The following is a 144,179-nucleotide window of genomic DNA, read 5'->3' as shown; positions in this document are numbered from 1 at the left end:
GGCATCATCTGATCCCTCCACTTGCTGAAAATTGTTCGTTGGAGAGATGTGGAAGCTCTTTGTGGACGGAGCATCCAACCGACATGGTGCAGGACTTGGCATAGTCCTCATCTCGCCAGACGGCCTGGTTATGGAGCAAGCAGTCAACCTTGGCTTCCCAGCATCAAATAATGAAGCGGAGTATGAAGCGTTTCTTGCAGGTCTCAAATCAGCATTCTACATGAAGGCCACCGAGCTAATGGTTTACAACAACTCACAGCTGGTGGTAAACCAAATTTCAGGCGACTACGAGGCAAAAGATGACAGGATGGCTAAGTATCAAGACTTAGTTAGAAAAGAGATCAAGAAATTTGAAGTGGTGAGAATAGAACAGATTAGCAGGGAGGAAAACAGCAGAGCAGACGAACTAGCAGGCTTTGCTTCAATGGCAGATGCATCTATCCCTCATACGTTGCTAATTGACTACTTACCAAGACCAAGCATTGAAGACCTCGAAGCAGAAGAGGTATGTTGCGCCGAACTAGGCCCCTCATGGATGGATCCCATCATACTGTTCTTAAAAGACGGCGTCTTATCGGAAGAAAAGAAAGAAGCCAACAAAATTAGAGCAAAGTCGCAGCGATTTTGGCTCTCCCCTTCTATGGCATTGTACAAAAAATCATTCTCAGGACCTTATCTAAAATGTGTTCACCCCTGCAAAGTGGAAGCATTCTTGTTCGAAATACACGAAGGGGTGTGCGGAAGCCACCAAAGAGGAAGATCGTTAGCTTACAGAGCCATTTCGCAAGGATACTGGTGGCCATACATGCAGGTAGACTCGGAGAAGTATGTGAAGAAGTGTGAGAAATGTCAAAAGTTCGCACACCAAATACATCAGCCGGCCAGAGAACTCCTACCATTGACCAGCCCATGGCCCTTTGCAATGTGGGGCTTGGACATAGTAGGACCGCTTCCAACAGCACCCGGAAACAGGAAGTTCTTTCTCGCAGCAACAGACTACTTTACAAAATAGGTGGAAACAGAAGCATTGGCATCAATCAAGGAAAAAGATGTGAAGAAGTTCATCTGGTAGAATATCATTACTCGATTCGGCATACCTAAAGCCCTAATATCAGACAATGGCACCCAGTTTGATGGCAGAATCTTTAGAGACTTTTGTGAAGAATACAAGATAGAATTCTACAATTCTACAGTGGCATATCCCCAAGCCAACGGCCAGGCAGAAGCATCAAACAAAGTCATCTTGGATGGACTGAAGAAAAGGTTAAAAAGAGCAAAAGGCAAATGGGCTGAAGAGCTTCCTCATGTTTTATGGGCTTACCGCACCACACCTCGACGATCAACAAGAGAAACACCATTCTCCTTAGCCTACGGCATGGAAGCAGTAATCCCACTGGAAGTTGGCCTCCCCACAATTAGAAGCGAAATTTTTTATCCAGACTTAAATGGCGAAGCCATAGCATTTGAGCTCGACCTTGCGGAAGAAAGAAGAGAAAGAGCACTAGTTCACATCACCTCATACCAACAAGAGTTATCCAGGAAATACAATAAAACAGTGCATCCAAGGCAATTCAAGATCGGAGATTGGGTACTGCGCAAAGTGATGGGAAACACCATGATTCCGGGAGATGGCAAGTTAGGGCCCAATTGGGAAGGACCTTACAAAGTGGTCGGATTAGCTGGCAAAGGGGCATACCACTTAGAAGATTAGGACGGCAAAGCAATTCCCAAGCCATGGAACACTGTCAATCTCAAACTATTTTATGTTTAGCTTTTCTTCAAAATACTTGCAATTTTTCTTTTCTCTAGTAAAACAAGTAGTCTTCTTTTCAGTATAATTGTTTCCCTCTGTACGAGATTGTATTAGTGAGTTAGGGACATCAACAGCAAGGTTGGCTGAAAAAACCAACACCCCACCTAAGCCCAGGATAAGGATCCAGGCTGCAGGATGTTTAGTCGGAATAACCAAACACTATATTCTAGGTTGGTTGGAAAAACCAACTTAGAGGTTGGCTGGATTAAACCAACACCCTTCCTAAGCCCACGATCAGGATCCAGGCTGCAGGACGTTTGGTCAGAATAACCAAACACTATACCCTAGGTTGGCTGGAAAAACCAATCTACAGGTTGGCTGGAAAAACCAACACCTTTCCTAAGCCCAGGATAAGGATCCAGGCTGCAGGACGTTTGGCAGGAATAACCAAACATTTTTCTAAATTGGCAGGAATAACCAATCTAGAGGTTGGCTAGATTAAACCAACTCTTAGTACTCTTTAGCCGAAGTAAGGATATCGGTAAAAGAGTGGTTGGCTGGACTAAACCAACTTGTGGTACTCTTCAGCCGAAGTAAGGAAATCGGCTAAAGAGTGGTTGGCTGGACTAAACCAACTCTTGGTACTCCTCAGCCGAAGTAAGGACATCGGCTAAAGAGTGGTTGGCTGGATTAAACCAACTTTTAGTATTCTTCAGCCGATGTAGGGATCTCGGCTAAAGAATGATTGGCAGGTATACTTATAGTTGCAATGTTAAGACCAAGATAAAGTATCTCGGCGAGAGAATGTTATACCTGATGCAAGACATCAGTTACAAAGTAAAGGTATAAGCATAAAGATCAATTGAGATAAGAGTTTGAACAAAAAAGAAGCATTCATTCAAAGTTCACGAGTACAGAAGGGTGGGGCCTCAGCCCAGTTACAATTTGTTTCCAAAAAGAAGAAAAATACAAAGTCAGTTAAACAGATCATCAAGGTCGGCGTCAATATCAACTCGGAGCCCGATTTCATTCGATAGAATGGTCTCAATTGGAAGAACGATTTCAGTAGGCAGCTCGTTGGTCAGGTCTTCCACCATTGGCTCCAACCAAACTGACTGATCGATAGGATCACTAACAGCCAGGGTATCTTTAGGCATGGTTTCTTCTTCATCATCTGAATCCTCAAGAAATTGTTGCTGAAGGGCAGCAGCGTATTCCGTCATAGAGCTCGAAATAAAGTATGCAGAAGCGTCGAAGACCTCGGTCTCTGGACCATGACCGAGCTGCACTACAGTCGCCCTCTAACCGCATTTGAAGAAGAGATCCTTGGCAGCTTCACATTGTTTAATGTAAGTCGCCTCCCCCTCCTTGTAACCCCGGAGCTCGGCGTCATCAGCGCTCTTCTTCAGCTTCTCTATCTCGGCGTTCTTTTTTCCCTCAAGTTTAGCAAGTTCGCGCAAATATTTGTCTTTAATCACGGCTGTAGCTTTTGGTTTTTCTGTATCAGCTGAGCTAACAAGACCGGCCAGACGACCGTTCTCAGATTCTAGCTCGGCTAGCTGCCTCCTAGCCTCTTCTAGCTCGGCAGTTTTTTCAGTTACTTCGGCCATGGCTTGCCTTGCTATTTTTTCGGAGCTCCAACACACGCTTGTGGGCAATTTGACTCTTTTGCATGGCCTGAAGAAGAATGGAAAGAAACTAATGACAAAACCGAGCAAAAAGTTGGAAAAATTAGAGAGACCAGAAGGGCTGCTTACCAGGATCATTGATTTCGTGGCCGAACGGATGGCCTTTAGCTCGATCAAATTTTTATGATGCTCCATGTTTGCTGGTAGGTAAACACTCTTGGCAAGATTGAATGCCATTAAGTGATCTTTTTCAGTGACCACTGAGTCAGTGTCCTGAATAGCTCGGTTCTGAAAAGTGATTTTGGGTACCCACTTGGAGGAGCTAGCCCGATCGGACTGCTCCGGTTGCGAGCTTGGTGGAGGGCTTGGTGGAAGAAGGGTTTCGTCTTCATCAACTAGGCGTTGCTCGGTTTGGGTAGTCTGGGCACGCTTGCTTGGGCGAGATGAGGAAGGCTGTTGAGATGGAAGGGCCACCACGGTCTCCTGAGCTTGGTTGGAGGGTGGTACCTCGGCTCGGTTGGTTTCGATAAGAAGGGCCCTTACTCTGTTCCTCTTTGCCATCTCTTCTTCGACAGTAGTGTGGACCAAGTTGATCTCAGGCAAGGATGGATCCGGTTCTGGAGAGGCTTCCAGCAAAAAATCTGTTACTCTGGCTTTTCGTCGACTGCTATATCTATACGTCGGCTCAAAATTCAGTAGTTTGGCCCAACTTCTTTCAGGGTATCGTAGTGCGGCGCGAAGTGTGTCTAGGTTGGGGTAACTGTATAATGACTTAAAGTGGGCTGAATCTGCACAAAGAAGGCAACTGTTAGTTCGGTTAAGAAATAGGAGACCGAAATAAAGAGAAGCATGCAAAAATGCCAAGGAAATTATACCGGGGGTTCCTTTTTTCTAGTTTATTCGGTCACCGGGGATCTGGGCTTGGTGGTCTTCAAAATTCCCAAATACCCAGAAAAAATCATCATCATTCAAGTCTTTGTCCGGTGTATCCTTTATTATTTTCTCTCGGCGGCGGCATATTCTTAGATAATAGACCCAGCTATCTTCTTTTGATCCTATCAAGTATTGGTGGAACAGTTTGGCTAAGCCGAGGTTAATGCCAGCCCGGCGGTTTAGCTCGGCTATGCCATTTATTATACGGTATGAGTTGGTGGAAAGCTGGGTAGGGCATATCCTAGTTTGCCTAAGGAATTCACAAAGTAACGGCTGTACAGGGAATTTTAGTCCGGTTTCTATTATGGACAAAAGGGTAAAGGGTACAAAGCCACGGTTTCCCCATGGTGTGATATCTTATTTGGCTAAGGTGAGATGGACATCGTCAGGGATATTATACTCCCTTCGGAATCCGGCCAAGCCACCAGGTGTATCTACTAAGAACCTATATTTACCCATTCTCTTTTAAGTTATGAATAAATTAAGCTTGTGATAGCTCGGTCGAAGAAAGGTGCTAAGTAGCTTGGTTGAGCGCTCAAAGGAGTACCTGGGCAACCTAAAGTCTGCAAAGTGAAAAAACAAAGGTGTTAAGCAGACTGTTGGACCGTGCTAAAAAGAAATAGAGGCAAGATATATCAAGTCTTAGCTCGGCTATGTGAAATGCTACGTGTCTTAGCCCGATTTGAGCAAGGGTTTCGTTATCTCGTTTTACACAAGGGATTTTGGTATCTTGGTTTGTGCAAGGGGTTTGTTATTTCGTTTTGTGCAAAGGTTAGTGTTAGCCCGGTTGAACCTCTAGGGGCAGCGTTCTTAGTTCGGTTTTAACTACGAAGGCTGGGTTAGCCCCAAGTTATAGCTCGGCTGTAGTTGAGACTAACAGACGCACTATTACGCAGGCTTAGTGCGGTTTGCTAGCTCGACTGAGTTAAAACAAAAGGTGGTTTGACTTGTTGAAACTATTGGTATAACGTGAAGTGTTGGTTCGGTTGAAGGGTCTGGCTAGAGTGACATCAACTACAAACGACTTTTTAGTTCGGTTATACTGTGATTTTGGATCAAAATTAGTGTTTCAGTTTATTCGTGAAAAGCCAGATGTTCTATTACACGAAAGAAAGGTATGTGTTTTGAAAAAATACACAAAATACATGTATTGTAAAAGCAAATGCGAAAACAACAAAAACAAGGCAGATTTGAGTAAACGTACCAGGTTAAGAGGAAGAAATCAGAGATGGAAGCAACGGCAATGAAGAACACGAACTCAGCAAGTTCAGGGTTGAAGAAGCTCAGGAACGAGAGAGAGAGAGAAGAGGAAATGAATAGTGTGGTGAGTGATTCAAAAAACAAAGAGTTTTGTTTTGATGCAAGGACCAGAGGTGGGAACTGTTCAAAATTCACGGAGTACAAAGACGGCATTGGGCCAATCAGAGGGGGCCACGTGTCATGGGAATGGAAAGCGATTCAGTTGGTGTGATTGAAGAGACGTTTTGACCGGACAACTAGAGCCCGGTGTGAATTTAGCTCGGTTAGAAAGGCTAAAGAGTTTTAGCTCGGCTGGAAAGACTAGAATTTTTGTTCGGTTGGTAAAACAAGTAACCCCTATCATGCTACGCAGATGGAATTAAGGGGCAATTGAGAGGGTAATTTATATTTATAAATTGGGCCGAGCTGGGTAATGGGCCGCTATGGGCCACAGTACAAAGGACCGAGTATAAAAGGCCACAAAGTTACTCCGGTCCAAAAGAGGCTTGAAGTTACTCCGGTCCAAAAGAGGCCTTGAAGATTAGTCCGATCCCAGAGCCTTGAAGTTAGTCCGGTTCCAAACGGCCCTAAAGTTAATCCGGTCCCAGAGAGCCTATTGTTATCTCGGTCCGGAAGAGTACTACGGGTAGCTCGGTCGCCAGGATGCCGCACACAGAGTTAGTCCGGTCACGGTATAGCACTACTAGCTCTATCAGACCTAGCTAATGGTTAGCATGGTCTAAGCAGTACTATGGTCAACGCTGGGAAAACCGTGGTAGGAGCAGTGAATGGAAGAACCGAGGTAGAGTTATATCGGTCTAGTCTGCGGCTTAGCATAGCCATGCTTACCTTGGTCATGTTGGAGTCTGGCCATGGTAAAACCATCTCACTTGGTTTAAGCAGTGAGGGGGGTGCTGAAGGATAAGCATTATCTTTCAGGAGTATAAATCCTAGGAGGACTCTACATGGAGGAGTAAGAGTCCTATTAGGATTATGCCACGAGGAACCTATAAAAGCTCACAACATCACCTATGGAGAGGTAAAACACAACTTTGATTCTCGAATACGCAGAGCTTTTTGTCTATTTGGCTAACTTAGGCATCGGAGAGGTATCCAGCACACACCTGCCGGTTAGCTCACGTTTGTGTTTTAAGGGAATAAAGCGGCGACGTACGGAGGAGCACAATCTTGATCAATAGGATTATACGAGAAGGTTTATTTCTTTCCTATACAGTATTGCTATTGACTTTGAGAGACATAGAGAGAGGGGGTGGGTGTAAGTTATATTGCAGTACAAGTTTTCAAAAATGAATGATGTACCCACCACAAGATTTCCAGTATAAATGGAACTTCTTGGTCATATATGTGCCTCTATTTGACCACTTGTTAGCTGTTGCAAGCTGCAACAAAGATGAAAAAAAGAAAACCTTTGTAAACACTTGATTTTTTGCCTTTATATCTCTGTTCTTTTGTCACAATAAACTTTTGTAAGTCAAGTCTATTGATTGGAGCTTTTACACTTCATTAGCCTTCCATAGCCTAATTTTAATAATGAAATCTTTTACACTTCACTCCATGTCTCAATATAGTCTCATATTATCTCACTGTTTAAAATTTGAGTAAAAATTAAAAGATACGAGACCAAAATAAAATTTCTAATATGATTCAATGATTTTGAGTGCAATGAACCAAGACTTCAAAATTTATGTGCCTCAAAATACATTGAGGTGGAGAGTTGAAGATAGAAAATTCTTAATCTTATAATGGATGAATGCTTTAGTTAAAAAAGGGATTTGGAATTCAACCCTATCATTTTTATTGTGGGCATGAAAATTTAATGCACTTCAACAAAAGGAGGCTCAAATAAAATGAGAGTTAGAAGAGAATAAATAATAATAATAAAAAGGGAAAAAGAAAAGAAAGATGGTGAGAGCATTACGGCATCTAAATTTGAAAGTTCAAACCAATTCATGAATTACTAAACTTCAAAGAAAGTACAAGTAGCATCTGAAATTTGCAATGCATGAATTGAGAGGTTATGTAATAATGACTCATATTGAGTCCAATAATGTAATTTCATCATCTGATTTTTATATCAATATATTATTTTTTTAATATAAATAACTTATTGAATGGTTTTACAAAATAAATTATTTAGTGGATCCAAAATAGATCCCACAGACAAACACACCAAGGCACAATAAACATTCAACATAAATGTCATTAAAAATCAATGAAGTAAGCAAATCTCTTTGTTACTGAGCAGGTACGGGCTTAGAGAAGGTTGTTAAACACTGAGGGTGTGTTTGGTAACGTTTACGTTTTCAGTTTATATTTATAAAAAATTTATAAACTGGTTTTTGTTTATTTTTAGAAAAACATAAACTACAAACGCGTTTGGTAATTGACAAAATGTTTTAAAAAATTTAAAAATATAAAAGAGTGAGAAGTGACAAGTGACAAGTGGCGGCGGAAGACAGCAATGGAAAGTGGTGACGGTGGATGGTGGGTAGCTGGTGGTGGTGGTGGGTGGTGGCCGTGGGTGGGTGGGTGACGGTGGCGGGTGGCGGGTGGTAGCGAGTGGGTGGTGGTGGTGGTGGTGGCGGGTGGTGGGTGGTGGTGGCAGGTGGGTGGCGAATGACGGGTGGTGGTGGGTGGTGACGGGTGGGTAGTGGTGGCGGGTGGTGGTGGTGGTGGTGGTGGTGGGTGGGTGGGTAACGGTGGCGGGTGGTGAGCAGAAGCGAGTGGGTGGTGGTGGGGGCAGGTGGGTGACGAATGACGGGTGGCGGTGGGTGGTGGTGGTGGCGGTGGTGGTGGCGGGTGGGTGGTGGTGGTGGTGGTGGCGGTGGCAGTGGCAGGTGGTGGGTGGTGGGTGGTGGCAGGTAGGTAGTGGTGGTGGTGGATGGGTGGGTGACGGTAGTGGTGGGTGGTGGTGGTGGCGGTGGCGGGTGGATGGCAGGTGGCTGGTGGTGGTGGCTGGTGTAGCGGGTGGGTGGCTGGTGGTGGTGGATAGCTGGTGGTGGCAGGTGGCTGGTGAGTGGTGGTGGCAGGTGGCTGATGAGTGGTGGTGGCAAGTAGGTGGTGGGTGGTGGTGGCGGGTGGGTGGGTGGCTGGTGGCAAGTGGCTGGTGGTGGTGGGTAGCTGGTGGTGGTAGGTGGGTGGTGGGTGGTAATGGTGGCGGCGAGGGGTAGGTGGTGGTGGTGGCGAGTTGGTGGCGGCGGGTGGTGGGTGGTGGTGGCAGGTGGGTGGTGAGTGGTGGTGGCAGGTGGTAGTGGGGGGTGGGTGGTGGTGGCGGAAAACGATGATGGAAAATGGTGGCGGGTGGTGGCTAATGTTAGGTGGTAAAAAAAAAAAAACTCAAAACTCAAAACGGAAACACATTTTTTGTGTTTTCATTTTTTGGCCAAATTTATAAACTGAGACCACTGATTTATAAATCAAAAATTTTACCCAACAAGTTTTTATTTGAGTTTTTAAAATTTTTATAAATATAAACTGAAAACGTAAGTGTTACCAAACGACACCTGATTGTTTCTTTACTTTTTTTTTTATTGAGGGAAAAAAAAATCATAGTTATCGCAAATTTTTATTTTATTTGAAAGATAATTGATATTTTCTCATATACATTTTCTCATGTAACTTTCCAACTACCCATCTTGCGTCATATATAGTTGACTTCTTCTAAAAGAAAAATAAACATCAACTCATTACCTTGGTGAAGTTACGAGGCCAACCTCAGTAGCAATTTGTGGGGATATATTTTCTGAGTACCAACACGTGGCATGGTGACGCCGACGTGTCAGCCGAGGTGCCACGTGTCGTGGTAGTTATGCCGAGGTTATCTTGGCGAGGCCGAGGTTATCTCCGAAGATATCGGAATCCGAGATAAGCGGATAAGGGACAGGAGTCCTAGAGAAAAGAGAAGACTTTGCTAATATAAGGATAAAACTCTTAGGGAGTTTATATTTATCTCTTGAGGAATCCAAAGTAAGTACTAAATTGGAGTCCATAGAAGTCAGGCTTCTAGTAGGACTTGGATTGAGTAAACTATAAAAGAGAGGCACTCCCGTGGGTCTAAGGTACGCAGTTTTATACTCAAGCATGTGAGTTTAGCACTTGATTATCTTTGAGAGATATACTGACTTGATCGTCGGAGTGCCCCCGGGTGGAAGAGCCACCGCCGGAGCCTTTTCTTTCTATTACAGGTTTGCTGAAGCCATCTATTCTGCCGGTGCTCTCCAACTGATTACTAGACGGGCAGTGTGGTCAGATTTTCACCGACACAATTTGGCGCCGTCTGTGGAAATCTTAGAAGAATAGATGGCCAGTAACGGACAGAGGGAAAACATTGGGGGCGACACTCCTGCTGGGAGTGGCAGACCAATTGACCTTGACGTTGAAGGAGACAACCACAGTACAGAAAATCATGACCAGGGCCACGGAGAGAAAGACGTCGGCCAGGAGGGCGACGCTTCGAAGAGGACAGACCAAAGCAAGTATTATAATGAAGATAACCTTCAGGTATGGAGGGATAGGTGCCTACAAAGAGATGAGGAGGTAAAAGACTTGGCAAACAAGTTGGCAGACCTACAGTCAGTGGTCAACTTCATGATGCAAAACAATGTTATGCAACCACCATACCCGCTGCAAGATACGCTGATGCCAACAATTAATACCCAGAAGGGATGAAGGAAAGCAATCCCCAAAGCCCCTCAGCACACCAGGAGTGGAAAGCACTCTCACCGACCTTCTAGGGAAGTCGGACGAGAGGAGCTAAGGCAAGAAGAGTCCCGAAGGACACATCACATGAAGGATCCAGGACCCAAAGAACATCGGCATGTTCAAGGGCAAGCACTCTGCTTTGACACAACCCATGGAGAAAGATCGAAACGGGCCCACCACGAGGCCGAAAGTAGTGTGCCAAAAAGATTGAAGTCCAGAGATAGCCGAGCTCCAGGTAGGAGTAAGGAAGACTTGAGGGATTACCTCAAAAGGAGGCAGCAGAATGTTGAAGCCGAGGTGACTTCCCCAGTTAAGCCGAGAACACCATTCTCGGTGGAACTGGACAAATTTAAAGCACCAAAGAGATTCAGCATGCCGAGGTTCCAAATTTATGATGGTAAGTCAGATCCCAACTTTCATGTTGGACTATACCTGAACTCAATGGCATTATACAGTGGGAACGAGCCGTTGCTCTGCAAAGTATTTCCCTCATCCTTTGGGGAAATTGCATCCGATTGGTTCCACAAACTACCGAAGGGAAGCGTAAAGACGTGGGAAGGCCTGGCTGAGATGTTTGTGGCCAGGTTTGTGACGAACAAACTACAGCCCTTGAGGGTCGACGCCCTGATGGCTTTAAGAATCACCGAGGAAGAAGGCCTTAGGGCCTACGCAAAGAGGTACTACGAGGTGTTCAATCGAATACCCGAATGCAACCAAGAAGTGGCGGTCGTGTCTTTCAAGAACGGCCTGAAAGATGACTGCCCACTACGGAAGTCTTTGGCAAAAACACTGCCAAAAAGCATGGAAGAACTCATGGCAAGAATCGAGAAGTACGCCAGAGCCGAGGAAGATACGTTGGGAAACAAAAAGATAAAGCAAGAGAGAGGAAACGGCTCGCCGAAGCGAGGCCGAGGTAACAACGGGCCGACCAAACAAGAAACAGAATTGAAGGGTAAACAGGCAGTGACGACGGTGTTCCGTATCCTTATCCATAAAGTCCTGGATCAAATACGAAACCAACCCTATTTCAGGACACCGGCAAGAGCGCCAGGGGAATTTATGGGAAGAAACGTTGGTAGGCGCTGTGCTTACCACAATGAAGAAGGGCACCCAACTCAGGGTTGCAGAGCCCTAAAAGCACACTTAGAAGACTTGGTAAGGCAAGGCCATCTGAGGGACCTTGTTGATGAGGCCAGGACAAGAGAAGAACAGGCAAGATTGCCTCAAGCACCTACAGCTCCGCCTCCCCCAGCACAACAACCACAGGCAGGAGGACCACGGGTGGTTAATGTCATTCACTCAAAGATGAACGAAAACGACATTCGGGGAGAAACCCAAAGAGTAAAACACCTGCAACACGTGAACCAGGTCGGACACAAAAGACCTCGGCCTGAAGAATACCAAGGACCGATGATAACCTTCACTGAAGCCGACCTAGAGATGGTCCAGCATCCGCATAATGATGCCTTGGTAGTATCCCTCCAGGTTGGGGAGTGCCAAGTAAAACGCATCCTAATAGATCAAGGCAACTCTTGTGACATCATGTACGTCAAATGTTACAAGGAGCTGGGCCTTCATCCTGACGACCTGGAACGATCCAGCAACTCGATGGTCGGCTTCAATGGAACGCCGACATGGCCACTGGGCGCAGCAAGCGTGGAAGTACAAACTGGTACTAAGAAGATCAAGACAGAATTTATGGTGATTAACACACCCTCGCCATATAACATCATTTTGGGAAGACCATGGTTGCATACAATGGGGGCAGTTCCCTCAACATTACATCAACTACTACGGTTCCCAACAGAGCATGGGATTGAAGAAGTCAGAGGAGATCAACTGCAGGCAAAAAGTTGCTCCATGGCAGCAATGAAGTCTACTTGCTGCATTCGAGAGCCAAAAAAGGCAGAGATTGAAGACGAGGACATGGAGGTCCTAGATGATGTCGGCAAGGAGCCAACCGAAAAGAGTGACGAGACACTAAAGAAAATCCTTGTCCAGGAGGGTGACGAAGAACGCTTCTTTCTTCTCAGCTCAGGCTTAGCCGAAGAAGAGGAAAGAGAACTGGAAGATTTTTTGAGAGCCAACATTGAGGTGTTTGCCTGGACACCTTACGAGATGCCTGGCATTGACCCCGAGGTCACTTGCCACAGACTGAATGTCGACAGGTCGGCAAAACCTGTGATTCAACGAGCCAGAAGACCGACGTTAATGCACGTCGAAGCAGTAGAAGAAGAAGTAGATAGCCTTCTGGAGGCCAGGGCCATCCAAGAAGTTCACTACCCAACATGGCTGTCCAACACAGTAGTGGTGAAGAAGAAGAACGGCAAATGGAGGGTTTGTGTAGACTTTACCAGCCTCAACAAAGCCTGCCCCAAAGACAGCTTTCCTCTACCCAAGATTGACCAGCTCGTAGATACTACTTCAGGGCACGAAAGGATGAGTTTTCTGGATGCATACAGGGGGTACCACCAGATTGCCATGTACCCTCCAGACGAGGAAAAGACCGCGTTCATCACCCCTAAAGGCCTGTACTGTTACAAGGTAATGCCTTTTGGGTTGAAAAACACAGGAGCAACTTACCAAAGGTTAGTAACAAAGATATTCAAGCACCTAATTGGCAAAACGGTAGAAGTCTACATCGATGACATGGTCGTGAAGACCAAGGAATCTAAGGGTCATCTTGTCGACCTAAAAGAGGTCTTTGATATACTCAAAACATACCAGCTCCGACTCAACGCATCAAAATGCGCGTTTGGAGTTGGATCAGGTAAGTTTTTAGGGTATCTGGTAACAAGAAAAGGCATTGAGGCCAGCCCGGACCAAATCAAGGCCATCCTAGAGCTGAAGAGCCCGACGTCGGCAAAACAGGTTCACATGCTTACTGGAAGGGCCGCAGCCCTAAACAGATTCATCAGCAGAAGCTCAGATAAGTGCAGACCCTTCTTCAACTTGGTGAAAAAAGCCACAGACTTTCTGTGGACAGAAGAATGCGAAGCCGCTTTGACCGACTTGAAGAAGTACTTGACCACAACTCCGGTTCTTTCCAATCCAAAACCAGGGAAAGAACTATATTTGTACTTGGCAGTTTCAGAACACGCAGTCAGTGCAGTACTAATCCGAGAAGAAAAAGGGGAGCAAAAGGCTGTTTACTATGTAAGCAAAACCTTGGCCAACGCAGAAATAAGGTATCTACCACTGGAGAAATTAATGTTAGCCTTAGTAATGGCTTCAAAGAAATTGAACCATTACTTTCAGGCTCATAAAATTGTGGTCTTAACGGAGCACCCACTGAAGTCTTTGTTGCAGCAAGGAGACTTAACAGGAAGGATAGCAAGATGAGCAGTAGCCCTGGGCCAATATGACCTGGAGTTCAGGCCGAGAACAGCAATTAAAGACCAAGTTTTGGCCGACTTCGTGGCAGAATTCACGCCCGAAACCATCGAACATCGGGCTCCGTTGAGCCAGGATGAGCATTGTCCCAGCAAGCAAGGAGAATCCCAGCCAAAGGCAAAAGAGCAAAGGAAGGAAAAACTCAAACCCTGCAGCATTTACATCGGCGACTCATTCAGACTGTTTGTCGATGGAAGTTCGAACCGACAAGGAGCGGGGGCAGGAGTACTGCTGATATCTCCAGATGGAGAAATTATAGAACAATCCATCCGTTTAGGGTTCAAGGCCTCAAACAACGAAGCGGAATACGAAGCATTAATTGCAGGGCTAAAGCTGGCAGCAGCAGCAGAAGCAGATGAGGTAATTGTTTTTTGTGATTCACAACTTATTGTTAAACCAGTCAACAGGAGAATTTGCAGCCAGAGATGGAAGGATGTCGGCATATACAAAAGAGATCATCAGATTGGCAGCCCTATTTCAGAACTGCCGACTACTCCAAGTTAGCCGAGATGACAACACCCACGCCGATGCATTGGCTAACCTGGCAAGTTCAATGCAGACTGGAAAAACAAGAACAATTATGATCGACTATATGTCGGGCCCGAGCATAGAACCAGAGAGCACAAAGCAGCAAGCAATGTGTATGGACATGGGGCCAAGCTGGATGGATGCAATTGTTGCATTCCTGAAAGAAGGAAAGCTGCCAGAAGATCGTAAGGAGGCATACAAAGTCAGACTGAAATCGGCAAGATTCTGTCTGACAGAAGATGGACACCTCTACAGAAGGTCCTTCACTGGACCACTTTTAAGGTGCGTACACCCTTTGCAGGTTAAAGATTTCTTATATGAGATTCATGAAGGAATTTGTGGAAGCCATGCTGGGGGCAGATCATTAGCCCACAGGGCCATTACCCAGGGGTATTGGTGGCCCTACATGCAAAAGGATGCTGAAGCCTACGTAAAGAAGTGTGAACAATGCCAAAAGTTTGCACCTTTGATACATCAGTCAGCTGCTGACCTAAACCCAGTGTCCAGCCCTTGGTCGTTTGCCCAATGGGGCATGGATCTGGTTGGGCAACTTCCCCAGGCAACTGGGCAGAGAAAATACTTGCTGGTGGCAATAGATTACTTTACAAAATGGATAGAGGCAGAACCTCTTGCCAAAATCCGAGATGTGGACGTCAAGAACTTTATATGGAGAAACATCATCACCAGATTTGGGATTCCAAGAGCAATAGTTGCCGACAACGGAACACAGTTTGACAGCAAACTCATCAAGAACTTTTGTGCGAAATTCAAGATCAAGAATTACTTTTCAACACCAAGTTTTTCCCAAAGTAATGGGCAAGCAGAAGCATCCAACAAAGTAATTTTGAATGGAATAAAGAAGAGGCTACAGGCAGCAAAAGAAAAGTGGGTAGACGAGTTGCCCAACGTGCTTTGGGCATATCAGACTACGCCGAGAAGATCAACAGGGGAATCCCCTTTTGCCATGGCTTATGGCACAGAAGCTGTCATCCCATTGGAGATCGGCATCCCAGGGATCAGGACCCAGGGAGTAGAGAATGGCACCAACGACATACTCTTAGCCCGAGATCTGGATCTTTTGGAAAAACGAAGAGAGAAAGCTGCAATTCAGCTCGCAGTATACCAGCAACAGCTTGCTAGAGCTTACAACAAGAAGGTCAATCCAAGAGATTTTCAAGTCGGCGACCTAGTTCTGAGAAAAGTCGTCGGTAACAAGAAAGATCCCAGAGAGGGCAAGCTTGGCCCAAACTGGGAAGGACCCTACAGAATTACTTCGGTATTAGGCAATGGAGCTTATCGGCTAGAAGATAACGAGGGCAAAGCACTGCCAAGACCTTGGAACACTTGTAATTTGAAATTCTTCTATCATTAGATGTGCAGTATTTTTGGCCGATGTCATCAATAAAATCTTTTCCCTTTTCTTAAAACACATATATTTGATGAATTTACATATTGGTGTTTTTGGAGACATGAATAATGAGAACCCAAGTAGAACTCAGGTTCACATTGGGGGCAGAGAGAAGACAGAGACACTTAATTCACTTGTTAAAATTTGTAGCAATTTACAAGTCGAAGTTAAGCCGAGATTATTCCTTAATTCACTTGTTGAAATTTGTAGCAATTTACAAGTTGGAATTATGCTGATTCCTTATCTTCACTTGTTGAAATTTGTAGCAATTTACAAGTCGAAGTTAAGCCGAGATTATTCCTTAATTCACTTGTTGAAATTTGTAGCAATTTACAAGTTGGAATTAAGCTGATTCCTTATCTTCACTTGTTGAAATTTGTAGCAATTTACAAGTCGAAGTTAAGCCGAGATTATTCCTTAATTCACTTGTTGAAATTTGTAGCAATTTACAAGTTGGAATTAAGCTGATTCCTTATCTTCACTTGTTGAAATTTGTAGCAATTTACAAGTCGAAGTTAAGCCGAGATTATTCCTTAATTCACTTGTTGAAATTTGTAGCAATTTACAAGTTGGAATTAAGCTGATTCCTTATCTTCACTTGTTGAAATTTGTAGCAATTTACAAGTCGAAGTTAAGCCGAGATTATTCCTTAACTCACTTGTTGAAATTTGTAGCAATTTACAAATTGGAATTAAGCTGATTCCTTATCTTCACTTGTTGAAATTTGTAGCAATTTACAAGTCGAAGTTAAGCCGAGATGATTCCTTATCTTCACTTGTTGAAATTTATAGCAATTTACAAGTTGAAGTTAAGTCGAGATTACTGGTTCTCTTCACTTGTTGAAATTTGTAGCAATTTACAAGTCGAAGTGAAACCGAGGTTATAGTTTGCACACTTATAGCAATCTAGAGGTTGGTCCAACCAAAGAAGATGCTTAACACTTATTGAAATTTGTAGCAATTTACAAGATAATGTTAAGCCGACATGTGATCATCTGTTGAAATTTGCAACAATTTACAGGTTGAGGTAAAAGCTAAGTATATTGTTTAAACACTTGTTGAAATTTGTAGCAATTTACAAGTAGATCATTGTTATAACTTGAGAAAAATTTACAGTATATGTTAACACTTGTTGAAATTTGCTGCAATTTACAAGTAGGTTAGACCGAGATCACTGTTTAAATACTTGTTGAAACTTGGAAAAAAGTTTGCAAAATTGACATTGAATAGTATATGTTTTACACTTGTTGAAACTTATGAACAGTTTGCAGGTCAGTATCTTGCCGAAGTAAAACTTGTAGTTATTAAACCCGAGACATGTGACCCCGAGAAGATTGCACAAAGGTGGCAAGATATGAAAGGCATACAAAATATTCTAAGTATAGAACCATGCAGAAGCAAATCAAGAGAAATTAAAAGATTGAAGCATCCATAGTAAAACAGTTGCAGTTGTATACAAAAGAAGGCACTACGGCCTACCAGAAGTAAATTGTTTCGAAGTAACAAAGAAAGGCACATCGGCCGTAAGAGGAAGCTTACATTGCCCAGAAAACAAAACAAAGTACAAGGGTGCAAAAGAAAAAACATGAAAGTTAAGACTTTTCAACATCAGCATCTGGCTGGATCTGAACCTCAGAAGTCTCCTGAAGAGATACCTCGGCTTCCTCATCTGCAGCAATCTCGGCATCAATCTCGACAAGTGTTTGATCAAGACTTCTATTAATTGGAGGAACATCAGATGATGCTTGCTCAGGAGTGGTCTCCTTGATAACATCCTCATCCTCCTCATGAGTCAAGTCAAGGACTTGCTCATTCTGATGAGGGGACTTAGCCCCATTAGCATCCTTTGATTTTCTGACCAAAGCCTCATCCTCTTCCTCATCGGCATCTTCAGACTCAGGTTAAGATTCTCCTTCAGGTTGACTTGATGGAGGAGGTGGGGGGAACGGCAGAGGAATAGCGTTGGCTTTGCGCAGTGACGAATCATCAGGAATGTTAAGCTTTTTGGCGAGGGACATCCAACCAAGGGAAAAGCCCCTGTTGCATGCCTGCCTGACTTGTAGTTTGTATTCTTCTGTAACGTCAGCCATACCTTGAGCATAGGCCTTTTCATCGGCCGCCTTGATTTCAGCGTCTTTAGTAGATAAAGCATCTTGAAGTTCCTTTTCCGCTTGGACCTTTTTGTCCTCGGCCTCTCTCTTCTCGGCTTCAACGACCTTTCTAATAGCCTCGGCAGATTCGGCCTTTTCCTCGACAAGAGTTTGGGCTTTGGTGGCAGCCTCAGCCTGGTCTTCCAGTTTTTTCATTTTTAATTGAAGAGATTTGTTTTCCTTTTTAAGGGCAGAAACCTCTCTCTTCAAATCGACCAACTTTGCTCTGTTTTCAAAAGCTTGCATTGAAAACGAATGGGCATGCTGGATGGCCTGGAAGAAAACAGAAGTGTTAGAAAATATTTGAAGTATGAAACAGAAAGAAAGTAGAAAATTCCAAGCAGGAACACTTACTTGAACGGAGTGCTGGAGCATTAAAGCGTAATTCTCGTACTCACTATACTCAGTATTTCGCTTGAGGTCACCCAGAAGAAGCAACGCCGTGCTGAGGGCAACGCCGACATTTATGTCGTCGGCACTTTCACTGGACATAATTGGCCTGTCTTCCAAAGTAATTTTGGGAGCTCAAGGGACATCCGGTTTCTTGGACCCCGAGGTAGTAGCTGAGGCCGACCTTGGCTTCTTTGACTGTGTGGACTCAGAGGGTGGGTTTTCGGTAGACCTTTTTGCAGGAGCAGAAGAAGTCTTCTTACTCTCAGCAAGTTTGGAAATAGGCAAAGCGTCCTCAGATTCAACCTGAGTCACTTTAGCCTTCGGCTGAGCCCTTTTTGGCTTTGGTGGGGGCATGGATTGGGTTGGAACAGCACCAACGTCGGCAGGTAGGTCAGCTAAGAGATCTACGGCAACAGGCTTCGGGCGACCCATCTCAGCAGTTTTGATAAGTCGTCGCCGACGTTTTCTTTCTGGTATTGGGATTAAGTATGAGGCCGAGGTAGATGGTTGATTGGTTGGGTCAGATGTTGACTCTTGATCTGTTCGTGATGTAGAGGCGGTTTGAGTTGTGGCAGTAGGAGGAGAAAGGCTTTTCTTCTTTCGTTTGGGAACGTCAGGCAAAGTCGACTTGTACGTCGGAATAAAATTCAATACCAGTGGAGCCTTGCGCTTTTGGATTGGCAAATCTAGGAGCCTCTTTAAGTCTTTGCTGGGAACGTAGGATTGGCGAAAGTCTTTTGGTAACTTACGAACGTCTGCAAGAAAAAAACAAACATTAGAAACAGATAAAATATTGAAGACTTGAACAGAAACAACTAAAGTATTGATACTGGGCTCTTACCCTTGCCCTCTTTAATTGATCGGGGAAGAGGGTAGAGATGGGCGTCCTCGTCTGCGCCAAACTCCCAATTTTCCGAAGCAATAACATAGTCATCTCCAGCCCCCTTGTTGGAGTCTGGGAGGTCGGCTACGATTTTGTATTCTGTCGACCTCGGCTTAAGATAATAAACGAAGCCTTTCTCCTTTAGGCTAAGGGGGCACATGGTATAACAGTACTGAATGTCGGCCAGGGTGATCCTAGCGTTCTCCTGCCTAGCTAAAGCTATGATGCCATTGATCACTCGATAAGAGTTTATGGCAAGTTGCATAGGGTTCAACTTGCAAAAGTGAAGAATTTCGCGAAAGAGAATGTGAAATGGGAGCCGAAGTCCGCACTCAGTAAAAGCTACTATGGGAAAGGGCATTGAATCATCTGTGGGCATGATAGAATCGTTATCTTCAGCCAGCCTCAGATGGACATCGGCAGGAATAGAGAACTCCCGCCTAAAGTACTCAAGTTTGGTCGGGGTATCTACCCTATGTCTCCACATACCCATAACGTCGGCCTAAAATCAGAAGGCTAGGTTTCAGAAAGAAGGGGTTATCAGGACCTCAGCAAAACCCTAGGTATATACTGGTAAGGATTGTTTCAGTTTTTTCCTAAGAATTGACAGGTTCTATAGACAAATCCCAAACCTAAATCTATGGGGGCAAAGATTGAAAGCAAAAATTGAAGGCAGAGATCTGGCAAAGACACAAAAAACAGAAAACAAAGGCGAAATTTCAGAAACAAGAACAAGGATGGGCTATCAAGAACATGAAGAATACAGAAGTAAAAGGTCAAGAACAGTGGCAAGAAAAGTGTTGAAACAATGCAAGTGTTCAAAATATGAGCAAAATCATGGAATAGACGCATCCAGATGAATGGTTCAGCAAATTAAAGGTTTGAACAGAGCAATAATGACAGTAAGTAAACGAAAGCACATAGAAGAAATTGGGAGTGAGAGGAACAGAGGCTTACCAGAACAAATGAAGCCGGAATGAAAGTCGCCGAGATAAGGCAACAGTTACAGACACGACGGAACGGCGAAACCCTCGTTGAAATGGAAGAATGAAGACGGTTGCAGAGTTTGAAGCTAGAGTAATGGCGGATTTGAGAAAGTTTAAGAGAGAGAAAGCCAGAAAATCGAATGCAAAAGTAAAGAAGTAAGGAAGAAAAGAAAAGTTTTATCAAAAAAACTTGAAACGGCGGCAAAACACGGCATTTATTGCGCCTGGAGGAACGCGTGCGCCAGACGGCGCAGACGAATGAAAGACGGCTTACAAGCGCGTCACAGACACGGGCCAATAAAGATAGAACACGTAAGGGGAACGGTTGAGAAGAGATGCATGACAGCTCATGCGCGTGGGGGAATTTGTTTGAATTCTTGTTTTCCGAAGAGAACACGTCGGCCTGAAATGAATGATCTCGGCTAAACAGTTTTTGAGCCAATAGGCAGAAAGAAATATCAATATAGGTTCCATCACCTCAGGATACCGAGGTAATAGAACCTAGGGGGCAGTTGTGGGGATATATTTTCTGAGTACCAACACGTGGCATGGTGACGCCGACGTGTCAGCCGAGGTGCCACGTGTCGTGGTAGTTATGCCGAGGTTATCTTGGCGAGGCCGAGGTTATCTCCGAAGATATCGGAATCCGAGATAAGCGGATAAGGGACAGGAGTCCTAGAGAAAAGAGAAGACTTTGCTAAGATAAGGATAAAGCTCTTAAGGAGTTTATCTTTATCTCTTGAGGAATCCAAAGTAAGTACTAAATTGGAGTCCATAGAAGTCAGGCTTCTAGTAGGACTTGGATTGAGTAAACTATAAAAGAGAGGCACCCCCGTGGGTCTAAGGTACGCAGTTTTGTACTCAAGCTTGTGAGTTTAGCACTTGATTATCTTTGAGAGATATACTGACTTGATCGTCGGAGTACCCCTGGGTGGAAGAGCCACCGCCGGAGCCTTTTCTTTCTATTACAGGTTTGCTGAAGCCATCTATTCTGCCGGTGCTCTCCAAGTGATTACTAGGCGAGCAGTATGGTCAGATTTTCACCCACACAGTTATAATTTTTTTGTGACGAGTAAAATAACTATAGCTGCCCATTATCTATTGATTAATCTTATGTTTATGTTGCAGGCAATAAAGACCAGTCTTCCCTTAATAGTATAGTTAGCTATCTGATTAAGAATGTGTTAAAATACCCGAGTCGGTATCTTGGGGATTAGACAGTTCATAGTACCTTTGCAGTGATGCTTAAACCAAATTGATTGCCCTAACATACCACACACACAACCCCCTCCCCTCCACCAAAAAAAAAAAAATCTAAAAGCTAAAACATGTAAACTACATTATTATTATTTGATTGAATAAGCACAAGATTTAGATGTTGCTAAAAAAAATTAAAAAAAAAAAAAGAAAATAGAGAAATAAGGAATACAATTTAGAAGATTCACCCCCATTGGCTTTAATATTCAAATCATTGATTAGATCATAATTGTTAAACTAATAGTCATTAGGATTGACTCACCTCAAATCTTTCTATTGTCTCTCTGTTTCAAAACACTCACAACCACAAGATCATTAAAAATTTCAAAACACGATAATCTTAAGATATAATTCAACAAATATAAATAGAATAAGTCTAAGAATCCAAACTTATTTGCCCAATTTTTTTGGATAAATAATTGTGTGGTGAAAATTAAATTTCTGTAATGTAAAATAATCTGAATCACAAAATGATAATTTTAAATAATTTTTGAATAGTCAAGTCTAAATTCGTAGTATTATTGATATAAATATTTTGAGACATAAAATTGAGAATTTAGGGATAGAGATTTTCAAATCGTCATTACATATTATTGAAAATTTTATATCTAAATTAGTCATCATAAAAATCAATTATTATAAAGTGGTTGTCAAAATTTAAATTTGACCGACTATAAAAATAATAATAAAATAAAATAAAATAAATAAAAATTAGTTAGACCGAAAGTCTCAGGGAGAGGGTATAGTGAGTCGGTTGGCCACGTAAGGCCAATAATTTGGAGATCAGACACTTCACATTGACAAAGTGAGTTAATTAAAAGACGGGAATTCCAATACTTGCGAAGGTTTCCCAAGTAATTTTATATCGAAAAATACGAGAATAAGAGGAATTCATTTGGTCAAGTTTGCCACGCAAAAAATCATAATCGTTATCTACAGTTGTTTTAAACTTATTTATACTATCTTCCTCAAAAAATAAAAAAATAAAAAAACTTATTTACTTATTTAATTTAAAATTTTAGATTGGTTTGAGAATAGATTATTTTTTTATATTTTTTCTAAAATATGAAAAAAAAACTAATATATTTAGGATGATTTTTTAAATTTTTTTATAAAATAAAAAAAGAGCAAAAAATAGAAAGAAAAAAATCTTTACTTTTTAATATTTTTAGTAACTTTTTGATTTCTTAACTATTATAGGAGTTGCTTTAATTTACATTTGCTAAAAACTTTAAAATAAATTATATATTTTTATAAAAATGTCTCTTAAATTTTCTAGGACTTTTGGATACACAATTCTGAAACAGGATTTTCGTGCAAATTTCCCTTTATTTTATTTTTCTATTTTTTTCTGTTATTTTATTTTGAGGAGATTTGTTTGGGATGTCCTAAATAAGTGCACTTTTTGAATTTTTAGAGTAAAAAGTTGAGAAAAAAAATATGATTGTTTGGGTTAACTTTTTGACTTTTTATGAAAAAATGTGTATTAAAAAATTGTATAAATTAGTGTGTAGGAGAAAATTAAAATTGAGAATTGTACACCCGTAATTCTTGACTTTTTGTAAATAGTAATAACTTTTTGACTTTTTGACCACCTGCCAAATTTGGCCTAAAATACGATTGGCGGCAAAAGAGACGTTTGTGAACAAAGAAATTACAGTAAACCTACAAGTGTGAAAGGCCAAAATAATAACACAGTTTAACAAGTTTGATTTGTCATCATGAAGACTTTGCTGTGCAAAGGCAAACAAAAAAAAACTTCTTTCTTCCCTCTCTCCCTCTCTCTCAACTGTCTCATTCACATACTAACCAATGCACATACGGGGGCTATAGGAATATCTTATACATATATATATATACACACACACACACACAGGGAAATTGGATATTGTGTGAGTTCAAAGTCTTTATATCTTCTTCTATCGTGTACTCTCTGCTTTTGAAGAGCCATGGCACCTCAAGCTCCAACTGATCACAACTCTAACCCCAACAACGAAGTCTGTGTGTGTGTGTGTGTGTGTGTGTGTGTGTGTGTTTATGTGCATATCTATCTATCTAGCCTATTATATAAAATCTACACGAGTACACATATCACATTGATTTGATTTTCGAAAATGCCCACAAGAGCAAATTGCATAAATAAGAAACAGTTATGTTATAAATTAAATAATAATTAAAAAAAAAACTCTCACTCCTATAATTTTAAAAATTTTAATATAATATATAATATTTTTAAAATTTTTGGGGTGCGGCCCCCCCTAGATCCATCATTGCGTGTATATATATGCATGATGCTCGCATGCTCTCTCTCTCTCTCCCTCATTCTCTCATGTTTCTGATCCTCATATGCTCCAAATTTGAGATGTGATATGATAATGATAATGCTCCAAATTAGAGAATAGAGATGTGAGATGATAATGCTTTGTTTCTGCAAATGAAGTTACGGGTGTCTGATCCTCATATGCTTCAAATTTGGAGTTCAATCTAGCAATTTGTTTAGTTCACAATTTCCCAGAACTGCTCGGTGTCAGTTTTGTGAACCATTTGCAAGAATTAATGTCTTCAGTTCTTTGAACCTCTCTCTCTCTCTCTCTCTCTCTCTCTCTCTCTCTCTCTCTCTCTCTCTCTCTCTCTCTCTCTCGAAAAGAAAAGAAAAGAAAAGAAAAGAAAACTAAGAATAACAAAATAAAACAAAGAAGTATCAACTAAGATATATTTGTATGTACGTATAGGGACGTGGTGAACAAAGTATGACAAGTGATAGTCTGTTCAGTTCTATTACTGTAAAAGCTCTTTGGACTTTGCTTAAGAAACAACAATACTATATATCCAGAAAAATTACATTACTACGCTTAAGAAAAGTTGGTAAAATTTGTTAATTTTACAAAACATTACCATGAAGCACAAAAACTGTAGCATATGACATGGTTAACAGTCAAATTTTGCACTGCTTAATTGGTGTAGTGTTCGATCATCTTCTAAGTCCAACCCAACAGTTAATTGGTGATTGGAAAAACACTACATGAAATAAGCAGAGCAAAAATTGACTCTACCAACCAAACATGTGTTACAATCTCTGCCTAAGAAACTACCTATATCAATGCATACAGTATGCGCACGTACTCAAAGACAAACACAAACTGAAGAATTAAATATTAATTCCGAATATGGTTGGATATTCAAGATGATTTTAAAACAAAGGCCTAAATAATCATTTACAATAACAAATGCTCCAAGAACACCTAACCATCTTTGGCACTTAGAGGATGGCAACAGCTAAAATTCATCGACTTTATTTACCAGCAAATACCTTTTCAATGTACCTCAGATTGTGGTAAGAAATTTGTTCTGTTCCTTAGGTTCTCTTTGGATTATAACCCAATATCCCATGTACTAATTTATTCAAATGATGCGTTAGAAATAGACTTTTAACTCAAAATACATTGTAAAATGAATTCTATATCCCCATTAATATTCACACAAAAGTTTGCTAAGTATAGCCCAAGTAATTACCTAACTGACTTTTAATCATCATTGCATACAGATTTCATTTTTGATCTAATATTCTAAAGTCTGCTATGAAGGAAACCAAAGGGCATGTATGGTTTTGCTCACCAGCTAGCAATTTCTCCCCCCTCTTCAGTGAATCCCAAACTTTTCATAATCTTCCTCAAAAAATAAAAAGTATTCATAATTATTATCTTCCACTGTTTTTATAATTTGATTACTTTGGCTTAACTACAAGGACACTATTGTGCAACTTGATTCTCTTTTCTTCTTCTTCTTCCTTCTTTCTTTTATTTTATTTATTATTTTTTTAATTCAAATATTAGGTATATTTTTTCTGGTGAATTAGTCTGAAATGCATGTGTTGTGATCTATCACAGGTTGACACGCGGTCTGAGAAGGAGAAAGCAATCGACGCTTGGCTTCCAATCACTTCTTCAAGGAATGCAAAATGGTGGTACTCAGCTTTCCACAATGTCACTGCCACGGTTGGAGCTGGAGTTCTTGGTCTCCCTTATGCCATGGCAAAGCTAGGATGGTATGCACGGCCCCTAAACAATTTGTTTTTATTCGTTAATAATATAACTCAAATCCTTATTAGTTGAAAATGTATTACAATGGAAATTAATATATTTGTCAGTCAATTTAAAGTTTATGGAGGATAACCATTGACTGGATACATATTTAACAAAGCACAATGTTATTGAAATGTTTATTTTTATACCTTTTCATTCTAATAAATTATTCTTTGAAGGGTTCCAAGTCTTTCTTTAGAACCTCTACATGTTTTAACCATGGGAATTTTCTTATCTAACAATTGAGGCATATGGCTTTCTATAAAATAACCATTTTCATTTACTTTTCAAGCAAACAAAATTGTAATTCTACATCTACAGGTAAGTGATACTATATCTTTTGATTTTCAGGGATCCTGGTGTTTCTGCACTCGTAATATCATGGGTTGTCACTTTATACACCTTATGGCAAATGGTTGAGATGCATGAGATAGTACCTGGAAAACGTTATGACCGATACCATGAGCTGGGTCAGCATGCATTTGGTGAAAAGCTCGGTCTTTATATTGTGGTGCCCCAACAGCTTATTGTTGAAATCAGCGTGAACATACTCTATATGGTCACTGGAGGAAAGTCACTCAAGAAATTCCACGATGTGGTCTGCAAGGGCTGCTCAAATATCAAGCTGACCTACTTCATCATGATTTTTTCCTCTGTCCATTTCGTGCTCTCCCATCTTCCAAACTTCAACTCCATCTCTGGTGTGTCTTTGGCTGTAGCAGTCATGTCCTTGAGGTACAGCCCTTTATTCTTCTATGCATTTTCTCATTATTGTTTGCTAGCGTGGAAACTTGAAAGTTATGTCTAAAAAAAAAAAAGCAGGAAAATAAATCAAAAGACAAAAATACAAGAATCAATATAGTTCAAACACTAGTAGTTGCCACATTGACTGGCTAAGAAAGATGGACTGTTCTAAGAATGTAATGTGTTGCGTCCAACACGGTACAACACTTGTCGGACACTCCAATACTTGGACATACATAAAACATATAACAAGTTTGAATAATTTAACTTGGAATCCAGTGATAAAACAAAACAATTTAAATTTATACCTCTTCTCTTCTTTAGACTTCAAAAATTATTATCTTTGACTAAGATGTTCATATAATAATTATCTATCCTTACATATGATATTTAATAAATATATAAAATTATATATTTTGCATGTATTCCTCACGTGTCATATCTTACATTTTGTAAAAATTTATGTGTCGTGTCTGTGTCATGGATGTTCTTCTTAGTTGATTGAACAAGATTGGTAGGCAGAGAAATGCTGCAATACAGGAGGAAAACCCTCATTCTCAATAGTTCAATGTTTAATAGTTAAGCTTTAATGTTGTCTGTCCTACAGTTACTCTACCATCGCTTGGGCTGCTTCTCTGCACAAGGGTGTGCAACCGCATGTCGAATATGGATACAAAGCTAAGACAACAGTAGGAGCAATTTTTAAATTCTTCAGTGCCTTGGGTGAAGTGGCTTTTGCCTATGCGGGTCACAATGTGGTCTTAGAGATTCAAGCGACAATCCCTTCTACACCTGAGAAGCCTTCCAAGGGCCCTATGTGGAAGGGAGTGATAGTTGCCTACATAGTTGTGGCCTTGTGCTACTTCCTCGTCTCTCTAATTGGATATTGGGTATTTGGGAACAAAGTTGATGACGACATCCTCATCACATTAGAGAAACCTGCTTGGCTCATTGCCATGGCTAACTTGTTTGTCGTTATTCATGTTATTGGAAGTTATCAAGTGCAAGCCAAAACTTTATTTGATTAAGTTGTTTCAAACGATTCATCATATTGATCAGTTCTCATGATGTTTCTCTTTCTAATTTTTTGTTATTTTCTGTTGTTTTAGATTTATGCAATGCCAGTGTTTGACATGATAGAAACCGCTCTTGTAAAAAAATTGCATTTCAAGCCAACCATGATGCTTCGCTTTATTACACGAAATATATATGTTGGTAAGTGAATTGTACTCTTTATTCAATTACTGCATTATATGAATAAATTTGTGATTTTCTCGAAGTTGAAGTTACATTTCTCTGATCTGAAGTTAATGTAATTTTTTTTTTCTTGCAGCATTGACAATGTTTGTTGCCATTACCTTCCCTTTCTTTAGTGGTCTTCTAGGATTCTTTGGAGGATTTGCATTTGCCCCAACAACATACTTTGTAAGCAACTATCTGACTCTTTGTTATTGAATTGACCTTGTTCAATGTAGTTTATGAGGGATGCTTATAGCTTCTTTGTTTTTTAATTATATTTTAGGAATATGTGCCAAAATAAATAAATAAAGCAAGTTATAAAAAGGGTGTCATTTAGGCAGTTGACCAAATGGTATTTCTATCTTATTTTGCTTTTTTTTGTTTTTGATTGGCACTGGGGTATTCGGATCAAAACCCGACTAATCCCCAGGAGTGCACAAGCCCTCGGCAAAGATTTTTCCTCAAGTGCATCACGGTTAATTCAAGTGTTTTCCTCTAGTTCGATGGCCTCAAGGAATTGTTAGCACCTAAGAGGTTTCAATCCCTGAACCTTCGAGAGAGCACACCCTCAAGACCCAAGGCCTTGCCACCAAGCCAACCCCTTGGGGTTCAAATGGTGTTTCTATAATTTTTTAAAGCTTAAGCTGAAGGAGGGAGATAATAACTTTTTTTTTTCTTCTTTTTTTAAAGTGCGATATCTTTAACTTGTGTTTAGATAATCAGCTCGTTTTTTTTTCTTTCTTTTAAATAAGAATAATATTATTAAACACTACAAGAAAATAGGGCAAAAAACACGGAAGCATTTGCGACGGCGCGTTCCCCGTCGCAAAAAATGGTCTTTTGCGACGGCAAAATTAACCGTCACAAAAAATAGTTTTAGCAACAGCGTTTAACCGTCGGTAATAAAACTGCACGGGCAGGTATTAAAATGCGGAAGTATTAGCGACGGCGTGTTGAACCGTCGCCAAAAAAAAAATGTTTGAGACGGCATAAGTTTGCTGTCGCAAATACTTGACAATTTGCGACGGCAAATGTCCGTCGCGAAAAAATGATTACCAAAACGACGTCGGTTTATTAATAATTATGTATCATTTGCGACGGTGTAAACCGTCCCGTCGCAAAAAGTAAAAAAAAAATTTCGCCCCCCCCTCTTCCCTTTCATCTTGCCGCTCAGTTGGATCGAAATCCCTAAAATTGTTTGAAACAAAATTTCTTTCCCCCAAAATCCCCAAACGAGCTACGGGCGACGAACGGCGAAGGGCTAGCGGTGGTGCGGTGGTGCGGCGGCGACGAGCGACGAACGGCGAAGGGCTAGCAGTGGTGCGGCGGTGCGGCGACGACGAGCGACGAACGGCGAAGGGCTAGCGGTGGTGCGGTGGTGCGGCGACGACAGCTACTCAAGTATGCTCTCTCTCTCTCTCTCTGTATATATATATATATATATGTATGTATTACCTGTTCAAAAATAAATAAATAAAAATATACATGAATATAATTTTTTTTTTCTATTTGTAAATTTATTTATTTACTATTATTATTTTTTTAATAAAAAAATGACTTTGAAATATCTAGTTGAGGCCCTTTATAATTACTCATAATCTAATTTTATTTTTTTAATACTGTAAATTTTATTTAAAATTTATAACAATATCTCCAACTTTCACAATTAAAATTATTTTGATAAAGAGGCATTCAATATGTATTAAGGCATGGTTTGGGAACACTCAAATAAGTTATTTAATGATTTATTTTTTTCATATTACCCCTCATTTCCATTGAACACACCCCTCTGAGACTATAGTTTACTCCTTCCAGACCCCATTAACTAGACTAATTTTGGTGTAAATCTTGCTTATATTTTTAGTGATGTGAGAAAATTAAATAAATCTTGTTGTATATTTGTGCTTGATTTATTTATTATTTTTGTGTGTTTTCAATTATGTTTGGTCTCAACTCTCACACTGTGGTTTCTTTGGGTGGTGTCTCATATTGAATGGCTTGGTTAAGAACCGAGACTGAGACCAAACAATAGTGAAAAACCGAAACTGAGACCAAACATATCTGTATTCATTTACCTTTATTAAACCTTCTTTTTAATATCATTTAATAAATATCTGTGTCTGTTTGTTTTTTTATAGCAAAATAGGCACATTAACCTGACCATGAAATCTTAATAAATATCTGTATCTATATTTTGGTTTTCATTTTTGTTTTTCTTCTAAAAAATTTGAAAATTTTGTTCGTCTTAGTTGTTGAAAGTGGTGACTGGTGACGGTGGTTAAAGGGGTTGCCAATGGGTGACGGAGCATAGATGAGTTTTGAGTTTGCTAAAAGGATCTCTTGATTTTGGGTAATAAAAAAAAAGAGTAGAATTTAATTTTGAATAGGTTTGAGTTAAAGAGCATAGATGAGTTTTGAGTATTTTTTAGACAAACTTAAATAGATGAGTTTTGAGTATTTTTTTGAATAGGTTTGAGTTAAAGGTATTATATTTAGAGTTACTTTGATGAGATATTTTTGTAGATGTGTACAGATGATGGATAAGAGTTGGATTGATTTGCCAAATAGGATGTCGAGCGAATACATTAATGGGATTGATGAATTCCTTGTGTTTGCCTACACCAATAGGGTTGAAGGATCGATGATCAGTTGTCCGTGTAGGAAGTGCGAGAATCGATACTATTTTGTACGAGAGGGTGTACGTGAGCATATGATTTTGAATGGTTTTTTTAAAAAATACAAACATTGGATTAATCATGGGAAATCTTACGTATCTCTGCATGGTAATCGAGAGAATGAAACATTAGCTAATTTAGACATTGGGGATGATATGATTGGAATGATACAAGGGGCTATGGGAAATCCACATGCCGGTACAAGTGTTAAGGGTAATGAACCACAGGGGCCTGATCCCTATGCATCTGAACCCCAGCTCGGTCTAAATGCAGAGACTGCAAAGTATTTCGAGCTTCTTCAAGATGCACAAAGTGAATTGTATCCGGGTTGTCAGAAGTTCACATCTTTGTCATTCATTGTTCGACTTTTACATTTGAAGGTGCTTAATCAGTGGACAGACAAGTCTGTTGACATGTTGCTTGAGTTATTGAATGAGGCGTTCCCGTTGGATGTGAAACTCCCGGACTCATATTATAAAGCTCAAAAGGTCACAACAGATTTGGGCTTCACGTATGAGACGTGGGATGCATGTCCTAACAGTTGCATGTTGTTTCAAAACGAGAATGCCAATCTTGATAAATGTGTCATATGCAATAGTTCTAAATGGAAATCAAATGGTGATGGTGGTTCAAATGGTCCTAACAAAGGTGGCAAACGAATAGCTGCAAAACAAATGAGGTATTTTCCTTTAAAGCCAAGGTTGCAGAGGTTGTTTATGTCATCCAAGACGGCCAAGTTAATGAGATGGCATGCAGAGGAACGAACTGATGATGGTGTCTTCAGGCATCCTGCTGACTCCCTTGCATGGAAAGATTTTGACCGTTGGAATCTTGACTTTAGTAATGATTGCCGAAGTGTAAGGCTTGGCTTAGCATCTGATGGTTTTAACCCATTCAGAACGATGAACATAGTTCATAGCACTTGGCCTGTTGTGCTCGTTCCATACAACTTGCCGCCATGGATGTGCATAAAGCAACCATTTTTAATTTTAGCCGTGCTTATTGACGGCCCAAAAGGACCTGGTGACAAGATTGATGTGTATATGCAACCGTTGATTGAGGAGTTGAAAGAACTATGGAATGAGGGTGTGTCAACATTTGATGCATCAACAAATCAAATATTTCAAATGCATGCAGCTTTACTGTGGACAATTAGTGATTTTCCTGCATACGCAAACTTGTCAGGATGGAGCACTGAAGGCGAATATGCATGTCCTTGTTGCAATAAGGAAACTACATCGTGTTGGTTGAAGCATAGTAGGAAACAATCATACTTGGGTCATCATAGATTTTTACCTACTGGCCATAAATTCCGGAAGGATAAAGTATCATTTGATGGTAGTCGAGAAGTCAGACTCAAACCAAAATTGTTGTCTGGAACTGAGATGTTGCTACAATTAGAATCTGAGGGTATTTTAACCCAATACAAGAGGGATGACCTTATGGAGAGGCATAGGAGACTGGTAGAGAAGGAGAAAGCTGGACATCGCACCCACAGTTGGAAGAAAAAGAGTATCTTTTATGAATTGCCATATTGGGAGCACAATCTAATAAGACACAACCTCGATGTGATACATATAGAGAAGAATGTTTGTGACAATATGTTGTGGACAATATTAGGGGTTGCAGGAAAATCGAAGGATGGTGTTAATGCTCGGCGTGATTTACAAGATATGAATATTAGAAAACTCCTATATTTGCAGTTAAGAGGGTCGAATAAAGCCTATTTACCACCAACACAATTCACGATGACCAAGGATGAGAAAGATTTGTTCTTGAAAGTGTTGAAGGAAGTAAGAGTTCCCGACGGGTATTCATCCAATATATCACGTCGTGTGCGCTCACATGATAGAGGTATTGGGGGTCTTAAGAGCCACGATAGTCATATTCTGATGCAACAACTTATTCCATTGGCTATTCAAAGATCGTTACCGAAGAATGTAATTGAACCCTTGATTGAATTGAACAATTTCTTTAGACAATTGTGTTCAAAAGTGAATCGTGCGACGGATTTGCAATATATTCAAGATCGTATCGCTACAACACTTTGTCATCTAGAGAAAACATTTCCTCCGAGTTTTTTTGATATAATGGAGCACTTGCCTATACATCTAGCTGATGAAGCCTTATTGGGTGGAGTGATTCAGTTTCGATGGATGTATCCAATTGAGAGGTATCTTCTTACTTTGAAGCAATACATGCGAAATAGAGCTCATCCTGAAGGATCAATTGCTAAAGGATGTCTTATGGAAGAATGCATGAATTTTTGTGCACAATATCTCAATGATGTGGAAACCAAATCTAGTCGACCCGTGAGGAACTATAGTGGTGCTGATAATTTGGGTCATGCTATTGGTGAAAACATAAGCTTTTATCTTGATAATACTTCTTGGGTACAAGCTCATCAGTACATCTTATTCAATACAAGCGCAGTTCAACCATTCATAAAGTAGGTTAAGTCACTCACTCAATATTTTATTATGTTTTATTGAATTTTCAACTAAATTTTTGTATTGCTAAAATTTCAATCTACACAGCAAACACCTTGAAGTACTTAAGCTCAAAATGCCTCGTGTCGACGATCATCAACTTCGGCGTGAACATTTTGAAACTTTTCACATTTGGTTCAAGGAACATGTATGTATTTAACTCTATAGATTCTAGTTACTTAAGTCTATCTACATTTTAAATTTTACATTTTCGTGTTAAATAGGTCCAAACTTTGCGAAGGACTACTATGTCATATTTTCTGAAGAGATTATTCTATTGGCAAATGGTCCTCATAACCTGGCAAGGAGGTTCAACGGGTATATACTGAATGGGTTTCGGTATCGAGTAAAGGCCATGGATGATCGTCGAGCCACACAAAATTGTGGTGTAGCTTTGAAGGCAGATACCATAAGTTATGCTAGTCGAAAAGACAAGAATCCTTGTCTGGGGTCTGTGTACTATTATGTACAATTGACAGATATTGTTGAGATTCGATATTCCAATGAGAAGAAACATGTGTTGTTTAAGTGTGATTGGATTGACAACATTCATGGAAAGAAAGAAGATGTCTTCAATTTCACGTTGGTGAACTTCAATCATTTGTTGTACTGAGATGATCGAATTACCAATGAACCTTTCATCTTGGCGTCCCAAGCAGAGCAAGTTTGGTATGTTGCAGACCCATTACAACCAGACTGGCAAGTCGTGGTGAAGATGTCTCAAAGAGGTTTATTTGATATGAGTTCGACTGATCCACAAATCGAGCCATACATGAGCCAACAATTGGAAGAACATATAATGCTTCGTGATGAAGAAGTTGGTTGGGTGAGGGAAGCCGCAGAAGGGGAAACAGTTGATGTTCAAATAGGCTGATATTTAATCAACATTAGTAATTCAATTAAGGCCAAGGTTGTAGTTAATCATCAATTTCTTAATTTACTTTGTCTTTGTAATTGTATTAGTTCAATAAGAAACTTGAATTTAATTAGAGCCGGATTTCACTTTAGGCAAACTAGTTCCTTAAGAAACTTGAATTCGAGGAGTTAATGCCCCAAAATCACCAAACGGCGTCGGTTTAGGACGAAACTTGGCACACACGACCTCCTAAGCAGAAGAGACTTGTGGGAGAAGACGGGGCTCGAATCGGGTTCCCGGTTTGGGAGTTAGAGCCGGATTTCACTTTAGGCAAACTAGTTCCTTAAGAAACTTGAATTCGAGGAGTTAATGCCCCAAATTCACCAAACGGTGTCGGTTTAGTACAAAACTTGGCACACACGACCTTCTAGGCGCGAGAGACTTGTGAGAGAAGACGGGGCTCGAATCGGGTTCCCGGTTTGGGAGTTAGAGCTGGATTTCACTTTAGGCAAACTAGTTCCTTAAGAAACTTGAATTCGAGGAGTTAATTCTCCAAATTCACCAAACGGCGTCGGTTTAGCACAAAACGTGGCACACATGACCTCCTAGGCACGAGAGACTTGTGGGAGAAGACGGGGCTCGAATCGGGTTCCCGGTTTGGGAGTTAGAGCCGGATTTCACTTTAGGCAAACTAGTTCCTTAAGAAACTTGAATTCGAGGAGTTAATGCCCCAAATTCACCAAACGGCGTCGATTTAGCATGAAACTTGGCACACACGACCTCCTAGGCACGAGAGACTTATGGGAGAAGACGGGGCTCGAATCGGGTTCCCGGTTTGGAAGTTAGAGCCGAATTTCACTTTAGGCAAATTAGTTCCTTAAGAAACTTGAATTCGATGAGTTAATGCCCCAAAATCACCAAACCGCGTCGGTTTAGCATGAAACTTGGCACACACGACCTCCTAAGCAGAAGAGACTTGTGGGAGAAGACGGGGCTCGAATCGAGTTCCCGGTTTGGGAGTTAGAGCCGGATTTCACTTTAGGCAAACTAGTTCCTTAAGAAACTTGAATTCGAGGAGTTAATGCCCCAAAATCACCAAACGGCGTCGGTTTAGGACGAAACTTGGCACACACGACCTCCTAGGCACGAGAGACTTGTGGGAGAAGACGGGGCTCGAATCAGGTTCCCGGTTTGGTAGTTAGAGCCGGATTTCACTTTAGGCAAACTAGTTCCTTAAGAAACTTGAATTCGAAGAGTTAATGCCCCAAAATCACCAAACCGCGTCGGTTTAGGATGAAACTTGGCACACACGACTTCCTAGGCACGAGAGACTTGTGGGAGAAGACGGGGCTCGAATCGAGTTCCTGGTTTGGGAGTTAAAGCCGGATTTCACTTTAGGCAAGCTAGTTCCTTAAGAAACTTGAATTCGAGGAGTTAATGCCCCAAAATCACCAAACCACGTCAGTTTAGGACGAAACTTGGCACACGCGACCTCCTAGGCACGAGAGACTTGTGGGAGAAGACGGGACTCGAATCGGGTTCCCGGTTTGGGAGTTAGAGCCGGATTTCACTTTAGGCAAACTAGTTCCTTAAGAAACTTAAATTCGAGGTGTTAATGCCCCAAATTCACCAATCGGCGTCGGTTTAGCATGAAACTTAGCACACACGACCTCCTAGGCACGAGAGACTTGTGGGAGAAGACGGGGCTCGAATTGGGTTCTCGGTTTGGGAGTTAGAGTCGGATTTCGGTCTAGTCAAAATTATTTACTAAACTATCTTTCTAATTATATAGTAGTTAATTTTTTTATATTTTTTTGTAATTAAAATATTAACACCATTATATTGTTATTAATTATTTTTATTTTGTTTTTTTTAGATATTTCCTGAGTAGCAGTTTGCTTCGTGTAGAATGTGGGCATGTAAAGATTATGACCAACTTCTGTTTTTGTAACCCACAAAAGAATCAAGACGAAAACTTTTGGTTTTGATTTTGATTTTGATTTATGTTATTTAAATTTGTGAACAACATTATGTATGTATCATGTGACCAACATTATGTGTTTTCATCATTTGCCAACTTTTGTTTATGTATGTATTTATATTATTATGTAATTTTTGGATTTTTTTGTAGTTATTTTTCATTTTGCCAACATTTGCCAACATTAGTTATTTTATTTATGTATTTATATTATTATATCATTTGCCAACATTACAGGTTATTTTTATATTTTTAATAATTGTAAAACAGGGTTTTTTTTTTAATTTTTTTTGAGACGGCAGCACACCCCGTCGCAAAAAAAAAAAAAAAAAAAAAGTGCCAGGCTTTTTGCGACAGCAGCCATACTGTCACAAATGGTATGGAATTTATTGAAAAACAAGGCTTTAGCGACGGTATAATTGCCGTCGCCAATAGTCATTAGCGACGGCTCAGGTTGCCGTCGACAATAGTCAAAAGCGACGACATTTTTTAGCGACGGGATTTTTGCCGTCGCACAAACCTATTTCAGCGACGGAAAGCTTGTGCCGTCGCAAAAAAACCCAGATTTTCATCCATTATTGGCGACAGAAAATTGCCGTCGCAAAAAAGAAAATTTCCCGTCGCAAATACAATGGCGACGACAACTAGCTCTTTTGCAACCCCCTTTGTTGCGACCCCCACTTGCCGTCGCAAAAAGAAAAATTACCGTCGCAAATAGCTTTTGAGACGGCGTGCGGGAGTATTTGCGACGGCGTTTTGCCGTCGCAAAAAACAATTTTTTTTGTAGTGAAAGAAGTATCAAAATGAAGCAAAGAACCCAATAACTACAATCAATGAACAAATAAAGACTCAATAATTGTCAGTTTTTAACTTGGCAAACTGCATCAAACCGGGTTTAGTATGGTTTATACAACAAAGATGATATAATTGTTTAAATATACTGTAATTGTTTTTCTTTCTGCAGCTGCCTTTCGTCATGTGGCTTGCCATCAAGAAACCAGAGAAGTTTAGCTTGTCTTGGCTTATTAACTGGGTATGACTCTGACTTAAAACTTTGCATTAATTTCATTCTTTACCTTACGCTTGGAAGTTTAAAGCTAAATTAATTTTGATTTGGCTTCATCAATTTTCAGATATGCATTATACTGGATGTTCTTTTGATGATTGTGTCACCTATTGGAGGGCTAAGGCAAATTATAATTCAAGCAAAGACCTATCATTTATACTCTTAAGTCTTAATCAAATCGTCCCACACCTAGAAGAATTGTAACAAACAGTGGAGAAACGAAAATCACAATGATACTTGCAATGGCCACGGAAAAATGGCAGCAACTCATGAAGTAACGAATGGGACCTCAAAAAGAGAATATTGCCCATGGAGCCAACTTAGAAAGCTTCCTAGAGACCTTCATTATTTACACTTATCATTAAATGGTGTGCATATGTATGTCACTTTTCATTTTTGTTTTTTTCTCTAAAGCTTCATGTTATTTTTTTGAAGTTTACCATCAGTGGTGAGATAGAAGTAGATTCTATAAAAAGGTTGTGCAACTTTGTATTGTGTAGGGCACATATATGTTGTTGCCACTTTTTCTTTCTTTTTTTTCCCTTCCAAAGTGCAATATTGTGAGAATAAAATTCAATATTATTATTTGATTTCGTTTTTCTGAAAACAGTTTTTAGAAAATTCTACTTTCTTATTTTCCGTATTTTTTTGTTTTTAATGAATTTTTTTAATATTTTAAGCAATTTTTTTAATTTTTAGATATACTTAACATAAATATACCTAAAAAGTAAAAAAATTGTAAAAAAAACCTTTTAAAAATTCACTAAATACCAAAAATACAAAAAAAAAATACGAGAATTCAGTGCATTTTTTGTATTTTTATGTATTTATTAATTTTTTAAAATATTTTTTCACAAATTTTTTACTTTTTAGATACATTTAAGTAAGGTGCATCCAAAAAACTTTAAAAAATGTTTAAAATTTTAAAAATATTCACTAAAAACAAAAAAAAAAACATGAAAAACCAAAAACTCAATTTTCAAAAAATTTAATCTAGAAAACTCAAACCAAACACACTGATTTAACATTTTTTTTGCAAAAACTACATCTCTTGCACAATCCTAATTATGTCTCCCCCTGTTGAGTATCAAGTTTTAATACCTATGGCCACATTAGTGTCTTAGGGAACTTTGGTTTCATAATAAAATTGTGTTACAGACGGGTCTTATCAAGTGGGAAACAAGTAAGGCAAAAAAAATTGTTCCTTACGAGAAAATGTGGCTTGAAAAGAGTCAGATGATTATGCATACTGCTCTGTTTGGAATATCAATGATGTCAATCATGTGGTGTTCCAAGGACAACAAAGGTAATTGAAGTCCATGGTTGCCAATATGAGAAACAAAAACACACAATCAAAGAAACAGGAAACGGAAATGTGAAACATGGTCCAAAAATAGCTAGGTGATTTAAGATAAAAGAATGAATTTAACATTTACAAAATAAACTATTAAGAACTTTAAAAATAGCAATATGAAGATTAGAATACTTTCATAATCAATTACATAACTATTCCCTAGAAAAGCGCAAATCTTAAGTGGATACTAGGGCTGGGCATAGGGTTATCCGAACCGTCCAAACCGCCCTACCCGATCCGAACCACGCACGTATGGGCGGTTTCGCAAATACATTAGGGTAGGGTGCGGTTTGGATCTTATGTAATTTTCGGGTTACGGGCGGATTGCGGGTTTAACCCGCACCCGCCCAACCCGCCTGCCTAAAACACTTTCTTTTTTTTTTTTGGGGTTCAAATCTAATCTAACTGTTTAAAAAAAAAAAAAACCTTTTCTTTTCCTTCAAATCCGACCGTTCAAAAAAGAAAACCCTAATCAATATTATCTATCTCTCACTCTATCTATCTCATTCTGTGTCTCTCATTCTCACGGTCACTCTCACTCTCGCGATTCTGTGTCTCTCATTCTCACGCTCACTCTCACTCTCACTCTCGCGATTCTGTGTCTCTCATTCTCACGCTCACTCTCACTCTCGCGATTTTCATCTCCACTGCCTACACCTACTAATCCACTCTCTCTGTCTTCGCAAGATGGACTGATCGACCGATCAACCGATCGACCTCATCGCACACCTCACAGGTAAGCTCCTCTCTGAATCTCAGTCTCTGCCTATGTCTCTCTCTCCCCGATCTTTGTGTCTCTGAGCTGTCTCCCTCCCTCACTCTCTCATCACACGATCTCTCACTCTTTGGCTTTGCATCTACTGCACCGATCGACTCTCTCTCATCACAAAATCGACCGATCGATTGACTCTGTCATCACACCAATCGCAAGTAAGCCTCTCTCTCTCTGTCTCTCTCTTTCTCTCTCAGTCTCCCAGATCTTTGATCTGTCTATGTTTGGAGAATCAGTTGATAGATCTATTTTGAATCTGTTCATTAATGTGGTATTGGTTTGAAGAATCAGTTGATAGATAGATTTATTTATGTTATTTGTTGATGGAGGACATTAAATCTGTTTTTGGAATTAATCTGTTTTAAATCTGTTGAATTTGTGGAATCTATTTAATTTGTATTGAATCTGTATTAAATCTGTATTGAATCTGTTTTAAATCTATTTGTGGAATCTATTTAATTTGTTCTAAATCTGTATTGAATCTGTATTAAATCTGTTTTAAATCTGTTATTTAATTTTTGGAATTAAATCTATCTGTGTCTGTATAATCTGTTTTTTGGAATTAAATCTGTGAAATTGAATCTGTTAACTTGATTCAATTTGTTAACTTGAATCTGTGAAAAAAAGGTCCAAAATAAAGATTGACAAAATGGGGGGGAAAAAAAGGTTTAAAAATAATTTTTTGGAAAAAAAGTTCAATCCGCAATCCGTCCGCAACCGCCCGCACATCCGTGAACCCTATCCGCACAAACCGCAATCCGCATTGCGGGCGGTTGCGGGTTGACTTTTTCCCAAACCGCATAGATGCGGGCGGGTCCAAACCGAACCGCAAACCGTCCCAAACCGAACCGCGGACACCCCTAGTGGATACTTCACTATGAAATGACCAAATAGAGGAAATATAGGAAAACCAACCAGAATTGTAACTGGAGCTGCCTGAACTGATACATGTGTTGCTTTTACAGCCTGTATCTTTTTTTTTCTCTACTGGACTTGGCTCGAGACAGGAGGCTCATTCACATCAATATCAATATTGTAAGTCCATACAAATGTACAATATATAAGGTGATATATCAAATATGGTTTGAGATGCAGTAAAGATGCCTGCAATTTTGGTAGCAACCAAATAGAATGGCTAATAACCTCTGCACAGAAATTGCATGGATAAATCACTAAGCCATGATCCATTTAGTACCTGCAATAGATATGAATAGCGCATTAATTATGATAAACCATACTTGTTTAACAAAAGGCATTCATCTTCATTTTCACGAGGGAATATTGCATCAAAGGTAAAATACCTCTATTTCACAGGGTTCGGCTTTTGCTTGGTTCTTTCGTATTTCTCGTAAATAGTCATCTAGAAGCTTCCGTAACATGAACAAGGTATTATCACTGAGATCATCAATATAAACTTCAATCTCATCCTCTCTAGCTTCCTATCCATTTGAAATCTGATCCCTCACAAATTCAAAAATATTGTCTGGCAATTCTCCCAGCAAAGCCTCAAAGTCTCTACTTAACTTATGTTTTTCCTCATATGTCATTATTCTCTTTGCACGGCCAGGCATAGCTTTATGTTGCGGCGAAGTAAGTTTTCTTTTTTTTTATGGAGGCATTGGCTTAATAGTCCCCTTTTCTCCATGTACGTCTAATTTTTCTAGTAATGGCTGGGAATCCTTCAGAAGTTTATTCGCAATAACTTTCCATCTTGCTTCAAAAAATTTACTCAAAGTATCAGCAATGATGTGGAAATCATTTCCTGGTGGATTGTAGGTCATGGCATTAGAGAAAGTTAGTCTGACATCAGCCACAAATTCCAACACACTTAAGTACTCACTTGAAGCAATCTTGCTCTTTATTGTCCCCAAATCCATTGGATGCTTTATAATAGTCAAATAATCAGGAATGTTCAACTTTACTACATCGACGGGAGTGTTAAAAACCCAACCATACTGATGTTGCATCAATTTTTTTAATAATGTCTTGCACTGTTCAATCGAAATTGCACTCAAAATGCTTGATGCCCAACTTACAGACACAAACCTTCCTGAAGTACCACGATTCCAGCCACGCCTCTTGCAGCCTTTCTGTCCTAGCCCAGAAGTCAACCCTTCCGATTTCTTGAAGTTCTCTGCTGAATACCCAATTAATAATGCTTCAGAGTGTTCAATCAAAATTGCATTCAAAGTGCTTGGTGCTGATGCCTGACTTGCAGACTCAAACCTTCCTGAAGTACCACTATCACCTACAGGGTTTACTTTCTCTATCGAAGGCCCATTTTGTGTGTTGCTACAACTAAGAACATCACTTGATGACAATAGTGCAACAACATTTGTTCTTTGCATCTTCTCTCTTCTGGAGAATCTGCGAATCTGTTTAACTTCAGCTCTCAATCTTTTAGTTTTGGATTGTGAGGTGAGAAAAGAAATGAACTGATTATAGTTTCTCACCTAGCTGAGAGAAGAAAAGAAGTTATTGTGGTTTCTCGTCTTCTTGTTTGGATGTATTGTGGCTTCTCATCTTCTTGTTTGGATGAACATTGTTTAAAAGAGGATACATGTATCTTTTTATTTTATTTGTTTTGTATTTAGAGGGGTAATTTAGGTATTATAAATTTTTTATAAAGAGCAATTTTGGTTTCTCACTACTTTGGTGAGAAACAACTTAAATTTTGAGTGATTTATCTTTCTCACTATTTCTCTTCCTTTCTCACCATTTTTCACCTCATTAATTATCCAGACAAGTGATGAGAAACCTCATTCTCTCCATTTTCTTTCTTTTCTCACCAAACCTCTCCATCCAAACGGTAAATCCTTTCTCTTGGAAGGTGATACTTTTTAGAGACACCAAAACCATCGCATGTAGCAAAATTCAAATGGATGCATTTCCTCCTTGGACCACTTGAATCCTTCGAAGTATCTGTGTGTCAACATGCCCTGAGCTATCCAATTCTTAATCAGGGAGTTAAATCAAAAAAACACCCTCCACGGTACCAATCCTACGTTGACATCATCCACATGTAGCATGATTCTCAGACCGCTTATGTTCCCTTCTATCTAATATGTAACATAAATTGCTTACTTCTGCAAATTTTAATTGCGGGAAGTTAATTTCCTAGACCTGCACACTTTTTATACATCATAATAATATACATAAGAACATATACACATATTTTAATATTTAATTTAGAGTGCTACATTCGAACCCTATATTTATGTTCCTTCTTTTCTTCTGTCTCCCCGTTTTTTAATAAGAAATCAGTAAAAATGATTCACATTCTCTAATGTATATATTCTTTTGCAACTAGAGTCATTAATACAGGTTCTGTTAACTTGATTAACTATTGTATATTCTTCAATAAGTTCAGCATTCATATTAAAGTAAAAATCCAACAAATCAAAAAAGTAGGTTTCAAGTACAAACGCAATTTCTGTTAAAAAAGAAGTGCAAACGCAATTTATATCGAAGAGTGAAAAACAAAAAAGAAATGATTGTGGTTTCTTATCTATATGAGAAAAGAAAAAAAATGATTATGTTTTCTCGTTATCATGTTTGGATGAGTGAAATATTCTTCCATTGCATTTTAAGGGACAATCTAGATATTATAAATATTTTACAGCCAATCAACTTGTATCTCACCAAATCTCACCATTTTAGTGAGAAATGAAATAGGTTTGGTAAGAGATTTCTCTTTGGGCAAATTACATTTCTAGTCTTTCTATTTTGGCCCTTGTGTCATTTTGGTCCCTATAATTTCAATTGGCTCAATTTTGACCTTGAATTTTAAGTTTGTCTCAATTAGTCCAATTTATCACAAATGTAAGCATTTTTTAATAGAAAATACATACATAAGTGATATGTGTCATGTTTTTAGAAGCAAAATTACAAACTTGGTCTACTTAGTAAGTTAATCTCAACCAATTTAGTTATTATTTATATAAAATAAAAAATAAATAAAAAGAAGAAGAAAAAACACTAACAATATTATTAATTGGACAAAATTAACACAAAATCTAAAATTAATGGTCAAAATTTAATCAATTGAAAGTGTAGGGACAACAATGACACAAGTAGCAAAATGTAGGGACTTCTGGTGCAATTTGGCCTTTCTTTTTTCTCACCATTTCTCACTATTTACAAACCAAACATGAGAAAAGATTATCATTTCTCACAAAATCACCCCATTGAATGAATCAAATGAGCAGGTTTGAAGTACATACTCCAATTTATACTCACACATGGCCCTTATTAGAAACAAGAAATGTAGATAAAACCTTGAAATCTTGTCCCTAGGTCATCCTGAGTTCCAAATAGCGAAATCATTCAGCAAAGCAGAATCTAGGACTCTTCTAGACATTAAATATTAAATGAACAAAATTTCATATACAAAACCCAGAAACTATGACTCGTGTACCATGAACAAAACCCTAGATCAATTACTTCAACAAATTTAAAGCTCAAAGTTACCTTGAACAACGACATTGTGATCCAAACCCTAAAGGCCATGTTTGTTTGGGTGGACATGAGATTGGGATTGGACTAATAATCCAATAAAATTATTAATCCGATGTTTGGTTAAACAATTGAAGTACGGATTAATTATTTTAAACTTGACTATTAGTTAAGATAGGATACATAATCTAATGGATTCGTAATCCCAGGACTATTAGTCATGGGAATGCTAATCCAGTCCGCCCAAACAAACATGGCCAAAAGGTACTAACATCGACTGATTCACAAAATCTGGATTTGAGAGCTGGAGCTCCGGAGGCAAAAGAGAAGAACTATTGAGGACAGAGATACAGTGAGAAAGAGAGAGAAGACAGAGAGAGAAGCGGGGTGTACTAGTGCTCCACTCCACCTATGGCTTTCTAGCAATCTGGATCGTTGATTTCCACGGCTTCGAAATAATCTGACGGCTAGGGATACTGGGAACGTTCGCTATCAGATACAGATCCGATGGATGAGATGGGTTCCGACTTCCGAGTAATCTGAATCATTGGGTTGGGTCCCACTCAAAAGGCGCAGAATTAGGGATTAAAAATCGGATCAGACCGTTCACGGTTAGCGCTAACTATTCGGTTTGATGAATCCTATAAATTGGGCATATTTTTTTTTTTAAAAAAAAAAACCTAAATCCGATATCTGATCTGAATCTTAATCCGACGAGAATTTCACCGGCGGCAATCATCTTCTCCGGCGAACCTGTTCTCCTCCCAAACCTCGCTTTCATGGCGTTGGTGTAGTGAGAATTGACTGTAGTTGTTCATGGCTTCAGAAGCTGTGTTATAACCAGTGAAAACCCTAATTTGTTCATCAGCCAAAGGTATTTCAAATTAAAAAAGCTTCTATTTTCAGATTGCTGGTCTTCTGTGCCAAAGATGTGTTTGTTAATCCTTCAACTTGCTCAATTGGAATAACTATTGTAATTTATGTTTTTTTTTAAAAAAAAAATAATTTATCACAGTTTGGAGGCGAGGCTTGAGAGTGTCAATGACACATGCTTGCTATCTCACAGCTTTGAAGGCTTTGTGAGCACCCTTTCACTGAATATCTTGTTTAAATGCTCTCTTTACTCATTTTTTGGACACTTCACACTGTTTGGACATTTAGGAGAGGAGAAAAGGAAAGAAATGATTGTGATTTCTCTCGCATCTTGTTACCAAAATAAACTTTTATGTTTTTATTTCTTTTGTAGTTAGATGGGCAATGTTGGTAATAGACAAAATTAGTAATCTTTCAATTTCTTTTCTCTTTTATTTCTCCTCATTTATCTCCTGTGTACTAATCCGAACAAGTGATTAAGATTAAGAGAGATTGGTTTCTTTTCTTTTCTCTCCAAATCACTCAATCCAAACACGGTGTTAATGTGATGTGTGCTTTGTTTGGTTGCTGAGAAACAAAGGGGAATGAGCAAAAAAATATAGCTTTATGTCAAATCCTTATGCTTTTGCATTTTCGAAGAAAGAATATCACCTCAGGTTCTTAGCTAAGCTAAATACTTCAGTTGCATTGGATTCAGACGACAAATGGTGAAATCATTTCCAACTGTTGAAAAAGTTTGTTAAAATAATTCATATCATTTCCCTTATTTTCCCTAAAAACTTGTTAGGATCCAAACAGACCACTTTGTGTGTGTTGTGTGGATTGTTAGCCAAATGATAGATTATAATTGCTGAAGTCTGTCTCTTTGACTAATTGTTAGCTATGTTTAGAAATTTTGGGGCAGCAAGAACTCAATGGTCATTATTTAATTTGAAATTTCCATTCAAGTCTTCAATAAGGCAAATACACATGGAAAATAATCACAGAAGTGATTCAAGAGGTGCTTTAATTGTACTAGAAGGGTTGGATCGAAGTGGGAAGACTTTACAATCGAGAAAGCTGATTTCTTACTTGGAGGGACTCAGCTATTCAGTTGAATCATGGCGTTTTCTTGATAGAAATACTGTGTTGGGCAAATGATTTCCTCTTATCTTGCTAACAAGTCAGAGTTGGATGATCACGCAATCCATCTACTCTTTAGTGCAAATCGTTGGGAGAAGAGGTTCGTTTCAATGTCTCATGCATTATGTTACGTTCTGCTTCTTCAAAGGTCTTGTGAGAACCTCAAGTTTAAACTTTATATTTGTGTTTAATGTTGCTTCTATTAGTAGTTTGTCGTTCACATGAAGAATTTTCAAGTTCAACGCACATCAATCAAATTTGTGCTAGAATGGAAATTCAATCCTTTAATTTGAAGCCATCCCCATTTCATCTAGGAGCAGTATCAATGCCAAAACTGAAATACGATTGTTCAACTTAGGAATAAAGAGAGATTATTATACCCTAAATGGTTGTTAATTTTAAAATTACTCTCATACGTAGAACAGTGCTTGTTTAAATTTTCAAGACAAGGGCTTAGCCAGACCCCTAATTTGACACACTAGTTTTTGAAATATTTCATTATTATGCTCTTTCTAGTATGATTTCCCGATTCAAATTTCATTTCACTGGATAAATTTCATTCTTGCGATGCTAAAAAAATAATGACTGAATTTTCAGAACTTATCTTATTTGAATATTGACTGGATTAGCTGTAGAATTTGTCTTCAATTGGTTTAGCACCCAGGTCCCAGCCCAAACTTTTCACAATTTCACATAGATTCTGAGAGTTTTATTGCCATCTTGAAGGTAAAATAGTCTTACTTTGATAACTTCACTTTCTTTAAAATAAAAAATAAAATAATCATTATTGCCTTTTCTTTTTCCATCAACAGACGCATCTATTTACAGAAAAAAGTTGTTAGAATGTTGGATTTGTATTCCCTATGTGCCCTTTTCAGGGGATCAGTCTGTGATTGATAATGATTTTGATTTGTGCACAAGCAAATGTTTGACATGTCAAGACTTATAAGTCATAACTGATCATCTGCGATATATTTGCAGATCCTTGATGGAGAATAAACTGAGATGTGGAACCACCCTAATTGTAGATCGCTATTCATTTTCTGGGGTGGCTTTTTCATCTGCCAAAGGACTTGATATTGAATGGTGTAAGGTGAAGACATGCTTCAAACTATTTTTAAGTGGGAATTTTTTATTTTTTATTTATTTTTTTTTCTGGGTGCCATTTCTTCCCTTTTGGTAGTGAAAAATGAGTTGTTACACAGGCACCAGAGATGGGGTTGCTCGCTCCAGATTTGGTATTATATCTTGACATACCACCAGAGGTAATTTGTTCTATTATCAAGTTTATTGTTGAAGTTAAGGTACCATGACATCAAAGATCACAACCATGTATTGAACCTTGCAGATTGAGTAGTTTTCCACTCTCTTTCTCTCAACAAGTCCTGCTTGTCTGATGGCTAATTTAGTCCTTGATGATAAATTTAACTTCCTTTGTCATTGTTTGATGTTGTGTAAGGCACTTTAATTGGCTACATAGTTAGGGGACTCTTGGTCCAGTATGTGATGATCCTTGGTCAATTGATCACTCCTTCCTCATTCCATATGGTAAAATATAAGATTACTGTTGATTGAGCTGTTGAGGTCATCTATTTAAGATTGATTTTTGTGTTATCATATTATATAAATGAAGAGAGTCTATTTATTAGTTTCCTTTGTGTGTGCACATATGTGTCCACCAAGTAAAACAGCAGCCAGGGTAACTGAAAAGTCCTTTTGAAATTGCCAGAAAGCGGCTGAAAGAGGAGGCTATGGAGGGGAGAGATACGAGCAGCTTGAGTTTCAAAGAAAAGTTGCCCGCTCATATCAGATACTCCATGATGCCTCATGGAAGGTAACATATTTTTAATAGCTCTTTTATTGTTTTGTTTTCCAGTGCCAATGAAAATGGTCTGGTGGTGTTACTCTGACGAGACTATGTACACACTCCTTGTGATGTCATCCTTTGGGTCTCACCTCAGAGTTTATCACAACCTTTTAGCTTTAACATCAAGTCTTGCAGTATATTTTCAAAATGCTTTTTGGTTTTCATATGGAATGATAGTGAGATGGGGGAAAAGAAAAAATTGAAGGCATTAAATGTTAATACCGACAAAACTTGAACAGTGATCCATTTATCTTTATATCATTTTTTAGCATAACAAAAAAAAATAAAAAATGGTCTTTTGTTTTTAAAGTCAAGATTGGTGAATGTGTCTTGTTTTTTAAGGCTCTTTTTTTTGTGGATGTCTTGCAGACCATAGATGCTTGCCTCCCCATTGAAGATGTTGAGAAACAGTTGCAGGAGGTGGTACTGGATTGTGTGACGGCATGCCAAAAGGGGAAACCCCTCTCACAGCTCTGGTCAAGTTGAGATTGATTCCCTAGAAAGGAATGGGATAACTTAAATGTTGGCAACTAGGATTATAAACAATAGTTCAGTCCGGTTTATTATGAAGACAAATGCTTTTGATCCTCTCTGCCATGTTTTTATAACCATATTTAGCTCTTTTGACCATATTTAGCTTTTTTGACACAACTTATAAATTGGTATATTTGTTCAGTGTATTTTTGTTTTTTATTCAATTTTGAGTCCTTTTTTATTTATTTATTTATTTTTATTTTTTTATAGATCCGCTTAGATTAGATGATTTTATATTTTTAACAAAATCAACTAAAAATGAAAATAAACCAAATTTTGAAGGAAAAAACAAAAAACAAAAACAAAAAAAAAACTTTAACAAGTGGCTTATTTTATTTTCAATGGACTTCTTTAAAAAAATTATAATTTTTTTAGATCGAGCTAAAAGTAAAAAAAACTGATACTTGAAAACAAAATATAAATTAACCTATAAATCATAGCCAAAAAAAAATTCCAAAATTTTTGAAGGTGGAACAATATTTGAGCAGGTTCTAGGAGCGATGATTTTTTTTAATAATTTTTATTTATTTATTTTAATAAAAAAATCATGCTTGGTAAAAAAAAAACTCTTTTGTTAGTGAAAAAGTTGAATATATCCTTAACTTTTTTCAAATAAAAACTTAGGTATCATAGATCTTGAATTGAAACTAAAATCAATATCCATTTATAAGCAAATAGATTTTTTTTTTTTATTTAGTCAAACTGGTTTTTTTTTATTTTTTTTTATTTAGTCAAATTTTGCTTTCCTAATTTCTTATTTCCAATCAAACAATATTCCAAACAGTTGAAAAGAAAAGCGGCAAAAAATTGAGCTTTCACCGATTACAAAATTACACCATACTGTCCCCAAGAGAAAGAATGTGGTACTGTTTCAAACAAGGCCAAGAGGACTTCACTTGCACACACACAGCAGCTCCACTCTTATTTTCACCACCACCAACCACAACAATGATCAATCTGAAAATGATAGGATCAACCAATTACACACTGGAAGCTATCCAGGAAAATTTTGCATTCAACAACTATTCTAAACTAGTTCAAAATTCCAAAAGAACAACACATGTTTATACAAGTCGCTTATTTCTCCGTGAATTGAAAACTTAACTCTTTGGGTCACCCACATTACCAATGGACAAGTTGAACAAATTCTTCACAGCAGAAAAACATAATTGGCTTTATAAAATAATTATAATTATTGCCAATTCAAGTCCTCCCACAAGAGGATATATCTAGTTGACGACATCGAGCACCAACTTACGAGACTTGAGAACAGACCACCTCATGCGCCTGTAATAAGCAGCTTGAAGCAATGCCAATGACAGTACAAATATCCACTTGAATCCCATCTGCATTAAGAGAAGTACACGCACGAGAAATTAACTTACCTGCTAATGTAATGTCGTGTGATAATATTGAAGCCAACATACCAGTTTTCTCTCTTCCATTTCTGGTTCTGCAGCCCATGACAAAAATGTCACAACATCTTTTCCCATCTACACCAATATTAGAATATGAGCTTAACTGTCTCATATGATTTACGATAATAAGCACAACAATATAAAAGTACGAGAGAAACCAACCTGAGATTCCGTTGTGTAAGATAAATTGATGTATATTATTGATTGATATTATGTTATATATATTACAATGATTCATGATTCCTATATATAGAAGAGGGTGAGTGTGTAGTAGGTAAGGAGTAGGTGAAGTGGAGGTGGTAGTGGTGTAGTGGATTAGGTTTAGTGGAGTAGGTGAGGTGGTAGTGGTGTAGTGGGTTAGGTTTAGTGGAGTAGGTTTAAGTGGGTGAAGTAGGTGATAGGTTTTAACAGCCCCCCGCAAACTCAAGGGGGATAGGAACTAACCAACTTGAGTTTGGAGAGAGTTACAAAACAAGAAAATACATAAAAATAAAAGAGGATAGGTGACACTGTATGGTCGTGTCAGACCATTGGTGAAGACACTGGATGGTGGTGTCATAACGTTGTAGAGGACACGGTATGGGGGTGTTATAACGTTGTAGAGGACACTGTTTGGGGGTGTCATAACGTTGTAGAGGACACTGTATGGTGGTGTCAGACCGATGTAGAAGACAGTTTATGGGGTCATGTCGGACCGTTGTAGCTGACAATGTTGTGACAGTTGTTGTGACAGTTCTTGCTGAACCCTTGTAGAAACTAACCGGAATCAATGTCGGGACAGTTTACCAAGTCTTGTCGGACCCTTGAAGGAGCTAACCGGAATCAATGTCGGGACAGTTTACAGAGTCTTGTCGGACCCTTGAAGGAGCTAACCGGAATCAATGTCGGGACAGTTTACAGAGTCTTATCGGACCCTTAAAAAATACACTGTATGATGGTGTATATAGGCTGCCCAAATATATATATATATATGGATATATATAGTGAGCCCTCAAAAGTCGCGCCCTCAAAAGGCGCGCCCACTTCATCAAAAGGCGTGCCTGACAGAAAGCGTCGAGCCATCAAAAGGTGAGACGGAGACGCGGCGAGGCACGTGAGCGACAGAGTGGCGCAGGATGCGCGTGTCTGCCTTGGCTATATAACCAAGACGAAGGCAGAGGCTGAGGCAGAGACTGAGACAAAAAAAAAAAACTGAGAGAAACATCTGAAAAACTCTTCGTGTTCTGAGAGATTCGTGTTCTGAGAGAGAAACTCTGTAATATTCTGTAACACTCTGTTGCCCAGAAAATGGCCTCTTCGTCCCGCCCTCTGCTTACTCTCTTTCCCGACCTCAACAAGTCCACAAGAGAGATAACTGGTGCGGTGGCCCGTGAACCTCAACCAAACACCACTAGGTTTGCTCCGTTGAACTTTCCGATGCAGTCGGTGGAGCAAAAAATGGCGGTGCAAACTGATATTGAGGCCAATCAGTATACTTTGAAGTCATGTGTGGAGACCATGACGGCGGTCACAAACCTGTCGCACCGGCTGCAGAGTAGGACAAATGAGGTGCAACAGTTAAACTCCCAGCTGGCTCTGCTCCAACGCATGTATAAGGATGCGCGAGCAGAGATAAGTGTGTTAAAGACAGAAAACAAGGAGCTGAAGCGGAAGGCCACCGTGATGTTCCGTTTTGGAGGTCCGCCATATTCTGCAGTGGAGGAGCAGGGAGTAGTGATCATGCCCAGTGGAGTGGGAAACACGGAGGCAACACCGGTAAGGGCCGTCCAGGACGGAGGCAAGAAGAAGAGACCGGCGGCAGAGTAGAGAAGGGAAAAAGAAAAAATCCCGCCTGTGGGTGGGTGTTTGTGGGTGATGTTTTTTTTTTTTTTTTTTTTTTTTTTTTTGGTGTGTAAAATTGTGATCGGGGTTGATCCCGGAGAGGAATAAAATATGGGTGTTGTGCAAATTTGTAAATTGTTTGGTTTTTTTTTTTTTTTTTTTTTTTGAAAGAGGGGGAACACGCCCATGTGATAATAATAAAAAATAATGAGAATGAGAAGAAATGGGTTGGTACAGTGCAAGTGTGTTGGTAATATATTAAAATAAAATAAAAGAAATCCAATGGGGGTTTCGGAACCTGTGGGCTAGGATAGTGATGTGAATATATTAAAATGGGTAGGAGTGTCCATTTCTGCTTGAAGACTTCGTAAAGACCCATTCGGATGGTGGAATAGAGAGTCTGGCGGAGGATGGTGGCGGAGACGCCGGAGTACAAGGCGGCAACGCCTTCTGTCTGGAAGATCTTCACCCCAACCGAGATGAGACCCGCCTTCGGCGGCGGCGGCGGTTGAGTTGAAAGCAAAAGCAGTGGAAGGAGAGAGGTGCTGGTACAGTGAAACTTTTGAAGCACAAGGGAACTGGAAAAGTTCGGCTCGTTATGCGACAATCCAAAACCCTCAAGATCTGCGCCAACCATCTCGTTCTTCCGACGATGTCGGTCCAGGAACACACCGGGAACGAAAAGTCATGCGTTTGGCATGCAGCTGATTTCGCTGATGGCGAATTGAAAGATGAACTCTTTGCCATTAGGTTTGGGTCTGTTGAGAATTGCAAAACATTCATGGAAATGTTTCAAGAGGTAGCTGAATCACAAAAGAAAGAGGAAAACAAAGATGCATCTGCTGCTGCCAGGCTACTTGAGAAACTGAGTGTTGAAGATGAGAGAGCAGCAGAAGACAAAGCCAGTGAAGAGGTGTCTGTCATGGTCTGAGAGAGCCGAGAGGTAAGAGAGAGGAAGATGAAGTTACAGTCTGGGTATGTGTAGAGGTCCGGCGGGCGGCCAAGGCGAGCCCGCCGCCCGCCGGTGAAGCAAAATGAATAGGTTCTTAACCTAGCTCTGATACCAAATGCAGAGGTTTCAACTGGTTTGTTATGCTTCCAAGCCTCAGCCTCCGCTTCGGTTTATAAAGACCATGACGAAGAGGCCGACACGCGCTCTGTCGGTCACGTGCATCGCCGCGTGTCTGGCGCGCCTTTTGATGGCTCGACGCTCTTACATTTAACATTGCCCTATTATGCATAAAGTGTATCTCAGATCATTGGCTTGAATAGAAATATTTTGTTCAATGTACAAAAAAAAAAAAAAAAAATCTCGCCGCGTCTCCGGCTCGGGGGACTGTTAAAACCTATCACCTACTTCACCCACTTAAACCTACTCCACTAAACCTAACCCACTACACCACTACCACCTCACCTACTCCACTAAACCTAACCCACTACACCACTACCACCTCCACTTCACCTACTCCTTACCTACTACACACTCACCCTCTTCTATATATAGGAATCATGAATCATTGTAATATATATAACATAATATCAATCAATAATATACATCAATTTATCTTACATTGCAAGGGTACCATCTTCATACTCAACAGCACCATCGATAAGCATTTTAGGCATAGCAATGGCTCCCCCAGGAAAGTAAGGATTATAATGCAACCCTTCTCGAATCTACAATACCATCACAACTTGGCTGATTATGGAAAGAAACGTTACCCAAATTTACAGAAAAAACAATTTCAAAATGTAAGCAACCTTGTGGTGGTTAACCCTATTGTGTATTATCCTAACTTTCACAATTAATAAAAATACAACCACCCAAATATAAGTTAATCGGGAAATAAGTGAAACAGTATGAACATAGGCAATTCTTTTCACCAACAATCCTTGAAACACATGGGAGTGTTCTACCAAATAAAACAGATGGGGGGTGTATTATGCCTCTAATGAAAGCTTCTGCTTAAGCATACCTTTGAATCTGCTTATTCACCACGAAAGTCTACTTTTAATGCACCAAATCTAAAAAGTGAAATGCACCAACTACTAATGTCTAACAGAATATCAATGCAGACCCCAAAAAAATAAAAAAACACTACTTATAGATGGCGAAAGCTCCCATGCTATCATGAAATAAATCTCTCAGGAACACAACAATGACATCCATCTGTAAGTGACATGAATTAATTTGCATAAATGACAGTATCAGCATTCCACATGATGCAGAAAAGGCTAAACTACCTACCACCCCCCAGACCTCAAACAATGAATAAGAATAAGAAGAAGAAGCAGAGGACAAAGACAGACAGTTCCCTTGTAGAAATTTAATGTATAAAGAGAAATGATTGTATTATTGATTGTTGTATTATTATGTTTACAATGATCATATATATAGAAGAAAATGTGGTAGTAGGTGTAGGTGGTAGGTGGAGTGAAGTGGAGGTGGTAGGTGGAGTGGGTGGTAGTGGAGGTGGTAGGTGGAGTGGTGATTTATTATTTACAATTTACATTAACAGCCCCCCTCAAACTCAAGGAGGATAGGTACTAGCCAACTTGAGTTTGGAGAGAGTAACAAAACAGAAAAATAAGCTGACAATTAAAAAATGGGATAGGAGACACTGTATGGTCGTGTCGGACCGATGTAGAAGACAGTTTACGGGGTCATGTCGGACCGTTGTAACAGACACTGTTGTGACAGTTGTTGTGACAGTTTACGGAGTCTTGCTGGACCCTTGTAGAAACTAACCGGAATCAATGTCGGGACAGTTTACAGAGTCTTGTCGGACCAGAATGTTCCTCAGTAAGCTTGGCTTAGACTCCATAGCTCTCTGTATATACTAAATCTAGAGAGAGGGAGAGAGAGCCGTGGGTCTCCTTGGTTTGATGCCAGGAGAGTGTAAAAGAAATTGAGAGAGAGATGTGGAATTTGTGGCAGCGGAGTGAAGGAATGTGTGGAGGTCCGGCGGGCGGCCAAGGCGAGGCTGCCGCCCGCCGGTGAAGCAGAATTACTAGCTTCTTAACCTTGCTCTGATACCATGTAGAAATTTAATGTATAAAGAGAAATGATTGTATTATTGATTGTTGTATTATTATGTTTACAATGATCATATATATAGAAGAAAATGTGGTAGTAGGTGTAGGTGGTAGGTGGAGTGAAGTGGAGGTGGTAGGTGGAGTGGGTGGTAGTGGAGGTGGTAGGTGTAGTGGTGATTTATTATTTACAATTTACATTAACATAAAACTACGACCAGCATAAACCATTACAAATTTATGACCATTCTTTGGGTGCTGCTATTGCCACAGCAGCAGAGGCTACTAAGCCTTCAAGACAAAAGTTCTAAAATCTGGCCATAGTTGCATTCGTCTTTTTCTATTACTTTTATTTGATTATTACTTTCTGGGTATCAATTCATTAACCAAAGTGATTATCATTATGGAGCATCTACATGATGGCCAACTATAAAATTCTCCAAATGTGAACATACAAAACCATCATTGATCATACTACAAGTTCAAGAAGAAAGTTGCAGAAGAGACTACAAATCAGAACTTACTGAAACACCAGCAGGAGGATCATGGTAACCAGTTAGAAGGGCAAATACATAGTTCTGACCATTGTGACGAGCCTGAAACGCCAAATAGTAAGAAACTGTAGAGATAGATAAATAACAAAAAAAACCTTGAAATAAAGAAATTAAAAACAGAATAAAGGAATTTACTTTGGTGATAAGACTTAAATCTGGAGGATAGGCCCCTCCATTAGCAAACCTAGCAGCTTGTTCATTTGGATATGGCTGCAGAAAACGATCACTCAGTTTACCAGGCCGAGTAAACATTTCACCCTCATCATTAGGCCAATCAACGACCTCAATCTCAGCTGCCATAGCCTTTGTTTCCTCCTCAGTATATGCCACACCCACCAAGTCACGATATGAAATCAGGGACATTGAATGACAAGAAGCACAGACTTGCTGGTAAACTTGGTGACCACGACGGATCCTGTTTGTGTAAAATTGAACATATTAAGATTAGTGGAAGCATGAAACAGTAAAACAACTGCAAACAAGTGAATCAAAAAGCATTATGGCGTTCCAAAGGAAATGAATCTATTTAGAAGATATCATGTGTGAAACAATTCTTCAGCACCATGTTGCCGGCGGAATAGGAAGAAATATGTTTTGTAGTTAAAAAAGCTAAGAGAGGAGAATGGGATGAAAATATTTCATATTGATTTATCAAGAGAAGTGGTGATCTGATTAAGGCCGAAATGTACGTCATTGAGGCCGTTAATTAGAATCTCTTAACTTCACTTGCTGGTCAAACTGTATATTTTATGTGTGTTGAGTGTCAATCAGGTTGTGCATCGTCGGAGCATAAAATGAGCAAAAAGACAGAATTTGGGCAGAGTTGACTTTCCCGCACGTGCATTGACTTTTTCTGGGAAAGTCAAACCGACGTTTTAAACCTGTTTGGACGAGATTGGAAGGATAAAAAGGCAAGTAAAAGGATGGATCAGGGTTCGGAAGTTGTTTTGACCTAAAGGGAGAGGGTAGGGTTTGGAAAAGAAGAGAAACAAAAGCTCCAAGATGTCTCCCATGGTGGTTCCTTCTCCTTCTACCTCCTTTCACTCCTCCATGAGTGGCTAGTCTTTTTTTTCTAGGGTTTTGATGAAACCCTAGCCATGTAATTATTTAGTTTTCTTTTTTATTTTTAATTATGTAAAGGTTTGAACATTTGTATGGTGATTTAGAAGTTTGTTTTATATAATTTTCATTATTCTTTCGAATATTTGACTTTCTGTGATTGTTAAATGTTATCCATACAATTGTTTTCTTTTCCTTCACATTCAAGGTATGGGACAAACCATACTACGAGGAATGAGTCGTATCACTACCTTAGTTTAGAGTGAACGGTTCGTATTACTTGAGATAGTTCGTGCTCGTATATTGAATATGATGATCTTCTTGTTAAATGCTTTGAGCTTGTAGTTGCGAAGCATTAATCCGTTCAAACCATAGCATAATTGATTTTAATTAGAAACCCTAATTATGTGGTTAGTGGTGAATTCTCTACCCTAGGATTTTTCCCCAATTTAGTAAATCCAATTTCATTTATTATTGATAATTTAATTCCTTAGTTTAATTTATTTGTTATTAAATTAGGTTATGATCATTCAATCTTTTTATCAAAATTAATTTAGGAATTTAACAATTAAATTAGTTTAATTTCACAATAGTCCCTGTGGATCGATACCTGGACTTGCCATTATTCTGATTGAATTTGGTATAGTTTAGTATTTAATTTTGGTATGTTCAACGACCCACCAAATTTTGGCGCCGTTGCCGGGGAACTTCAGGCGAAATTAGTTAATTTAAAGTTACATTCTTATTTTAATTTTTAGTTTAGGATTTTATGCTTTTGGTGTTGCTAAGTGTGCAGAGCGTTTGAAATTGGAGCTATCACCTATGAAGCATGGACACGCCAGATTTCATGCCGTGGCAGTGTCTGACACGGGGACACGCCGGGGACACGTACGGGACACGCCGGATGGCGTGTCCCTTTAATTTAATTATTTTTTTTGCAGGGACACGGCGGAGACACGGCGGGGACACGCGTGTCCACAAAATCTGGACACGCGTGTCCTAGGAAGCACGGATACAGATACGGGATACGGATACGATACGGTACGGATACGGCGATACGACAAAATTTGAAAAATTAGGATACGGGTACGGCAGGGATACGTTCGTAAAAAATATTATTTTAACAATTTTTAGTAATGTAGTATGCATAAAAATAAAACCTAAAGCAAAAGACAACTTGATAAAGAAGAAAGATTTCTATAAAACTAAGAGTCTTCAAGGTCAATAGCTTCAACTTGTTCCCCTTCATCAGTGAATATCACAAGACCTTAGCTAAAGTCAAAAAATCATTCTTAAATAAAAATTTCAGCAAATATACTTTTTTAAGTCATCAATGATAGCCTAGGAAGCACGGATACGGATATGGTGATATGGAGATGTGGATATGGCGATATGTCAAAACTTGAAAAAGTATGATACGGGTACAGCGGGGATCCATTCGTAAAAAAAAAAAATTTTATAATTTTAATAATGTAATATGCATGAAAATAAAACTTAAAGTAAATTAATAAATAAAGAGAGGGATTCCTATTCACCTAAAAGTGTTCAAACATTCATAAAACATCCAAAACTAAAAGCAAAAGCAAATGCAAATTAAACATCATCCTTACATGCCAACATAAAAAAAAGAATGAGAGTAGAGAGAAGAAACGTGAGAGAGTGAGAAAGCGAGAGAGAAGTGAGAGAGACAACAAGGATACATCAATTTGACAAATTCTATTACTTTAACTCTCACTATATTCCTCTTATCAAAGAACTAAACAAAATATTATAAGTAATATGTAACTTCGAGTATCCGATACTTTAAAATTAAGTATCCGATACTTCAAAATTAATAAAAAATTAATTAAGAAGTATCCGATATTTTTAAGAAGTATCCGATACGTATCCGCGAGTATCCGAGGAGTATCGGTATCCGATAAGTATCCGATACGGATACGTCACCCTTTTTGAAGTATCCGTGCTTCATAGCGCGTGTCCAAATCTGGACATAAAGAGCAAAAGAGAAGAGTAGGAGAAGAGTAAAGGTCAAGACACAAACCTGGTCTTCAATCCAGTCGAGTCGCCTGTCAACCTCCATTCAGTCGACCACCGTAAGTCACTCTCTCTCTCTCTCGCCTGTCGACCTCCACCCATGACCTCGACTGGACTCGCCTCGCCTCGCCTGTCGACCTCCATCCGTAAGTCTCTCTCTCTCGTCCCTGTCTCTCGCTCTCTCTCTCTCTCGTTCTCGCATCGATCGCGTCTCTCGCGATCGCGATCGCGATCGCCATCGCATCTCTCGCTCTCTCTGCTCGATCTCTCTGCTCGATCTGATCTGATTCATATAATATATATATATATATATATAATATATATTTATTAGGTTTAATTCATATATAATATACATATATATATTTATTAGGTTTAATATTAATGTATTTATTTGGTATAATATATATATATGTGTGTATTTATTTAATATTATTAAAAATATATATTAGGTATAATATAATATATATATATATATATTTATTTAATATTAATAAAAAGGCATATCTTATATCTTATATAATATGTATATATATAAGATATAATATATACTTATACATATCAATCACAAAAAAATAGTAGAAAAAAAATAAAAATAAATTAATAGAATCATATTTATTTAAAAATATAATAATTAAATAAAATAATTAACTTGTATTAAAATAAAAATATTTATATAAAAAAAAAATTGCTGTGTCCCCAGCCGTGTCTGTGTCCCCATTTTTTTAAAAATGCCGTGTCCCGTGTCCGTGTCCGTATCCGTATGCGTGTCCGTATCCGTGTCCGTGCTTCATAGGCTATCACTGAAGTGCAAGCGGAGCGCAGCCGAGCTTCAAAAAAAAAAAAAAAAAAAAACCGCAGCGCTAAAGTGAGTAAACAGAAGCAAACACTTACAAACAAAGCACCAAAGTGCTAAAACGGAAGTCAAAGCTCAAACAGAGGTTGGAGACAACGTCTACACGTCAAGCATCCGCAAGACGAGTAAAGCGTTTTCGTTAAACCGTTGTGAGTATTTCTTCCTTTGGTATTTTGCTTTCATACTTAGTGCACAGAGTCGGAACTTGTTGTGTGTGTTTGGGTAGTGTATGCATGGGCGTCGTTCTTGTCGCCCTGAATTGTGGTGTTTAGACCTTGAACTAGAAAGGACCCTTAGGAGACCTAGGACCTCTGCCCGTATTCCTAAGCTTGAATATTTATACATTGAGCCATTAGAGATGACAGATCCTAATGTCCCGAATGTGCCTAACCGGACACTTAAGGATTATTTTACACCCACCGCATATACATCACCATCATGCATCCAATTACCCAATACCACTGTTGGTCATTATGAGATTAAGTCCAGCACTATACAAATGCTCCCATCATTCCATGGACTAACTCATGATGACCCTTATAAGCATTTGAATGAATTTTTGGAAATTTGCTCGACAGTGAGGATCCAAAATTTCACAAATGAGGCCTTAATGTTGCGATTGTTTCCATTCTCGTTAAAGGATAAAGCCAAACACTGGCTAAATTCTTTACCTGCTAATTCAATCACAACTTGGGACCAATTACAGCAACGGTTCTTGGAAAAGTACTTTCCCATAGGTAAAACCAACCAGCTTAGGCGAGCCATCACAAACTTTGCTCAAATAGATGGCGAGCAATTCCATGAGACGTGGGAAAGACTTAGAGACCTTCTCCAACAGTGTCCTCACCACCAAGTGCCTAATTGGCAACTTGTTCAAACATTTTATTATGGCTTAACTGAGCCGCACCGCCAAATGGTGGATTCGTCCTGTGGTGGGACATTTATGTCTAAAAATGATGCCGAGGCATGGCAATTGTTTGAGAACCTAAGTGATAATTCCCTTCACCATGCATCCGCAGCCCGGCAAGTCCGGCAACCCGTAGTTGGAGCCCCGAAAAGAGGGGGCATTTATGAGGTCGGGCAAAACCTAGAGTTAGCCCAACAAGTAGAGGCACTATCCCGTAAGATAGACCACTTATTAGCTACGGGACATACCCCTACCCAGCAAGATCAGCCTCAATTCCGTGAGGCATGTGTTATATGTGCGAGCCCTGCTCATGACTTGAGTGAGTGCCCTTCGGCATCACAATTTCCGGAGTTAGTCCAAGAGCATGTGGATGTGGCTCAAGGATTCTCTAAACCGGGTAATGACCCATACTCCAACACATATAATCTGGGATGGAGAAATCACCCTAACCTCTCATGGAGACCCCCTTCACAAGGCACTTCTTATAATCCTCCACCACCAAGGCAGAATTTCAATAATTTTGCCAACCAATCATCCTACCAACCACCGCAACCTTATCGACCCCTACAACTGTACTGGCAACCACAACCCCCGCCTATTCCTCAGGGCAACTCTGTCTTTGAGACTTAGGTGTTGGAAGTTCTCTCAGAACTTAAGGGGTTAGCACCAATAGTTCACTCCCACACTCACTCTATTGCCAACATAGAGACCCAATTGGGTCAAATAGCTAACTACATGAATCGGAGAGAGGAGGGAAAATTACCAAGCCAAACTGTGGCCAACCCTAAGGGACAATACGGGGCAGAGAGTTCGGGTGGGAATGGTAAGCAACATGAGCAAGTGCAGGCGGTGGTTGCTTTGAGAAGTGGTTGGGAGGTAGAGCCTCAGTCGGTTGCGCCAGATGCAACTAGAGTTAAGAAGGGTGACATTGGGGGTACACCTAATGAGAGCAAGGGTGAGGGGGAAACACTTAAAGAGGGATAAGTTAGTCCCTAGCACTCCATATGTGCCTAAGGCACCCTTTCCCCAATGCCTCGATACACCGTCCACTTTTAATAAGAAGGTGGCATCTATGGAGGCAATGATGGATGTCTTTAAACAGGTAAAAATCAACCTCCCCCTGTTGGAGGCGATTAAGCAAGTACCATCATATGCCAAATTTCTAAAGGACCTTTGTATGCAAAAGCGTAAATCTAGGACACATGTGTCCCAAAAGGTTCTACTCACGGAGCAAGTAAGCTCCATCTTGTTGAATGACACACCTCCTAAGCTTAAGGACCCGGGTGCCCCAACCATTGCATGCATTATAGGGGACCATTTCATTGATAGGGCCTTATTAGATTTAGGGGCTAGTGTCAATTTATTGCCATACTCTGTGTACGAGGAATTTGGGCTTGGCGAGTTGAAGCCCACTACTGTTACTCTTCAGTTGGCTGACCGGTCCCTCAAAGTGCCACGTAGCATGATTAAGGATGTGCTAGTTAAGGTTGAAGGTTGATAGGTTCTACTTCCCTGTTGACTTTTTGGTGTTAGATATGGAACCGGTAACCAGTTCTAAGAAACAAATCCCGGTGATCTTAGGTCGACCTTTCTTGGCTACGGCCAATGCATGCATAAATTGTCGGACCGGGGTTATGGAAGTTTCATTTGGCAACATGCAAGTGAAACTTAATGTTTTCCAAGCATCCCAACAACCTCATGAGAGAGAGGAGTGCTTATTAGTGGATATTGTGGATGAGATTGTGGAGGAGGCTTTGCCCTCCATTCTTGTAGAGGACCCTTTAGAGTAGGTCATTTTGGGTTTGAAAATTTTGATATTGATGGGTCAGTTAAGGAGGTTTTGAAATTGTTGGATGCGGGTATCATATACCCCATCTCAGATAGCAAGTGGGTGAGTCCCAAACAAGTTGTGCCCAAGAAATCGGGCATCACCGTTGTTGAGAATGAGGGAGGAGAGTTAGTCCCCATACGAACCACTACTGGGTGGCGAGGCTGCATTGATTATACGAGACTAAATTCCTCGACTAGGAAGGATCATTTTCCTTTACCCAGGGGTTTGATGGACCCATTTTATTATGATTGATAGATTGATTCCTTATTCTCTTTTCTTTCCCTTCTATGTTATTTTGTTTTTCTTTGTTCTCGCCATGCTTTATTTGCGTCTAGGAGACTTTAAATCCTCTAAAGGTGTAATTCCTTTGTTGTTAGCCGTGCCCGAACGGCATCTGACGGTCTGGTATAGCCACCTAACCGTGCTTGTAGTGAGTTCCTAGGAGACCAACTGAGACGGTGAAAACTAGAATTCGAATGGCAAAGCCTAGAACACAAAGGTTTGGAATTTCCGAGACTAGAGTCTGATTTAAATACCCAGGGGTGTGGAGATTGCTTCAAAACTACCTCGACTTGAACTCTGTATGGCAGCCCCATAGGTTGAGGTAGCTTTATGCGCCTCGATTTTGGATACCGAATCAACCTAGTCTGTCACCCTGTCGGAGAATAGGGAAAGTTACAAACACAGTTAGGGAGAAAAGTAGTACCCGTGGTTTTCGCGTGAAGATTATACCTTTAGTGGGCATTCCGTTATTTTCTTATGTACTATATTTATTTTGGATGTCAATTGAAGGTAGAAATGCTTAATTTTGATTTAAAAAAAAAAAGTTGTTTTATTTGTTAATTGTTGTTTAAAAAAAAAAGAAAAAAGAAAAAAAGAAAAAAAAATGTGTTATACTTGTTCAATTTTACAAATATATATATATATATATATATAAAAATAAAAACAAAATCTGTCTTGTACTAAAAAAAAAAAAAAAAACAATTTCCCGCATGTGTGGCACTGTGCACGCACATGCGGCACCATCTCACCAAAACATAGTTGTGCACTGCTAAATAAGCAAGTGCGGGCGGAGCATCGTTGACCAATCCGCACGTGCGGCTTGGGCCCCGCACGTGCGGGACGACGATTCAAAAAAAAAAAAATATTTCGCGCAAAGTTGACAAATCGCCGCAGCTGCGGGCCATGTGCGGAACATTGCTGCATTTGGTTTTGTTTTTTATTTTATTATTATTATTTTTTTCTTTTCTTTTTTTTAATTTATTGATGTAAATAATTTTTAACTAAATACATAAATAAATTTTAAAAATAAATAAATAAATATACAATTAAAAAAAAATCGTTTTATTTATTTAGTTATTTATTTATTTATTTTTATTTTCTATTTTCTATTTTCTATTTTCGTTAAAAAATAAAATAAAATAAAATAAAATTAAAAAAAAAAAACCTAAGAAATCATGGTGTTAACAATAATCTTAATTTAGTTTTTTTTTATTTGCTATATTTGTTTAGTTTAAATTGCTTCCTAATGATTCTGGTTAGTTTAATTAGTTAATAGATTTTGGTTTTATTTTTATGTTTATTATACTTGTGTAGTTAGTGATGTTATTATTATTTTTCTTCTATACTGGAATTGTTCATTTAATTAATAAGTAGTTTAGTTTTTATTTTATTTTATTTTCTTCTCTTCTATTAAAAAAACATCGGTTAGTTTAGGTTTTTTTTTTTTTTCTATACTTTAGTTTCTTTTGTAGTTTAGTTATTTTATAGTTTAGTTTAGTTTAATTTCGTTTATAATTTAGTTAATTTAATTTAAGGTCATTTTTTATTCATTTATTTAATTATTTTCGTTTTTATTTACCAAAAAAAAAAAAGAGGGGAATTGCATGTGGGACATTAGTGGACCAACTTGTGCTTTCATATTTTATTTTATTCTCATGATTGGTTCTACGGCTTTGTGTCTATTTGCTTTTGGTGTGGGCAGGCTATGAGTCGAACGTGTATCTGCTCGGGCCTCCAAAAAAAAAAAAGCCAGAGGTCCCAGCATTTCCCGCCACCGCCACCACCGGCTTCCCCGTAGTCCCCACTTGTATATTGCTGTCTCTTTTATTTTTATTTTTATTTTCCTTTTTAGTTCTTTTTTTTTTCTTCAAAAAAATAAAAAATAAAAAATAGTGTGAAGTGTATATATGTTACTCTCTGCCTTTCTGGATGTGCACCTACAATTGTGGTAATATTTTCTCATTTCTCTTTACTTTTTCATTGAGGACAATGCCATATTCAAGTTGGGGGATGAGGGTTATATTTTCTTTTGTGCATTCCTATTTGACTCATAATTCATGCTTATACCTGTTTCACTTAATTGCATTACTTCACCTGATGTGACTTTTTGCTAGTAGAGTAATGATATTTGCATATGTTAATTAGAGAGCATAGTAGACTTGTATGAAAAGAGTTTATTGGGTAGATACTTGCATGCCATGTTTGCACGAGGAGAGTTGTCTATGTTTGTGGTATTAGTACACTTGTCATGAGTATGCCTTAATTCACATGAACACACTATCATAGCAGTGATCTTTTTATTATAATCTCTGGTGTACATCATTGATAATAGCTAGAGTTGCAAAAAAGAATAAATGAGGAGCCAAGATTCTTTAAAAAAAAAAAAAAAAAAAAAAACCACTTGACTAGTTTGGGTCCGTAGCCTTTTTAACTCGAGTTATTAAGCCCGTAGGGGTGTCTCTACACCCAATGCCCTAAAACCGTCTGGTTTGGGAGTCATTGGCCCAATGCTTGTTACATGGGTTAATTAGAAAGCTTAAGGGACATGGACATTGCACAGTTAAGGAAAAATAAGAAGAATGACTTGTTCGGATTCGTAACCTTTTCAACTCGAGTTATTAAGCCCGTATGGGTGTCTTTACACCTAGTGCCCTAAAACCGTCTGGTTTGGGAGTCATTGGCCCAATGCTTGTTACATGGGTTTATTAGAAAGCTTAATGGATCAGGACATTGCACAGTCATTTAAAAAAAAAAAAAAAAAAAAAAAAACTACTTTTGAAAATCTTGGCTGCAACAGGTTAGTTTTTCTGTATATGATGGGTGTTATTGCGAGTTACACTGGGCCATTATAGTGGATAGTTAACTAATATGGAGATTGCACTTTACACCGAGGGTACTCATGACTTGTCTACTAGCATGCACAAGTTTAGGGAACTTTACTTTTGTATTAACTGAATTGTGGTTTTGACTCAATAGGTTCCTTCATGCTTGTCCACTGTGTCTTTAATGACTCATGATGTCTAAATATCACACTGTAGTGGCACATAAGTTGATTGTTAGGTGGAGTAGTGTAGTCATTTGTTGTTGAGTATATATGAATATGTTAATGTTTGTGGGTATCATTTCGGGAAACCCTCACGAACGAGACTTTACTCGTCCACTTGGGGTAACTTTGTGGTTTAAAGGCTTGTTGCATATGCTAAATGCAACCGTTTTCCCACGAAAGAGGAAATAGATAGATTTTGTTTAATTTTATTTTATTTTACTTGCATGAGGACTAGCAAGTATTAAGTTGGGGGATGTGATTAAGGCCGAAATGTACATCATTGAGGCCATTAATTAGAATCTCTTAACTTCACTTGCTGGTCAAACTGTATATTTTATGTGTGTTGAGTGTCAATCAAGTTGTACATCGTCAGAGCATAAAATGAGCAAAAAGACAGAATTTAGGCAGAGTTGACTTTTCCGCACGTACGTTGACTTTTTTCGCACGTGCGTTGACTTTTCCGCACGTGCGTTGACTTTTTCTAGGAAAGTCAAACTGACGTTTTAAACCTGTTTAGACGAGATTGGAAGGATAAAAAGGCAAGTAAAAGGCTGGATTAGGGTTCGGAAGTTGTTTTGACCTAAAGGGAGAGGCTAGGGTTTGGAAAAGAAGAGAAACAAAAGCTCCGGTGGTTCCTTCTCCTTCTACCTCCTTCCACTCCTCCATGAGTGGTTAGTCTTCTTTTTCTAGGGTTTTGATGAAACCCTAGCCATGTAATTATTTAGTTTTCTTTTTGATTTTTAACTATGTAAAGGTTTGAACATTTGTATGGTGATTTAAAAGTTTGTTTTATATAATTTTCATTATTCTTTCGAATATTTGACTTTCTGTGATTGTTAAATGTTATCCATACAATTGTTTTCTTTTCCTTCACATTCAAGGTATGGGATGAACCATACTATGAGGAACGAGTCGTATCACTACCTTAGTTTAGAGTGAACGGTTCGTATTACTTGAGATGGTTCGTGCTCGTATATTGAATGTGATGATCTTCTTGTTAAATGCTTTGAGCTTGTAGTTGCGAAGCATTAATCCGTTCAAACCATAGCATAATTGATTTCAATTGGAAACCCTAATTATGTGGTTAGTGGTGAATTCTCTACCCTAGGATTTTTCCCCAATTTAGTAAATCCAATTTCATTTATTATTGATAATTTAATTTCTTAGTTTAACTTATTTGTTATTAAATTAGGTTATGATCATTCAATCTTTTTATCAAAATTAATTTAGGAATTTAACAATTAAATTAGTTTAATTTCACAATAGTCCCTGTGGATCGATACCTGGACTTGCCATTATTCTGATTGAATTTGGTATAGTTTAGTATTTAATTTTGGTGTGTTCAACGACCCACCATAATCTATGATTAAAATGGCTAGCTCTCAGATGCACAACTGAGAAGTGAAACAAGAAATTATCAAATTGGAAAATTAAGGCTTAAGTAGTTTCAATTCAAGGATTGACCATAAATCAACCAAGCTGCAACAAGTTGCAACAATAGGCGGAATGATTTAAAAAGCAGTCCACAGATGACCTACTTCATCAGGCTAAAGATGTATTCAACTGCAATAGAAAGCATCTAAAAAGCATGTCATAGGCTCAACAAATACTCACGAAGCATGGTCATATGAACTAAGAATGCCTTCATGAGGCCAAGGATAGTTTGGACAAGGTAGACCATGTTCAGCCTCATCAGCAGCTGCTATCGTTGTGAAGCTCAAAAGCCCGATACACCTGCTCCAAGAAGTGCAAATGCTCTCAGGGAATTCATTCCAGCACAAATCAAAAGTTCAAATTGCAAGTATGAAGTGAAAAAAAATAAAATATAAATAAACAAATAAAATTAAATAACCTAGTCCCGGACTCCCAACCCCGATATAACAACCACTTTTATCCAACACCACCCTTGCCCAACCAAGAATAACACTGATTCAACACCAACACTTTTCAAAGTCAGTTGCAACATGCATAGCCATTGGTTCAAAAAAAATTCCTTTCTTTAAGTTTTGCGTATATGAAATGGCAAACACATCAAAACAATACTAAATTCTTGGAAAAAAAACTGGAGAAGACCACAAAGAAAAACAATTATGAGAGTAAGATTCTAATTTCGTATTATGTTCCACATAAATTAAGTTTATAAGACCAAAAATAAAATTGTACAACTGATAAATTGGGAATGCTTGTGCAAATATTAATATATTATGAGTGAATTACTTAAAAACCTCACAGCTTTAAAACAAGGAACTTCCCTAACGCTGTGTTTGGTTGGAAAACTTGGGAAGAGATTTGAAAAAGGAAAGGGAAAAAGGTAGGGTGAAATATGAATAAAATATACTTACATTTCACCAAATTTCACACACATTTTCCCTTTCCATTTTCAAATCCCTCCCCAAATCTCCCAACTAAACACACCATAAAGGTGCAACTTCCTGAATTGTGCCAATAATTTATTAGAAACTAAAAATAGAAGTATTTCCAAGCAGCTCATATTATGTCTCTCCATGACGAATTTTCAAGGACTTTTTGAAAGTTTAGAAAAAACAAAATAAACTTGAAGTGCATCTTATAATTTAAAATATTCTATCTTCAGTTCAATTTGAACTTCATAATGACGAAATCCTTAACAAACATCTCTGTTTAACCACCTAGAAAGGGATATCTTCGCTCACAACGTTGATCAAGACAAGACATCAAAAAGAACGACTCTGAAATAACTTCCAGACTATGATCTCATTGAGTTGGAACCTCATCTTATTTCTAGCTTGAAACAGGGAAAAAACAGAGAAAATAAAAGGCATGAAACAATACAAGCTAACCATTCACACATGGCAGGTCATCATTATAGTAAAGAACCAAATGATATATGGCATGCATGTAGATGTAGTTCACTTCTGAAAGCCATTGTGCAACATTTTTATAAGGCTGTGCTTGTTTCAGTGTGAGAAATCTCCCAGAAACCATTTTTAGTTAGTCCCCCCCCCCCCCAAAAAAAAAAAAACAAAGGGTAAACGGTAAAGATTCATGTTCATGAACTTGTTAGATGATACTCATTGCAATTGGACAGCCTAACAAATGCTTCAATCTCTTTCTAAGCGATTTGACCAAACACACAAAAAATAAAAAGGTTTTCATAGATAACCTTCCATTTGGTACCTTGAAAACAGTACACCCAAGACTGAACTCCTTAACTAAAACTTCACATATTTTGTCTCTAGTATTTGTTTCAGGAAAAGAATAAAAAAAAGAAAAAAAAAAAAAGAGGAAACAACATATTTTGTGGGAACGAGGAAGAATGATCCCACAAGATATGTTGTTAGGTTGCTGTTTCACTGAACATGGATTACAAAAGTCTGAGGGCTAATAATAAACACCAGCCCTCCGTGCCAAGGGGTACCCAATTGGTCTCTCATTCTTGATTTCAGCGGCTCAAGTATCGTGGTTTTCTTGCCTAAAAAAGAAAACACATAGATACAAACCACAACCAAAAACACAGTAAATTGATGAAAACCAGTCTTCTTTGCAACAGAAAATGATGGCCCACCAAAAACAAATACTACGAAACATTTGAACCTCATATAGTATACACTTAATAGGAAAATGCAATGAAGTTCAAAAACTACAAGATTGCACTAGTGAAATACAAATATGAAACACTGCAAATGAGGAATGAGATTCTTACACTGGACTGAGATTGAAGTCTCCCCCTCAGTAACTGGCGGATAGCTCTACCAGCCATGTTAGTCAATCTGTTGATTTGTTCACCAAAAGAAACACAATTTTAATGAAAATAAACAAAAACTATGGATCTGGAAGAGCTCAACATTGACTTTATCAGAAGATTGGAGGCATCACTGAGCAGCATGGGAGATGAATCCATACGCCAAAAAAGGGCAAAGTAGTGACCAGACAATAAATTTTACCCCCAACCAATCAAACAAGACACTGCAAAAAAGGCTTGGTTTAGCGAAGTTTCATTGTATTTAATGGTATGTGGACAATTTTATGCATATCGCAAAGCAAAATCTCTACTTTTCAGCAGCACCTATCTCTTATAAACCACATATACAAAGCTAAGCCGCCAAAATTTGACAGCTCTGAAAGTCAGATGCCAAGAAAAATTTGCAAACAATGAGAAGTTGAGTCTTACAGTGTGTTTGGAATTGTGGGATTTGACAGAATTTGATGGCATTGGCATTTCAAAATGGAATTCAATATGTTTGGAATGAACGGAATCTAAAATGGGGAAGGGGGAAAGCAAAATAAAGGAGTCTTGAAATCCAATGAAATGGCTGAATTTAAAGGGAATTAGAATTATAAAATCTTATCTAATCCCATATACCCATAATACACTCTCTCTTCTTATAAGTTCCCTACTAGCTAATAAGGGCATGATCTTCAACAAACAAAAAAACTCCTTTCCAATTCCTAATCAAACCAAACAAAAGAATGGAATAGTTTCCTTCTAATTCCAATTAGTTCTAAACACAAACACATACACACACACACACACAAAAGGAATTCCTTAGAAACGTTTTCTTTTCCTTTCCCATTTTGAAATCTACAATTCTAAAAAGATTTGGTCCCAAACACAATGTTAAGAGCCTAGAGGTAGAAAAAGAAGAAAGTTGGGAGGAAAGGCTGACGAAATCATATATATGGTCTTGACCATCACCACAAAAATAAAATAAAATCACATATAGAGCCCTAGTCATCTAAGAGGTGGTGTAATTACACATTCCAAAATAAGAATGTAATCACAAAGTGAATAGTAGCTACTAGCTTCAAAGGACCTCTCGTGAGTTCCTGCCTTCGTACACATCACCAGCACAGGATTTTTCCATTGCCTCAGCAGCACTCTTGCAGTGAACTTTAGAAGACAAGGCAAGCTAAGAGTTGGTTAAACCTAGCTGAGCTGAATATAGAGTACACACAACTAGGCCTCATAGTATCAACCATTTTAAGTCGTTTAAGTTTTAGCTATTGCTTGCTTCCAAATTCACTTAGTTTATGTCCCAAGTTTCCTGGTTTCCCAAACTTGAGTCTACACGGGGTCATCTATATAAGCTATGAAACACGGGTACTCCAAAAATGATGCCGTATAAGTATCGGTTACTTACCAAGTGCGGGTACACGTACCGATACAGCGGTACACGTACCGAGTACGCCAAATACATGCCGGGTACAATAAATACATTTGGGTACGTCATGAGTATAGCAAAATATATATATATATATATATATATATTTTTAACGTCTGCTAGAATTTATTGTAGCTTTTATTATTCTTTTTTCAATTTTGAAAATATCAAGTAATTTATTTCTAACACCCTTTATCCATGAGTCATGATTTTAGTCTCTTTTGCATCTTGTTTTAGACAATCAAAAAATAAAAATAAAGAATTATATAATTTTTTAGATAAATTATTCTTTTTTTAGTTTTGATATTGAAACTTATAATTTGTATGTTGGATGTTTAGCTATAAATTTATATAATATAATATATATATATATATATATTAAATAAATCGGCGTACCCCAGCCTCACCCGTAGCCTACATTTTTAAGAATTTGCAGTATCGACCCATATCGTACCTGCACCCATGTTTCATAGTATATAAGTGATGTACTCATACATTTTCGGCAAACACTTGAAGTTAAAGAAGATCATCTGAGTCCTTTAGTTCTACATCCCTCATCTCATGGTAAGATACAATAAAGACACATCAGTAAGTGCTACTCTTAATGTCCTGGGAACATAAAATGCCTCAACCCATCTCTCTTTACTTTATCCTTCCTCTTCCTTGATTCATAACTTTTAGCAATCGCACTTGTTCCTCAATCTATCTTTCATTCAATTCTTCACCTTACATTAGCAAGATTGTCTTTTCACCTTACACAATCATGTACAAATTTCCATAATGTAAAAACAATGCTTGAATAGTGCTAAAACCCAAAATGAAAAACTAATATCCCCTCCAACAGAAAACCAAGACACCAAACAAAACAGAATTCAAAACCATAATCCATGTCAAAATCAGACATTTAATATCATGTTATAAAAGATACCACTGTAGAAACTCACATCCATAACACTACAAATTATGAGACTTGATTGGATCCTACTAACCCATTCCGTACATTAGCTTCACCGATGAATTGCCTTCCGCACCCTAAATAGATGGTGAATTTCCACCTTCAGAACCCACGAAAAAGAAAAATAAGGGAGGAAAAAAAAATGACTATCAGACATGTTATTTATCGACAGTATTTAAGGTTGACGTTGACCAGTAAACAAAAATAGTGTGTTTTCTCATCTGAAATTGCGAATATATGCGATGTGAGGAATAAGATACGACAGACAACCCTAATGAGATACGATGTAACAGAGCAGATCGTGAAAGCTTTCAGTGTGACCAGAAAATGATGAGAGACAAAACTCACAGGGGCGTCGTTGCTGGAGACAACTAGATCGACAGCGATTTTAGTTTCGATTCCGATCTGATAGAGAGAGAGAGAGAGAGGTCCAATCCAACGAAGCAAGGCTACAGAGAGACTGGAAATAGTCAAGTTCAGTCTATATTGTTTTGGGCTTTCGAAATTCTGAGTGTGTTGGGCTTCTTCCGGCCCAAACACACGATGTGCTCATCTTGGTTAGGAGCAAAAAATGGATGGACCCTTTTATCCCTCTCTCTCTCTCTATCTTTTTTTATTTTTTTCAAGGAATTACACTTTTTTTAGCGGGCACATCTATACATCTATCTACATATTATATAAAAGTAAATTTTTGTAAGGAGTTTTGTGATAACTCTAAAATTTTATAATAAATTTATAGATTTATCAAATTAAAAAATAAATTTAAAAAAGAAAAAAAGCTAATGCATTAAAATAATAGTTTTCAAAATATTAATAATTCCATAATTTATAATTTTTAAAAGAAAAGATAAAAAAATATTTCATATCTTCTCAACTTAATCCTCTCCCACTGATTTTTATTTCTTTTTAAAAAAATTAAAACATATTTCTTATTATATTACTATATTATTCATACCATATATAATTACTCTCAAATTTTTAAAATTCATGATCAAAATTAAAAATTTTCAAAATATTTTAATTTAATTACACAAATTTAATTTCTTTTGTACCCTTTCGTGGAACTCACCAGCACGTGTTGTCTACTTTCTTTTTTTCTTTTTCTTTTTTTTTCAGGTTCATGAGCTCTCTCTATGTTTACAACAGTCGAAATGTAACAATGGAAAACTCAAACAAATCAATTGATCCAAACAGTGGTTTCTGCTCACAAACAAAAATTTTCCATAGCCTCCGACCAACCGTCGTCCTTCCACCACAAACCACCCCTCTTTCCGCCGGTTCATTTGCTCTCTCCCTCCAACTCTCTTGTCCATGGCGCGATCCAATGGCTCTGATCAACTCAAACACCGGCCAACGCATCTCATACTCCGACTTCATTCAGAAAACCAAAACCCTAGCTGTCTCTCTCCAAACCCTAACCGGCCTCTCCAAAGGCGACACCGCTTTCATTCTCTCTCCTACCTCGATTCGCGTTCCAATCATCTACTTTTCTCTCTTATCAATCGACATCATGGTCGCCAAATCAAGTTATCAAAACCCGTGATCGCTTTCGCCAGTCAACAACCTGTTCCAAACTCCCAAATCTCCGATTTGGAACGATTCTCATTGACTCGTTAAAGTTCGAGTCAATGATGACGAGTTTAACTCGGGAACTCAGCCGAGTGGAAGTGAGTCAAAGTGACATTGCGGCGATCATGTACTCGTCGGGGACGACTGGAGAGGTTAAGGGAGTGATGCTGACTCACCGAAATCTGATAGCTGCTGTTGCGAGCTATTATGTGCAGCGGATGGAGGAGAGGGATTCGACGCCAGTGCTATTGTAGACGATGCCATTTTTTCATGTGTATGGCTTTTTTTTACAGTTTGAAGTCAGTGGTGGTGAGTGAGACGGTGGTGGTGATGGAGAGGTTTGATTTGAGGAAGATGATGAAGGCCGTGGAGGAGTTTAGGGTGACGAATGCTGCCGCGGCTCCGCCGATGGTGGTGGCGATGGCGATGGCGATGGCGAAGGAAGATGTGGCGGAGGGGTATGATTTGAGGTCGTTGGAGGGTGTTGGGTGCGGTGGATCTCTGTTGGCGAAGGAGGTGATTACTGCGTTTAAGGCCAAGTTTCCATTTGTGTGGTTGTTGCAGGTCAGTTTTGAGTTTGTGCTTGTTTTGGATTTGCTTGTTTGGGTTTTTTTTTTTTTTTCAAAGTGAATTTTAAAAAAGTTTAAACTTTCAGACATACGGATGAACTAAAAATTTCAAAATTAGGCAAAAAAATTTTACTCTTTTTATAAATAAATAAAATAAAAACCTTTTTTTAAAATTTTTTAGATTCAACCCCACAATACAGATTAGAAAAATAAAAAAAATTGACATAATTTTGAAAAAAAATTGCTAAAAACAACAAAATTCAAAGAAAGATGTAGCTTTTTTAAGTGTTCCCAAACACCCTTGTCAACTTCGGTCATAAATTTTTTTTTTCCTAAATTATCTGGTGTCTAGGTTTACTTATGTGTATGTCAACTAATTTCGAGATCCTGAGTAAATAATTCGATAAACCTCGTACTTTCAAGGTTTTGAATAACTATGATCATAGTTTGTTATAGGTTTGAAAGTTAATAATCAAAATACTAGTAAAATTCTATTCATATACATAAATTTTTTACAAACATATTATAAAAATAAAATTGTCTATATCATTTTCAAAAACAATCTTATCTTTATATATGTTTTTTTAAAGAAAAAATGAGTAAAAATGTCCATTTCACTCGCATGTCAATAAGTTAGATTTGACAGTTACCAATTAAAAGTAAATTTATATATCATTTTTCTTAAAATAATTAGATAGGATTTGTAATTGTTCCAAACAATGTGATCCGGCTTCATCCACGCCTGAAAGTGGAGAACTATGAAGTAATGACAAGAAATTATGAATAGTGTACTAACTGATTTTGATGCAAAATGCAGAGGGTTATGGATTGACTGAATCAACTGGGACAGCATTCCGAGCAGTGACTCCAGAGGAATGTGAACGTTGGGGCTCAGTAGGGAGGCTTCTAGGAAATTGTCAAGCCAAGATTATAGACCCCCACACTGGAATTGCTTTGCCTCCATGCAACCGAGGGGAGCTTTGGATCAGAGGACCCATGGTTATGAAAGGTGACGACCCCACATTTGGGCCTAATTTAACCTTTTCCTCCTTCTAATATTCCCTTATCAAATAAGATGAATCAAATAAAAGCTAAATCAAATATAAATCCTAATCCAAACACAGCCGTACAGTCATTAAATTTGCCTCGAGATTTTTATATAATTCAATTATTGGCTATATTTGGAAGCCATGAGTTGAAATATTAATAACAAATACTATTGACATTATAATTGTAGGTTATGTTGGTAATAAGGAGGCAACATCCGCAACATTACTGGCAGATGGGTGGTTGAGAGCGGGTGATCTTTGTTATATTGACAATGAAGGGTTTCTTTTTATTGTTGATAGGTTGAAAGAACTAATCAAATACAAGGGTTACCAAGTATATCTCTCTCTTAATTCATTTATTTATTTCAGTTGTTAATTAAAACTGGATACAAGTATATTTTTCAAGTGCTAAATTATTGTGCAGGTTCCTCCAGCTGAACTAGAACAACTGCTTCAATCTCACCCTGAGATAGTAGATGCTGCAGTTGTTTTACTTAATTTCATTATTTAATAGATGCTGCAAGTGCTAACTCATTTAATAGATGTTTTACTTAATTTCATTATTTAATTATTTTTTTATTGATATTTTATTTATTTAATTTTTAAAAATAAATTTATTTAATTGTTTAAAAAATAAAATAAAATAAATTTTTATTTAATCTAGCTAAAAATAATTAAAATATTAAAAGTATGTTTAATATTGCTATTATTTAGTAAACAATTGAAAATTAGTAAAATAGTCTTTTGCACATTTATCCTTATCCAGTCCGTCCGACCAAACATTAGATTTACTAAAAATAGTCCTTTCTAGACATCTAATCCCATAAGAAAACAAACACGGGATGCACATCTAATCCAACCAAACAATCCGGAGGATTTACAGTCCCAGGATTCAAGATTCTAATCCCCTCTTTTCTAATTGTTTACTAAGTAATAGCATGACGGTAAAATAGACATTTCTCACATTGGTCCCATAGGATATCAATCCTATGGAAATAATCCCACCCCCCCTAAGATTGTTTAGTCCCTCATATGAGGGATATGGAGTCAGGCCGGATTCCATATCCTCCATATTCGGCGAACGAAATTATTAATAAAAAATAATTTATTATTAAAATAGGCATTTATAAATATATTAATAAAAAATATAGACATTTATAAATTATATTTTTAGTGTTGTTAATTTAAAATTATATATTAATAAAAAACATAAATTAAGAGGAGGGAGGAGCATTTGATAACCTTTAAGAGTGGATTAGTTAAGAGCCAAATAGATTATTTCTTAGTGAGAAAAGTAGACTGCCTAAAATGCAATGATTGTAAGGTGATTCCTGGAGAGAGTATGGTCTCTCAACATAGGATTTTGATACTAGATTTATGTTTTAGAGGGCAATACCAAGCTAGGAAGGATGGTGGGCGTCGTAGGACGAGATGGTGGGACTTAAAAGGGGATAAACTAGAAATATTTAAGAATCGAATGGAAAAGGAAGGTACTTGGGACTTAGAAGGTGATGCTAACACTATGTGGAATTCGATGGCCAATTGTATGAGGAGAATCTCAAGGGAAGTGCTTGGAGAGTCGAAAGGAACGGGACCCAGCTCTAGGGAAACTTGGTGGTGGAGGGAAGAGGTCCAAGCAGTAGTTAAGGCAAAAAAAGAGTGCTTTAAAAAGTGGCAGAAGGATAGAACTGAGGAAAACTTTAAGAGCTATAGATTGGCTAATAAGGAGGTCAAGAAAGTAGTGAGAGAGATTAAGTTGAAAGTTTATGATGACCTATACACTAGACTAGATAGTAAGGAGGGAGAGAAGAGGGTATACAAACTTGCTAAGATACGGGAGAGGAAAACAAGAGATTTTAATCAAGTAAAGTGCATCAAGAGTGAGGATTCTAAGGTATTGGTGAAGGATGATGAGATTAAGGAAAGATGGAAGAATTATTTTGCGAAACTGTTAAATGAGGAACATGGAAGTACGACAATAGGGGAAGAAATAATCAGTAATACGATAAACCAAGACTATAGGTTCTATCGCAGGATTAGGAATTTTGAAGTGGAGATTGCACTTAAGAAGATGAAATCAAATAAGGCTTTAGGACCTGATGATATCCCTATTGAAGCTTGGAAGTGTTTGGGTAAAAAGGGAGTTGCTTGGTTGACTAGGTTGTTTAGCAAAATTTTGTTGACTAGGAACATGCCAGATGAGTGGAGGAAGAGTATTTTAGTGCCAATCTATAAGAATAAAGGTGATGTCCAGAATTGTAACAACTATAGAGGAATTAAGCTAATGTGTCATATAATGAAAGTGTGGGAGAGGGTGATGGAGCGTCGATTGCGAGACATAACAGAGGTGTCAGAGAATCAATTTGGGTTTATGCCTGGTAGGTCAACAATGGAAGCGATCTATCTTTTGAGGAGAGTAATAGAAAAGTATAAAGAAAAGAAAAGAGACATTCATATGGTGTTTATCGACCTTGAGAAAGCATATGACAGAGTGCCCCGAGATATAATATGGTGGGTGTTAGAGAAGAAAGGGGTGACAAAAGGCTACATTGATGTGATTAGGGACATGTATGAAGGGGTGGTGACCACTATTAGATCGCCAGCTGGAGAAACAAATGAATTTCCTATCACTGTAGGGTTACACCAAGGATCTACCTTAAGTCCTTATCTTTTTGCTTTAGTTATGGACGAGTTGACGATAAATATTCAGGATGACGTGCCATGGTGTATACTTTTTGCAGACGATATTGTGTTAGTGGATGAGACTAGAGAAGGAGTTAACACAAAGTTGGAGATCTAGAGAAAAGCTCTTGAATCTAAAGGATTTCGGGTAAGCAGAACTAAGACAGAGTACATGGAGTGTAAATTTAGTAACAGTAACAATGAAAGCAGAGGAAAAGTGAAGATTGAGAACCAAGAACTGCCTAAGAGTGAACATTTTCGTTATTTAGGGTCGATTATCACAACAGCGGGAGAGATTGATGCAGATGTGGCCCATAGGATTAAGGCGGGATGGTGTAAGTGGAGAAGTGCGTCTGGGGTATTGTGCGATAAACGAATACCCACTAGACTAAAAGGTAAGTTTTATAGAACGGCTATTAGACCGGCTATGTTGTATGGGACGGAGTGTTGGGCAACTAAGAAATAACATGTAGATAAGATGAGTGTGGCTGAGATGAGGATGCTAAGGTGGATGTGTGGTAAGACTAGACAGGACAGGATTAGGAATGAGTGTATTCGGGAATGGGTAGGAGTAGCACCGATAGAAGATAAGTTGAGAGAGAATCGTTTGAGATGGTTTGGTCATATTCAACGGAGACCAACAGAGGCAGTAGTGAAGAGATGCGATGCTGTAACGGTAGATGGAAGTGTTAGGGGACGGGGTAGGCCTAGATTAACATTGACTAGCATTATAAATAGAGATATGAATCTACTTAATTTGACTAATAAAATGGCCTTTGATAGGGTCACGTGGAGAAGAAGGATTCATGTAGCCGACCCCATTTGATGGGACTTAAGGCTTCGTTTGGTTTGGTTTGGTATATTTTTTATTGTTTATCCATCGTTTGATTCAAATTGTTGCTCATTTAAATTATTTTTAAATTATTAATTTAGTCCATTGTTTGCTTTAATAAATTATTTTTTATTAATAATTTAGTCCATTGAACATGCAGTTTGGCCGAACTCCATATCTCTCATGTGAGGGACTAAACAATTCTGGGAAGGGTGAGATTATTTCCATGGGATTGATACCCTATGGGACTAATATGTGAAATGTCTATTTTACCTTTATGCTATTACTTAGCAAACAATTAGAAAAGAGGGGATTAGAATCTATTGGACTTGAATCCTGAGACTCTGAATCCCCCAGACTATTTGGTTGGATTGGATGTGTATCCCGTGTTTATTTTCTTATGGGATTAGATGTTTGGGAAGGACTATTTCTAGTAAATCTAATATTTGGTTGAACGGACTGGATAATAATAAATGTGCAAAAGACTATTTTACAATTTTTCAATTGTTAACTAAGAATAGCAATATTAAACATATCTTTAGTTAGATTAAATAAAAATTTATTTTATTTTATTTTATAGACAATTAAATAAATTTATTTTTAAAAATAAAATATCAATAAAAAATATATTATTTTTTAATTAAAATTTTAAATAAATTTATTTATAAAAATAATAATAATTAAATAATGAAATTAAATAAAACACCTATTAAATGAGTTAAATTAGAGTGATGATATTAGAGAACAAATTAAATTGTTGCACAAATAGTCAAGAAAGTCAAAATTGTTCATTAATAAACATAATGAAATATAGAGACTGTGCAAGTCTTGTGCGTGTTTTGCACGCGTGAAATTTCCGTCCAAAAGTCTAACGACCGTTAACTATTGGATCATTTTGAGCCAAAAATTAAACTGCAATGGCAAAATTAATACATTTAGAAGTGCAAGTACCAAAATGAAACCACGGGTAAATTATAGGGACCATTTATGTAATTTGCCCTCAACAAAAAATTTATATAAAATTTATCACAAAGGTAATGTGACAATGATATTTTGAAAAATAAAAGTCATTTTAATGAATTTTTTATTTTAAAATAAGACAACCTAAGGAAGCCACATCGCTAAATTGAAATAGAAGCGTGTGTAAATTTTCTATTTCTTTAGCAGTACTCTTTTGATAATAATAATAATAATAAATAAATAAATATCTCAAATTCTATCTCTTTTTAAATTTCATGAGATTATAATAAATAATTTTGTTAAAAATTTGATTCATTCTTAGTTTGATATAAAGTCGACAAAATGAGGCACGGCCAATTTTTTTATTATTATTAAATTTGAATTTAATGAAATAATTGGATATGCTATAGCATAACCAATCAAGTATCAAAAACAGGGAAACTATATACATCCTATCAAAAAAATATATAAATTTATATAAAATTTCATAATATTAATCAAAAACTTTATAACATTGTCATAAATTAGCGTAACAAAATATTTAAAAATTTATGATTTGATTATATCAATTTATGACGAAATTATACATATTATGATAGAGCGCATATAACATGCACACCATAATATTTCCCTTGTAATTCGTTAAAATCTACAACAATCCTCTATTCTCAAATAATCATGTCTTCTATCCCAATTTACTTACAACCATTGGATCATATGAAAATTTTAAAATGTAAAAATCTCAAGACATATCGAATAATTGTGAATGAATTGAAATAGGGAATAGAATTATTTGAGCACAGAGGCTCCTTGCACCGTTAAAACAATATGCCCTGAGTGGGATGGTTATAGGCCTTTGGCCCACTTATCTGCAAGCCCATAATTCGTTATCACACACCGAACTTCATCGAAGCAGATCTCTCGAGAGAGAGGGTTGATCGGAGATTCAAAAATGGCGAACTATCACTTCATGTACAAGGACGTGGAAGGAGCTTCGACTCAATGAGACGATATTCAGAGAAAATTGGGAAACCTCCCTCCGAAGCCCCCTGCATTCAAGCCTCCATCTTTCACGCCCGCCGAGGACGAAGACTCTAAACACAAAGACAAAGCTTGGATCGATGATAGGACCGAAGAACAACTCGAAGATCTTGAGGACGATCCCGGTCTCGACGACGATCGCTTCCTTCAGGAGTGCAGGTATCATTTTCCGTCTTCTGATTCTCCTAATTATGCACTTGGTTCCCAAGAATCTGAAGGAAACCAAATTAAAAAACCCAGCTGTTTTCACTCATGCAGTTTATTGGCTCAGTTAAATTGAGTTTCTTTTTGAGTTTCTTAAACTTGATGGGGCAAAGGGTTGAAGTTTTAATGTATTGTTACTCAAACAGCTTACCAAGTTTTCATTTCAGATCCATTAGTTTTGTTCATGTGATGTTGTTCAGCTTCTTGTATACTTTCTGCTTGGATTGTCACAGTGACACTGAACCCTAGTAGCATACTCTGTACAAGCAAGGCATTGCATCTTTCAAATTAAGTCCTAAGTTGTACATGTTTATAGTCTTTGTTTTTTTTAGGTAGGGAAAAAAATGATCTAGTTCAAGATTTTTTTTTCCTCCAATTTTCCATTTTTCTTTCCTTTTGCTTTATAAATTCAAGATTCGAACATGGCACAAAAATAAGAAGATAGCATGTTAGAGAGAGAAAACCTTATTGGCAATACTTTTTTCTCAATTCATGTCAATTTTTATTTTCAGAAAAATCACCATTTTAAGGTATAGATATTTCATAATCTTCTAATAATTTGAGGGCAATGAAAAGTTCTCCCCTTCAAATTATTTAAAATTTGATCATACTATGTCAAAAGTTGAAAGCAATGTAAACTAACTTAGGACATAGCTGTCTACATTCATGGCATCATGGCAACTCGGCTCAATTTGACTCGCTACAAAGGCAGAAGATTAAAAACCAAGCAAAATCTAGATAACATGAGAAAATTTCCAAGGCCAGGCTAGACTGACTTCCACGGCAATGTAACCCTTCTAAGTTAAAGGACAGATAAGCAAGCTTCAGCTCTCAAATCTATACTCTTCATGCATTTATTTCTAATGTATCCTCTTACTTCTTTTTCCCTTTTCTAGTGTCTGCACCACCCTGTTTTTGTAGCTCAGCCTTCTTCTGAGCTCGAATCATGGCTCGTCTGGCATGTGGACGCATTTCCCGTACTTCTCGAGGAGGCATCACATATGGTTCAATAGGCCTGTCACCGAATGGGTGCTCATTGCCAGCAAATATTCTCAGCTTTCGATCTCTATTTTGCATAATGATATAAGAACTTCCAATTAGGTCTGTTTCAGTAGCCGCCTCCCCTTGACATTTAACAAATCTTAATTTGCAGTAACCAATTGCAAAGTACCTTCACTATGCTTCACTACATATCCAGCATCCTCCCAAGATCACTAAAGTTTTAGTGTAGTCTACTATAGTGTGAACATTTTTTCTATACTGAGTTGGAAATGCATGAGATCATAATTCCTCTTATAACGTTTTTAGAAGTGAATAAAACAACAATAAATAAACAGACAAAATATGTTCTTTTTTGGCATCAAACCAATCATCACATCAAAGTGCCGCTAGTTATATACTAATTCAAATGTGTCACACATTTCAGGTTTGCCATACAGAATATTAATAGTAAATCACAAATTATCATTTTCCTTTTTCTTTTATTTTGGGGTTTTTAATTGCCTTTCATTATAAATTATGAACACATGATGTTATTCTATATAGAGATGGCAATCTGAAACCAGCCCGACGGTGACCCGACCTACCGACTTCGAATTCAGTGGTTATTCACCGAAAAATATCCCCTACGGGCTGGGGATGGTATTCAAAAATTCAAACCCGATGGTATCCAGGCCGGGGACGGGGATAGGTGTTTCAGACCAGGCCCGGCCCCACCCCGCTCAATCCCCGAGGTGAAATTACAGTTCTGTCCCTGGACATAAATATTTGTTTAAGGTTTCACACACAGACACAAACACACACAGCCTCTGCCTCACTCACACGGCGCTCCTCTCTCTCTCTCTCTCTCGCTCGCCATCGCCACTGGTCTCTCCCGCTCTCTTTCATCGGTCACCGCCGCGCCTCCCTCCTCACCGGCGATCCTCCGTCACCACCGAGCCTCTCACTCACACACGGCGCTCCTCTCTCTCTCTCTCGCTCGCCACTGGTGTCTCGCTCTCTCTTTCATCTGTCACCGCCGCGCCTCCCTCCTCACCACCGGCGATCCTCCGATCCTCCCTCACCGACGGTCCGACGCTCCTCCGTCGCTGGTATCTCTCTCTTTCTAGGGATTTGGATCTAGGGTTTACATATATATATATATATATATATGAGTATATCGATCTGTTTATTTTAGATGTGTATATCTGAGACTGAGTGTAAGGATCTGTTTCTTCAACCTGTGTGTGTGTGTGTTTTTTTTTTCTAAATTTATTTATTATATATATATATAAATATATCTGCTTATATAAATATATCTGATTATATATATATATATATCTGAATATGAGTATATAGATCAGTTTTTTTTTTCTAAATTTATTTATTCTGTGTAGATGATGATGTTCATTGTTCATTAGTTCATTGTTCATTATTGAAGATGAATATATAGATTTCTGAATATGAGTATATAAATCTCCCCTAATTATTGTTCATTGTTCTAAATTTATCTGAATATGAGTATATGGATCTCCCCTAATTATTGTTCATTGTTCATTATTGAAGATGATGATGTTGAAGATTTCTGTTAATTTGATGACGTTATTTTGATTATATATTACTTATCAAGAGAACAACAATCCTAATAGTAGAAAAATTACTAAGAAAATGATATGTAGGACCACAGTTATTCTAACCTGACTCACATTTTTTTATCAATTTTAAATTTACATCATTCACTTCTTTTAAGAAATAAATTTCAAAGTTGAAATTTGTTAATTTGTTAATTTCATTCAAATAATTCTCTAACTTCTGAAATTGATTCAGTTTTACCCTTATGTGACATTCTATCCTCTTTTGGCAATTAAGTTGATCAAATAGGACTAATTTAAAAGATAAATCAATAAATTTAATTCTAAAACCTTTTTCCTAGTATAAAAAAAATCCATTGATAACATGAGTACACATTTTCCTTTTAACACAGTATTTACTAGCAGATGTACTTTCAGTTTTGGCCATGACCATGTCTGCAGAATGAGAACGGGTATGCTGAATTATTTTACGTTTTACATTTCATTATGCAGTCTTAATATCACTCTGTTTTGACATTAGCTTACTTGGTTCTGTGAGGCAACTTTTTGGCCATGCAATTATCCTCTATTCTCCCCTATGCGGTAATGAATATATGGTTTTGACATTTTATATTTATGATACTTGGACAACTTGCGTATTATGGTAATAACAAATTTACTTGATATAGAATGGGATGTTTGCGCTGAAGTGTGTCTAAATATTGTTGAGTTCTAGGTTTTGTGTTGTGCTGAAGTATATATGATATTTCCATTATTATGTCAATTCTTTTAGGGGAGCTTAAAGTATAGGTTGTTGGGCTCTGAATGTGTATTCTATATATGTTTTTTTCCCTCTCTACAGGCTGTAAGAGTTGAAAGTACAGGTTCTTTTAGGGATGTTTTTTTATTTTTAATTTCAATTTTTGGGTAACCTATCACTTGCGGGTTGTGCTTGGGATTAATTATTATCTTTGCTACTTGTTGAATTTTCTTGTGCGTGTGGGCTGCTGGACATATTGTATATATTGGCAGATTATGTTGAATTTTTTAAGTTCTTTGTGATGGGATGAAAGTTGTGTGTGATAGGATTTTTTAAACATGTACAGATGCTGCTGGACAGATTGTATATATTGCAATGCTACAGGTTTACAAATTGTATATATGCTGCTGGACAAATATATTTTAAAATTGCTATAGGTTATTTTGTATGGCAATGCTACAGGTTTACAAATATATTTTAATCCATATTAATTGTCTTCATCGTCTCAAATATATTTTAATCTATGTTTATAGATTTTTATAGATTAAAAAAAAAAAAAACCGGGGATTTTTCGGGGTCGGGGATCCCCGATCCCCGATCGGGGGCGGGGATCGGACTGGGCTATGAGTCCCCGTCGGGGATCGGGGCCGGGGTCGGGGAAAATTTGAGGATCGGGGATGGGGAGTGTGATCCCCGGCCCCGTCCCGCCCCGTTGCCATTCCTAATTCTATAAAGGCAGCTTGAGAGGTTAAGAAAGTAACAAAACAAAATCCAATTAGTTGAAAGAAAAACTAGATCCGAAATTTCAAATGGATTTAATTAGCTCTTGTAACAGGGAAAGAGGTTGCAATAGCACTTACATCACGCAATTTGTTTCTTGGAAGCATGCGTAGGACAGCTTTGCGAATAACTTCTGTATAAGGTTTTGAAACCCGGACCGGACCAGACTAGCCGGTTCAACCGATTGAACCGGTGACCGGACCAGGTTCCAGTCCGGTTGACCCTCTTAAACTGGCCAAGTGTAAAAACCGGGGTATTTATTGAAAACCGGTGAAACCCACGGTTAAACCGGTGAACCGGTTGACCCGTTCACGGGTTGATCAAACCGGGACGGTTTGCTTGTATATATATAATTTTTTTTTTTTTTTTTTTTGTGTTGATCTAGCTTTATTTTTGTTTGTTGATCTTCAGATTCAGAGAGCAGCGGCTAGGGCTTCTTCACTTCCTCACACAGCACAGGTATCTCTTCCTCTTTTAAGAGCAGCCGATCTGTCTCTCTATTTTTTTCCGCCATTAACGAATCAATTTCTCAAATTACACACAGATTCGCACCGTTACAAGCCTCCAGGACGACATCAATTTCTCTATTTTTTTCCGCCATTAACGAATCAATTTCCAGCCTCCCCAGGTATTATTTTGATGGATCTTTGATCTTTTTCTTTATTTTTTAGAAATTTTGGGTCTACACTTGAATCAAAATCAACACTTGAATCTCCGATCTGTCTACACTTGAAGAAGGCTTTGTTTTTTTTTTTTAGAGAGGAGAAGAAGAAGGCTCTGTTTAGAAATCAACTTTTGATAAAAAAAATAATAATAATAATAAAACACTTGGGTCTACACTTGTAGAATGCTCTGTTTTTTTTTTTTTTTAGAGAGGAGGAGAAGAAGGCTTTGTTTAGAAATCAATACCAAATAATAATAATAAAACACTTGAAAAAGGCTCTGTTTAGAAGAAGGCTCTGTTTAGAAATCAAAACCAACTTTTGATAAAAAAAAATAATAATAATAATAAAACACTTGAAGAAGGCTCTGTTTAGGAATTATGCACACTGTGAATCTGTGATGTTAAGCTTTCGGGCAAAACCAAATAATTATTATTAATCAACTTTCAGGCAAACGATGCACACTGTTGTGATTAATCAACTCTCTACCAAAACCAAATAATTAATTTAACTCCTCCAACCCCTGTTTATATGCACTAAATTAATTGTTGGTGTAGATAGATACAATGAAAAATAATCATTTCATTTGTTCTTTGCATCTTCTCTCTTCTGGAGAATCTGCGAATCTGTTTAACTTCAGCTCTCAATCTTTTAGTTTTGGATTGTGAGGTGAGAAAAGAAAGGAACTGATTATAGTTTCTCACCTAGCTGAGAGAAGAAAAGAAGTTATTGTGGTTTCTCGTCTTGTTTGGATGTATTGTGGCTTCTCATCTTCTTGTTTGGATGAACATTGTTTAAAAGAGGATACATGTATCTTTTTATTTTATTTGTTTTGTATTTAGAGGGGTAATTTAGGTATTATAAATTTTTTATAAAGAGCAATTTTGGTTTCTCACTACTTTGGTGAGAAACAACTTAAATTTTGAGTGATTTATCTTTCTCACTATTTCTCTTCCTTTCTCACCATTTTTCACCTCATTATTTATCCAGACAAGTGATGAGAAACCTCATTCTCTCCATTTTCTTTCTTTTCTCACCAAACCTCTCCATCCAAACGGTAAATCCTTTCTCTTGGAAGGTGATACTTTTTAGAGACACCAAAACCATCGCATGTAGCAAAATTCAAATGGATGCATTTCCTCCTTGGACCACTTGAATCCTTCGAAGTATCTATGTGTCAACATGCCCTGAGCTATCTGATTCTTAATCAGGGAGTTAAATAAAAAAAACACCCTCCACGGTACCAATCCTATGTTGACATCATCCACACGTAGCATGATTCTCAGACCGCTTATGTTCCCTTCTATCCAATATGTAACATAAATTGCTTACTTCTGCAAATTTTAATTGCGGGAAGTTAATTTCCTAGACCTGCACACTTTTTATACATCATAATAATATACATAAGAACATATACACATATTTTAATATTTAATTTAGAGTGCTACATTCGAACCCTATATTTCTATTCCTTCTTTTATTCTGTCTCCCCGTTTTTCAATAAGAAATCAGGAAAAATGATTCACATTCTCTAATCTATATATTCTTTTGCAACTAGAGTCATTAATACAGGTTCTGTTAACTTGATTAACTATTGTATATTCTTCAATAAGTTCAGCATTCATATTAAAGTAAAAACCCAACGAATCAAAAAAGTAGGTTTCAAGTACAAACGCAATTTCTGTTCAAAAAGAAGTACAAACGCAATTTATATCGAAGAGTGAAAAACAAAAAAGAAATGATTGTGGTTTCTCATCTATATGAGAAAAGAAAAAAAATGATTATGTTTTCTCGTTATCATGTTTGGATGAGTGAAATATTCTTCCATTGCATTTTAAGGGACAATCTAGATATTATAAATATTTTACAGCCAATCAACTTGTATCTCACCAAATCTCACCGTTTGAGTGAGAAATGAAATAGGTTTGGTAAGAGATTTCTCTTTGGGCAAATTACAAATTACATTTGTAGTCTTTCTATTTTGGGCCTTGTGTCATTTTGGTCCCTATAATTTCAATTGGCTCAATTTTGACCTTGAATTTTAAGTTTGTCTCAATTAATCCAATTTATCACAAATGTAAGCATTTTTTAATAGAAAATACATACATAAGTGATATGTGTCATGTTTTTAGAAGCAAAATTACAAACTTGGTCTACTTAGTAAGTTAATCTCAACCAATTTAGTTATTATTTATATAAAATAAAAAATAAATAAAAAGAAGAAAAAACACTAACAATATTATTAATTGGACAAAATTAACACAAAATTTAAAATTAATGGTCAAAATTTAATCAATTGAAAGTGTAGGGACAACAATGACACAAGAAGCAAAATGTAGGGACTTCTGGTGCAATTTGGCCTTTCTCTTTTCTCACCATTTCTCACTATTTACAAACCAAACATGAGAAAAGATTATCATTTCTCACGAAATCACCCCATTGAATGAATCAAATGAGCAGGTTTGAAGTACATACTCCAATTTATACTCACACATTGCCCTTATTAGAAACAAGAAATGTAGATAAAAACCAAACCTTGAAATCTTGTCCCAAAGGTCATCCTGAGTTCCAAATAGCGAAATCATTCAGCAAAGCAGAATCTAGGACTCTTCTAGACATTAAATAAATATCATTGAATGAATGAAATTTCATATACAAAACCCAGAAACTATGACTCATGTACCATGAACAAAACCCTAGATCAATTACTTCAACAAATTTAAAGCTCAAAGTTACCTTGAACAGCGACATTGTGATCCAAACCCTAAAAGGTAATAACATCGACTGATTCACAAAATCTAGATTTGCGAGCTGGAGCTCCGGAGGCGAAATAGAAGAACTATTGAGGACAGAGATACAGTGAGAGAGAGGGAGAGAAGACAGAGAGAGAAGCGGGGTGTACTAGTGCTCCACTCCACCTATGGCTTTCTAGCAAATCTGGATCGTTGATTTCCACGGCTTTGAAATAATCTGACGGCTAGGGATACTGGGGACGTTCACTATCAGATACAAATCCGATGGATGAGATGGGTTCCGACTTCCGAGTAATCTGAATCATTGGGTTGGGTCCCACTCAAAAGGCGCGCAATTAGGGATTAAAAATCGGATCAGACCGTTCACGGTTAGCGCTAACTATCCAGTTTGATGAATCCTATAAATTGGGCACATTTTTTTTTTTTTTTTTTAAAAAACCTAAATCCGATATCTGATCTGAATCTTAATCCGACGAGAATTTCACCAGCGACGATCATCTTCTCCGGCGAACTTGTTCTCCTCCCAAACCTCGCTTTCATGGCGTTGGTGTAGTGAGAATTGACTGTAGTTGTTCATGGCTTCAGAAGCTGTGTTATAACCAGTGAAAACCCTAATTTGTTCATCAGCCAAAGGTATTTCGAATTAAAAAAGCTTCTATTTTCAGATTGCTTGTCTTCTGTGCCAAAGATGTGTTTGTTAATCCTTCAACTTGCTCAATTGGAATAACTATTGTAATTTATGTTTTTTTTTTTAAAAAAAAAAATAATTTATCACAGTTTGGAGGCGAGGCTTGAGAGTGTCAATGACACATGCTTGCTATCTCACAACTTTGAAGGCTTTGTGAGCACCCTTTCACTGAATATCTTGTTTAAATGCTCTCTTTACTCATTTTTTGGACACTTCACACTGTTTGGACATTTAGGAGAGGAGAAAAGGAAAGAAATGATTGTGATTTCTCTCGCATCTTGTTACCAAAATAAACTTTTATGTTTTTATTTCTTTTGTAGTTAGATGGGCAATGTTGGTAATAGACAAAATTAGTAATCTTTCAATTTCTTTTCTTTTATTTCTCCTTATTTATCTCCTGTGTACTAATCCGAACAAGTGATTAAGATTAAGAGAGATTGGTTTCTTTTCTTTTCTCTCCAAATCACTCAATCCAAACACGGTGTTAATGTGATGTGTGCTCTGTTTGGTTGCTGAGAAACAAAGGGGAATGAGCAGAAAAATATAGCTTTATGTCAAATCCTTATGCTTTTGCATTTTCGAAGAAAGAATATCACCTCAGGTTCTTAGCTAAGCTAAATACTTCCGTTGCATTGGATTCAGACGACAAATGGTGAAATCATTTCCAACTGTTGAAAAAGTTTGTTAAAATAATTCATATCATTTCCCTTATTTTCCCTAAAAACTTGTCAGGATCCAAACAGACCACTTTGTGTGTGTTGTGTGGATTCTTAGCCAAATGATAGATTATAATTGCTGAAGTCTGTCTCTCTGACTAATTGTTAGCTATGTTTAGAAATTTTGGGGCAGCAGGAACTCAACGATCATTATTTAATTTGAAATTTCCGTTCAAGTCTTCAATAAGGCAAATACACATGGAAAATAATCACAAAAGTGATTCAAGAGGTGCTTTAATTGTACTAGAAGGGTTGGATCGAAGTGGGAAGACTTTACAATCAAGAAAGCTGATTTCTTACTTGGAGGGACTCAGCTATTCAGTTGAATCATGGCGTTTTCCTGATAGAAATACTGGTGTTGGGCAAATGATTTCCTCTTATCTTGCTAACAAGTCAGAGTTGGATGATCACGCAATCCATCTACTCTTTAGTGCAAATCGTTGGGAGAAGAGGTTCGTTTCAATGTCTCATGCATTATGTTACGTTCTGCTTCTTCAAAGGTCTTGTGAGAACCTCAAGTTTAAACTTTATATTTGTGTTTAATGTTGCTTCTATTAGTAGTTTGTCGTTCACATGAAGAATTTTCAAGTTCAATGCACATCAATCAAATTTGTGCTAGAATGGAAATTCAATCCTTCAATTTGAAGCCATCCCCATTTCATCTAGGAGCAGTATCAATGCCAAAACTGAAATACGATTGTTCAACTTAGGAATAAAGAGAGATTATTATACCCTAAATGGTTGTTAATTTTAAAATTACTCTCATACGTAGAACAGTGCTTGTTTAAATTCAAATTTGTGCTAGAATGGAAATTCAATCCTTCAATTTGAAGCCATCCCCATTTCATCTAGGAGCAGTATCAATGCCAAAACTGAAATACGATTGTTCAACTTAGGAATAAAGAGAGATTATTATACCTTAAATGGTTGTTAATTTTAAAATTACTCTCATACGTAGAACAGTGCTTGTTTAAATTTTCAAGACAAGGGCTCAGCCAGACCCCTAATTTGACACACTAGTTTTTGAAATATTTCATTATTATGCTCTCTCTAGTATGATTTCCCGATTCAAATTTCATTTCACTGGATAAATTTCATTCTTGCGATGCTAAAAAAATAATGACTGAATTTTCAGAACTTATCTTAATTTGAATATTGACTGGATTAGCTATAGAATTTGTCTTCAATTGGTTTAGCACCCAGGTCCCAGCCCAAACTTTTCACAATTTCACATAGATTTTGAGAGTTTTATTGCCATCTTGAAGGTAAAATAGTCTTACTTTGATAACTTCACTTTCTTTAAAATAAAAAATAAAATAATCATTATTGCCTTTTCTTTTTCCATCAACAGACGCATCTATTTACAGAAAAAAGTTGTTAGAATGTTGGATTTGTATTCCCTATGTGCCCTTTTCATGGGATCAGTCTGTGACTGATAATGATTTTGATTTGTGCACAAGCAAATGTTTGACATGTCAAGACTTATAAGTCATAACTGATCATCTGCGATATATTTGCAGATCCTTGATGGAGAATAAATTGAGAAGTGGAACCACCCTAATTGTAGATCGCTATTCATTTTCTGGGGTGGCTTTTTCATCTGCCAAAGGACTTGATATTGAATGGTGTAAGGTGAAGACGTGCTTCAAACTATTTTTAAGTGGGAATTTTTTATTTTTTATTATTTATTTATTTATTTTTTCTGGGTGCCATTTCTTCCCTTTTGGTAGTGAAAAATGAGTTGTTACACAGGCACCAGAGATGGGGTTGCTTGCTCCAGATTTGGTATTATATCTTGACATACCACCAGAGGTAATTTGTTCTAGGGGTGAGCAGCGGATATACCGATCCGCCAAAACCGACCGAACCGAACCGATCCGCCGCATTTTGGACGGATGCGTGATGATGAGCGGACGGTTGCGGATTGATTTTCTCCAATCCGCCAATTTGGCGGACGGATGGCGGATTTGAGATTTTTTGGCCGCAACCGAACCGCCAATCCGCCAAATCGCGAGCACCTGTAGTAATTTATAAGACTTTGTATTTTCAATTTGTTTAAATATTATGTTTGTGTTTTCAATTGAAAAAGAGTTTAAATATTCTGTTGAAAAAAAGTTTTCAACTTGATTATATTTTTGAATTGAAAAAAATAAACGTATTATTCATTTATATTTTTTAGTTTTTAAATCTAACTCTAAAAATAATAAATAGAAAATATGATATATGCTAGTTGGTTTTTGTTTTCAAAAACATATGTAGATGTAACAATATAGAGACATTCAATCTCTACAACTGCTCTGTTTATGGTTTTGGTGGTTTGAATTGTTATTATATTTTAAGAATTACAGATTGTAATACTTTATAGGGATGAATCATGCTGTGATTGTAATATGTGGATGAAGCATGCAGTGATCGTGATATTCTAAAGTTTCAAACTTTCTTTCTTTGGATAAGGCATACAGTGATTGTAATACTTTTTTAAGTCATTGACTGTAATATTTTTTTTTTTTTTTTTTTTTTTTTTTAAGGAAGTGCACAAGTTGAATTATGTTGAAAATTTATAAAATTTTAAACCGCCAAACCGATTCGCATCCATCCGCCAAACCGCCAATCCGCTCAATCAACATCCGCCGGATTGGCGGATGGATGCGGATTGATTTTCTTCAATCCGCCAATCTGGCGGACGGATGGCGGATTAGAGGTTTCGTGGCCGCAACCGACCCGCGCCCACCCCTAATTTGTTCTATTATCAAGTTTGTTGTTGAAGTTAAGGTACCATGACATCAAAGATCACAACCATGTCTTGAACCTTGCAGATTGAGTAGTTTTCCACTCTCTTTCTCAACAAGTCCTGCTTGTCTGATGGCTAATTTAGTCCTTGATGATAAATTTAACTTACTTTGTCATTGGTTGATGTTGTGTAAGGCACTTTAATTGGCTACATAGTTAGGGGACTCTTGGTCCAGTATGCGATGATCCTTGGTCAATTGATCACTCCTTCCTCATTCCATATGGTAAAATATAAGATTATTGTTGATTAAGCTGTTGAGGTCATCTATTTAAGACTGATTTTTGTGTTATCATATTATATAAATGAAGAGTCTATTTATTAGTTTCCTTTGTGTGTGCACATATGTGTCCACCAAGTAAAACAGCAGCCAGGGTAACTGAAAAGTCCTTTTGAAATTGCCAGAAAGCGGCTGAAAGAGGAGGCTATGGAGGGGAGAGATACGAGCAGCTTGAGTTTCAAAGAAAAGTTGTCCGCTCATATCAGATACTCCATGATGCCTCATGGAAGGTAACATATTTTTAATAGCTCTTTTATTGTTTTGTTTTCCAGTGCCAATGAAAATGGTCTGGTGGTGTTACTCTGACGAGACTATGTACACACTCCTTGTGATGTCATCCTTTGGGTCTCACCTCAGAGTTTATCACAACCTTTTAGCTTTAACATCAAGTCTTGCAGTATATTTTCAAAATGCTTTTTGGTTTTCATATGGAATGATAGTGAGATGGGGGAAAAGAAAAAATTGAAGGCATTAAATGTTAATACCGACAAAACTTGAACAGTGATCCATTTATCTTTATATCATTTTTTAGCATAACAAAAAAAAATAAAAAATGGTCTTTTGTTTTTAAAGTCAAGATTGGTGAATGTGTCTTGTTTTTTAAGGCTCTTTTTTTTGTGGATGTCTTGCAGACCATAGATGCTTGCCTCCCCATTGAAGATGTTGAGAAACAGTTGCAGGAGGTGGTACTGGATTGTGTGACGGCATGCCAAAAGGGGAAACCCCTCTCACAGCTCTGGTCAAGTTGAGATTGATTCCCTAGAAAGGAATGGGATAACTTAAATGTTGGCAACTAGGATTATAAACAATAGTTCAGTCCGGTTTATTATGAAGACAAATGCTTTTGATCCTCTCTGCCATGTTTTTATAACCATATTTAGCTCTTTTGACCATATTTAGCTTTTTTGACACAACTTATAAATTGGTATATTTGTTCAGTGTATTTTTGTTTTTTATTCAATTTTGAGTCCTTTTTTATTTATTTATTTATTTTTATTTTTTTATAGATCCGCTTAGATTAGATGATTTTATATTTTTAACAAAATCAACTAAAAATGAAAATAAACCAAATTTTGAAGGAAAAAACAAAACAAAAAAAACTTTAACAAGTGGCTTATTTTATTTTCAATGGACTTCTTTAAAACCGAGCTAAAAGTAAAAAAAACTAATACTTGAAAACAAAATATAAATTAACCTATAAATCATAGCCAAAAAAAATTCCAAAATTTTTGAAGGTGGAACAATATTTAAGCAGGTTCTAGGAGCGATGATTTTTTTTAATAATTTTTATTATTTATTTTAATAAAAAAATCGTGCTTGGTAAAAAAAATTTGAAAAAAAAAACTCTTTTGTTAGTGAAAAAGTTGAATATATCCTTAACTTTTTTTAAATAAAAACTAAGGTATCATAGATCTTGAATTGAAACTAAAATCAATATCCATTTATAAGCAAATAGATTTATTTTTTTTTATTTAGTCAAACTGGTTTTTATTTTTTATTTTTTCAGAGATGGCCAGCATTACCGTTCAATAAGACTACACCAAGCTCTCTCAACTCTTGTTCCCCATACATAGACACACCAACAAGAAACAAAAAGTTCTAACTCAATCTTATTTCCGCAACTACTATGAAAATTTTGCTTTCCTAATTTCTTATTTCCAATCAAACAATATTCCAAACAGTCGAAAAGAAAAGCGGCAAACAAGGCCAAGAGGACTTCACTTGCACACACACAGCAACTCAATTCATGGAAATTGTTCAAAGCTCCACTCTTATTTTCACCACCACCAACCACAACAATGATCAATCTAAAAATGATAGGATCAACCAAATACATACTGGAAGCTATCCAGGAAAATTTTGCATTCAACAACTATTCTAAACTAGTTCAAAATTCCAAAAGAACAACACATGTTTATACGAGTCGCTTATTTCTCCCTAAATTGAAAACTTAACTCTTTGGGTCACCCACATTACCAATGGACAAGTTGAACAAATTCTTCACAGCAGAAAAACATAATTGGCTTTATAAAATAATTATAATTATTGCCAATTCAAGTCCTCCCACAAGAGGATATATCTAGTTGACGACATCGAGCACCAACTTACGAGACTTGAGAACAGACCACCTCATGCGCCTGTAATAAGCAGCTTGAAGCAATGCCAATGACAGTACAAATATCCACTTGAACCCCATCTGCATTAAGAGAAGTACACGCACGAGAAATTAACTTACCTCCTAATGTAATGTCGTGTGATAATATTGAAGCCAACATACCAGTTTTCTCTCTTCCATTTCTGGTTCTGCAGCCCATGACAAAAATGTCACAACATCTTTTCCCATCTACACCAATATTAGAATATGAGCTTAACTATCTCATATGATTTACGATAATAAGCACAACAATATAAAAGTACGAGAGAAACCAACCTGAGATTCTGTTGCGGGGGTACCATCTTCATACTCAACAGCACCGTCGATAAGCATTTTAGGCATAGCAATGGCTCCCCCAGGAAAGTAAGGATTATAATGCAACCCTTCTCGGATCTACAATACCATTACAACTTGGCTGATTATGGAAAGAAACGTTACCCAAATTTACAGAAAAAACAATTTCAAAATGTAAGCAACCTTGTGGTGGTTAACCCTATTGCGTATTATCCTAACTTTCACAATTAATAAAAAAAAAAAATTACAACCACCCAAATATAAGTTAATCGGGAAATAAGTGAAACAGTATGAACACAGGCAATTCTTTTCACCAACAATCCTTGAAACACATGGGAGTGTTCTACCAAATAGAACAGATGGGGGGTGTATTATGCCTCTAATGAAAGCTTCTGCTTAAGCATACCTTTGAATCTGCTTATTCACCACGAAAGTCTACTTTTAATGCACCAAATCTAAAAAGTGAAATGTACCAACTACTAATGTCTAACAGAATATCAATGCAGACCCCAAAAAAATAAAAAAACACTACTTATAGATGGCGAAAGCTCCCATGCTATCATGATAAGAATATCATGTCCATCTGTAAGTGACATGAATTAATTTGCATAAATGACAGTATCAGCACTCCACATGATGCAGAAAAGGCTAAACTACCTACCACCCCCCAGACCTCAAACAATGAATAAGAATAATAAGAAGAAGCAGAGGACAAAGACAAAGACAGTTCCCTACATGCAAAACTACGACCAGCACAAACCATTACAAATTTATGACCATTCTTTGGGTGCTGCTATTGCCACAGCAGCAGAGGCTACTAAGCCTTCAAGACAAAAGTTCTAAAATCTGGCCATAGTTGCATTCGTCTTTTTCTATTACTTTTATTTGATTATTACTTTCTGGGTATCAATTCATTAACCAAAGTGATTATCATTATGGAGCATCTACATGATGGCAAACTATAAAATTCTCCAAATGTGAACATACAAAACCATCATTGATCATACTACAAGTTCAAGAAGAAAGTTGCAGAAGAGACTACAAATCAGAACTTACTGAAACACCAGCAGGAGGATCATGGTAACCAGTTAGAAGAGCAAATACATAGTTCTGACCATTGTGACGAGCCTGAAACGCCAAATAGTAAGAAACTGTAGAGATAGATAAATAACAAAAAAAAACCTTGAAATGAAGAAATAGTAAGAAACTGTAGAGATAGATAAATAACAAAAAAAAACCTTGAAATGAAGAAATTAAAAACAGAATAAAGGAATTTACTTTGGTGATAAGACTTAAATCTGGAGGATAGGCCCCTCCATTAGCAAACCTAGCAGCTTGTTCATTTGGATATGGCTGCGGAAAACGATCACTCAGTTTACCAGGCCGAGTAAACATTTCACCCTCATCATTAGGCCCATCAACGACCTCAATCTCAGCTGCCATAGCCTTTGTTTCCTCCTCAGTATATGCCACACCCACCAAGTCACGATATGAAATCAGGGACATTGAATGACAAGAAGCACAGACTTGCTGGTAAACTTGGTGACCACGACGGATCCTGTTTGTGTAAAATTGAACGTATTAAGATTAGTGGAAGCATGAAACAGTAAAACAACTGCAAACAAGTGAATCAAAAAGCATTATGGCGTTCCAAAGGAAATGAATCTATTTAGAAGATATCATGTGTGAAACAATTCTTCAGCACCATGTTGCCGGCGGAATAGGAAGAAATATGTTTTGTAGTTAAAAAAGCTAAGAGAGGAGAATGGGATGAAAATATTTCATATTGATTTATCAAGAGAAGTGGTGATCTATGATTAAAATGGCTAGCTCTCAGATGCACAACTGAGAAGTGAAACAAGAAATTATCAAATTGGAAAATTAAGGCTTAAGTAGTTTCAATTCAAGGATTGACCATAAATCAACCAAACTGCAACAAGTTGCAACAATAGGCGGAATGATTTAAAAAGCAGTCCACAGATGACCTACTTCATCAGGCTAAAGATGTATTCAACTGCAATAGAAAGCATCTGAAAAGCATGTCATAGGCTCAATAGATACTCACGAAGCATGGTCATATGAACTAAGAATGCCTTCGTGAGGCCAAGGATAGTTTGGACAAGGTAGACCATGTTCAGCCTCATCAGCAGCTGCTATCGTTGTGAAGCTCAAAAGCCCCGATACACCTGCTCCAAGAAGTGCAAATGCTCTCAGGGAATTCATTCCAGCAGATCCAGCTCCCTCTTGATCTTTCTTTGAAACAAGGGATGACAAAACTGGAGGGGCCTGACAGATGAACACCACAAATCAAAAGTTCAAATTGCAAGTATGAAGTGAAAAAAAATAAAATATAAATAAACAAATAAAATTAAATAACCTAGTCCCGGACTCCCAACCCCAATATAACCACTTTTATCCAACACCACCCTTGCCCAACCAAGAATAACACTGATTCAACACCAACACTTTTCAAAGTCAGTTGCAACATGCATAGCCATTGGTTCAAAAAAATTTCCTTTCTTTAAGTTTTGCGTATATGTAATGGCAAACACATCAAAACAATACTAAATTCTTGGAAAAAAAACTGGAGAAGACCACAAAGAAAAACAATTATGAGAGTAAGATTCTAATTTCATATTATGTTCCACATAAATTAAGTTTATAAGACCAAAAATAAAATCGTACAACTGATAAATAGGGAATGCTTGTGCAAATATTAATATATTATGAGTGAATTAATTAAAAACCTCACAGCTTTAAAACAAGGAACTTCCCTAACGCTGTGTTTGGTTGGGAAACTTGGGAAGAGATTTGAAAAAGGAAAGGGAAAAAGGTAGGGTGAAATGTGAATAAAATATACTTACATTTCACCAAATTTCACACACATTTTCCCTTTCCCTTTCCCTTTCCAAATCCCTCCCCAAATCTCCCAACTAAACACACCATAAAGGTGCAACTTCCTGAATTGTGCCAATAATTTATTAGAAACTAAAAATAGAAGGTAGCGTTTGGTAGAGTTTTGTAAATGTGATTTGAGAGTATGAGTTGTATTTTGAGTTTGTGTGTTGTGGAGTTATGATTTGAGTGTAGAAAATTTGTTTGGTAAAGAGTTTTGAAAATAGTTTTGGAAAAGAAGTTTGATTTGAGTGGGGAATTATTGATGTGACATTTGATATGTGATACAAAAATTTACAACTCATAACTAAACATACAATTGAAAATTATTTTAAAGCACATAAAAAATTAAAAAAATTTCAGAAAATATTTTTTCCGATTATATAAATCAATTGCAAAAAAAAATAAAAAAAAATACTGTTCCGGACAGCCGGCCGGTCAACCGGCCGGATGTCCCCTTAGCAAAAATTTTGAAAAAAAAACAGAGCAAAAGAGCGGCTGAGACAGATTTGGTACAGAGCTCTCAGCAGAGCTTTTGAAACGTGATTACAAAATCCTAAACAAACATCATACTGAAACACAGGTGTAGAATCACGTTTCAAAAGCACAACCAAACACAGCCGAAGTATTTCCAAGCAGCTCATATTATGTCTCTCTATGACGAATTTTCAAGGACTTTTTGAAAGTTTAGAAAAAACAAAATAAACTTGAAGTGCATCTTATAGTTTAAAATATTCTATCTTCAGTTCAATTTGAACTTCATAATGACGAAATCCTTAACAAACATCTCTGTTTAACCACCTAGAAAGGGATATCTTCGCTCACAACGTTGATCAAGACAAGACATCAAAAAGAATGACTCTGAAATAACTTCCAGACTATGATCTCATTGAGTTGGAACCTCACCTTATTTCTAGCTTGAAACAGGGAAAAAACAGAGAAAATAAAAGGCATGAAACAATACAAGCTAACCATTCACACATGGCAGGTCATCATTATAGTAAAGAACCAAATGATATATGGCATGCATGTAGATGTAGTTCACTTCTGAAAGCCATTGTGCAACATTTTTATAAGGCTGTGCTTGTTTCAGTGTGAGAAATCTCCCAGAAACCATTTTTAGTTAGTCCCCCCCCCCCCAAAAAAAAAACAAAGGGTAAACGGTAAAGATTCATGTTCATGAACTTGTTAGATGATACTCGTTGCAATTGGACAGCCTAACAAATGCTTCAATCTCTTTCTAAGCAATTTGACCAAACACACAAAAAATAAAAAGGTTTTCATAGATAACCTTCCATTTGGTACCTTGAAAACAGTACACCCAAGACTGAACTCCTTAACTAAAACTTCACATATTTTGTCTCTAGTATTTGTTTCAGGAAAAGAATAAAAAAAAAGAAAAAAAAAAAAGAGGAAACAACATATTTTGTGGGAACGAGGAAGAATGATCCCACAAGATATGTTGTTAGGTTGCTGTTTCACTGAACATGGATTACAAAAGTCTGAGGGCTAATAATAAACACCAGCCCTCCGTACCAAGGGGTACCCAATTGGTCTCTCATTCTTGATTTCAGCGGCTCAAGTGCCGTGGTTTTCTTGCCTAAAAAAGAAAACACATAGATACAAACCACAACCAAAAACACAGTAAATTGATGAAAACCAGTCTTCTTTGCAACAGAAAATGATGGCCCACCAAAAACAAATACTACGAAACATTTGAACCTCATATAGTATACACTTAATAGGAAAATGCAATGAAGTTCAAAAACTACAAGATTGAACTAGTGAAATACAAATATGAAACACTGCAAATGAGGAATGAGATTCTTACACTGGACTGAGATTGAAGTCTCCCCCTCAGTAACTGGCGGATAGCTCTACCAGCCATGTTAGTCAATCTGTTGATTTGTTCACCAAAAGAAACACAATTTTAATGAAAATAAACAAAAACTATGGATCTGGAAGAGCTCAACATTGACTTTATCAGAAGATTGGAGGCATCACTGAGCAGCATGGGAGATGAATCCATACGCCAAAAAAGGGCAAAGTAGTGACCAGACAATAAATTTTACCCCCAACCAATCAAACAAGACACTGCAAAAAAGGCTTGGTTTAGCGAGGTTTCATTGTATTTAATGGTATGTGGACAATTTTATGCATATCGCAAAGCAAAATCTCTACTTTTCAGCAGCACCTATCTCTTATAAACCACATATACAAAGCTAAGCCGCCAAAATTTGACAGCTCTGAAAGTCAGATGCCAAGAAAAATTTGCAAACAATGAGAAGTTGAGTCTTACAGTGTGTTTGGAATTGTGGGATTTGACAGAATTTGATGGCATTGGCATTTCAAAATGGAATTCAATATGTTTGCAATGAACGGAATCTAAAATGGGGAAGGGGGAAAGCAAAATAAAGGAGTCTTGAAATCCAATGAAATGGCTGAATTTAAAGGGAATTAGAATTATAAAATCTTATCTAATCCCATATACCCATAATACACTCTCTTCTTATAAGTTCCCTACTAGCTAATAAGGGCATGATCTTCAACAAACAAAAAAACTCCTTTCCAATTCCTGATCAAACCAAACAAAAGAATGGAATAGTTTCCTTCTAATTCCAATTAGTTCTAAACACAAACACATACACACACACACACACACAAAAGGAATTCCTTAGAAACGTTTTCTTTTCCTTTCCCATTTTGAAATCTACAATTCTAAAAAGATTTGGTCCCAAACACAATGTTAAGAGCCTAGAGGTAGAAAAAGAAGAAAGTTGGGAGGAAAGGCTGACGAAATCATATATATGGTCTTGACCATCACCACAAAAATAAAATAAAATCACATATAGAGCCCTAGTCATCTAAGAGGTGGTGTAATTACACATTCCAAAATAAGAATGTAATCACAAAGTGAATAGTAGCTACTAGCTTCAAAGGACCTCTCGTGAGTTCCTGCCTTCGTACACATCACCAGCACAGGATTTTTCCATTGCCTAAGCAGCACTCTTGCAGTGAACTTTAGAAGACAAGGCAAGCTAAGAGTTGGTTAAACCTAGCTGAGCTGAATATAGAGTACACACAACTAGGCCTCATAGTATCAACCATTTTAAGTCGTTTAAGTTTTAGCTATTGCTTGCTTCCAAATTCACTTAGTTTATGTCCCAAGTTTTCTGGTTTCCCAAACTTGAGTCTACACGGGGTCATCTATATAAGCTATGAAACACGGGTACTCCAAAAATAATGCCGTATAAGTATCGGATACTTACCAAGTGCGGGCACACATACCGATACAGCGGTACACGTACCGGGTACGCCAAATACATGCCGGGTACAATAAACAGCAAAAAGAAACTCAATTTAACTGAACCAATAAACTGTATGAGTGAAAATAGCTGGGTTTTTTAATTGGGTTTCCTTCGGATTCTTGGGAACCAAGCGCATAATTAGGAGAATCAGAAGACGGAAAATGATACCTGTACTCCTGAAGGAAGCGATCGTCGTCGAGATCGGGATCGTCCTCGAGATCTTCGAGTTGTTCTTCGGTCCTATCATCGATCCAGGCATTGTCTTTGTGTTTAGAGTCTTCGTCCTCGACGGGCGTAAAAGATGGGGGCTTGAATGCAGGGGGCTTCGGAGGGAGGTCTCCCAATTTTCTCTGAATATCGTCCCATTAAGTCGAAACTCCTTCCACGTCCTTGTACACGAAGTGATAGTTCGCCATTTTTGAATCTCCGATCTACCCTCTCTCTCTCGAGATCTGCTTCGATGAAGTTCGGTGTGTAATAACGAATTACGGGCATGCAGATAAGTGGGCCAAAGGCCTATAATTATTCGGTCCGTTTACGATCCTGATAAGTGGGCTATAGGCCCACAATTATTCGTCCCCATTTACGACCAGTTCTTGGTTCATAACCATCCCACTCAGGGCATAGTGTTTTAACGGTGCAAGGATCCTTTGTGCTCAAATAATTCTATTCCCTATTTCAATTCATTCACACTCACTCGATATGTCTTGAGATTTTTACATTTTAAAATTTTCATATGATCCAATGGTTGTAAGTGAATTGGGATAGAAGACATGATTATTTGAGAATAGAGGATTGTTGTAGATTTTAACGAATTACAAGGGAAAGATTTTGAAGGATGGGTTGAATCATTCAAGTGTTTTGACAAAAAACTTGGTGATGGAAATATGTGATACAAACTGTCCCATCTATGTGGAAAGCACAGATGTTTGCTACCAACTTTATTTTCTTTTAAGTCGTGATTAAATAATAAATGTCACTTGTCATATAGGTCCTTGGGAGGTTAGCATCTCAAATATCTACTATGATTCAAGGCAAGGATAAACCAACATACGCACCTAATCGTGATGATGGGGATATGTGCATTGTGCTCAATGCGAAGGATATTTGTGTCACAGGAAGGAAACTTACGGACAAGTTTTATCGCTGGCATACTGGGCAAGTAACCAATTTTCTAGTGCTGACTTCTTATTGCATGAAAATGAAATATTTCTGTATGGTTTTATTACCCCATTCAAATTTATAATAAAAATGTGTTAAGAATCATAAGACTGTATTTTGGTGCTGTGGAAATCTGCTATGACTTTCTCTTAGCAAGTTCTAATACATAGATTGATTTAAAAGACGGACTAGTCAAATGCTGAAAAAACATTAGTAGATGACTGTCATAGTATGACATCATTTATGCAGTTAACCAAATGTCCCAACTTTATGTATTTTGTGTGTAATATTTCTATCTTAAAAATGAACTATTTTGGCTCATAGGTACATTGGCCACCTCAAGGAAAGAAGTTTAAAAGATCAGCTAGCAAAGGATCCTACAGAAGCAAGGTTTTAAAAACCGGACCGATGAACGAACCGGAAAAATGATCGGGTGAACGGGTCACCGGTTCAACCGGTGGGTTGAACCAGATCGAATCGTGACATCATAATGATGTCATAAATAATTTTTTTTAAATATAAATTAATAATTTAAATATTAAATTTTCGATTTTTTTAAAAAAAATTCTTAAATATTTTTAGTGATATTTTTCTATACTTAAAAAAAAAAATTCAATCATAGCCAATCTATATAAAGAGTCGAACTATTATGTATCTACATATAATTTTCAACTGTAAATTATTTTTTATTAACATAGTGTTTGATTAAATGAAAGAATTTTAGATACTAAATGAAATGACAATTTTTCATTGTATCTATCTACACCAACAATTAATTTAGTGCATATAAACAGGGGTTGGAGGAGTTAAATTAATTATTTGGTTTTGGTAGAGAGTTGATTAATCACAACAGTGTGCATCGTTTGCCTGAAAGTTGATTAATAATAATTATTTGGTTTTGCCCGAAAGCTTAACATCACAGATTCACAGTGTGCATAATTCCTAAACAGAGCCTTCTTCAAGTGTTTTATTATTATTATTATTATTTTTTATCAAAAGTTGGTTTTGATTTCTAAACAGAGCCTTCTTCTAAACAGAGCCTTTTTCAAGTGTTTTATTTTTATTATTTGGTATTGATTTCTAAACAAAGCCGCCTTCTTCTCCTCTCTAAAAAAAAAAAAAAAACAGAGCATTCTTCAAGTGTATTTTATTATTATTATTTTTTTTTTATCAAAAGTTGATTTCTAAACAGAGCCTTCTTCTTCTCCTCTCTAAAAAAAAAGACAGAGCCTTCTTCAAGTGTAGACAGATCGGAGATTCAAGTGTTGATTTTGATTCAAGTGTAGACCCAAAATTTCTAAAAAATAAAGAAAAAGATCAAAGATCCATCAAAATAATACCTGGGGAGGCTGGAAATTGATTCGTTAATGGCGGAAAAAAATAGAGAAATTGATGTCGTCCTGAAGGCTTGTAACGGTGCGAATCTGTGTGTAATTTGAGAAATTGATTCGTTAATGGCGGAAAAAAATAGAGAGACAGATCGGCTGCTCTTAAAAGAGGAAGAGATACCTGTGCTGTGTGAAGAAGTGAAGAAGCCCTAGCCGCTGCTCTCTGAATCTGAAGATCAACAAACAAAAATAAAGCTAGATCAGAAAAATATATATATATATATATACAAGAAACCGTCCCAGTTCGATCAACCCGTGAACGGGTCAACCGGTTCACCGGTTTAACCGTGGGTTTCACCGGTTTTCAATAAATACCCCGGTTTTTACACTTGGCCGATTTAAGAGGGTCAACCGGACCGGAACCTGGTCCGGTCACCGGTTCAACCGGTTGAACCGGCCGGTCCGGTCCGGTCCGGGTTTCAAAACCTTATACAAAAGTTATTCGCAAAGTTGTCCTACGCATGCTTCCAAGAAACAAATTGCGTGATGTAAGTGCTATTGCAACCTCTTTCCCTGTTACAAGAGCTAATTAAATCCATTTGAAATTTCGGATCTAGTTTTTCTTTCAACTAATTGGATTTTGTTTTGTTACTTTCTTGACCTCTCAAGCTGCCTTTATAGAATTAGGAATGGCAACGGGGCGGGGCCGGGCTGGGGATCACACTCCCCGTCCCCGATCCTCAAATTTTCCCCGACCCCAGCCCCGATCCCCGACGGGAACTCATAGCCCGGTCCCATCCCCGCCCCCGATCGGGGATCCCCGACCCTGAAAAATCCCCGATTTTTTTTTTTTTATCTATAAAAATCTGTAAACATAGATTAAAATATATTTGAGACGATGAAGACAATTAATATGGATTAAAATATATTTGTAAACCTGTAGCATTGCCATACAAAATAACCTGTAGCAATTTTAAAATACATTTGTCCAGCAGCATATATACAATCTGTAAACCTGTAACATTGCAATATATACAATCTGTCCAGCAGCATCTGTACATGTTTAAAAAATCCTATCACACACAACTTTCATCCTATCACAAAGAACTTAAAAAATTCAACATAATCTGCCAATATATACAATCTGTCCAGCAGCCCACACGCACAAGAAAATTCAACAAGTAGCAAAGATAATAATTAATCCCAAGCACAACCCGCAAGGGATAGGCTACCCAAAACTTGAAATTAAAAATAAAAAAATTCCCTAAAAGAACCTGTACTTTCAACTCTTACAGCCTGTAGAGAGGGAAAAAAACATTTATAGAATGCACATTCAGAGCCCAACAACCTGTACTTTAAACTCCCCTAAAAGAATTGACATAATAATGGAAATATCATATATACTTCGGCACAACACAAAACCTAGAACTCAACATTATTTAGACACACTTCAACGCAAACATCCCATTCTATATCAAGTAAATTTGTTATTACCATAATACGCAAGTTGTCCAAGTATCATAAATATAAAATGTCAAAACCATATATTCATTACCGCATATGGGAGAATAGAGGATAATTGCATGGCCAAAAAGTTGCCTCACAGAACCAAGTAAACTAATGTCAAAACAGAGTGATATTAAGAATGCATAATGAAATGTAAAACGTAAAATAATTCAGCATACCCGTTCTCATTCTGCAGACATGGTCATGGCCAAAACTGAAAGTACATCTGCTAGTAAATACTGTGTTAAAAGGAAAATGTGTACTCATGTTATCAATGGATTTTTTTTATACTAGGAAAAAGGTTTTAGAATTAAATTTATCGATTTATCTTTTAAATTAGTCCTATTTGGTCAACTTAATTGCCAAAAGAGGATAGAATGTCACATAAGGGTAAAACTGAATCAATTTCAGAAGTTAGAGAATTATTTGAATGAAATTAACAAATTAACAAATTTCAACTTTGAAATTTATTTCTTAAAAAAAGTGAATGATGTAAATTTAAAATTGATAAAAAATGTGAGTCAGGTTAGAATAACTGTGGTCCTACATATCATTTTCTTAGTAATTTTTCTACTATTAGAATTGTTGTTCTCTTGATAAGTAATATATAATCAAAATAACATCAAAATAATAATCACAACAGGTTATGACTAACAAATTAATCTTCAAAATTAACAAATTAACAAATTTCAACAAATTAATCTTCAAAATTATGACTAACAGGTTATGACTAACAAATTAATTTCAACAAATTTCAACAAATGACTAACAGGTTATGACTAACAAATTAACACCATCATCTTCAACATCAGAAATATATAAAATAATTCCTACACACAGAAAAAATTGTTGAAATTTGTTAACATCATCAAATTAACAGATATCTTCAACATCATCGTCTTCAATAATGAACAATGAACAATAATTAGGGGAGATCCATATACTCATATTCAGATAAATTTAGAACAATGAACAATAATTAGGGGAGATTTATATACTCATATTCAGAAATCTATATATTCATCTTCAATAATGAACAATGAACTAATGAACAATGAACATCATCATCTACACAGAATAAATAAATTTAGAAAAAAAAAAACAGATCTATACACTCATATTCAGATATATATATATATATATATAATCAGATATATTTATATAAACAGATATATTTACATATATATGTATAATAAATAAATTTAGAAAAAAAAAACACACACACACACAGGTTGAAGAAACAGATCCATACACTCAGTCTCAGATATACAGATCTAAAATAAACAGATCTATATACTCATATATATATATATATATGTAAACCCTACATCCAAATCCCTAGAAAGAGAGAGAGATACCAGCGACGGAGGAGCGTCGGACCGTCGGTGAGGGAGGATCGGAGGATCGCCAGCGGTGAGGAGGGAGGCGCGGCGGTGACAGATGAAAGAGAGAGCGAGAGACCAGTGGCGAGCGAGAGAGAGAGAGGAGCGCCGTGTGTGAGTGAGAGGCTCGGTGTGTGAGGGAGAGACCAGTGGCGATGGCGAGCGAGAGAGAGAGAGAGGAGCGCCGTGTGAGTGTGAGGCAGAGGCTGTGTGTGTTTGTGTTTGTGTCTGTGTGTGAAACGCTAAACAAATATATATATCCAGGGACAGAACTGTAATTTCACCTCGGGATTGAGCGGGGCGGGGGCGGGGGTGGGGGCGGGGGCGGTCTGAAACACCTATCTCTGTCCCCGGCCCGGTTACCATCGGGGATGAATTTTTGAATACCATCTCCGGCCCATAGGGGATATTTTTTGGCGAATAACCACTGAATTCGGGGTCGGTAGGTTGGGTCACCGTCGGACCGGTTTCAGATTGCCATCTCTATATAGAATAGCATCATGTATTCATAATTTATAATGAAAGGCAATTAAAAACCCCAAAATAAAAGAAAAAGGAAAATGATAATTTGTGATTTACTATTAATATTCTGTATGGCAAACCTGAAATGTGTGACACATTTGAATTAGTATGTAACTAGCGGCACTTTGATGTGATGATTGGTTTGATGCCAAAAAAGAACATATTTTGTCTGTTTATTTATTGTTGTTTTATTCACTTCTAAAAGCGTTATAAGAGGAATTATGATCTCATGCATTTCCAACTCAATATAGAAAAAATGTTCACACTATAGTAGACTACACTAAAACTTTAGTGATCTTGGGAGGATGCTGGATATGTAGTGAAGCATAGTGAACGTACTTTGCAATTGGTTACTGCAAATTAAGATTTGTTAAATGTCAAGGGGAGGAGGCTACTGAAACAAACCTAATTGGAAGTTCTTATATCATTATGCAGGATAGAGATCGAAAGCTGAGAATATTTGCTGGCAATGAGCACCCATTCGGTGACAGGCCTATTGAACCATATGTGATGCCTCCTCGACAAGTACGGGAAATGCGTCCACGTGCCAGACGAGCCATGATTCGAGCTCAGAAGAAGGCTGAGCTACAAAAGCAGGGTGGTGCAGACACTAGAAAAGGCAAAAAGAAGTAAGAGGATACATTAGAAATAAATGCATGAAGAGTATAGATTTGAGAGCTGAAGCTTGCTTATCTATCCTTTAACTCAGAAGGGTTACATCACCGTGGAAGTCAGTCTAGCCTGGCCTTGGAAGTTTTCTCATGTTATCTAGATTTTGCTTGGTTTTTAATCTTCTGCTTTTGTAGCGAGTCAAATTGGGCCGAGTTGCCATGATGCCATGAATGTAGACAGCTATGTCCTAAGTTAGTTTACATTGCTTTCAACTTTTGACATAGTATGATCAAATTTTAAATAATTTGAAGGCGAGAACTTTTAATTGCCATCAAATTATTAGAAGATTATGAAATATCTATACCTTAAAATGGTGATTTTTCTAAAAATAAAAATTGACATGAATTGAGAAATAAGTATTGCCAAAAAGGTTTTCTCTCTCTAACATGCTATCTTCTTATTTTTGTGCCATGTTCGAATCTTGAATTTGTAAAGCAAAAAGAAAGAAAAATGGAAAATTGGAGGAAAAAAAATCTTGAACTAGATCATTTTTTTCCCTACCTAAAAAAAACAAAGACTATAAACATGTACAACTTAGGACTTAATTTGAAAGATGCAATGCCATGCTTGTACACAGCATGCTACTAGGGTTCAGTGTCACTGTGACAATCCAAGCAGAAAGTATACAAGAAGCTGAACAACATCACATGAACAAAACTAATGGATCTAAAATGAAAACTTGGTAAGCAGTTTGAGTAACAATACATTAAAACTCCAACTCTTTGCCCCATCAAGTTTAAGAAACTCAATTTAACTGAGCCAATAAATTGTATGAGTGAAAACAGCTGGGTTTTTTAATTTGGTTTCCTTCGGATTCTTGGGAACCAAGCGCGTAATTAAGAGAATCAGAAGACGGAAAATGATACCTGTACTCCTAAAGGAAGCGATCGTCGTCGAGATCGGGATCGTCCTCGAGATCTTCGAGTTGTTCTTCAGTCCTATCATCGATCCAGGCTTTGTCTTTGTGTTTAGAGTCTTTGTCCTCGGCGGGCGTGAAAGATGGGGGCTTGAATGCAGGGGGCTTCGGAGGGAGGTTTCCCAATTTTCTCTGAATATCGTCCCATTGAGTCGAAACTCCTTCCACGTCCTTGTACACGAAGTGATAGTTTGGCATTTTTTAATCTCCGATCAACCCTCTCTCTCTCGAGATCTGCTTCGATGAAGTTCGGTGTGTGATAACGAATTACGGGCATGCAGATAAGTGGGCCAAAGGCCTATAACCATCCCACTCAGGGCATAGTGTTTTAACGGTGCAAGGAGCGTCTGTGCTCAAATAACTCTATTCCCTATTTCAATTCATTCACAATCACTCGATATGTCTTGAGATTTTTACATTTTAAAATTTTCATATGATCGAATGGTTGTAAGTAAATTGGGATAGAAGACATGATTATTTGAGAATAGAGGATTGTTGTAGATTTTAACGAATTACAAGGGAAATATTATGGTGTGCATGTTATATGCGCTCTATCATAATATGTATAATTTCGTCATAAATTGATATAATCAAATCATAAATTTTTAAATATTTTGTTACGCTAATTTATGACAATGTTATAAAGTTTTTGATTAATATTATGAAATTTTATATAAATTTATATATTTTTGTGATAGGATGCATATAGTTTCCCTGTTTTTTATACTTGATTGGTTATGCTATAGCATATCCAATTATTTCATTAAATTCAAATTTAATAATAATAAAAATTTGGTCGTGCCTCATTTTGCCGACTTTATATCAAACTAAGAATGAATCAAATTTTTAACAAAAATTATTTATTATAATATCATGAAATTTAAAAAGAGATAGAATTTGAGATATTTATTTATTTATTATTATTATTATCAAAAGAGTACTGCTAAAGAAATAGAAAATTTACACACGCTTCTATTTCAATTTAGCGATGTGGCTTCCTTAGGTTAACTTATTTTAAAATAAAAAATTCATTAAAATGACTTTTATTTTTCAAAATATCATTGTCACATTACCTTTGTGATAAATTTTATATAAATTTTTTGTTGAGGGCAAATTACAGAAATGATCCCTATAATTTACCCGTGGTTTCATTTTGGTACCTGCACTTCTAAATGTATTAATTTTGCCATTGCAGTTTAATTTCTGGCTCAAAATGATCCAATAGTTAACAGTCGTTAGACTTTTGGACGGAAATTTCACGCGTGCAAAACACGCACAAGACTTGCACAGTCTCTATATTTCATTATGTTTATTAATGAACAATTTTGACTTTCTTGACTATTTTTGCAACAATTTAATTTTTCTCTAATATCATCACTCTAATTTAACTGATTTAATATATGTTTTATTTAATTTCATTATTTAATTATTATTATTTTTTAAAATGAATTTATTTAAAATTTTAATTAAAAAATAATATATTTTTTTATTGATATTTTATTTATTTTATTTTTAAAAATAAATTTATTTAATTGTCTATAAAATAAAATAAAATAATTTTTTAATTAATCTAACTAAAGATATGTTTAATATTGCTATTACTTAGTTAACAATTGAAAAATTGTAAAATAGTCTTTTGCACATTTATCATTATCCAGTCCGTTCAACCAAATATTAGATTCACTATAAATAGTCATTTCCAAACATCTAATCCCATGAGAAAGCAAACACGGGATACACATCCAATCTAACCAAATAGTCCGAGGGATTCAGAGTTTCAGGATTCAAGTCCAATAGATTCTAATCCCCTCTTTTCTAATTGTTTGCTAAGTAATAGCATAAAGGTAAAATAGACATTTCACATATTAGTCCCATAGGGTATCAATTCCATGGAAATAATCTCACCCTTCCTAGAATTGTTTAGTCCCTCACATGAGAGATATGGAGTTCGGCCGAACTGCATGTTCAATGGACTAAATTATTAATAAAAAATAATTTATTAAAGCAAACAATGGACTAAATTAATAATTTAAAAATAATTTAAATGAACAACAATTTGAATCAAACGATGGATAAACAATAAAAAATATAAATTATAAATTTAATTTTAATTTATAAAGTCATAATTTTTAATTTATTATTTTTAATTAAATTAAATTTATAATTTATGTTTTTTTTATTAATATATAATTTTAAATTAACAACACTAAAAATATAATTTATAAATGTCTATATTTTTTATTAATATATTTACAAATGCCTATTTTAATAATAATTATTTTTTATTAATAATTTCGTCCGCCGGATATGGAATCTGGCCCGACTCCATATCCCTCATATAAGGGACTAAACAATCTTAGGGGGGGGTGGGATTATTTCCATAGGATTGATATCCTATGGAACCAATGTGAGAAATGTCTATTTTACCGTCATGCTATTACTTAGTAAACAATTAGAAAAGAGGGGATTAGAATCTTGAATCCTGGGACTGTGAATCCTCCGGATTATTTGGTTGGATTAGATGTGCATCCCGTGTTTGTTTTCTTATGGAATTAGATGTCTAGAAAGGACTATTTTTAGTAAATCTAATGTTTGGTCGGACGGACTGGATAAGGATAAATGTGCAAAAGACTATTTTACTATTTTTCAATTGTTTACTAAATAATAGCAATATTAAACATACTTTTAATATTTTAATTATTTTTAGCTAGATTAAATAAAAATTTATTTTATTTTATTTTTTAAACAATTAAATAAATTTATTTTTAAAAATTAAATAAATAAAATATCAATAAAAAAATAATTAAATAATGAAATTAAGTAAAACATCTATTAAATGAGTTAAATTTGAGTGATGATATTAGAGAACAAATTGAATTGTTGCAAAAATAGTCAAGAAAGTCAAAATTGTTCATTGATAAATATAATGAAACATAGAGGCTGTGCAAGACCCGTGCATGCCTTGCACGTGTGAAATTTCTGTCAAAAAATCTAACGACTGTTAATTATTGGACCATTTCAAGCCAAAAACAAAACTGCAGGGGCAAAATTGATACATTTAAAAGTACAGAAACCAAAATGAAACCACGGGTAAACTATAAGGACCATTTATGTAATTTGCCATTTTGTTTATATATCAATCAAAAAGAGATCGGCTACATACATGCGTAACACGATGTACTTGCATGCATCAAGTATTATTTATCGAGTCAATGATCTAAATATTTTGTGTACATTTTAGATTTAAAATGTTTTTAAAAAAAAAATACAAACACAAACAAAAGTTGAAGATCACAGCTTAGAAAAAGCCGGTGGGATAGCAATTTTTCTCAGCTCTTTTCTCAGTATTTTTCCAGCTGGGCTTTTGGGTGTTGAATTAACAAATGCTACACGCCTAATTTTCTTGTAGGGTGCACCCTGCAATTATTATGAAGAAAAGAGTATCAGACCTAATGTATGCCATTTTGACAATTTATCAATCAGATTAGTCAAAGGTTGAACCAAATATGCATACATTTTAAGATCAATCTTTGGCTTTGTGAATCAGTAGCTGATAAAATCATGCATGAGGGGTTAGTCAAGTTGTTTATTGAATCGTGACAAGTGTGCTTCATGAAACGTAAGTTATAAGTTTGAATTTCATGAAAAGTTTGATTCTCTTAATTTTAAAAGTCTGTATTCGATAATCACTTATTTGCTGATGTTAAAAAGTGGAAAAAGAAATATTTTTTTTATTGGAATTTATCACCAGAATGATATGACTCTAGTATTTTTATAATTAATAAGTTTAAAGTGGTAGGCTCACTGTGGCATCATATCATTTTGTACAAGTTTTTTTTTAATATATATTTTTTTGTTTGTATATATAACATTGCTCATAGAACAAATATGGAAGAGAGAGAGAGAGAGAGAGAGAGAGAGAGAGAGGCACTTGCTTAGTAACAAAATCCATGACCTGTGCTTCATTGAGGTTGCTTTGGGGATGCCTTACCACAAAAGCCATGGGTACTTGACCAACTTCTTCATCAAGATATTTGTGTAGAATTTTATGATTCAACTTCCAAAAGTTAGAAACTATGCAAAAACAGCAACAAACAAGTCCCTTGTATTGTATTGAATTATGCAATGGCTTTATATTCTTATTTCAAACAGGTAATGACAAGTGTAGAGACTCAATACTCATGTCAAAACACTTGAGATTGTCTTGACTAAACTATCAAAAGTGGAGACCCATTTTGAAGCTCAGTGCAAATTTCAAAGATCAATCATTTTGTTTCCTATTAAGCTCAGCGCAAATTGTTTTTTTTTTTTTTCTTCCTAAGGGGATTTAAATGACCACCCTCTCACCTGCTAAAATAGAAAAATGTTATATATCACTCAAATTTGTTGTCACTATTTTATATCACGTGACATAAATACTTACGATGAAAAATGATAGATTTTATTATTTTTTTATGATGATTGATATGAAATATAAAATTGTAAAAAAAATATTCATTTTCCAATTAAAAAGGCGTGATATACGCGAACAAGTAATACGAGGCTTACGGTACAACTGCAGCATCTACTATCTCAGGGTGGGATTGAAACAGTTGTTCTAGTTCAGCTGGAGGAACCTGCACAATAATTTAGCACTTGAAAAATATACTTGTATCCAGTTTAATTAACAACTGAAAAAAATAAATGAATTAAGAGAGAGATATACTTGGTAACCCTTGTATTTGATTAGTTCCTTCAACCTATCAACAATAAAAAGAAACCCTTCATTGTCAATATAACAAAGATCACTCGTTCTCAACCACCCATCTGCCAGTAATGTTGCAGATGTTGCCTCCTTATTACCAACATAACCTACAATTATAATGTCAATAGTATTTGTTTATTAATATTTCAACTCATGGCTTCCAAATATAGCCAAGAATTGAATTATATAAAAATGTCGAGGCAAATTTAATGACTGTAAGGCTGTGTTTGGATTAGGATTTATATTTGATTTAGCTTTTATTTGATTCATCTTATTTGATAAGGGAATATTAGAAGGAGGAAAAGGTTAAATTAGGCCCAAATGTGGGGTCGTCACCTTTCATAACCATGGGTCCTCTGATCCAAAGCTCCCCTCGGTTGCATGGAGGCAAAGCAATTCCAGTGTGGGGGTCTACAATCTTGGCTTGACAGTTTCCTAGAAGTCTTCCCACTGAGCCCCAACGTTCACATTCCTCTGGAGTCACTGCTCGGAACGCTGTCCCAGTTGATTCAGTCAATCCATAACTCTCTGCATTTTGCATCAAAATCAGTTAGTACACTATTCATAATTTATTGTCATTACTTCATATTTCTCCACTTTCAGGCGTGGATGAAGCCGGATCACATTGTTTGGAACAATTACAAATCCTATCCAATTATTTTAAGAAAAATGATATATAAATTTACTTTTAATTGGTTACTGTCAAATTTGACTTATTGACATGCGAGTGAAATGGACATTTTTGCTCATTTTTTCTTTAAAAAAACACATATAAAGATAAGATTGTTTTTGAAAATGATATAGACAATTTTATTTTTATAATATGTTTGTAAAAAATTTATGTATATGAATAGAATTTTACTAGTATTTTGATTATTAACTTTCAAACCTATAACAAACTATGATCATAGTTATTCAAAACCTTGAAAGTACGAGGTTTGTCGAATTATTTACTCAGGATCTCGAAATTAGTTGACATACACATGAGTAAACCTAGACACCAGATAATTTAGGAAAAAAAAATAATTTATGACCGAAGTTGACAAGGGTGTATGGGAACACTTAAAAAAGCTACATCTTTCTTTGAATTTTGTTGTTGTTAGCAATTTTTTTTCAAAATTATGTCAAATTTTTTTATTTTTCTAATCTGTATTGTGGAGTTGAATCTAAAAAAATTTTTAAAAAAAGTTTTTATTTTATTTATTTATAAAAAGAGTAAATTTTTTTGCTTAATTTTGAATTTTTTAGTTCATCCGTATGTCTGAAAGTTTAAACTTTTTTAAAAATTTCACTTAAAAAAAAAAAAAAACCCAAACAAGCAAAACCAAAACAAGCATGAACTCGAAACTGACCTGCAACAACCACACAAATGGAAACTTGGCCTTAAACGCAGTAATCACCTCCTTCGCCAACGGAGATCCACCGCACCCAACACCCTCCAACGACCTCAAATCATACCCCTCCGCCACATCTTCCTTCGCCATCGCCACCACCATCGGCGGAGCTGCGGCCGCATTCGTCACCCTAAACTCCTCCACGGCCTTCATCATCTTCCTCAAATCAAACCTCTCCATCACCACCACCGTCTCGCTCACCGCCACTGACTTCAAACTGTAAAAAAAACCATACACATGAAAAAATGGCATCGTCTACAACAACACCGGCGCCGAATCCCTCTCCTCCACCCGCTGCACATAATAGCTCGCAACAGCAGCTATCAGATTCCAGTGAGTCAGCATCACTCCCTTAACCTCTCCGGTCGTCCCCGACGAGTACATGATCGCCGCAATGTCACTTTGGCTCACTTCCACTCGGCTGAGTTTCCGAGTTAAACTCGTCATCATTGACTCGAACTTTAACGAGTCAATGAGAATCGTTCCAAATCGGAGATTTGGGAGTCTGGAACAGGTTGTTGACGTGGCGAAAGCGATCACGGGTTTTGATAACTTGATTTGGCGACCACGATGCCGATTGATAAGAGAGAAAAGTAGATGATTGGAATGAGAATCGAGGTAGGAGAGAGAATGAAAGCAGTGTCGCCTTTGGAGAGGCCGGTTAGGGTTTGGAGAGAGACAGCTAGGGTTTTGGTTTTCTAAATGAAGTCGGAGTATGAGATGCGTTGGTCGGTGTTTGAGTTGATCAGAGCCGTTGGATCGCGCCATGGACAAGAGAGTTTGAGGGAGAGAGCAATTGAACCGGCAAAAAGAGGGGTGGTTTGTGGTGGAAGGACGACGGTTGGTCGGAGGCTATGGAAAATTTTTGTTTGTGAGCAGAAACCACTGTTTGGATCAATTGATTTGTTTGAGTTTTCCATTGTTACATTTCGACTGTTGTAAACATAGAGAGAGCTCATGAACCTGAAAAAAAAAAGAAAAAAAAAAGAAAGTAGACAACACGTGCTGGTGAGTTCGACGAAAGGGTACAAAAGAAATTAAATTTGTGTAATTAAATTAAAATATTTTGAAATTTTTTAATTTTGATCATGAATTTTAAAAATTTGAGAATAATTATATATGGTATGAATAATATAGTAAGAAATATGTTTTAATTTTTAAAAAAAGAAATAAAAATCAGTGGGAGAGGATTAAGTTGAGAAGATATGAAATATTTTTTTTATCTTTTCTTTTGAAAATTATAAATTATGGAATTATTAATATTTTGAAAACTATTATTTTAATGCATTAGCTTTTTTTCTTTTTTAAATTTATTTTTTAATTTGATAAATCTATAAATTTATTATAAAATTTTAGAGTTATCACAAAATTCCTCACAAAAATTTACTTTTATATAATATGTAGATAGATGGATAGATGTGCCCGCTAAAAAAGTGTAATTCCTTGAAAAAAATAAAAAAATAAAAAAAGATAGATAGAGAGGGATAAAAGGGTCCATCCATTTTTTGCTCCTAACCAAGATGAGCACATCATGTGTTTGGGCCGGAAGAAGCCCAACACACTCAGAATTTCGAAAGCCCAAAACAATATAGACTGAACTTGGCTATTTCCAGTCTCTCTGTAGCCTTGCTTCGTTGGATTGGACCTCTCTCTCTCTCTCTCTCTCTGTGATCGGAATCGAGACTAAAATCGCCGTCGATCTAGTTATCTCCAGCAACGACTCCCCTGTGAGTTTTGTCTCTCATCATTTTCTGGTCACACTGAAAGCTTTCACGATCTGCTCTGTTACATCGTATCTCATTAGGGTTGTGTGTCGTATCTTATTCCTCACATCGCATGTATTCGCAATTTCAGATGAGAAAACACACTATTTTTGTTTACTGGTCAACGTCAACCTTAAATACTGTCGATAAATAACATGTCTGATAGCTATTTTTTTTTTCCTCCCTTATTTTTCTTTTTCGTGGGTTCTGAAGGTGGAAATTCACCATCTATTTAGGGTGCGGAAGGCAATTCATCGTTGACGCTAATGTACGGAATTGGTTTTTAGGATCCAATCAAGTCTCATAATTTGTAGTGTTATGGATGTGAATTTCTACAGTGGTATCTTTTATAACATGATATTAAATGTCTGATTTTGACATGGATTATGGTTTTGAATTCTGTTTTGTTTGGTGTCTTGGTTTTCTGTTGGAGGGGATATTAGTTTTTCATTTTGGGTTTTAGCACTATTCAAGCATTGTTTTTACATTATGGAAATTTGTACATGATTGTGTAAGGTGAAAAGACAATCTTGCTAATGTAAGGTGAAGAATTGAATGAAAGATAGTTTGAGGAACAAGTGCGATTGCTAAAAGTTATGAATCAAGGAAGAGGAAGGATAAAGTAAAGAGAGATGGGTTGAGGCATTTTATGTTCCCAGGACATTAAGAGTAGCACTTACTGATGTGTCTTTATTGTATCTTACCATGAGATGAGGGATGTAGAACTAAAGGACTCAGATGATCTTCTTTAACTTCAAGTGTTTGCCGAAAATGTATGAGTACATCACTTACATACTATGAAACATGGGTGCAGGTACGATATGGGTACGTCGATACTGCAAATTCTTAAAAATGTAGGCTACGGGTGAGGCTGGGGTACGTCAATTTATTTAATATATATATATATATATATATATATTATATTATATAAATTTATAGCTAAACATCCAATATACAAATCATAAGTTTCAATATCAAAACTAAAAAAAGAATAATTTATCTAAAAAATTATATAATTCTTTATTTTTATTTTTTGATTGTCTAAAACAAGATGCAAAAGAGAGTAAAATCATGACTCATGAATAAAGGGTGTTGGAAATAAATTACTTGATATTTTCAAAATTGAAAAAAGAATAATAAAAGTTACAATAAATTCTAGCAGACGTTATATATATATATATATTTTGCCATACTCATGACGTACCCAAATGTATGTTTATTTTGGTTTTTTACCTGAAAAAGTTGAATTTTTTTCTTTTTGTTTCTTTTCTGGTAGCTTAATCAAAACCCTTGAACGATTGTCCTGAACTTCGTGGTAACAGTTCATTGAAGATAATTGGAGCCCTAATTTCCTGACAAGTGTTCCACGAACTATATGGCATCAACATAAATTGGACCTAACTCTTTTTTTTTTTTTTCTTTTTTTTTTATAAAAAAAAAAATCACATTAGAGCATTTCCAATCCTTACTCTTCTTCTTCATTAATTTGAGTGAAATTTTGGTTATATGCTTGATCTGGTATGGAACACAACAATCCTTACTTTTTTTTTCATCAAATCTTTTTATAAAGTTCCAAATTTATCCTGTTTTAATCATTTATTTATGAAAACAAAATCATCTCCAAACCTTACTCTTGTTAAAATTTCATCAAATTTGACTAATAATATGACTGTTGAAAATTTGGTGAAGGATTTAGTTAATCCTTGATTTGGTGAAAATTTTGCATCTCCTTGATTTGATACAAGTTTGATGAAATGATTGGAGCTCACTGTTCTTTATTCATCAAATTGATGAAAGAATTGGTGAAGGATTGGAGATGCTCTTATTGCCTTAAAATGTATGTTTTAATTGAATATTTCTTAATTTGATTGCATTGTGTGCATTAAAAGGAAGAAGAGGTTGGGAGAATTGGGACAAGCAGCTAAGGTTCAGAGGTATGGATCAGTGGTTCCAATTTCTGGATCTGATTTTGTACGCGAGGTTTCCCAGGCTCCACCAGATGTTTGGGTCGTCGTCATTTTGTACAAGGACGGGTAAGAATTATTCCTGGAAATTTGATAGTTTCATTGTTGCACTACTTATCTAATTGATTGTTGTTACTTCTTAAACAGCTCCATTCTTTTTATTATACCTCTTTGGATTCTTATACATTTGTAAATGCGTATCCATGTGTGTGTTGACATCTGTTTTAAATTTTTTATAGATACCCAGAATGTGGGCTTCTTCTGCAATGCTTGGAACAGCTGGCAACAAAATACCCGGCAACGAAATTTGTTAAAATAATATCTACTGACTGCATTCCTAATTATCCGGATTGTAATCTTCCAACTCTTTTGGTGTACAATAATAGTGCTGTCAAGGCAAATTATGTGGGCTTGCATAATTTTGGGCGCAGATGTACTCCTGAAGGTATCTTATTATATCTAAAACAATTTCAATAGTTTTTATCGTTCTTTCTATGCCCCTTGGAATGTGCCATTAAGTTGCTGTTTCTCTAAGAATCTGAATTTCTTAGATCTTTGTGTTAGTGTATGTAGTTATCATGAGCTTATATGTAGATATCGTGTCATCAAAAGTGAGATTCTGAATTCCAAAATCATTATACAATAAAAGAAATTTTGAAATGCTTTCAGACCAAATTGCATAAGCATGTGAATTTGCTTCTCTTTCGTTGTTTTCTAATTTGTTTTAATAAGAAACATGAATGCAGATGAAATATTTGTCTGACATGATTTTCAAATTATAGTTGTTGTGGGAAGGTATGGTTTCTAATCAGACTAATGCGTTTCAAGTGTATGGATCATGTGAACAAGGAAATTTATAGTTGATTTTTTTCAATGTTAAGTATTTTGAAGTGGTTAGTTATAAATTTATAGCTATTTGGATACTTTGTTTTCTGGACTATAGAATGGATCATTAATTGTGATGAGATTTATTTTGCATCAAGTGAACCTTCAGAAAAACAACAGGATCAAACATAAATGCACGAGCGTGCATGTGAATCCAAAAATCTATTTGGGCTATACGGGTGCTGGTGCTTTTTCATCTTCTTCTCTATTGATGGAAGTTATACCTCACTATGGATATAGGGCTCTTGCACAAATATACACGTATGGGCACCAGATTCACCATTCATCTGAGCTCACCCTCTATCTTCTGCACTTGAGCATGTCTTGGAACTATAATAGTCACATATACTTGGTGTTGTTTTTGATTTAACAAATTCCTTGATGAATTCACTGTTTTGTCATATAAGAGCTTTGTTGGTTGTCCTTGAGGGTTTATGAGATCATACTAGGTATGCTTCTGTAAGTGTAGAAACTGATCTGAAATGACTTATATCTTATTCAAGTTTTCTGGCCCCTAGGTGTATTCGGATTTAACAACTCTGTTACTTTTTCCAAATTGCTAGGTGTTGCCTTGGTTCACTGCCAGTCTCATCCTGTTCTCAATGATGGGCAAAGTGGAAGCGAACCATCATCAAGAGAAGCTGTCCTCAAAGGAGTTCGGCAGAGGCTCATAGAGAAGGTTGTTAGAGATCATGAAGACGATGATGATGATAGATCTTCTAGTGATTAGGGTCCTAAGTCTTTATTTCTATCTCATCCTTGTTCTTTTCATTTTGTTTTCTTTTATAGTGGAAAAAGTGTAGATTTTGTGTTTTCTAGTAGTAGAGATGCTGTCTGTAGACTCTATTGCTGCTTCTGCATCTTTATTTGTTTTTTAACATATTAAATTAAGATATAGCTTTATGTGGTTATGAACCCCGAACTTGATGGGGCAAAGGGTTGGAGTTTTAATGTATTGTTACTCAAACTGCTTACCAAGTTTTCATTTCAGATCCATTAGTTTTGTTCATGTGATGTTGTTCATCTTCTTTTATTGGATTGTCACAGTGACACTGAACCCTAGTAGCATGCTGTGTACAAGCAAGGCATTGCATCTTTCAAATTAAGTCCTAAGTTGTACATGCTTATAGCCTTTGTTTTTTTAAGGTAGGGAAAAAAATGATCTAGTTCAAGATTTTTTTTCCTCAAATTTTCCATTTTTCTTTCTTTTTACTTTACAAATTCAAGATTCGAACATGGCACAAAAATAAGAAGATAGCATGTTAGAGAGAGAAAACCTTCTTGGCAATACTTTTTTCTCAATTCATGTCAATTTTTATTTTTAGAAAAATCACCATTTTAAGGTATAGATATTTCATAATCTTCTAATAATTTGATGGCAATTAAAAGTTCTCGCCTTCGAATTATTTAAAATTTGATCATACTATGTCAAAAGTTGAAAGCAATGTAAACTAACTTAGGACATAGCTGTCTACATTCATGGCATCATGGCAACTCGGCCCAATTTGACTCGCTACAAAGGCAGAAGATTAAAAACCAAGCAAAATCTAGATAACATGAGAAAATTTCCAAGGCCAGGCTAGACTGACTTCCATGGCAATGTAACCCTTCTGAGTTAAAGGACAGATAAGCAAGCTTCAGCTCTCAAATCTATACTCTTCATGCATTTATTTCTAATGTATCCTCTTCTTTCTTTTTGCCTTTTCTAGTGTCTGCACCACCCTGCTTTTGTAGCTCAACCTTCTTCTGAGCTCGAATCATGGCTCGTCTGGCACATGGACGCATTTCCCGTACTTGTCGAGGAGGCATCACATATGGTTCAATAGGCCTGTCACCGAATGGGTGCTCATTGCCAGCAAATATTCTCAGCTTTCGATCTCTATCCTGCATAATGATATAAGAACTTCCAATTAGGTTTGTTTCAGTAGCCTTCTCCCCTTGACATTTAACAAATCTTAATTTGCAGTAACCAATTGCAAAGTACCTTCACTATGCTTCACTACATATCCAGCATCCTCCCAAGATCACTAAAGTTTTAGTGTAGTCTACTATAGTGTGAACATTTTTTCTATACTGAGTTGGAAATGCATGAGATCATAATTCCTCTTATAACGCTTTTAGAAGTGAATAAAACAACAATAAATAAACAGACAAAATATGTTCTTTTTTGGCATCAAACCAATCATCACATCAAAAGTGCCGCTAGTTACATACTAATTCAAACGTGTCACACATTTCAGGTTTGCCATACAGAATATTAATAGTAAATCACAAATTGTCATTTTCCTTTTTCTTTTATTTTGGGGTTTTTAATTGTCTTTCATTATAAATTATGAACACATGATGCTATTCTATATAGAGATGGCAATCTGAAACCGGCCCGACGGTGACCCGACATACTGACCCCGAATTCAGTGGTTATTCGCCGAAAATTATCCCCTACGGGCCGGGAATGGTATTCAAAAATTCATCCCCGATGGTGTCCGGGCCGGAGACGGAGATAGGTGTTTCAGACCCGCCCCGCCCCGCTCAATCCCGAGGTGAAATTACAGTTCTGTCCCTGGATATATATATTTGTTTAAGGTTTCACACAGAGACACAAACACACACAGCCTCTGCCTCACACTCACACTCACACTCACACGGCGCTCCTCTCTCTCTCTCTCGCTCGCCATCGCCACTGGTCTCTCCCTCACACACCGAGCCTCTCACTCACACACGGCGCTCCTCTCTCTCTCTCGCTCGCCACTGGTCTCTCGCTCTCTCTTTCATCTGTCACCGCCGCGCCTCCCTTCTCACCACCGGCGATCCTCCGATCCTCCCTCACCGACGGTCCGACGCTCCTCCGTCGCTGGTATCTCTCTCTTTCTAGGGATTTGGATCTAGGGTTTACATATATATATATATATATATATGAGTATATCGATCTGTTTATTTTAGATCTGTATATCTGAGACTGAGTGTATGGATCTGTTTCTTCAACCTGTGTGTGTGTGTTTTTTTTTTTTCTAAATTTATTTATTATATATATATATATAAATATATCTGTTTATATAAATATATCTGATTATATATATATATATATATATCTGAATATGAGTATATAGATCAGTTTTTTTTTCTAAATTTATTTATTCTGTGTAGATGATGATGTTCATTGTTCATTAGTTCATTGTTCACTATTGAAGATGAATATATAGATTTCTGAATATGAGTATATAAATCTCCCCTAATTATTGTTCATTGTTCTAAATTTATCTGAATATGAGTATATGGATCTCCCCTAATTATTGTTCATTGTTCATTATTGAAGATGATGATGTTGAAGATATCTGTTAATTTGATGATGTTAACAAATTTCAACAATTTTTTCTGTGTGTAGGAATTATTTTATATATTTCTGATGTTGAAGATGATGGTGTTAATTTGTTAGTCATAACCTGTTAGTCATTTGTTGAAATTTGTTGAAATTAATTTGTTAGTCATAACCTGTTAGTCATAATTTTGAAGATTAATTTGTTGAAATTTGTTAATTTGTTAATTTTGAAGATTAATTTGTTAGTCATAACCTGTTGTGATTATTATTTTGATGTTATTTTGATTATATATTACTTATCAAGAGAACAACAATTCTAATAGTAGAAAAATTACTAAGAAAATGATATGTAGGACCATAGTTATTCTAACCTGACTCACATTTTTTATCAATTTTAAATTTACATCATTCACTTCTTTTAAGAAATAAATTTCAAAGTTGAAATTTGTTAATTTGTTAATTTCATTCAAATAATTCTCTAACTTCTGAAATTGATTCAGTTTTACCCTTATGTGACATTCTATCCTCTTTTGGCAATTAAGTTGATCAAATAGGACTAATTTAAAAGATAAATCGATAAATTTAATTCTAAAACCTTTTTCCTAGTATAAAAAAAATCCATTGATAACATGAGTACACATTTTCCTTTTAACACAGTATTTACTAGCAGATGTACTTTCAGTTTTGGCCATGACCATGTCTGCAGAATGAGAACGGGTATGCTGAATTATTTTACATTTTACATTTCATTATGCATTCTTAATATCACTCTGTTTTGACATTAGTTTACTTGGTTCTGTGAGGCAACTTTTTGGCCATGCAATTATCCTCTATTCTCCCATATGCGGTAATGAATATATGGTTTTGACATTTTATATTTATGATACTTGGACAACTTGCGTATTATGGTAATAACAAATTTACTTGATATAGAATGGGATGTTTGCGTTGAAGTGTGTCTAAATAATGTTGAGTTCTAGGTTTTGTGTTGTGCCGAAGTATATATGATATTTCCATTATTATGTCAATTCTTTTAGGGGAGCTTAAAGTACAGGTTGTTGGGCTCTGAATGTGCATTCTATAAATGTTTTTTTCCCTCTCTACAGGCTGTAAGAGTTGAAAGTACAGGTTCTTTTAGGGAATTTTTTTATTTTTAATTTCAAGTTTTGGGTAGCCTATCCCTTGCGGGTTGTGCTTGGGATTAATTATTATCTTTGCTACTTGTTGAATTTTCTTGTGCGTGTGGGCTGCTGGACAGATTGTATATATTGGCAGATTATGTTGAATTTTTTAAGTTCTTTGTGATAGGATGAAAGTTGTGTGTGATAGGATTTTTTAAACATGTACAGATGCTGCTGGACAGATTGTATATATTGCAATGTTACAGGTTTACAGATTGTATATATGCTGCTGGACAAATGTATTTTAAAATTGCTACAGGTTATTTTGTATGGCAATGCTACAGGTTTACAAATATATTTTAATCCATATTAATTGTCTTCATCGTCTCAAATATATTTTAATCTATGTTTACAGATTTTTATAGATAAAAAAAAAAAAATCGGGGATTTTTCAGGGTCGGGGATCCCCGATCGGGGGCGGGGATGGGACCGGGCTATGAGTTCCCGTCGGGGATCAGGGCTGGGGTCGGGGAAAATTTGAGGATCGGGGACGGGGAGTGTGATCCCCGGCCCCGCCCTGCCTCGTTGCCATTCCTAATTCTATAAAGGCAGCTTGAGAGGTCAAGAAAGTAACAAAACAAAATCCAATTAGTTGAAAGAAAAACTAGATCCGAAATTTCAAATGGATTTAATTAGCTCTTGTAACAGGGAAAGAGGTTGCAATAGCACTTACATCACGCAATTTGTTTCTTGGAAGCATGCGTAGGACAGCTTTGCGAATAACTTCTGTATAAGGTTTTGAAACCCGGACCGGACCGGCCGGTTCAACCGGTTGAACCAGTGACCGGACCAGGTTCCGGTCCGGTTGACCCTCTTAAATCGGCCAAGTGTAAAAATCGGGGTATTTATTGAAAACCGGTGAAACCCACGGTTAAACCGGTGAACCGGTTGACCCGTTCACGGGTTGATCGAACTGGGACGGTTTGCTTGTATATATATAATTTATTTATTTATTTATTTATTTTTTCTGATCTAGCTTTATTTTTGTTTGTTGATCTTCAGATTCAGAGAGCAGCGGCTAGGGCTTCTTCACTTCTTCACACAGCACAGGTATCTCTTCCTCTTTTAAGAGCAGCCGAACTGTCTCTATTTTTTTCCGCCATTAACGAATCAATTTCTCAAATTACACACAGATTCGCACCGTTACAAGCCTCCAGGACGACATCAATTTCTCTATTTTTTTCCGCCATTAACGAATCAATTTCCAGCCTCCCCAGGTATTATTTTGATGGATCTTTGATCTTTTTCTTTATTTTTTAGAAATTTTGGGTCTACACTTGAATCAAAATCAACACTTGAATCTCCGATCTGTCTACACTTGAAGAAGGCTCTGTCTTTTTTTTTTAGAGAGGAGAAGAAGAAGGCTCTGTTTAGAAATCAACTTTTGATAAAAAAAAAATTATAATAATAAAACACTTGGGTCTACACTTGAAGAATGCTCTGTTTTTTTTTTTTTTTAGAGAGGAGAAGAAGAAGGCTTTGTTTAGAAATCAATACCAAATAATAATAATAAAACACTTGAAAAAGGCTCTGTTTAGAAGAAGGCTCTGTTTAGAAATCAAAACCAACTTTTGATAAAAAAAAAAAATAATAATAATAAAACACTTGAAGAAGGCTCTGTTTAGGAATTATGCACACTGTGAATCTGTGATGTTAAGCTTTCGGGCAAAACCAAATAATTATTATTACTCCCTCCGTCCCAAAATGATGGTCCCTTTTGGGGAATCCAACTTTTTTTGGTAGTACAATTATTGCATTTGAAAGAAGTTAATTTTCCAAAATTATCCTTTTGATAGTACATTTTTTGGGAATATCAATGTCATAATTGTACTTTTTATATTGTTTATTAATTTAAAAGAAGGACAAAATAGGAAATTTGTATTATTTTTGTACTTGATTTTTGAAGAGGGACTAATATTTTGGGACAATGAAAAATGGAATAAGAGACTAATATTTTGGGACGGAAGGAGTAATCAACTTTCAGGCAAACGATGCACACTGTTGTGATTAATCAACTCTCTACCAAAACCAAATAATTAATTTAACTCCTCCAACCCCTGTTTATATGCACTAAATTAATTGTTGGTGTAGATAGATGCAATGAAAAATAGTCATTTCATTTAGTATCTAAAATTCTTTCATTTAATCAAACACTATGTTAATAAAAAGTAATTTACAGTTGAAAATTATATGTAGATACATAATAGTTCGACTCTTTATATAGATTGGCTATGATTGAATTTTTTTTTTTTTAAGTATAGAAAAATATCACTAAAAATATTTAAGAATTTTTTTTAAAAAAATCGAAAATTTAATATTTAAATTATTAATTTATATTTAAAAAAAAATTATTTATGACATCATTATGATGTCACGGTTCGATCCGGTTCAACCCACCGGTTGAACCGGTGACCCGTTCACCCGATCATTTTTCCGGTTCGTTCACCGGTCCGGTTTTTAAAACCTTGCTTCTGTAGGATCCTTTGCCAGCTGATCTTTTAAACTTCTTTCCTTGAGGTGGCCAATGTACCTATGAGCTAAAATAGTTCATTTTTAAGATAGAAATATTACACAAAAAATACATAAAGTTGGGACATTTGGTTAACTGCATAAATGATGTCATACTATGACAGTCATCTACTAATGTTTTTTCAGCATTTGACTAGTCCGTGTTTTAAATCAATCTATGTATTAGAAGTTGCTAAGAGAAAGTCATAGCAGATTTCCACAGCACCAAAATATAGTCTTATGATTCTTAACACATTTTTATTATAAATTTGAATGGGGTAAGAAAACCATACAGAAATATTTCATTTTCATGCAATAAGAAGTCAGCACTAGAAAATTGGTTACTTGCCCAGTATGCCAGCGATAAAACTTGTCCGTAAGTTTCCTTCCTGTGACACAAATATCCTTCGCATTGAGCACAATGCACATATCCCCATCATCACGATTAGGTGCGTATGTTGGTTTATCCTTGCCTTGAATCACAGTAGATATTTGAGATGCTAAGCTCCCAAGGACCTATATGACAAGTGACATTTATTATTTAATCACGACTTAAAAGAAAATAAAGTTGGTAGCAAACATCTGTGCTTTCCGCATAGATGGGACAGTTTGTATCACATATTTCCATCACCAAGTTTTTTGTCAAAACACTTGAATGATTCAACCCATCCTTCAAAATCTTTCCCTTGTAATTCGTTAAAATCTACAACAATCCTCTATTCTCAAATAATCATGTCTTCTATCCCAATTCACTTACAACCATTGGATCATATGAAAATTTTAAAATGTAAAAATCTCAAGACATATCGAGTGATTGTGAATGAATTGAAATAGGGAATAGAATTATTTGAGCACAGAGGATCCTTGCACCGTTAAAACACTATGCCCTGAGTGGGATGGTTATGAACCAAGAACTGGTCGTAAACGGGGACGAATAATTGTGAGCCTATAGCCCACTTATCAGGATCGTAAACGGACCGAATAATTATAGGCCTTTGGCCCACTTATCTGCAAGCCCGTAATTCGTTATTACACACCGAACTTCATCGAAGCAGATCTCGAGAGAGAGAGGGTTGATCGGAGATTCAAAAATGGCGAACTATCACTTCGTGTACAAGGACGTGGAAGGAGCTTCGACTCAATGGGACGATATTCAGAGAAAATTGGGAAACCTCCCTCCGAAGCCCCCTGCATTCAAGCCCCCATCTTTCACGCCCGCCGAGGACGAAGACTCTAAACACAAAGACAAAGCCTGGATCGATGATAGGACCGAAGAACAACTCGAAGATCTCGAGGACGATCCCGATCTCGACGACGATCGTTTCCTTCAGGAGTACAGGTATCATTTTCCGTCTTCTGATTCTCCTAATTATGCGCTTGGTTCCCAAGAATCCGAAGGAAACCCAATTAAAAAACCCAGCTATTTTCACTCATACAGTTTATTGGCTCAGTTAAATTGAGTTTCTTTTTGCTGTTTATTTTGGTTTTTTACCTGAAAAAGTTGAATTTTTTTCTTTTTGTTTCTTTTCTGGTAGCTTAATCAAAACCCTTGAACGATTGTCCTGAACTTCGTGGTAACAGTTCATTGAAGATAATTGGAGCCCTAATTTCCTGACAAGTGTTCCATGGCGTCAACATAAATTGGACCTAACTCTTTTTTTTTTTCGTTCTTTTTTTTTTTTAATAAAAAAAAAAAATCACATTAGAGCATCTCCAATCCTTACTCTTCTTCTTCATCAATTTGAGTGAAATTTTGGTTATATGCTTGATCTGGTATGGAACACAACAATCCTTACTTTTTTTTTCATCAAATCTTTTTATAACGTTCCAAATTTATCCTGTTTTAATCATTTATTTATGAAAAGAAAATCATCTCCAAACCTTACTCTTGTTAAAATTTCATCAAATTTGACTAATAATATGACTGTTGAAAATTTGGTGAAGGATTTAGTTAATCCTTGATTTGGTGAAAATTTTGCATCTCCTTGATTTGATACAAGTTTGATGAAATGATTGGAGCTCACTGTTCTTTATTCATCAAATTGATGAAAGAATTGGTGAAGGATTGGAGATGCTCTTATTGCCTTAAAATGTATGTTTTAATTGAATATTTCTTAATTTGATTGCATTGTGTGCATTAAAAGGAAGAAGAGGTTGGGAGAATTGAGACAAGCAGCTAAGGTTCAGAGGTATGGATCAGTGGTTCCAATTTCTGGATCTGATTTTGTACGCGAGGTTTCCCAGGCTCCACCAGATGTTTGGGTCGTCGTCATTTTGTACAAGGACGGGTAAGAATTATTCCTGGAAATTTGATAGTTCCATTGTTGCACTACTTATCTAATTGATTGTTGTTACTTCTTAAACAGCTCCATTCTTTTTATTATACCTCTTTGGATTCTTATACATTTGTAAATGCGTATCCATGTGTGTGTTGTCATCTGTTTTAAATTTTTTATAGATACCCAGAATGTGGGCTTCTTCTGCAATGCTTGGAACAGCTGGCAACAAAATACCCGGCAACGAAATTTGTTAAAATAATATCTACTGACTGCATTCCTAACTATCCGGATTGTAATCTTCCAACTCTTTTGGTGTACAATAATAGTGCTGTCAAGGCAAATTATGTGGGCTTGCATAATTTTGGGCGCAGATGTACTCCTGAAGGTATCTTATTATATCTAAAACAATTTCAATAGTTTTTATCGTTCTTTCTATGCCCCTTGGAATGTGCCATTAAGTTGCTGTTTCTCTAAGAATCTGAATTTCTTAGATCTTTGTGTTAGTGTATGTAGTTATCATGAGCTTATATGTAGATATCGTGTCATCAAAAGTGAGATTCTGAATTCCAAAATTGTTATACAATAAAAGAAATTTTGAAATGCTTTCAGACCAAATTGCATAAGCATGTGAATTTGCTCCTCTTTCGTTGTTTTCTAATTTGTTTTAATAAGAAACATGAATGCAGATGAAAATATTTGTCTGACATGATTTTCAAATTATAGTTGTTGTGGGAAGGTATGGTTTCTAATCAGACTAATGCGTTTCAAGTGTATGGATCATGTGAACAAGGAAATTTATAGTTGATTTTTTTCAATGTTAAGTATTTTGAAGTGGTTAGTTATAAATTTATAGCTATTTGGATACTTTGTTTTCTGGACTATAGAATGGATCATTAATTGTGATGAGATTTATTGTGCATCAAGTGAACCTTCAGAAAAACAACAGGATCAAACATAAATGCATGAGTGTGCATGTGAATCCAAAAATCTATTTGGGCTATACGGGTGCTGGTGCTTTTTCATCTTCTTCTCTATTGATGGAAGTTATACCTCACTATGGATATAGGGCTCTTGCACAGATATACACGTATGGGCACCAGATTCACCATTCATCTGAGCTCACCCTCTATCTTCTGCACTTGAGCATGTCTTGGAACTATAATAGTCACATATACTTGGGGTTGTTTTTGATTTAACAAATTCCTTGATGAATTCACTGTTTTGTCATATAAGAGCTTTGTTGGTTGTCCTTGAGGGTTTATGAGATCATACTAGGTATGCTTCTGTAAGTGTAGAAACTGATCTGAAATGACTTATATCTTATTCAAGTTTTCTGGCCCCGAGGTGTATTCGGATTTAACAACTCTGTTACTTTTTCCAAATTGCTAGGTGTTGCCTTGGTTCTCTGCCAGTCTGATCCTGTTCTCAATGATGGGCAAAGTGGAAGCGAACCATCATCAAGAGAAGCTGTCCTCAAAGGAGTTCGGCAGAGGCTCATAGAGAAGGTTGTTAGAGATCATGAAGACGATGATGATGATAGATCTTCTAGTGATTAGGGTCCTAAGTCTTTATTTCTATCTCATCCTTGTTCTTTTCATTTTGTTTTCTCTTATAGTGGAAAAAGTGTAGATTTTGTGTTTTCTAGTAGTAGAGATGCAGTCTGTAGACTGTATTGCTGCTTCTGCATCTTTATTTGTATTTTAACATATTAAATTAAGATATGGTTTTATGTGGTTATGAACCCCGAACTTGATGGGGCAAAGGGTTGGAGTTTTAATGTATTGTTACTCAAACTGCTTACCAAGTTTTCATTTCAGATCCATTAGTTTTGTTCATGTGATGTTGTTCAGCTTCTTTTATTGGATTGTCACAGTGACACTGAACCCTAGTAGCATGCTGTGTACAAGCAAGGCATTGCATCTTTCAAATTAAGTCCTAAGTTGTACATGTTTATAGTCTTTGTTTTTTTTAGGTAGGGAAAAAAATGATCTAGTTCAAGATTTTTTTTCCTCCAATTTTCCATTTTTCTTTCTTTTTGCTTTACAAATTCAAGATTCGAACATGGCACAAAAATAAGAAGATAGCATGTTAGAGAGAGAAAACCTTCTTGGCAATACTTTTTTCTCAATTCATGTCAATTTTTATTTTCAGAAAAATCACCATTTTAAGGTATAGATATTTCATAATCTTCTAATAATTTGATGGCAATGAAAAGTTCTCAGGCTTGCGACTCGACGGCCTCCTCTCTTCTCCTTCTTCTGGTCGTTCGCCGGCGCTTCCTCTTTCTTCTTCATCTTCCTCAACCCTACAGCCCTTCGTCATCGGTAATCTCTCACTTTCCTTTTCATTTCCTTCGATTTCTGATCTCACCGTAAGCTCCGTTTGATTGGCAGATATAAATTCTCCGCATTCAATTGCAAGATTGAAAGCTTTCTTTCGATTTTCTTATCAATTAAAATATTTTTTTTTACTATTTTTGCTTCAACTATCAGTTCTGTGTTTTAGGGCTCCAATGAGAAGAAATTTCAATTTGATCAAGTGTTTTTTTTTTTTGGTGTGAAAATTGAGTAGGAGTTTCGGGAGGTACGGCTTCTGGTAAGACGACAGTGTGTGACATGATCATTCAACAACTTCATGATCATCGCGTTGTGCTTGTGAATCAGGTTTGTTGGACATTGTTGTTCTCTAACAAGTGGTTAAATTTTGGTGCATACACTTTTCTTACCTTTTATTACTTTGATGTCACCAATTGTGCATGTTGAATATGCTACACTCTAAATATTTTTAAATCTTACTCTATGTAAGCAATTTATTTTTATTTTTTTTCCTTCTCCCAGAGCAAGAACATCATTTTTATTTTCAAGCGAGGATAAAATCAAAATTGTTTTATCGGAGATGTATCCACTACATCATGGATTCGCAAACAGATGCCGTATGGAAGACCTTCTTTTCTTGGGTCTATGGTCCTCTTTAAGCTTAGTCCTTTTGTTAGATATTCAACTACTCACTTGTCCGGCAATCAAAATGTCCCATCAATAAAGTGAAGGCTTTCGCGACTCGACTCGACCCGCAAAGACTCGACTCGGGGACTTCCCTCATAGAGTGGCGTCTTTTGTAAGATTCAAGTTCAATCGAGTCCATCCCTTGAAGTCTTACCCTCTTGGGAGATTGTGGAATGAAGCTTGTTGCCCTAGCAAGCTCAAGATGTTCTGTGTGAGTGTGGGTGAGTGAAAGGTGGCCCTTGTTAGTAAACCAATACCTGTAGTTTAGATGCAGAGTAGGAAGATCCTTTGAAAATTCAAACAAAGAGACAAAGAAAGGAGATTTTGTCGACATAGGAGTTGTTCTTTTGCTGTATGGAATAGTTAGTAAACCAAACATGCTTCATGCTCGAGTGTGCTTATATAGAAGTCAAAGCCGTCATTAAAGGAATAATCTTTTTTTGCATGCATTTGACTTTTATAGTGTACACCTGTCATGATTGCTTTCTTACAGGGTTGTTATGATATTCATAGGTAGAAAGAGTGTGACATTGTCTTTATTAGCTGGAAATTTGGTGCGGTATTTGACATGCCGACAATATATAAGTACCACTAATGTATTGTAGGATTTGTATCAACCATTGAAGATTCCTTAATTTGTCTTGATATGTAGTGATAATATCGAAGGTATTCATTAATACATCACTAATACATAAGGTGAGTAAATAACGTGTAGTCGTGTACCTTAAATTAAGCTTTCCATAAATAAATAGTAAAAATGTAAGTACTTTAAAGAAAACATATGGATATTGTTATTTACACAATTTCATTTTTAGGTACGAAAACTTGTTCTGTAATGCTTTTTCTATTATGTTAGAATATCAAGTTAGTAGATGTTTTGAGCAGTTCGTGTTGATTGGTGCTTTTAAGGTAACTGACACTCAAATTTCATGCTTTATTGTTTTGAACTTCTACGGTAGTGCATGTAATGTACTTTTTGATTTTTTGACAATTTTCTTGAGTTTTGAAGTTGATTGGTGCTTTTAAAATTTTTGACCAAAATATTGCCTTCTTAGAAAGAAAAAAAAAAATCCCGAACTAGTTTTGATTGGAAACTATTTCTCAATGTAGTGTTGGTTTCTCCACATAAGGAGAAAGTAAGTTTAAAGTTTTAATGTTAAGCCTTCGTTTTGACTAGAGGTTTTGAAAGCATCTACTTAAGCTTCCACATAAAGTAAAGGCTTTTAAAATCTCCATTCAAAACAAAGGCTTTGTTTCATCCTGAAAATATTAAAAAAATCTAGGCAAAGAATGGAGGCTTTTAAACCTAGGCAAAGAATAAAGGCTTTAGGAATAATTAGAACTATTAAATATGGACATTTTGTACCATATAAAGCCAGCATTTAAATTGTATGCTTTTTTTACTTACACGCTAGCACAAAGCATCAACTTTTTGTGATGGCTTTAAAAGCCACTATTTGGAATGGCAACTGTATTTTTTATGAAGTGTGGAAGGCTTTAAAAGCATCTAATCGAAGTGGAGGCTTTACGTAAATTTTTTTTTTTGGGAGTACCGTACATTTTTTATTATATGTCTACAATATGGAAAAATCTACTCTAGATTGGGAAATAATTTATAACTTGTACTAGTTTGGAACTATTAAGCATCGACACTCCAAAATAGGTGCCTTAATGGTGTCAGACACAGAGACACGTACAGGACACACCAGCTGCTATGTCCCTTCATTTAATTAATTTGTTTTATGGGGACATGACAACTAGTTTCCTCCCCTCTTTAGTGCTTTTAATGAATGTTGGATGTTGAATGTTTATTACTTTTTGCTTAGATTTAAATAGTTAATAGGCCATTCATAAAAAAGACATATATGACAATGTTTAGTGTTAGTTTTTGTTAATTTTGATTGTTTGTAGATGTAATATTAATCTACATAGCAAATAAAAATGTATAATTTTTTTTATTGCATGTGCCCCCATCATGTCCGCGTCCCCATTTTTTTTTGAAATCACTGTGTCCATATTTGTGCTTCTTAGGTTTGGATTTTTTTATTAATAGAAAGAACTAACAACACTTTGATAAAAAGACTCTTGCTTTTTAATTTTATTTATTTTTTCAATTTTCTTTGTATTAGTTTATTAAGGGACTGTGGGAGAAACTAGTAAATTTCAATCACTGTAATATTGCATCAAGGGTTAGCTTTGAGTCCTTACTAATTTGCCTTGGTTCATTCTTTTATTAAAGAAAATTTCCCTTTTCAAATTTCTTGATATATATTTGGTTTGGCTATCTGTAGGATTCATTTTATCGTGGTTTGACAGCTGAAGAAGCAAAATGTGTGCATGAATATAATTTCGATCATCCCGGTAATCAAACTAATTATTAAATATAGCCCTTTACTTAATTTCAGTTGTAAATAAGCTCTGGTGGTAATTTTCTTCCAGCTTTGCTGAACATATGCTGCAACTAGATTTCAGTAGCATCTTGCTGGGGAGCATTTGTGTAAATCTTTTAATTATATGCTTGTTCGTGTGTAGATGCTTTTGACACTGAGCAGTTTCTAGAGTGCATTGAGAAACTCAGACGTACCCAATCTGTACAGGTTCCAATATATGATTTTAAAAACCATTGCAGGTGTTCGGAAAGTTTCCGGCAGGTATGTTCTATCCATCACTTTGTTTATTCCTTCAACTTGAACTATATATCTACTCTTCACTGGTGTAGTGACCTTCGTAACCATATATCCATAGAATAGATGACGCACCTCAATTTACATATTTATCCAAAATTTACAGGAGATTGATTGGGGATCAATCCCTATGAGGGATTGTTGAGGGATCAAATCCCCACTCAAAGGGATCGATAGCCACTGAAGGGGATCGATCTCCACTAGGAGGGATTTCCTGGGAATCGATTGCCCCAGCAAAAATTAGCCTAATTTGACTGGTTTTTAATCCCCGTTCTCCTACATTTTAAACAAAAGCCTTCACGCACTTTGAATTGCACGACATTGCATCATCTTGACACCCATGACTGTTTGGGTAATCGGAGCTGTCGAAGTACGAAGATTGAGGTGAGGAGCCTTGTGGTTATCCAACAAATCGAAGGAGGCTGACCGAGCCAAGCCGAACTAGTGGAGTATGTAGAGGATTTCAGAATTAGGTGAACTTGGGTATTGTTGTAATTCCTTTTGTCTGTGTTTGATTTGCTAAGTGGATTATTTGGGTGTTAGGATCGCAGTTTTCATCTTGTGGGAGGAGTTTCTTATAGGGTTTTCATGTTAAATCATCGAGTCTATTTTTAGTTTTATTATTGGAAAGAATATTTTATGACCCTTGAGGCCTATTTACAGCCCTATAGGTACAATATATTCAGATTCCAATGTTTCAGGAGGCATCTTCACCATTTACAAGATGACCAGTGTGCTCATTGTCTGAATTGTAAATATTCTTTGTTTCTGTGTAGAGAGAGAGAGAGAGAGAGAGTAATTGTTCCCTTTGGTTGCCTTTCTTTTTGATCAATCCCGGTGATTGGTGTACCGATTCAGAGATTTTAATGTTTGAGAGGGTAGTTCTGGTGCTATTACTATTATTGTTCTTGTGCAAACCTCGGGTTCAATTTATAAATTTTCCTTTTAACTTCTCTGAACTACAAGTTCAAAATTCTTTGTCAGGTAAATGCATCTGATGTAATCATCTTGGAGGGAATTCTGGTTTTCCATGATCCACGTGTCCGCAACTTGATGAATATGAAGATTTTTGTTGACACAGGTCTCACTCCTTCACCCTGATTGTTGCTCATGTATTATCCTGTAAAATCTGTCATTTAAGTAGCAATTTATTATTACAGCTTTGTTTTGCTGGGCATTGTGGTTACACAATGCTTTTAGGCTTTGTTTCAACTTGTGCACAATTCCTAAGGGGCTCCACGTGTTATCACACTTCAATGTTGTATAACGTAGTTAATTCAATGCTTAGAGGTCATGTTAAATATGCTACGCAAGCCTCAGTAAATGAGATCGTAATTCACTCTTTTAGGTTGACACAGTGCCCAGTTTGTATATGTTTGTGTATTTCCTATGCACATGTTAACCATGGATAGCTGCCTTTTGATTGCCATAGTAAGACACCATCCTTTTCCTAACTAATGGTATTTCAAGTATTTCTATATTATCTTCATGTTTTGCATATATTATCTTGAATTTTTTTAGTAAATATTATAATAATATTATCATGTTCTATGCTAGATATGGTTAGGTTTTAACTGGTAACCATTTTAATACACTGATATTTGTTCCATGTCCCATTGATGATATACTTTTATAATGTTTTAGGCATTTCTTTGTTATATCTACCACAATTTTTTCCCCATTAATTCCTTGTCTTGCTATCTTATTTGTTGACTGGTATTGCAATTGTTATAGATGCTGATGTGAGGCTTGCTCGTAGAATAAGGCGTGATACAGTTGAGAGGGGTAGGGACCTAAACTCTGTGCTTGAACAGGCAAGCCCTTTTACTTACCTTAACATCTTTCTTGTTATTACTCACCGTTAATGGTTGAAGCCCTGATTTAAGTTTCTTAGTACTGCCAAATTTAGGATTCTGCTGAAAATTTATTATTCACCTAAACCAGGGATATGCCGCTTCCTCAATTGTCTAAAGTGTTTTGCTTTCTTCATTTGATGAAAACAAAAATGCTACTGGCATTCAATTTCCAAGGAGTAGCTAATTTTTGCGAAACCTTTTGAGGAAGCTGCTGATCATTATGAGAGACTCTCCATCAACACTCTGTCTTCCGTTTTTTCGACTTATTTATTTGTTGATTAAAAATTGAAACTAATAATTGCAATGCATATAGTATTACTGTGTTATTGTTGTTGTGATTATTATTTTAGGATGATGATGTTAGCTGGGACTTTATGGATGTAGTCCCCTTTTTTTGTACGTTCCACTTTATATGATATGCTGAATTTGTAAGTTGAAGGTTATGCAGTTTTGGCTACAATGCTTGGATGGGTCGGCTCTGTTTGGTTGAGTAACTTGTTTTCTATTTTTTTTTTTAAAATTGAAAAACTAGAAACTTGTGTGACAAAAATAATCGCCAAAAAAATATTTTTGAATTTTCAAAAATTATTTCCATTCCAAAAAAGAGAACCAAATGAAAATAATGAGTGTTGTTAATCTTTTTTTTTTTTTTTTTTTTTTCCGTTTTTTCACCAAACTAGTTTTTGAATTTTTATTCAGAAAATAAATTCTGAAAAATCGGCCAAATAGAGGTAATTGATGCATTTTCTACAAAACTTAGTTGTAAACGAGAGCAGGTAGGACAGTGTATAAGATAGACAATTTGGTCTACACTTTATGGTTAAATACTCTGAAACCATTTACCAAGATGGGTGGCTAGGCTAGGGAGCATGAGACACAATAAATCCATATAGCATATTTTAAACACTACTAGGGTGTGCACATGGGCTCAGAATTCCCGACAATGCATCGGGACTACAAGTTCAAATATCTTTATATTGGAGGAAAGGGGTAGGAACTGATTCTTTCTCCACCTATGAGTGTTTATAATGTGTTCTTGATACACTAGGTAGAATTAAATGTCAGAGAAGATACATGTAGCCAGTCACAAATACTTGGTTCAAGAGTTCAATCTTATACATGATTTTTCTTTTCCTTTATTGGTAAATAAAGTATTTGTTAAAGGTGCCAAAAGTGGCAGAATCTTTATATACTGGGAATATACAAAGAAACAGAAGCAGAGCCATTAACCAAAACTAAGCTTGCCTGCAAATCTTTTGCATGATATAATTTAGTTGATGTGTTGTACCTTGCTTGCTTGCTGTCTGAAGCAGATACTTTAATGGACGAGTTTTGCATTATGTTGGTGTAACTCTCAATTAATGCTACACAAAAATGCTTATGTGGAATCTACCAGAGGATTTTTATTTTTTTTAATTATTATTATTAAGTTTACCAGAGGATTTTATGGAGGAAAAGGAATAATAACTAGTTTGGGGCTTGGAGAACTGCTGTCATGGGAGTTTACGAGAGAGTAGAAATTTGTCAGTTACAATACAATCAGCTCAGCACAGAGATTATGTTTTTGTCTGGATTTGACTAAGAAAGCATCTTCTCATCTGGTTCTAATTCTTCATTAATATTATTCTTGCTACTTTAGGAATAGTAATTGTGTGATGCCACCAGTCTTATTTAAATTCTTGACTTCCTTATAATGAGATAACAAACCTTGCAAGTGCCATTTTGATTGTGCAGTATGCAAAGTTTGTGAAACCTGCTTTTGATGATTTTGTCCTGCCATCAAAAAAATATGCTGATGTTATCATACCCCGGGGAGGTGATAATCATGTCGCCATTGATTTAATTGTCCAAGATATCCGCACAAAACTTGGTCAGCATGATCTCTGCAAAATATATCCCAATGTTTATGTTATTCAGTCAACATTCCAGGTACATCTTTATGTTTCTTCTTAATTTTCCCCTGTTTTGCATTTCTCATTTGGCCTTAGCTTGCCTCACTGAGCAACAATGTTCTCATTTCTCCTTGAGGTTCCTGACTAATACCTTTTGCCTATGGTTTTGGAAATTACACTGGCCTCTCCTATCGAAGGTTGTCAATAAATGTTGTTAACAGGAAAAAAAAATGCTAATCACTCTAAGTCATCTGACCGAGTGGGCCGACTTATGTGTCCTATGGGAAGTAGTCTTTTGAAATTACCTGCAATGTATATTAGTGGATAGACATAATTTCAGAGTGTATTCAGAAAGTTAATCTGCCTGAATAGCATGACCCAACATCCAAGTCAAAATGCCAACTAAATATCTCTCTTCTCCTTATCACCCTCCATTAGGGGTGGCTTGGTGGTCCTCGACAAATTGTTGGTGGTGAGGGAAAAAATTCTGGCAAGTGTGCAAGTGGTCCTTGCCCGTGGTGAATTTATAATGTGATTTGGAAACAACAATGTGCGGGATGTAAATCCCAAAGTCTAATGTATATTTGTTAGAAACCTCGGGGTAGATCAGTGTAAATCAAACTTTATATTTTGGGAAAATATCAAATAAGTTCTACTTTCTCCATTAAGTTTCTATTGAGTCCTATTAACTGTATGCGGAGAGGGCTAGTGCATGTGTTAATAGGACTTGATGGAAACTTCACTTGAAAAGTAGGGACTCATTGGGAAGTTTCCCTTCTTTTTTTATTTGTGGTTCCGGGAGGGTTGGTGTGACAATCTTTCTCATGGTCCTAAAATCCTCCTGATGCTTAATTATCATTGATTATTGAACTAGACCAACTTCTGAGAGGGAAAAATAGGACCAAGGAAAAGGCATCATCCTGGATAGATACGGAGAATGGCATCAAGGTTGAGCTACAGCTAATTAACTGTGAAGGATTGAGAGGACCTCTTATGGTTGATTATAGTAACATTATTGTGGTTTTTACTTCTGGGATGCTGGGTCATTATGTAAATTAACTTAGGGTCAAACAACAATAACACCAACAAAGCCAATGTGTTAGCACTAGATTACAGGTGAAAATAGGTCTTTCACATCTACATAATATTCTTAATATTTTTTCTATTTCCTTGTGATTCCAATTCGAATTCATTCTTTTTTTGTAGCTTTGAGTTTTAGTTATGCTTATTCTGGAGACCTATATTGCAGATAAGAGGAATGCATACACTGATTCGAGATTGTGGTATATCAAAGCATGATTTTGTATTTTATTCGGATCGGCTTATTCGTTTGGTACTTTCAACTATTTAGCTTTTTCAAAATCATTGATTTACCCAAGATCAAAAGAACAAAGATATTATCATTGCTTGTATTGATTTTGACTTTCAGGTTGTGGAGCATGGCCTTGGCCATTTACCATTTACTGAGAAACAAGTAGTTACTCCAACAGGTGTGTTTTAAGAGAAAAATATGTGACATGGCTTGAACTCAAATTCAACTCTTTCTGTTTTCTTTCTTTTTTTCCCATCTCCCTATCTTCACTCATGAAATTTGGAAATAATTGGAGTACTTCCTTTGATCTTAAGTTTTCCTTAAGCTATTTGAATGTAAACTGAGGAGAACCTTATATACCTTTTATTTTGTGTGTGTGTGTGTGTGTGTTGGCTTTGGGTAGGATATAACAGGATTTGTAAACTAGCACCAAATTGTTGGCATTAGCTTTTGCAGATTAATGACTGATGACAATGATGATGCTGTCCTTTTAGAATGTGATGGTAGAATGAATATGAAATATTTTATCTAGTTCATTTTTACTCTTCTTACTCAATTTGCATTTTCTTTTGCTTAATAGTAATGTAGTCTTCTGTGATAACTGAAATTGACATTTCCTGACATCTTCAGCTCTTTGTTAACAGATAGATTCCTATTGTTTCTTGTTCGTGTTTGTTTCTAGGACATGAATAAAAAGTGCATTGCTGTCTATTAAAAAAGAAAAAAGAAAAAAACGGAGGTCTAGATGTGTCTTTGTTTTGAAAGACTGCAAAATGTTGTTTCTTAGATTGTCTACACAAAAATAGAAATGTTGTTGATTTGTTGGCATACTAATGCAGGGTCAATGTATACTGGGGTTGACTTTTGCAAGAAATTGTGTGGAGTTTCCATCATTCGAAGGTAAGAATTAAATCAGGTATTAATAGAGGTGCACTTCTGCTTTTGGAAAGAATTTTATTTAAATTGCTTATGAAAATGGGAAAGAAAGATCTTACGGGGAGCCAATTTTCTTGCCAATGGTACTGGGATTCAGGTATCTGACCCCACCTAATTGGGTGATTTATCATTGGGTAACTGGTTATATTGCATAAATGTCTTGACAGTGGTGAAAGTATGGAGAACGCATTGCGTGCTTGTTACAAAGGAATAAAAATTGGAAAAATTCTGATCCACCGTGATGGTGACAATGGGAAGCAGGTGGTTTTCCCTGTCCCGCCCCCTTTTTTTCAAACAAAAAAAGTATTATTTGCCCCCTTCCTCGGGGACTTGCTTTCCCATATAAGGATCATATGATCGATTTATAACAGTTTGTCATCTCTTAACCAGCTTATATATGAAAAGTTTCCCAAGGATATTTCGGAAAGGCATGTCTTGCTTCTCGATCCAGTTCTTGCTACAGGTTACTAATCAAACTTGTTCATTTTTTTGCTTCTCCAGTTTGGTTGTCTCTTTTGCATATCTTCCAATATATGTAGTGCAAAATGGGCTTGGTTGTCTCGTTTCTATCTTTCTGCATTTCTGTGACCTAACAAACCATAATGGCTTCTTTGAAGGTAACTCTGCTAACCAAGCCATCGAGCTACTGATACAGAAAGGAGTTCCAGAATCCCACATAATATTTCTAAATCTCATTTCTGTGAGTAATTTCTGCTCTGCTGGTTTCAAGTTTATAAAAAAAAAATAGTTATGCACTGATTCCTGTGTTATATTGCATCTAGGCCCCCGAGGGAATACATTGTGTTTGCAAGCGGTTCCCATCCTTGAAAATTGTCACCTCGGAGATTGATGTAGCATTGAATGAAGAATTCCGTGTCATACCAGGTATGGGAGAGTTTGGTGATCGGTACTTTGGCACTGATGACTGATCCTTTGTCGTTGAAATGTAGAGATTACGATCTAGTAATGGATGGGTCAATACCTTGATATGGATTTAGTCCCATATACAGAGAGCTGAAAGTGCAGATCAATCTGCATTTGAATGGGATCTGATTATAGCTAGTTGGCTGCACTGTTTTCTCAGTTGTGCTTGTTATTCTATTGCATGCATTCACATTTCTTCTCCTTAAATCAGACTGCTTACTGTGTTTCAAGGAGGTACGTACATAAAGCCCTAGAATTTAATATATACATAATACATATGTTTGAGATCATCTCTCTAGTAAACATTCAAAAGTATGAATAATTTGCTGTTGATGTCAACCAACCAGTCATGATTTGAGGTCTCTGTTTTTATTTATTTATTTCTTTTCGGGTAATCTATCTGCACACCGTACAACTCTCAGTACGCATCACACATGGTGTTCGGATATAAAGTTCCGAACAAAAGTAAAATGTTCAGATTTAAAGTTAAACAAAAATAAATTGTTTAAATATACATTTCATTCAATTGTTTATATTTGAACTAATGTGTTTGAGAAATTCGCATTTTACAATGAAAACTAATGTGATATTCTTTTGATTTAGTTAACTCCCTGTCTTTTGGTCAATAATCTTTTGATTGAACAAATGAGCATTGACAATTCCAAAGACGCATGAAAAATTCATGATTCACCAGCCTATAACAAAGCAAAACACAAAACACCACCTTTGTCATGAACATTCTAGAGAAAACTATATATGCTAGAATAAAGTATTCGGTATGAGAGAGAGAGAGAGAGAGAGAGAGAGAGAGAGAGAGAGAGAGAGAGAGAAGCCCTTTATATGTAGTAGCTCGGACTTGTCTTCTTTCGAGAACCTCCTTCACCATATAGCTCATTCCATTGTAGTAGCCCATTCATGTTCATAGACTTAGTTAACATACTAGCACTGACCTGTTGCCATGAATTGGTAGAGTTGGAAGGAGAACCAAAAACAAAAAAGACATTATGAAGCAATCACATGAGAACAAAAGATGAAGAGAGGTTATCTTTTGCTTGTAGGTTCTTGTACCTGTTCTCGGGCATACTTGAAGTCGTTCATATTTATTGGCCGAATGTCTGAACTCTCATTCATCACAGCCTTCTTCTGTCAAAAGCTCAAGGTGTACAAAGTGATCAGTAAACCTGTTCCGATATGCGTTTGTTGCAAATGAAACTTTTGTTTTAAAGTTGAAGAATTAGAGTGTGATGAGAAGAGATTGCAGATGATTCATGAAGCCATACAAATATTTTTATTTTTCCTAGATAGAGAAAAACATATTTTAAAATGTTTGACAAAAGGTAACGAGTCATGAAGATTCAGAACGATGGCCATAAATCACAAACTATGTATGTTATTTAATGAAATTAAGAGGAAACACTATACCTTCCTTTCCTTCTCCAATATCTCTCTAACGGACCGTATGCAGCAGTGACACAAAGTTTCTGCAATATAATACAGAAATTAAAAATTTTGCCAATGCAGAGTAATTACTTACTCTGCATATATTAAGAGACACGAAGCACTTTGATGAGAAAGGCAAGGAAAAACCTTGAGATCACGTCCGGAAAACCCATCTGTCATTCCCTCAATTGCATCAAAGTCAACATCAGGAGGCAATTCTTCCTTTGCCAATATTAGTTTTAAAATTTTAGATCTATTTGGAGCATCTGGTAAGTTTACCATCAATCTGCAGAAATATTAAAAATACCATAAGCTTCCAATTTTGCAATCAAAGATGTTGAATAATACAGTGTCAAGATTTTTCTAAGTTTACCATCGTGGCATCCTTCTAATAACAGCCTCATCAAGATCGAAAGGTCTGTTTGTGGCTGCAAGTACCTACCAACACCCTTTCTTTATCTTTTGTGCGCAAGCCAAGCCATCCCAATTCACCATAAACTCATTTTTCATCTTACGTGTGGCTTCATGCTCTTGATTTCTTCGCTGTCCCAACATGCTATCAACCTATACGGAAGAAGTGTACACAGTAAAAATATAGAAACAACCAAAATGCTGTATTGTAAATAATTAGTAGATATTTTAAGGATCACCTCATCAATAAATATAACACTAGAAGCAATTTTACTGGCTAGAGAGAAAACTGCCCTCACATATTTCTCAGGGTCGCCGTACCACTATGAAAACAGAGAGTTTAAATGTTAAGAGCCTAGTCATCGAAATAGATAACTAGTTAACAATATATATATATCTATATATAACCTTCGAAGCGCTGCTGGACATTGAGCTATTGATGAAATTTGCTCCTGCTTCAGTGGCTACAGCCTTTGCAAGCATGGTCTTTCCTGTTCCAGGGGGTCCAAACAGAAGTATTCCCTTGGAAGGCTGGTGATAAAAATAAGTTGCTTAAATTTTATGTAACTATTTATCAACAACATGACAATCAAATTTTCCACTATGATAAGTAGAGCCATGAACCTACAAAAGCACAGTGATAACAAGGGAGGGATATACAACATAATGCTTATTGTGTAACAAAGGAAATATATATGACACAATGCTTATGGTCTATGTTACACGGACTTGGGTTGATGTAGTGTATCTGCGTCAGATTCATCTACCCTTCATTCTTAGGACTGACTTTGGAAATGGCTGATAACTGAAGTGCCCTAGTTTTCTTTGTTAGGTAACCACTTGTTACCCCAAAAGCTTAAGCTACTAGAAATGGGCCCATCAATGTATATTAAATTATTCAACACCCTTCCTCACGTGCAACTTCACACCCATACATAGAGAGAAGAAAGAAAGCAAACGAGGACCAAATGCAAATGTGGAGACTTGAATCCAAGACTTTTTCTCATCTTGAGCTTTGATACCATATTAAGTTATCAGTTATCTCAAAAGTTTAAGTTGTAGGAAATGACCCAACAATATATATATATATATATATATTAAGTTATTCAATAGTCTTCTCATACACCCTACGGTGAAACAGGTGTTTCTGTATTTTAAAACGTTCCAATCATCAAACTTCACTCCAATTTCATTAGGTGGATGGAATAACATCAGCTAGGAAGGAGTCTTTTCTCGAATTCATTCTCCGTTACAACATCCTGAGGTTGGTCAGCATAATCACTTAAAATTTTAATGCCTTTTAACCAAGAAAGAAAGAAAGAAAGAAAGAAAGAAAGAAAGAAGCCTAAAATTATGTATCAATCACTATGTGATTTGACTGCAAAGCTACAGAAGAAAATGGAAATATCAGAAATTATATATAGAAAATACTACTCCCTCCGTCCCATAATATTAGTCCCTTATTCCATTTTTCATTGTCCCAAAATATTAGTCCCTCTTCAAAAATCAAGTACAAAAATAATATAAATTTCCCATTTTGCCCTTCTTTTAAATTCATAAATAATATAAAAAGTACAATTATGACATTGATATTCTCAAAAAAGTGTACTATCAAAGGGTAATTTTGGAAAACCAACTTTTTAAAAGTACAATAATTGTACTACCAAAAAAAGTTGGATTCCCCAAAAGGGACCATTATTTTGGGACGGAGGGAGTACTAGAATAGAATTCACCTTGAGCGACTTCTCTAAGCTGTTCAGGTCTGTCTGGGTTTCCCGTAAAGCATCAAGGCCATATTGGATGCTGCCAGAATTACAATGTGGAATAGAATTCACAGCTGCATCGTTCTTATGATTTATATTTTAACTGACAGTAACATAAATAGTAACCAACCACGGAAGATGTTTCATACCTTTTTGCAGACAAAACATGCTTTGAAGTTAGCATTATTTTGCGGACACTCCATTAACTGGTAGCCTAGAGCCCATTTAATTACCTTTTCAGCACCTGCAACCAGCATCATGCAATTAATGAACACACAGGGAACATAAATATGAATAAATGAAAAAAAAAATAAAAAAAATCAAATTAATTCATCGTAATTTCAAAAACAATGGAAAGATGACATGATCCACAATGCTTAATGTCCCAAGTTCATCGCAGTCCGTCCAGGACATTTCGGATCAAAACCTGTTTGTTATGAAAAATGTATTTATATGTTGCACTCAATAGTCAGTTTTTAGCATTAGTAGTCTAGAGAATTTTTTAATCCTGCTCCATCAGCATGGAATGGTTGATTAATTTCAAATGAAACTACATTCCTTTAATAACAAATTGTGATGCAAACCAGCAAAA

At 36.6% G+C, this 144,179-nt stretch overlaps 6 protein-coding genes, 3 long non-coding RNA genes and 6 pseudogenes across 37 annotated transcripts; 7 read left to right on the top strand and 8 right to left on the bottom strand.

Annotated features, from left to right (window-relative positions):
- The first annotated feature begins 23,221 nt into the window (after positions 1-23,221).
- LOC145812733 (lysine histidine transporter 1-like) lies at positions 23,222-36,797 on the top strand. Its single transcript, XM_082907846.1, has 8 exons — positions 23,222-23,269; positions 25,160-25,317; positions 25,706-26,089; positions 26,706-27,099; positions 27,208-27,313; positions 27,432-27,523; positions 36,300-36,368; positions 36,469-36,797. Exons 1-8 carry the CDS (start codon positions 23,222-23,224, stop codon positions 36,565-36,567), a joined length of 1,350 nt encoding a protein of 449 aa, XP_082763972.1. The 3' UTR covers positions 36,568-36,797.
- Positions 36,798-39,662: 2,865 nt separating this feature from the next.
- On the bottom strand, positions 39,663-40,993 carry LOC145813102 (transcription factor GTE8 pseudogene; annotated as a pseudogene).
- Positions 40,994-43,784: 2,791 nt separating this feature from the next.
- Positions 43,785-47,542, top strand: LOC114273313 (thymidylate kinase). The gene is given in 8 exon segments (XM_082907842.1): positions 43,785-43,856; positions 43,998-44,061; positions 44,804-44,978; positions 44,981-45,077; positions 45,959-46,070; positions 46,183-46,242; positions 46,707-46,811; positions 47,214-47,542. Coding segments are annotated over 6 exon segments (645 nt in total). The 5' UTR covers positions 43,785-43,856; positions 43,998-44,061; positions 44,804-44,824; the 3' UTR covers positions 47,331-47,542.
- A 627-nt stretch (positions 47,543-48,169) lies between these two features.
- On the bottom strand, positions 48,170-65,996 carry LOC114259350 (cytochrome c1-2, heme protein, mitochondrial-like; annotated as a pseudogene). Its single transcript, XR_014356334.1, has 8 exons — positions 65,831-65,996; positions 54,340-54,619; positions 54,175-54,246; positions 52,188-52,294; positions 50,916-51,162; positions 48,959-48,997; positions 48,806-48,871; positions 48,170-48,724 (listed from the first exon to the last, which is right to left on the bottom strand). The product of XR_014356334.1 is annotated as a cytochrome c1-2, heme protein, mitochondrial-like (transcript).
- A 5,436-nt stretch (positions 65,997-71,432) lies between these two features.
- On the top strand, positions 71,433-74,010 carry LOC114259354 (4-coumarate--CoA ligase-like 9; annotated as a pseudogene).
- A 4,900-nt stretch (positions 74,011-78,910) lies between these two features.
- LOC145812730 (uncharacterized) lies at positions 78,911-119,092 on the top strand (annotated as a pseudogene). Its single transcript, XR_014356230.1, has 4 exons — positions 78,911-79,173; positions 117,124-117,267; positions 117,438-117,643; positions 118,647-119,092. The product of XR_014356230.1 is annotated as an uncharacterized LOC145812730 (transcript).
- On the bottom strand, positions 79,786-87,262 carry LOC145813803 (uncharacterized; annotated as a pseudogene).
- On the top strand, positions 81,007-92,155 carry LOC114259340 (thymidylate kinase). Of its 12 annotated transcripts, XM_082907834.1 has the most exons (12): positions 81,016-81,308; positions 82,181-82,240; positions 83,719-83,766; positions 83,852-83,935; positions 86,772-87,090; positions 87,211-87,355; positions 87,500-87,563; positions 88,246-88,578; positions 89,647-89,758; positions 89,879-89,938; positions 91,320-91,424; positions 91,827-92,155. In XM_082907834.1, the coding sequence occupies exons 7-12, from the start codon at positions 87,526-87,528 to the stop codon at positions 91,941-91,943; spliced, it is 765 nt and encodes a 254-aa protein (XP_082763960.1). In that variant the 5' UTR covers positions 81,016-81,308; positions 82,181-82,240; positions 83,719-83,766; positions 83,852-83,935; positions 86,772-87,090; positions 87,211-87,355; positions 87,500-87,525; the 3' UTR covers positions 91,944-92,155. The 12 variants fall into 12 exon arrangements, with proteins under 12 accessions (XP_082763955.1, XP_082763964.1, XP_082763960.1 ...); XM_082907831.1 differs by lacking the exon at positions 82,181-82,240; XM_082907835.1 differs by having other exon boundaries at positions 82,194-82,240; positions 86,772-87,355.
- Positions 92,949-105,452, bottom strand: LOC114259337 (cytochrome c1-2, heme protein, mitochondrial). 12 transcript variants are annotated; one of them, XM_082907819.1, is made up of 12 exons: positions 105,200-105,452; positions 104,021-104,080; positions 102,517-102,564; positions 102,348-102,431; positions 100,015-100,298; positions 98,370-98,436; positions 95,709-95,929; positions 94,922-95,201; positions 94,700-94,771; positions 93,626-93,742; positions 93,473-93,538; positions 92,949-93,391 (listed from the first exon to the last, which is right to left on the bottom strand). In XM_082907819.1, exons 6-12 carry the CDS (start codon positions 98,424-98,426, stop codon positions 93,275-93,277), a joined length of 930 nt encoding a protein of 309 aa, XP_082763945.1. In that variant the 5' UTR covers positions 98,427-98,436; positions 100,015-100,298; positions 102,348-102,431; positions 102,517-102,564; positions 104,021-104,080; positions 105,200-105,452; the 3' UTR covers positions 92,949-93,274. The 12 variants fall into 12 exon arrangements, with proteins under 12 accessions (XP_082763945.1, XP_082763942.1, XP_082763946.1 ...); XM_082907816.1 differs by lacking the exon at positions 100,015-100,298; XM_082907820.1 differs by lacking the exon at positions 100,015-100,298 and having other exon boundaries at positions 98,370-98,632; positions 104,021-104,067.
- On the bottom strand, positions 110,625-114,452 carry LOC114259335 (4-coumarate--CoA ligase-like 9; annotated as a pseudogene).
- Positions 119,093-119,509: 417 nt separating the features above from the next.
- Positions 119,510-120,272, bottom strand: LOC114260260 (uncharacterized). Its single transcript, XR_014356233.1, has 2 exons — positions 120,068-120,272; positions 119,510-119,967 (listed from the first exon to the last, which is right to left on the bottom strand). It is a non-coding gene; the product is annotated as an uncharacterized LOC114260260 (long non-coding RNA).
- Positions 120,273-120,666: 394 nt separating this feature from the next.
- LOC114259339 (uncharacterized) lies at positions 120,667-129,202 on the top strand. Of its 4 annotated transcripts, none has more exons than XM_082907828.1 (8): positions 120,679-120,937; positions 122,070-122,116; positions 123,583-123,630; positions 123,714-123,797; positions 126,144-126,427; positions 127,233-127,376; positions 127,547-127,752; positions 128,757-129,202. In XM_082907828.1, the coding sequence occupies exons 5-8, from the start codon at positions 126,180-126,182 to the stop codon at positions 128,921-128,923; spliced, it is 765 nt and encodes a 254-aa protein (XP_082763954.1). In that variant the 5' UTR covers positions 120,679-120,937; positions 122,070-122,116; positions 123,583-123,630; positions 123,714-123,797; positions 126,144-126,179; the 3' UTR covers positions 128,924-129,202. The 4 variants fall into 4 exon arrangements, with proteins under 4 accessions (XP_082763951.1, XP_082763954.1, XP_082763953.1 ...); XM_082907827.1 differs by having other exon boundaries at positions 122,057-122,116; XM_082907825.1 differs by lacking the exon at positions 122,070-122,116 and having other exon boundaries at positions 120,667-120,937.
- Positions 124,020-125,572, bottom strand: LOC145812731 (uncharacterized). Its single transcript, XR_014356231.1, has 2 exons — positions 125,438-125,572; positions 124,020-125,110 (listed from the first exon to the last, which is right to left on the bottom strand). It is a non-coding gene; the product is annotated as an uncharacterized LOC145812731 (long non-coding RNA).
- A 156-nt stretch (positions 129,203-129,358) lies between the features above and the next one.
- Positions 129,359-140,263, top strand: LOC114259336 (uridine/cytidine kinase UKL1, chloroplastic). Of its 2 annotated transcripts, XM_028199349.2 has the most exons (14): positions 129,359-129,691; positions 129,939-130,030; positions 132,661-132,730; positions 132,902-133,020; positions 134,038-134,134; positions 134,788-134,867; positions 136,644-136,838; positions 138,051-138,134; positions 138,231-138,291; positions 138,953-139,013; positions 139,217-139,310; positions 139,440-139,512; positions 139,667-139,749; positions 139,832-140,263. In XM_028199349.2, exons 2-14 carry the CDS (start codon positions 129,983-129,985, stop codon positions 139,976-139,978), a joined length of 1,212 nt encoding a protein of 403 aa, XP_028055150.2. In that variant the 5' UTR covers positions 129,359-129,691; positions 129,939-129,982; the 3' UTR covers positions 139,979-140,263. The 2 variants fall into 2 exon arrangements, with proteins under 2 accessions (XP_028055150.2, XP_082763937.1); XM_082907811.1 differs by lacking the exon at positions 129,359-129,691 and having other exon boundaries at positions 129,811-130,030.
- Positions 140,264-140,382: 119 nt separating this feature from the next.
- On the bottom strand, positions 140,383-141,683 carry LOC145812732 (uncharacterized). Its single transcript, XR_014356232.1, has 3 exons — positions 141,561-141,683; positions 141,396-141,454; positions 140,383-141,116 (listed from the first exon to the last, which is right to left on the bottom strand). It is a non-coding gene; the product is annotated as an uncharacterized LOC145812732 (long non-coding RNA).
- Between the last annotated feature and the right edge of the window lie 2,496 nt (positions 141,684-144,179).

The sequence above is a fragment of the Camellia sinensis genome, chromosome 15 (genome assembly GCF_055761805.1).
Source record: "Camellia sinensis isolate YWXY chromosome 15, ASM5576180v1, whole genome shotgun sequence".
Taxonomy (NCBI): domain Eukaryota; kingdom Viridiplantae; phylum Streptophyta; class Magnoliopsida; order Ericales; family Theaceae; genus Camellia; species Camellia sinensis.
Note: the sequence above shows the minus strand (reverse complement) of the source record. Positions and strands in the feature narration are given on the sequence as shown.

What these genes read in the sequence shown, in the direction of transcription:
- LOC145812733 (XM_082907846.1), top strand. Translation starts at nt 23,222, where the DNA reads ATGGCACCTCAAGCTCCAACTGATCACAACTCTAACCCCAACAACGAA. An exon ending in ACTCTAACCCCAACAACGAA is followed by an intron (nt 23,270 to 25,159) that starts GTCTGTGTGTGT and finishes GATCTATCACAG; the next exon opens with GTTGACACGCGGTCTGAGAA. An exon ending in ATGTTATTGGAAGTTATCAA is followed by an intron (nt 27,100 to 27,207) that starts GTGCAAGCCAAA and finishes CTGTTGTTTTAG; the next exon opens with ATTTATGCAATGCCAGTGTT.
- LOC114259340 (XM_082907829.1), top strand. Translation starts at nt 87,526, where the DNA reads ATGACACATGCTTGCTATCTCACAACTTTGAAGGCTTT. An exon ending in CTCACAACTTTGAAGGCTTT is followed by an intron (nt 87,564 to 88,245) that starts GTGAGCACCCTT and finishes AGCTATGTTTAG; the next exon opens with AAATTTTGGGGCAGCAGGAA. An exon ending in TTGATATTGAATGGTGTAAG is followed by an intron (nt 89,759 to 89,878) that starts GTGAAGACGTGC and finishes GTTGTTACACAG; the next exon opens with GCACCAGAGATGGGGTTGCT.
- LOC114259337 (XM_082907819.1), bottom strand. Translation starts at nt 98,426, where the DNA reads ATGGCTGGTAGAGCTATCCGCCAGTTACTGAGGGGGAGACTTCAATCT. An exon ending in AGTTCATATGACCATGCTTC is followed by an intron (nt 95,202 to 95,708) that starts GTGAGTATCTAT and finishes TTACACAAACAG; the next exon opens with GATCCGTCGTGGTCACCAAG. An exon ending in AAATGGAAGAGAGAAAACTG is followed by an intron (nt 93,392 to 93,472) that starts GTATGTTGGCTT and finishes CTCTTAATGCAG; the next exon opens with ATGGGGTTCAAGTGGATATT.
- LOC114259339 (XM_082907825.1), top strand. Translation starts at nt 126,180, where the DNA reads ATGGCGAACTATCACTTCGTGTACAAGGACGTGGAAGGAGCTTCGACT. An exon ending in GTCATTTTGTACAAGGACGG is followed by an intron (nt 127,377 to 127,546) that starts GTAAGAATTATT and finishes AATTTTTTATAG; the next exon opens with ATACCCAGAATGTGGGCTTC. An exon ending in GCGCAGATGTACTCCTGAAG is followed by an intron (nt 127,753 to 128,756) that starts GTATCTTATTAT and finishes CCAAATTGCTAG; the next exon opens with GTGTTGCCTTGGTTCTCTGC.
- LOC114259336 (XM_028199349.2), top strand. Translation starts at nt 129,983, where the DNA reads ATGATCATTCAACAACTTCATGATCATCGCGTTGTGCTTGTGAATCAG. An exon ending in TTATTCAGTCAACATTCCAG is followed by an intron (nt 136,839 to 138,050) that starts GTACATCTTTAT and finishes CCTATATTGCAG; the next exon opens with ATAAGAGGAATGCATACACT. An exon ending in CGATCCAGTTCTTGCTACAG is followed by an intron (nt 139,513 to 139,666) that starts GTTACTAATCAA and finishes GCTTCTTTGAAG; the next exon opens with GTAACTCTGCTAACCAAGCC.